This window comes from Hirundo rustica, chromosome 3, assembly GCF_015227805.2.
Source record: "Hirundo rustica isolate bHirRus1 chromosome 3, bHirRus1.pri.v3, whole genome shotgun sequence".
In the NCBI taxonomy this organism is placed as follows: domain Eukaryota; kingdom Metazoa; phylum Chordata; class Aves; order Passeriformes; family Hirundinidae; genus Hirundo; species Hirundo rustica.
The window spans coordinates 4,141,237-4,282,551 of NC_053452.1; the positions used below are offsets into that span (position 1 = coordinate 4,141,237).

The 141,315-nt window shown below is 43.5% G+C and overlaps 6 protein-coding genes and 1 long non-coding RNA gene across 12 annotated transcripts in view; 5 read left to right on the top strand and 2 right to left on the bottom strand.

Annotated features, from left to right (window-relative positions):
- Positions 1–12,411: 12,411 nt before the first annotated feature.
- Positions 12,412–28,810, top strand: PLEK (pleckstrin). Of its 6 annotated transcripts, none has more exons than XM_040060557.2 (13): positions 12,412–12,484; positions 13,402–13,489; positions 14,950–15,003; positions 16,030–16,071; positions 17,069–17,258; positions 17,783–17,938; positions 21,126–21,307; positions 22,451–22,542; positions 23,331–23,515; positions 24,690–24,794; positions 26,396–26,479; positions 27,136–27,205; positions 27,695–28,810. In XM_040060557.2, the coding sequence occupies exons 5-13, from the start codon at positions 17,211–17,213 to the stop codon at positions 27,832–27,834; spliced, it is 1,062 nt and encodes a 353-aa protein (XP_039916491.1). In that variant the 5' UTR covers positions 12,412–12,484; positions 13,402–13,489; positions 14,950–15,003; positions 16,030–16,071; positions 17,069–17,210; the 3' UTR covers positions 27,835–28,810. The 6 variants fall into 6 exon arrangements, with proteins under 6 accessions (XP_039916491.1, XP_039916490.1, XP_039916494.1 ...); XM_040060556.1 differs by having other exon boundaries at positions 14,950–14,998; XM_040060560.2 differs by having other exon boundaries at positions 14,953–15,003.
- Positions 28,811–36,926: 8,116 nt separating this feature from the next.
- On the bottom strand, positions 36,927–38,833 carry FBXO48 (F-box protein 48). The gene is made up of 2 exons (XM_040060599.2): positions 38,561–38,833; positions 36,927–37,236 (listed from the first exon to the last, which is right to left on the bottom strand). Exons 1-2 carry the CDS (start codon positions 38,828–38,830, stop codon positions 37,075–37,077), a joined length of 432 nt encoding a protein of 143 aa, XP_039916533.2. The 5' UTR covers positions 38,831–38,833; the 3' UTR covers positions 36,927–37,074.
- A 253-nt stretch (positions 38,834–39,086) lies between these two features.
- On the top strand, positions 39,087–55,020 carry APLF (aprataxin and PNKP like factor). The gene is made up of 9 exons (XM_040060598.2): positions 39,087–39,264; positions 40,566–40,717; positions 41,511–41,637; positions 42,746–42,924; positions 45,554–45,942; positions 48,364–48,489; positions 49,574–49,620; positions 50,598–50,636; positions 54,159–55,020. The coding sequence occupies exons 2-9, from the start codon at positions 40,619–40,621 to the stop codon at positions 54,365–54,367; spliced, it is 1,215 nt and encodes a 404-aa protein (XP_039916532.1). The 5' UTR covers positions 39,087–39,264; positions 40,566–40,618; the 3' UTR covers positions 54,368–55,020.
- A 3,510-nt stretch (positions 55,021–58,530) lies between these two features.
- On the bottom strand, positions 58,531–66,024 carry PROKR1 (prokineticin receptor 1). Its single transcript, XM_040059330.2, has 3 exons — positions 65,576–66,024; positions 63,438–64,090; positions 58,531–60,813 (listed from the first exon to the last, which is right to left on the bottom strand). The coding sequence occupies exons 2-3, from the start codon at positions 63,932–63,934 to the stop codon at positions 60,117–60,119; spliced, it is 1,194 nt and encodes a 397-aa protein (XP_039915264.1). The 5' UTR covers positions 63,935–64,090; positions 65,576–66,024; the 3' UTR covers positions 58,531–60,116.
- A 13,450-nt stretch (positions 66,025–79,474) lies between these two features.
- Positions 79,475–84,076, top strand: LOC120751073 (uncharacterized). The gene is made up of 4 exons (XR_005700255.2): positions 79,475–79,568; positions 80,225–80,408; positions 81,649–81,752; positions 82,272–84,076. It is a non-coding gene; the product is annotated as an uncharacterized LOC120751073 (long non-coding RNA).
- A 12,671-nt stretch (positions 84,077–96,747) lies between these two features.
- Positions 96,748–106,076, top strand: LOC120751193 (serine/threonine-protein phosphatase 4 regulatory subunit 3B-like). The gene is given in 13 exon segments (XM_040060670.1): positions 96,748–96,752; positions 98,114–98,241; positions 98,244–98,803; positions 100,064–100,141; positions 100,403–100,516; positions 101,287–101,403; positions 101,590–101,721; positions 102,365–102,467; positions 102,898–103,056; positions 103,725–103,894; positions 104,234–104,373; positions 104,714–104,888; positions 105,466–106,076. Coding segments are annotated over 13 exon segments (1,965 nt in total). The 3' UTR covers positions 105,550–106,076.
- Positions 106,077–127,349: 21,273 nt separating this feature from the next.
- Positions 127,350–141,315, top strand: part of BFSP1 (beaded filament structural protein 1) — an 18,267-nt gene continuing 4,301 nt past the window's right edge. Inside the window, exons 1-5 of the mRNA XM_040059671.1 lie at positions 127,350–127,949; positions 134,413–134,473; positions 137,417–137,512; positions 138,273–138,365; positions 139,059–139,166. Of these exons, the coding sequence (XP_039915605.1) occupies positions 127,579–127,949; positions 134,413–134,473; positions 137,417–137,512; positions 138,273–138,365; positions 139,059–139,166 (729 nt within the window). The 5' untranslated portion in view covers positions 127,350–127,578. The remainder of the gene's footprint in view (positions 127,950–134,412; positions 134,474–137,416; positions 137,513–138,272; positions 138,366–139,058; positions 139,167–141,315) is intronic.

Below are 141,315 nucleotides of genomic sequence, written 5' to 3' on the forward strand. Positions count from 1 at the left end.
TAACAAACATAGCACTACCCCCAACAACTAACCTCAGAGCAGAGCTAACCATCATCACCGCCTCGTTCAACTGATCTTTGCTCACAATCCTCCTCACAGGGGCCGCAATCCTCCTCACCGCCTCATACGCTTTAGACATACTAACAATGACACAATGAGGCACTCTTCCCACATCCCACCAGTCCAAAACTCCTCCACACGAGAACATCTCCTCAGAGCCCTACACATATTCCCCATGATTCTCCTCATCTCCAAGCCTGAACTCATCTCCGGCACCCCCATATGCAAGTAGAGTTGAACCAAAACAGTAGATGGTGATTCTAAAACTAGAAGTTAAAACCTTCTTACCTGCCAAGGGGAGGTTTAACCAACAAGAACTGCTAATTCTTGCATCTGAGTCCAAAACTTTAGCCCCCTTACCTTCAAAGGATAACAGTACTCCAATGGCCTTAGGAGCCACTCATCCCCATGCAAATCCAGGTGAAAGTAACGGACCCGCCATTAGTCCTAAACACCCTCCTACTACTAACCCTAATAACCCTATCCACCCCCATTATCCTCCACTCCTATCACCCAACCTTAAAAACAGCCCAGCCACCATCACAAAGACAGGAAAAACCTCCTTCCTCATCAGCCTAATCCCAATATCAATCCACATCTACACACGGACGGAAAGTCTCATTTCCCTCTGAGAATGAAAATTCATCATCACCTTCAAAATCCCAATCAGCCTAAAGATAGACTTCTACTCTCTGACATTCTTCCCCATCACCCTATTCGTATCCTGGTCTAGCCTGCAGTTTGCAACATGATACATAGCCTCAGATCCATACATTACACAATTCTTCTCCTACCTCCTCTTATTCCTTATCGCTATACTAATCCTAATTGTCGCCAACAACCTCTTTGTGCTACCCATCGGCTGAGAAGGAGGGGGCATTATATCCTTCCTTCTGATCAGCTGATGATATGGCCAAGCAGAACCTAATACCGCTGCCCTCTACAACCGAGTTGGCGATGTCGGACTTATTCCCTGCATAGCATGACTAGCCTACACCTCAAAGCCCTGAGAAATCCAATAACTCTCCTCCCCTTCCCAAACGCCCACGCTCCCCCTCCTGGGACTCCTTCTGGCAGCAACAGGCAAATCCGCCCAATTCAGCCTCCACCCATGACTCCCAGTCACCATAGAAGGCCCAACCCCCGTCTCTGCTCTACTCCACTCCAGCATGATAGTAGTGGCTGGAATCTTCCTCCTTACCCAAATCCACCCTATATTTAACACTAACCAAACCACCCTCAGTCTGTGCCTGTGCCCAGGAGCTCTTTCCACACTATTTGCCCCTACATGCGCCCTCACCCAAAACGACACCAAACAAATCATCACCTTTTCCACCTCAAGCCAACTAGGCCTCATAATACTCACCATCGGACTCAACCTCCCACAACTAGCCTTGCTCCGTATTTCAACTCACGCATTCTTCAAAGCCATACTATCCCTGTGCTCAGCCTCCATCATCCACAACCTTAATGGACAACAAGACATTCCAAAAATAGGAGGATTACAAAAAAACGGTGGTACCAACAACTACCTCCTGCCTCACCAATGGCAACCTAGCCTTAATAGGAACTCTGTTCCTTGCAGGCTTCTAAGTAGGTGGAACTGTGGTTTCAGGGGGGAGGGGGTCCAGAGCCCAGCAGCACCAGAGAGTCCATGCTTGCCTGCTGTCCAGGGCAGATCCAACAGCTCCAGGCCAACCTTAAAATGCCCCCCTAGAGGACTGAGGAGTGGTGAAAGAGGAAAGAAACACTGCCTCACCTGGTTTGAATGGCTGGGCCATTATCAGAAGGCATCAGTCTCCCTCTCCCCTGGAAGGGTAAGAGAAGGATAAAACCTGTCCCAAAAAACTGCTGAAGATGGGTGTGCCGCCAGCCCAATTAGAAAGGTGGGTAAGGCCTCATGGTCCCATTGACAAAGAGCATCAAAGCAGCCCATGGGCAGTTTGTTCCAGGGGTTGGGAGGCGCTGTGCCAGGGCCCATCCCGGCATGGCACAGGGCAAGGCGCCGCTGCCGCCACCGCCAGCTCAGTGTGGCCGCGGCACAGCCGGCCTGCCCGGCCCTGCAGCCAGCCGTGCCCCAGGCAGGAGGGCAGGGCTGGCAGCAGCAGCTTCTCCTCCGGCAACACGCACCAGGAGAGACCTTAAACAGCGACAGGGCCCCGGTGGGCACCACCGCCCACCCGATGGCCGCGGCAAAAACATGGCGAGCGACTCCCCGACACAGAGCCTAAATGAGATCAACCTCCTTGCTGCTGGGGGAGCCTGTGGGGATCTTTGAACTGCTGAAACCTTCAAGCAGTAGCACCTACAAGCAGCAGCTTTTCTTCTAGTCACAGGAGATGAGGAAGTGAGAATGTGCTGGAAAACAATGTGGCGGCACCAAGGTCAAAGGAAAAAAGGGGGAAGAAGTGCTCCAAAGCGCTCGTCACAGCTGAGATTCCTCTGCAAGCTGTAGTGAGGACTGTGATGAAACAAATTGTGGCCCTGTCACTTTGCATTAAGTCCACAGAGGTTGCAGAGATCCACTCACAGCCCATGGCGAAAGCACTCATGCCAGAGGGGGTGGAAGCCAGAGAGCGCTTTGATCCAGTGGGAGACCTGACTAGGAAGAGAGAGAGGGCCCCTGCTTCTAGAGATAAAGAGAACCCTTGCTTCCCAACTAGAGCAACCAAGTCCTAAAAAATGGCACCCTGGGCATGAGGAACCCATGACACAACAGCTCTGGAAAGGCTCTTGGCCTGCAGGAGGGACCCTACAGCATACCGAAGAAAAAAACTCCTCTCCTTGAGCAAACAGAAAAAAACCTCAAATAATGAACTGACCAAAACCCCCATGCCCTGTCAGTAGGAAAGAGGAAGGGGCTGGGAGGGAAAAAAAAAAAAATACAAGGTGTTTTAAAGGCTTAATTTACTTCACACTATCATTCTCTGACTCTGTTAATAATTAATTAACTTAACACCTTTAAATTTGAACCTGTTTTGCCCTTAGAGTGCTTTTCTCTCAGTTCTTAACTCATGAACCCCTCATTAATTTTCCACCCCCCCTTTCTCCCACCCCCCCCCTTAGCCCAACTAGAGCATCAGAGAGCAAGTGAACAACTTTCATGGGTGCCTGGGTTTGGCCAATTGCCTACAGTGATTAAGATACAGCACCTGTCACAGCCTAAGGCTGCACCATCCTCCAGAGCCACAGCCCATGAGCTGGGAATCCCCTATCCCAGCCAAGCACTGCAGAGCCTCTCCCACAACCGAGAATTCCCACGGGTGCCTCCACCCGCAGGCAAAGAGGCTTCCGACTGTGCTGGGACAGGGCCCAGCTTGGACAATTGGGTGCCAGCAACAGGCTCACACAACGTCCAGTGTGGCAACAGCTGGGCTCAGCTTCCTCGTGGATTGGGCCCAAAGCCTGGCCAGGGCTCAGGGAACAACCCAGGAGCTGCCAGCAAGGCAAGAGGTCTGGTTTTGTGCCTATGTCCAGCTTCTCACTTACAGAAAGGTCAATCCCTGTTTTGTTAGTGAGAACATACCTAGGCCCTTACACTAACCATCCTGTGGACTTGGTTAATGAATGCATACAAACACAGCATTCAGCTGGAAGGTTCCAGCAAGAGCTCAGCTTTGTCTCAAAGGCCTGTTGTGCAGCCCTCAGCACTTCAGCAGCCCTGAGCCATCTCTTAAGCAGAATCAGGACAGAAGAGCCCAACCACTCCTGACTTCCAGAGCAGCGCCTGCTGCCTTGGCACACCTCTTTAGTCCTTCTCTTGAAGGTCAGGACCATCCAAGAAACACAAATCCAGGCTCCTCCTACTCCTTGAAGGAGGTCCAAAATGGCACTAAGCTGTCTCAACACAAGAGCAAGATCAGGATGCTCTTCCTTGGGCAAAACTCAAGCTACTAAAACACCAGGAACATCAGACACTGATGGTCCGCTGAAGGATATCGATCCAGCTCTACTGACAAGTGGTGGCTGGAGAGAGGAATCTACAAGGCCTTGAGAAATCCAAACACAGCCCCAGATGTTTTCCTGCTTGTATCATTCAGCTCTGCACTTACCTTGCAGAGTCTTCTGCCAAGTGGTTCCACATCCTCTGCTGCTATCAAAAATACACATCAGCTTACTTCTAGGTTCCAAGAAGTCTCATCCCATCCTCTTTGTTCAGATGTTCCACATGACGGTTTCATGGAAAACAAGCTGTTTCCCCATCCAGATCCCTTCTTAAGTCGTAAGAAGCCCATGATCTCACAAGTACTCACAGAAACTCTCCCAACACCGTTTGCTGCTTCTCTCTCTCTGCCAGGGTCCCAAGAAATTCTGTGTCAGTTCTTGTCCCGCATTTACCAGGGACCTGGAGAGAGAAAGGCACAATCATTACTATTAATTATGGCCACAGGCTTTGGGCTCAGGGGTGGGTTCAGCCTTCTGGAAGGAGAAGCAGACACTCCTCACCCCGCTGGAGCCAATTCCTCCAGTCCGTGGTCGGCTCTTGCAAACCCTTCAAGCCACTCTGCAACACTCAGCACAGCCACAGAGCGACAACAGAGCAGCAGTTTATCCACGGGTGATTTCTCCTAGCACGCATTTCTGTTGTGTTTCCAAACAATCCTAGTGCTTATTTTACACCCCCAGAAGCACACGCCCGCATCCACAATGCGTGTGTGCCAATAGGAACACAAACAGATTTAATACATTATTCTTCAGACAACAGCTCACCCACTTAACCACTGTGCACTTGGACTGCTTCTTGTGGGAGGGTCAACAGAGGTGCACCAGCTTTAAACACAGGGCATGAAAACAGAAACCAACTCGTCTCCACCAAATGAAATAGAACATGAGCATAAGTCACATGAAATGATACCATGTCATAGAAAACACTGATTTGCTTAGAACATAGTGCCCGAGAACTCAAGCATCCATTCAAACTAGAAAACACATTCAAAATGGGTCAAAACAGCAAACATTAGACCAACCTTTCAACACAAGTGTGAGTCTGGAAAATGGTTTCTCCAAAGCCTCCTTGCATCATCCCAAGCGCCTCTCCAACTTCAGGGGTCACTGCACTCACTCCAGGGCACTTGGAGTAAAGAGATCAAAGAAACACAGCCTTGTGGTTTTATAGGTGGTGCTTCCATCCCCAGCAAGGTCAGAGCTACTTCGGTCCTTGTTTACAAGTCTCTTTGGGGTGGCTTAGAGTGAAAGACTGCAAGAACCCTGTTTGCAAACACGTACACAGATAGACCTACAGGCTTCATTTCAAACCATTTGGCTGCAATGAAAAGCAGCTGTGCAGCCAATGGCTTCTTACTATCAGCTGTCATGCAGCAACATGAAAGGATGAAACTATTCCTTAAGGAAACACATAAGGGAAAAGAAACTTTCACAGCTGGGCCAGGTGTGTCAGGGAGGGCTGTTAGCAGGAGAAGAGGCTCCAGCTCCTTGCAGGATTTGCCTCTCATCCCCTCAAAGGCCCAGCTGCAGCCTCCAGGCAGCCAGAGTTCACCCCCTGTCTCACACAGGTCGGCCATTCCACTCACAAACCTCCTCCTCCCAGGAATGCCCACGTGGCCAGGGCCTCCACAAGCGCACTCAATGCCCATCAAGGGTCCAGTGTCTCCCAGCCGTTTGACCAAAGCCTTGCAGCACCTGGAACACCCTGGAAGAGAAACACGGCAGTTTGTGGAACCAAGGAGCAGAGGAGCTGCCCTGTCCCAGCTCTGCCTCCACGGCCAGCAGCAGGGCAGAGGCTGCCCTCAAGCCCCCCCAGGGCTTCCCCTGCAAAGGGCAAACACCTGCATCCAGCCGGGGACAGACGTGGCACAGCCTGAACACGCTCAAGGAGCACATCCAGAGGGGACAAAGGGACAACCCCACACAAGACTCACAAACAGGGGCTCACAGAAACTCTCCATCACCATTTGCTGTTGCCCTCACTGCCAGGGCCCCAAGAACTTCTGGGTCCCCTTCTTTGTCACGTGCTTGTCGGTGACTCGGAGAAGACAAGGTTGTGTTCACTTTCTGAGCAGGAGCTGAAACCAACAGAGAAGCACAAAATGAGACAAAAATCCTCTTCCCCCACCCTCTAGGGGCCCAAGTCAGGAGAACCAACAGAACTCAACAGTTCTGGAGGAAGGCAAAAATCCAGGTAGACTTCTAGCTCATGTAGAGGAAGAGCTTCTCCTTCCCACTCCTGGGGAAGAACTACGGAAACAAGAGAGCCAACACACCAAATCAGCCCAGTCCGCACAGCAGGTTTTCTTCCAATGCCCCTGGCAGACAGAAGAGACAGGCCCTGCCCATCCCCACAGCACACTGCTGTGTACTGTAGTACATCCCGTGATCCACAGCCACACAGCCCTTCCAAATCCAAACCCCAGCACCATTCCCAACAGGCTGCCTCACACACAACAGGTTTTTCCAACTGCTGTCACACCTGAACACCTTGGACTCCTCAGGTACTGAGGGACTTGGAGCAGAAACAAGCTCAGCAGTATAAGAAGGGTAACGCTGCTTAATTCTTTTGCCAATTCCTGTAAGAAGCTAATTTTCAACTGTTTATTGCATGAAAGCAAAGTTAAACAAACCAGCTCTGGGGGAAAAAACCAACAGCAGCTATCACAAACTCCATTGGGAAACTCCTTCAGGCTGAGCCTAAATCACCTATGTCCCCAGGCATGGAAAAGAAAAACCCAAATAAACGAGTCCCGCCTCCAACAGTGCAGGAAGAACAAAGACAGGACAGCACAGATGCAAACAGCTGTGGGAAAACTCGGCTCCGAGTTGCCACGTTCCAGTCCTGCTTTCCTACAAGATTTAAATGAAGCACGTTTTTCATCTAAAACTCACAGGATCAAATTTCTGTAAATATTCCATGCAGCACAGGTCCCAGGATGTGTACTGGACAGTAGAAGTGTTTGGCCAGGGGCAGCAGCAAAGACACAGACACCACCTTCAGGAATCCAGCCTCATCCACCAGAGCTCAAAGCAGCAAAGAACTCCAAACAACAAAGCCCTGCAATGCCCCTCACCATTGCTACCAAAGACAGCGGCCTTGCAGGGACTAAGACACAGCACCAGGGACCCTGAGACTTCACCATCCTCCAGAGCCACAGCCCATGAGCTAGGAACCCCCTGTCCCAGCCAAGCACTGGAGAGCCTCTCCCACAACCGGGAATTCCCACGGGTGCGTCCACCCGCAGGCAAAGAGGCTTCCGACTGTGCTGGGACAGGGCCCAGCTCGGACAATTGGGTGCCAGCAACAGGCTGACACAACATCCAGTGCGGCAACAGCCGGGCTCACCTTCCTCGTGGATGGGCCCAAAGCCTGGCCAGGGCTTCAGGAGCAATCCAGGAGCTGCCTTTGGCCCTGCGCCTCCCAGCAAGGCCACAGGACTGATTTCAGGGCCCTGTCCGGCCTCTAAACACTGAAATGTCAAACCATGTTCCACTAATAATCCTGGCTGTTTCACTGCTGAGGGAATACAAACACAACACCTGGCTTATACCCTCATCCCAGGGCCAAGTTGAGCTAAGGGCTCTTGTTCAGGCTTTGGCACTTCCTTCACAAGTTACAGCCAACTCACAGGTGCCCAAGCATTTACACTTCTGATGCTGAAGCTCATACACCCATTCCGCCTGAACTCTACCCACAGTCCAACGGCAGCAATTCTGTTCTGCATCACACTCTGAAAGGGCCTGGAAGGAACTGGGTGAAAGAGCCTGAGAACCATGAAAGACTATTGAGACTGTCATCCCAACACCTCTCCAAGACATCCGGCTCAAGCAAGTATTCCAGCTGAAGCACATCCTAAAGGAAACCCCATCAATGGCAATGCCAGATGACAGCATGTGGCACCTCAGAGTCCCTAGCTACTAAGGGAGCTGGAATAAAAACATTCCCAGCAATAAAAAAAAAAAAAAAATAGGGAAGGGCTTTGGTAAGGACTTTCCTTATTCTCCTGGGAAAATTCTCAAAGAAAGATGTGGTCAACTGTTTACAGCATGAAATCAACACTAAACAAACCACACTGGGACACCCAATAGCAGCTCTCACTAAAACGCCATTGGGAATTCTCCTTTGGGTTGAGCCTAAACCACCTCAGCCCCCAGGGACCGCAAAGAAAACCCCAAATGAACAAGTCCCTCCCCTAACAAGAAAAGCAGGACAAAAAGACAGGACAGCACTGATGCAAACAGCTCTGGGAACCCCTCCTGCAGGTTGCCACATTCCTGTCTACCTTCCCTGTAAGGCTGAAAGCCAGGCAGAAATTCAATCTAAAACTTACAGAACCATTGATTACAGCAGCCTCAAAAACACCATAAAGAGAAACAAAGAGGTAACAAAGGGACAACGCCAAACAAGCCTCACAAACAGGGACTCACAGAACTCTCCCAACTCCATCTACTGCTTCTCTCTCTGCCAGGGACCAAGAAGTCCTGCTTCTGTTCTTGTCCAACACTTGGCAGGGACCTCGAGAGAATAAAAAGGGCAATTAGTACCGTCCATTAGGGCAACAGGCTTTGGGTTCAGCCCCCTGCACATGGAAGCAGACGCTCCTCACCCTGCCGGAGCTGATTTGTCCATTCCCTGCCCTGCTCGCACAACCCTTCAGCCACGCTGCCAAACCCAGCGCTGCCGCCGATCTGCAACACAACAGCAGTTTATCCACAGCAGTATAACCAGAGCAGTTCATCCACTGGGGGCTTCCCCAAATGCACACTTCCCATTACACAACCACAGCAACCCAAGGGCTTTTTTACATACTCACAATTTGCCCCAAACCCCAGGTACACAAGAACACCATATGCCCCCGGAGTGGCAAGAGAAACTACAACAGACTTAATGCCTCAGACAAGAGCCAATCCAACACACCACGGTGCACTTATGCTGCTTGCTGTGGAGGGTCAATACACTTTCTGTGTATGCTGACCTACAAAGCATAAAAACAAAAACCAAACCTGCCCCATAAATAAAACCAAACACAAAGAAAAAAACATAAAAAAACTCCATACACTAGGAAATTCTTGCATGCTCTCAAACATATCACCTGAGAACTCAAAAAGCCATTTACAGTAGGAAATACTCCCAAGCCAGACAAAAAGTACCAAACACCGGACCCAGCACACAAAGTTCTGGGTGCAGAACCATCACACCTTACGACAAAGCCAAGACAAGGAAAAAAACTCCTCCAGGCAAGAAAAGTTACACGTTCTTTGCCACACTGATAAAAGCCCCAAAACCATTCCACCAACTCAAAAGCAAACAAACCCCAGGCTGTCCTGAGGTTCATTTGATGGTCAGCATTTTCCCAGACAGGGGATCTCCAAGGGAGGTCCCACGCTCCTTTTCCAACCCCTCTGTCCCTGCTTCCCTCCCCCCCTCAGGCACCACTGCCCTGCCCAGGGGCTGAGACTACCTGAACACCTCAAAAAGGAAAGCTTAAGCTACCAGAAATAACTCACATCTCCCAAAAGCTGCCTCTACTGCCAATAACTAGCCCATACAAATTTAATGGCATCTTTCAAGAAAATTCTGTTACCAAAGTCACCTCATTAATCAGCCAAGAGCACAAATCACAACAGTTGTCTCTCCCTGCCATGTTCTTTCCAAGTTAAAGGCAGAGTATAATCTTCAGTACCATACACAGTCCAGCTACTTTGCCATATCCTGTGTGTCATCACGTAACCACGTTACAAAGCTCCCACAGCTTTCCCTGAGAGAGTTTTAGTTCGTAGCTTCCCCCCTTCAACAGGAGTCCAGAAAAACAAAAAACACCCTGGTGCCTCCCTGTCCCCCCTGCCCAGAGCTGCCAAGCCAGCAACACCTCCTAGAAAGAGCACAAGTCCTCAGCTCCTGTCCCAAACACAGACGCTGGCCAGGCTCATACACCACAAGAGATTAAATGGGAAAGAAGAAAAGCAGGAAAACCTCCGAGCTTTCCCCAAGAGCGCATGTCTCCTTCTCACCTGCAAAAGCACCAAGGTCCAGCATAATTCTGATTTATAGAAGAGCTTCTCAAGGCAGAAACCCCCACACCCCACCTGAGCCATGGGAAACCACAAGCAAAAGGGAAAACTGACACACAATACACAAAAAAACCACCTGATTCGGCACCAAAAAAAGGCCAAAAAGAAACCTAACCAAAGCAACGTTTGCCTCCCAACGCCACACAAGAAAAGCCCTTGGAATTCTGAGACAAACTCGGGCACGCCCAGAACAACTGCCCTGCAGCCACACCACAGCTTCACCTGTCACCACTCACCACATAACACATACCTAAACACAGCCCCCCACACCACACCTCATAGAGGAACAAAGAAACACGTTTTTACCAAACTAAAACAGCCCAGAGAAACCACGCGGCCACGGAGACCATCCAGAGAGTTCCACACGAAGCCGGTGGAGCAGTAACCCCTTCCAGCAGCTTTTGAATCCCCTTCCGGCTCGTGATTGGCAGCGCTGATTGGACAGCGGGCCACGGGAACCGCCCCGAGCCCGAGCCCGGCCCCGGCCCCCCGGCCCCCGACCCCCGGCCCCGGACCCTGCTCCGGGCCCGGGCCCGGTCCCGGCTCCAGACCCTCGGCCCCGCCCCCCTGGCCCCGGCTCCGGCCCCGGCTCCGGCCCCGGTCCCGGCTCCGGCTCCGCCCCACCCTCGGTCCCGGCTCCGGTCCCGGCTCCGCCCCACCCTCGGTCCCGGCCCGGCCCGGTCTGAGGGGCCGGGGGCTCCGCGGGGCCGGGGGCCCTTCCCGTTCCTGTTCCTGCGGCCAAACACTGGAATCGGGGGTGGGGGGAGCAGGGAAATGAATTCTGGTGGGCCGGGGTCTCTCCCTCGGGCCGCAGGAGCGGGACCTGCCCCCGTGCTGAGCTGCAGGAGGAAGCTGTGCAGTCCCTGGGCAGGGATCTGCGGCAGCCCAGCTGCACCCGGATGCGTGGAGCACCCGGAGCACCCTGGGGTTGAACCACGCTGCCCTGGGAGTCATCTCCAGGCCTGCGCCAGATGGAACCGAGACTTCGGATGTGTCTGACTTGGGCTCTTGTGTCGGCGGTCCTTACAGGAGCAGAGACAGCTAACAGGGAATACCCTGCCTCTCCATGCCCCGGGGAGGGTTTTACTGACTGTTCGATTTGTTCTTTGGACGTTTGAAGGGGGAGAAAGTCCCCTGAAGCATGCACGAAGGAGGGTGTGGGAGGAGGTGGTAGATCTGACACACGAGCAGCATGACAGAAATCGTGTGACTTAGGGTTCAGTCCGTGGTGAGAGCTGGAACAGAACGCCTTTGCTTTCCCGCTCTGGTGACGGTCCCTAGCATGGGCTATGCTCTAGTGCAGGAGCCATTTGTGCCTCCTCAGCCCGTGGCAGTAAGGAAACAGGTAAAACTCAAGGCAGATTTCCTCAGGTCTGTGTTCCCCACTTCCAGGTTGTTTGAGGAGAAATCGAAGGAATCCACATATTAAATGTGCAATGGAGGCACTCAGCTCCTGCAGGTGTGGGTCTGTGACACCCGTTTCTGGCCTTTTCCCAAGGAGGATGGCTCCATTACCATGGAGAATGGGGTAATTGCTGTCTGTCTGGACACGATGAGGCACCTGACCTTGCTTCAGCTGCTGGACTCTGGGAGTCTGTGTCACCCAGTTCCTGGTCCTGAGCTCCTCAGACCTCTCACTGTGCACCTTTCTCCACTGCCAGTCCTTTGGATGCTGCTGTTCCCCTATTCCACTTTCTTTCAGAGAGTCAGTCCCAGATGGCTGCTATGCCAAAAACTTTGCACTCCTGGGTGATGTTCCCCTCTACTGGGATGTGATGGATTATTAGTTGGAAACCAGGTAGAGGAGCAGTGCATGCAGCACTTGGATTTTGGCTTTGCCCTGAGATTCCTGCCTCCCTGTCAGTTCTAGCTGTAAGTGAGCATTCACTCTGGAGAAGCGAGTGCCTGCTGTGTGGGTGGTTGCACTGGGACGTGGGAACCTGTATCTACCAGGCTGAGATTATCTCTGCCTTCATTCCTTTCCCTAGGAAGCCACTGACAATGCTGCTGAAGCCTCTGGAATCACCAATCACTGGATATCAGCAGGTGGATTCCCAAGTTCAGCCTTGGGCTCCTGCAGTAGAAGAGGGGTCCTTATCCCCAGCAAGGAGAGGCCGGTGCCCCAGGGTGTCAGGTGCAGCCAACGAGCTGTCCAGGGAATGAGCAGCAAGTCCCCTGTGCCCCTGCCCTCACACTCAGAGCGGCAGCAGCTGCAGGTGAGAGCTGTCAGCAGGATGAGGGCTCAGAGCCCTGCTCAGAGCAGTGCCAGGCAAAAGCTGTTTGGATGATGAGGGGGCAGTTCCTGCTGAGGGCTGCTTTAAGAGGGGTTTGTCTCAGTTCACTCTGGCATAGAGCTGCTGCAGGAGGGGGGCTTTTTAGTGGGCCTCCTGGGATAGCTTATGGAGTGAGTATGTCATGGGGTCAGGATGCACTTATATGCGGAGCAGTGTTTAATGGAGGTGCTGAGGGGCAAACCTTTGTGCCAGGAAGCAGTAGCTGAACACGTGCGCTAGTTTGGGTTTGTTGGGGGAACTTTTCTTCTTTCCCTCTTCAATTCCATCTTGCTAGTTCCTCCCTGGTGCCCCCAGAAGGGGAAAAAAAAGGGGAGGCTATGAAGACAAAAGTTTATATTGAGGGGAGAAACTCCTTTTCTGTTGTTGCCTGTAATTAAACTGGGGGGAATCCCACTTCACCTGGGATTTTAAGGGTATTTATTGAAGGAAAACTTGGCTTTTTCAGTGTGTTAAGGGTATCAGTTGACAGGAAAACCCTGTTTTCTCTTTTAAATGGAAGGGGGGAAAATGTTGTTGTGTTAGGGGTTTGAATTGAGGGCAACCCCCCCATTTTCATTATGCTAAGGTTTAAAGTGGGATGGAAGCCCTGTTGTTGTTCCTTTTAAGGGGTTTGCATAGAGGTAGAAATCTCCCTTTTCCCATAATTTGAGGAAGGTCGCCTCCTTTTCTGTTCCTGTTGGGGAGTAAATTGAAGGGGAGGATACACTTATTTGCCATTGTATTCACTTAAGTTAAGGCCAACTTGGCTGATGGAGGTTTAGTTGTTTTGTTATATGCAATTTTTAAGGTTTTCTTCTGTTTAGTGGTTTTAAGGTGGTCTTTAACAAAACATTGTGTAGTTTTATTTTGTTTGTACATGGTCTGTGGTAAGGGATATGGTCTATTTACTTAAGGTCACATTTCTGAGTAGAAGAATGTTTCTTCTGAGTGGAAGTAAAGCTGGGTATCTGTGGTAAAGGTCAATGGAGCGAGGTGAGGGGTGACCAGTGGACAGAAGCAGTTGTTATTGCTCTAGTCTCACTTTCAGGTTTGGATACGGCAGCACTGAAGCAGATGCAGAGACCGTCTCGACATCCACAGTGCTGAGGTGTTCTTTTCTGTCAAGGATGGACTTGGTCGGTTTGTCTTCTGAAAGCTAAGTGTTGGGGACAGGGGTCATAATAAGGGGAGAAGCCTTTTCAGTCCCAGGAGGCCATTTAAAGCTAGCTTAGAGGAGAGGGCCTTAGAGGGACAGACCCCTCAGAAGTAAAGGGTGAGGGTTTCTCCCCAGCATCACCAGAGCCTTTGCCAGGCAGGGCAATTCTGACCCATCTTCGTGTTCTAGCAAGCTTCACGTCTTCAGCCTTCTTTGAGAGTTCACAGGGTTAGGGTACACCGAGGTGTTCCCGGCCAACCCTGGGATCTCTGTCCCAGGACTATCCCTGGTTGCAAGATGTAGGGTTATAATGAAGTAGGGTATAGCAGGGGCACTTGACAGTGACACACAGAGGCTGAGGGAGGATTTGAGAGGTAAAGGATGCAAGGGCTAGAGAGCACATAGTGAAAATAAGGGGTACAGGCTAGGATACAAGTTAGAGTTACAGGTATACCAGCCCTCACAACACTCCTGTTTCCCTGAGAGCAGCTGCAGGCAGCAACCCTAATGCAGGACAGTGGCAAAAGACCTGACAGCGGCAGGCAGTAACACTAAGGCGAGGGCTAGGCAGGAAGTGATAGTGGGGAGCAGGGTCTGCAGGGCTGGGTCTAACCGGGGATTTCCCACCCTGACCCACCCTGGGATCTCCTGTCTCCGCGCAGCTGGTGATTGCTCCTCCCGTTCCTCGAGGCGGCGGTTGGTAAGGCTTCGTGCCTTTGCCACCGCAAAGAGTTTGGCTCTGTCAGCCTCTGCCCTGACTCAGGGCCAGACTTAGTTAGGGGAGGAGAAACTGTGGATAACGTGTCCTGCCTGCAGGACAACCCTTGGGACCCTGGCTGAGGAGCAGCCTCGGCTGCAAGAATAGGGCTGTAGAGAAGTAGGGTCCAGCAGGGCACTTGATGGAGACGCACAAAGGCTGAGGGAGGGCTTGAGAGGTAAAGGACTCAAGGGCCAAAGAGCACACAGTGAAAATAAGGGGTACAGGCTAGGATACAAGTTAGAGTACAGGTATACCAGCCCTCACAACATTGCTGTTTCTCTGAGAGCAGCTGCAGGCAGCAACCCTAATGCAGAACAGTGCCAGAATACCTGACAGGGGCAGGTAGAAACCCTAAGGGTAGGGCTAGCCAGTAAGTGAGAGTCTGGGGGGGGGAGGGGGCGAGTCTACTGGGTTGGGGTTCAGCATAGGATGCCCACCCTGGGATCTCCCTGTCCTGCTGCAACTGGGGATGCTCACACCCCTGGTGGAGGCTGTAGTGGGTGTGCTCAGCACCAATAATGCCACGAAGACTTTGGCTCTGCAGTTGTCAGCCTCTGAGCGAAGCCAAAACGTGCTGCCTAAGGACCTGGGCATTCTTAGGATGTGTTGAGTAGCAGAATTGCTGTTTTTTGTCTGATGTGCTGCTAAGATCATGCTTTGATGTTTGGTTTTCTTTACAGCAGCTGATGAAGAGACACCAGCCTGGTGACAGCAGGACATTCCCAGAGGGTGAGGTGGGCTTCCTTCGCTCCCAACGCGGATTCTGATCTCCAGATGTCTCAGAGATAAGTGGAGGGCTCGGGCCACAGAGGGGATGAAAATGAGGTGCTGGGTTGGGACTTGCTGGGTGGATTTGAGTCAGGTTTGGATACAGGGATGTCCAAGATGTGACCCCTTAGGCCACATCAAGGGCATCTCTCCCAGCACTGAGGTGCGCAGGGCCGAGCAGTCCCGATGCGTGTCGTGTCTTTTGTGTGTCTCGTGTAGCTGGTCTTTTGCCTCAGCCCTTTGAGGGGCCTGTCAAAAACACCAGGCATTGTTCTTAGCATCTCCCTGTTCCTTGGCCAGGTGCCGATACCTTTGAGCCTTTGGCTTGGACTTAGATCTGAATCACATCTCTCTTCAGAAGCATCCAGTCCAATGTCTTCTCAGGTCTTGTTCTGAGCTGTAGTGACAGCTGTGCACTGCCATGATCCCTTATGGTGGGTTAGGACTTGTCCAAATGCAAAGACAGAGGATTCTGACCATAGGACTCTTGGGCATCCATCTTTGCTGTTCTTGGAATGAGTCCTCTTGTTGGCATCTTCCTGCAGGGTTCTCTGAGCCTGGCCAGCTCACCCTTGGTCGTCTCATTCCGAGTCCTCGCGGTCATTCTCCTTGCCGAGAGCTTTTTTGTCTTCTTGTGTCCCCTCGTTTGCAGTCTCCTGTGTCACAGGTGTTGGTGTGTCTTTGGCCCGGAGCTGCTCTGCCCTGATGCCTAGCTGGCTGTAGGGGTAATAGGACAAGCCCCAGGGGCCTGAAATTGGTGATGTAGGGTGGAGTTGGACTGTAGAGGGCCTTCCTAGGTTGCCACCAGATGCCTGCATCTGTCAGGTTATGCTGCAGCGCTTTGACATTTTTCCCTAACTTCCTTTCAGGTGCAGATGGATTGAGCCCGTGGCAGAGCACCCCTCCCTGAAGCTCTCAGTCACTGTTTGTCTTTGCGGGGGTGGTGCGCGTGGTGACTATGTAACAGCGTTGTTCTTTGTCTTTACTTTCAGGAAGTGAAGCCGCATAGCGGCAGTCAAGGTGATGTGAGCAAGGTGAGCGGTGATTGGCGGACAGAAGAAGCTGCTGCTGTTCAAGTCTCACTTGCTGGTGCCCCTCTAAGCATCCCTTATTGTGCATTTTGGGTGGTCCCCTTCCATTATGCTGAGTTCCCCTCACCAACTAGGCGATGGATCTGCTTTGCCCATCTCGTGGGTCCTCTGGGGAGCAACACAGGACTCTGTGATGAAGCCTTGCTCTTCTCTGTTGAAGGTGCCATCCTGGTTGGCTTTGGTGTTACCAGCCTGGGCATTGAGGTGAGGTGGTGAGGAGGAGGAGTGAGGGTCCAGTCAAGATTCAGCGGTGCCGCGTCACCTCATCTCCTCTTAACCCTTGGTACGCACTGTGATGATGGCATGGGCCTCTCCATGGGGGAGAGGGATTTTGGCTCTGGTATTTATAAAAAGCTATGGGTTTGTCTTGTCTTTTCCCAAATGAAGCCAAACGAGCTCTGCTGCAAATAAAAGATGCCTGCAGAAAGCATTTTGTGGTCTGTGTTTTGTGTAATGCGTTTGTGCCTGTTTGACAACTGATGTCTTTGCGAGGCCTCAGCGTGAAAATCCAAAACCTGATGAATTCTGATAAACAAATTTCTTATGTCAGCAGAGGGCGCATCCTCGTTAGCCAAGCAAGAGTCCTCTGCCTTCCTGCCAGACTCCACATGCAGGCCCACTTGGGAGCCAGATTTGGAAGGCAGGGTGAAGTGAAAGCACTGATGTGTTGGAAACCTGTCTCTGCAATTATTTGGTGTGCGCCAGGCACCAGCACCATGCTCTGTTTCTTGGTTTGGTAGAGCTCATGTATTTGCAGACCGGGCCCATTTTTTTTTCCTGACTGAGCACTGAGGCGCTTCTTTAATTTCCCGGGATTCTGTCATCCAGCCTGGCCGTATTTGATACAACAGAGTGTTTTGTCAGGCTGTTGCCCGTGCTGTCAGAGACAGACTATAAATACCCACGTGCTTCTGCATTTCCCTATCTCTTGCTCTGTAAGAGGAAATGGGCTTGCGATTACCATTCAGAGGAACTTGTGAAATGACACAGCTGTACTGTAAAAAACACCATCCCACAAGCTTTGCTGCCAGAGGAACTCACCAGCCAGCACCGACGGACCTGAAAGCAGGATTGCCCGAGCCATGGAGCGAGAACCGATGCGCATAAGGGAGGGCTACTTGGTTAAGAAGGTAAGCGGGTAGTTTTGGACTGCGTGGAAGAGAAAACTAACTCTGAACAGGTTTGGAAGGTGGAGGGAAATATACTGCGAAATCTTGGCAAAGAGGTAACGGGGAATAGCCACAGACTACTCAGTTTCACTGAATTGGGTTAAACATCAAGGAAGAACAGTGAGATTAAAGAGATCACATCACCTTGGCCTCGAGACACTGTTTGGGGAACATCCATTCTTTGGGAAGACTCTGCTCTGGAGTCTTCTGTGTGTAGTACAGCCCATAGGATAAAGCCTTTATTTTTATTTAGATCCACAGTGGCTTCCATTGGCAGAGCAGCTGCAAGGGGAAATAAGTGGTGGTCAGAAAAATAACAACAATGTTTTAACGGCACAGTAGGAGGGGTGCGGTTGTGGTATGTTCCCCTTGAAATGCAAGCCACAGTTCTAGCATCAGCCAGACATTCCCTGGAAGCTCATATCTTCCTTGGGTAGCACGTGAAGAGTGATTAATTGAACACAATATGTGATTTATTCATGCAGGGCAGCATGTTTAATACCTGGAAGCCAATGTGGGTTGTGCTCTTAGAAGATGGAATTGAATTCTACAAGCGGAAGGCTGATAACAGTCCCAAAGGGATGATCCCACTAAAAGGAAGCTCTGTTCACAGCCCATGCCAAGATTTTGGCAAAAGAATGGTAAGTACTCTTTTTACAAAAAGAATTGACAGTATACTTGTACTTCTGGAAGCACTGAAAAGGCAAAAGGCTGGTGGCTGCAAATTCCCTGCACTCATCCTAGTGGTGATTCTCACTTGCCTTAGGAGGTCACAAGCAGGCTTGGAATTGTGTACAATTTGAATTCAGGACACTTTAAGAGGACTAATTCAGAAAGCATTTGGGGGGTCAGTTGGTTGGCTTTTATTAAACTTCTGAGTCTCTCAGAGAGCAGACATAAATTTTATTGGTGTGAAGATATTTTGCAGATGAATGGCAATGACTCCTGTATTAAATATAAACCTAATTGCCACAGAATAAAGCTGAGGAGAAATATTTTGTGAGCAGGGGAAGTATTTACTTATTGTCAAGGAACAACTGGCTTGCTTAGACAGGAGGAAGATAAATACTGTGACACACATAATGTTGTTACAGTGTTCCTGAAAAATAATTGTTGGTGAAACAGGCTTTCTCATATAAGCAAAGAATCATATCATTAGCCATTTATTATTTTGTCAACTCAGTTTCATCAAATAGGCATCCCATCCCCAGGAATTCCTCTGACAAAGAGGTCCCTCAGAATCAGGAACATTATCCCACCATAGTTTAAAGAAATTTACCACAGGGATGTCTGACTAAAGACAGGAGTCTCTGTGAGAGTATTAGAAAAATAGGAAGTGTGAGACACTGCTAAGAGAGTGGAGTTTACTTTTTCATATGAGTAAAGTGAGGATAATTAAACCTGTCCTTAGGTTTTGTAGCAAGTTGAGTCAGGATCCCTTGTGTCCCTCATTTGAAAGCTCAGAGCACATGCTTTGTTTACTACATCAATTGTAAAATGCAGGTGCTGAGGGCAAAAGAAGCAATCTTGGATTTGTTAAGCACAGATAAAAGCTCAGATGGGGCTGCAACTGCATATTTTGAGATTATATTTCAAAATGCATTCACCACTGTTCACTGTCCTTGAATTGATGTTTAATTGTTGTTTAAGGTAACATATATTCTGATATTCAGCTTTTTTCCATTTCCTCCATGGGGAAAACATGCTTTTCTTGTGGATAGCATTATTATTCTTGGTTGTTCATAGTTTTAGATTCATCTCTCCCAGTTTAAACTATCTAAAATGTTGGTATTTAGTCTCATGGTTAATTTTCTCAAAAGCACAATCAGATATATCTCATCAGAGGGAGGCTTGGTCAAATCTAGATCTGGAGATTCAACCGCTTGACCAATTTCAGAAGTTGCCTAGAAGTCTATCTAGCTTACTGGCCTAAGTTTGTAAATAATAAAAAGAAAGGGCTTTGCCAGTCTTCTCGATGTGCTGAAAATGAAAACTTTTCTTTAGCATTTCAGTGTATGCTGCTTCTCAGCTCTTTGAGAAGACTGATTTTTTTCCATCGGTAATAAATCTCATTGATGCTTTGGTGTTTCATTCTGTTAATCTGGGGTGTTAGCTTGATTGTTGAATATTGGGATTTGGATAGATCAGTCTGTCTGCTTTTCTCATGCACTGTACCTTGATTTTCAGTATGTAGGTTCTTTCCTGCATAAGAGAAAAGGTGAGTATTGCTGGAAATATGAACAGGATCAGAAAAAAAAGTTACTTTTTTGTCTGAGATGGATTTTTGAGGACTCGTTGCTTTGTAAGTTTGAAATGTATCTTCCATGAAACTCAGTTGGACTCCTGCACAATTTCAGGGTGTCAGAATTTTTCCTGTTGGCCATAGTTTGGAAAATGCTTGTCAGGGATGTTCAGAAATGTATCACTTAGAAATGTGGGCTTCAGCAGACTCATTCAGATTAATTTGCTGCTCTTTGACAGTAGCCTTTGCTTTCCTTGCCCTCATCAAGCTGTTGGCTTGTGGCTTAGCTTGGCATTTTTAGACACTTGCTGAGTCAGAACTTGTGGTATTTATTATAACACAACTCCAGAACAAATTAGTGTCACTCATGGGGAACTATATTTTAGAGGAAGTTGAAACCTGACTAATTAGATCCAGATTTTCCATCCAGAAGATCACTGTATGGAAATGAGTTCAAACAGTGTGAACTTTGTTGGATGGTTTTGGGCATTTGTTTGTTTGGTTTGGTTTGGGCTTTTTCAGGTTGTTGTTATTTTTTTCTGTTTACAACTACCTCTAGACCTAGATGATCTCTTCTGATTTTTGGGAAATAGGGTCCTTCCGTTGTTGCTAGTGTGTTTAGATAGGTGATCCTAAGGTGTAGCCAAGGGTTGGATGTATTATCTACCTAAATTAAAGGTTCACTAGGCTGCAAATATACTCAGGTGCTCTCCAGTGCATGACCTTTTTTCCCCTCGTGAGTCAGTAGCTGAATATGATGTGGGGTATTTTTCCTCCTTCAGACTGTTCACGTGTCTCTAAACATTAGAACAAATTTACATCCATTGCAAGCCTGCAAGGGCTGGGTGCTTTTAACTTTTTATATGTTTCAAATCCTGTGCTGCTTTAGTGTATAACTCTAAATCTCCCTATGGAATGTCAGCTGCTGTTTTCACATTTTGGTCAGACACCATGATTCCTCTAGGCCTGAAGCTCAGGCCCCAAAAGTATAAACAAAAGTGAGTTGAGGGGGAAGCAAACTGGGGGTAAATGACTTCATTAACTGAAGCTGTAGGTAGAAGATTAACCCCTGCTATGTAAATGGGCCAATCTTTCATCTATCTGAAAAACTCATGACCATTGTCCATCTTGGGTGTAGCCTCTCAGAGGCTTCTGAGTGCCCGAGATGAACCTATTGAAGGCCTTTAATAAATACCTGCTTTTATTCTCTTAATCTTATCTAGCCTCTGTTCCAGATAGCCACTCCAAGGAATCACTTCAGCCTTTCAGCTGTGCTGAACTTCCCAGCAAAAGTTAGAATCAGCAGCTACATTGGCGCCACACACCTTGGATGTGCTGACGATGTCAGGATCAGTCACAGGGAAGTAACAAAAGGATTCAGTTATGTGTAGTGCTTGTTCATGGTTTTCTTCAGAGTTTTTCTTCAGAGTTTCTATGATTTTACTGTGTCTCTAAGGCACTTTCCATAGTCCTGAGGCATAGGTAGGCAGGATTGTTGTGGTGACGCTAGCTTAATTGTGCCCAACTGGCTGCACCAAAGTAACTTAAAAAACAAAAGACAAACCTCCCATAACTTATCTTTCCAGTTTGTCTTCAAGCTCACTGTGGCCAAGCAGCAGGACCACTTTTTTCAAGCTGCCTACCTGGAGGAGAGAGATGCCTGGGTGCGGGATATCAAGAAAGCAATTCATCGCATAGATGGAGGCCAAAGGTTTTCCAGAAAATCCACAAGAAAATCCATCAGGCTGCCTGAAACAATCAATCTGAGGTTTGTTCTTATAGCTCTGCTCCCCTGTTTACTTCCATCTGCAGTCAGTGTGTCAGGCATGTAACCTCGGTCAGGAAGAACAATGAGCCTGTCTGTCCATGGATTCTCTCACAGCCCTTTCTGCACAACTAAAAATTTCAGTTTGTACAATGTGTCAGAAATGAGCTAGCAATCAGAACTGGGAAGATGTTTTAAAATACACTATCATTTACCAAAACGTGCTTATTTATCAAAGGTTTTTGCTGATAAAAAGATTTCTGGGCATACTGCAGTGCAAGAGGATCACCAGTCAAAGTGTGACTCTTCCAGGAGAAGCATATTATGTAGAAAATAATTTATTGCAAAAATATTTTAGACATTTTATTTGCTCCCCAAAGAAATGCTGACGCTAGCCCAGTTTTCGGATGGTGAGGGGACTGCGGTGCCTGCCAAGGAACATGAAACCGACAGCGGGAGAAGAAGAGATAAAGGGAAGAAATCTGTTAGTACTTTTAAAAATCAAGGATGACTTCTGTCTCTGAGCTGTAAATACCAAGATAAAAATGAGCCTGAAGTCTTCTTACAAGACAGTAAAACCACACAGAGCCAAGATTGTCTGAGAGCATGCAAGCTTTGGGACAGGGACAGGCTTTCTGCTCAGCCCAGGACCTTTGGGTGAACGCAGAGCACAGCAGTGAACCCTCCTGCTGGGGCTGTGGGGCCCTGCAAAGGCGCCTCAGCAGTGGGTGTTCCTCTCTTCACGCTGTAGTCACCACAAGTAGCTGCATTCTCAAAATAGGGAGATGTGGTGAGAGCCCTTTGTGCACACCACCCTCTGCTCCCGCAGCTATGAGCTAATGTAGTGAGACCTCCAGGCTTTGCAACTTGAATTTTTCAGGGGATGCAACTAAACCGTGTAACAGCTCTGCAGAGAGCCATGTGCCAACAGAACACGGAGCCCTCGTGAATGGCAATGGTGTTATTGTACAAACTGGGAAAATCTTTCTATTTGCTAACAGTTTCTGTGGTTCTTTTTGTAACAGCTCTGCAGAGAGCCATGTGCCAACAGAACACGGAGCCCTCGTGAATGGCAATGGTGTTATTGTACAAACTGGGAAAATCTTTCTATTTGCTAACAGTTTCTGTGGTTCTTTTTATGCACAGTGCTTTGTACCTGTCCATGAAAGATCCCGAAAAGGGAATAAAGGAGTTGAAGCTGGAAAAAGATAAAAGAGTGTTCAATCACTGCTTTACAGGTAAGGAGCTCCTGTCTCTCTGTTCCATACAATAAAGGGAGCACAGAGTTGAAAAACTAAAGAGATGAAACAGCTCTAAGTTCTGTAGAGCACAGAGAAGTTTGGTTTTTCTTTTTTTGCTAACCCAAGAGATGCTCAAAGGATGTATCTTGGAAAAAGTGTTCAGTTATGGCCATAATAAAAAAAGGAGAAGGATGAGATTTAAGAATTATTCCATTCTGAATTTTTCATCACCGAACAGTGTCCTATTGTAGTTCCTGTTTCTCTCCAAATCAAATCTGTGTTTGTGCTCAAAAACACATAGATGTAGCACTTGAGGACATTGTTTAGTGGTGGAGATGGTGGTGTTGGGTTAATGGTTGGATTGATGATCTTGGAGGTCTTTTCCAACCTTAGTGACTCTGTGATTCTACGAAAGTCACCCTGTTTCCCAAAGCATTATGTTAGTAGCATGGCAGCTTGTAAGGCTGCCTTTTCCAGGCTTGGCTGTCCTTCATACACCCCCAGTCCCTGTCTTTGAGGCTTCCCAGCTCAGCCCTGCATCCCCTCACAGCTCTCTTCTCCCTCAGGAATGGTGTTTGAGAGCTGTCCTGGCCCCTGCCATCAGCTGGAAAGGCTGTGCCTCACTGGATGACCAGGAACCTTCCTAGATTAGCTCCCCATGCTGTTGCTAAGAACATTTTTCAGGAGATCGATGAATACGTGGAGTAGGCTTGTTTCCTGTGTACTTTTAGGCTTCTTTGTGTCTGTCTTGGTTTGTGGCTGATGTTTTGTTCATTTTTAACCAGGAACCTGCGTGATTGACTGGCTGGTGTCCAGCAGCTCTGTCCGAAATCGCAGGGAAGGTCTCCTGCTTGCCTCTTCCCTCTTGAGTGAAGGCTACCTACAGCCTGCTGGGGATACATCCAAGGCAGCTGCTGAGGGACTGTCAGACACCCCCTTCCTAGACCTCAGTGATGCCTACTATTACTTTGTGAGCATTGTGTTCTGATTTGTTACTGTCTCAGACTTGCTGTTGCTCTGCTTTCCTCATGCTTCTTGTTGGGCTTCTCAAATCCTGGAGGAAAGATTGTACAGAGATGGAGAAATCTATCTTACTTGTCTTTTTCCTGTGATACTCAGAATGAGCCTGCTCACTTTAATAGTTGTAACCAGAACAGGTTTTTTTTTTCTGGCACCCTTCTAAGTGTAAATTAAGTGTTGAGACAAGGCTGGGTTCTTTTTAACATAGACTTTGTTCCTGATAATTGTACTGGTGACCAGAACTTAACCATCCATTTCCCTGTTGATTCAGTGGAAGAGAAGAGAGTAATTTCACTGTCACAGGGCTTCACAGAGTGGCAGAAGCTACAAACCCATTTTTGTGCAGAGCCATCAAGTCTGTCTCAGTGTGAGTGTGCACACACACAGCTTGCCTGTTAGCAGAGAAGTAAAAGTTCTTGATATCCCCCAGTAACCCATCCTGGGTGTCATACACAGCCTTCTCCATTTATCACTTCATATTCTGTGGGCTGATTTGAAGAACTTGAAATATCACAGTCAAATACTGTTTGAAAGATATCTGGCTTATGGACTTAGGCAAGCAAAAAAGCATGCCTTCTATAAAGTAAAAACAAGAAAGTTGGTATTACAATTCTGTTTACGTTTACCACACAGAAATCACTTGGCTTCAGCAAAATGACTCTCCCACTACTCATTTGTTTTTTAAATGTGTTTGTGCTAGGGAGACTTTAGCTGTTCAGCAGAGGCACTGCTGGTGAAGGCAGCCCTGTGGCCTCCTGGGATGCTTCTTGTAGCAGCCCATGTGTACCCTGCTTGCTTTTGGATTATTTCTAGTTTGATTCAATACCAATGTGGCGTGAGGAGGCCACAGCAAGTCAGTGTCTGAGTTGGTATAATAGAGTTGTAGTCTTACCTCAGGCTGAAATGTGTCCACGGTGATTTGGAGAGCTCAGCTTCACCAGGAGACTTTTCCAGAAAAGGTTAGATTATTTAAAAATAACCATAACAATAACAAACCACCACCAATAATAATGTTCTCTTTGGGGTGGCAAAAAACAGGGTGGAGGGAAGCCAAGAGAAGCCAGATTGGTATATGTACAAAAGCATGCAGCAACTTCTGTAACATTTCTCTTGTGGTCTTGCAGCCAGACAGTGGATTTTTCTGTGAGGGATATTCCAGTGATGATGACGTGGTCCTAAAAGAAGAATTCAGAGGCACAATCGTCAAACAAGGATGTTTGCTGAAGCAGGTCAGCATTGCCCATGTCCTGTCACTAGAATGATGTTACACGGGTGCAAGATTACTCTTTTCCACTTAGACACTTTGGGTAAGAGAGAAACTACCCTGTGGCATCTCCACACTTGGCAGGTTTCATCTCTGTCCCTCTTGCCTTTGCACAAGGAACACTTGCTGCAGCATGGCAGCAGGGCTCTGGACAAATATTGCAAGGTTTATTGCTCTTACAACAAAATAAAACAGTTGACAGCTTTAATTAGGAAAGAGTCCTAACACAGGAGATGGGACAAGTCATTGGTACAACGCAAAACGGAACTTAGGTAAAAAAAGCTGCCACTCCTGTGTCCCTCTGGACACACAACTGAATTCAGTTGCCAGTTTTTGTGAATTATTTGAGCATGCCTGAGCAAAAGAGTTGTTTCAGTCACTAATGTTTGATGTGTAAGACAGAAGATAACTGGATACCTTCCTTTCCAGCAAAACTCTAAGCAGTACAGTGAATGTCATGTTTCCAAGGCCATGGCAAGCAGTTATTAGTGAACAGAAGGCAAAATCAGGATTCTTCAACAAATAAAATGGGTCAGGTGAAAGGGACCTGCAACAATCCTCTGGTCCAACTGCCTGACCTCTTCAGGGCTGACCAAGGGTCAAAGCACATTGTTAAGGGTTTTGTTGTCCAAAAGCTTCTTACACATTGGCAGACATCGTGCATTGACCACCTCTCAAAGTAACCTGTTTGACCACCCTCTCTAAAGAAATGTTTCCTAATATTGAGTCCAAGAACTTTTTGGTGGTGCTCACATGTATTTCTCTTGTTTAATCAGCTTACTCAAAAGCAATGGAAGAAATAAGACCCACGCCCTGCTGCTCTTTTACCCTGTCACGTTCATTTCAACCTAGTTAGTAAGAGCTTCTGTGCAAACAGTAGCTAATTGAGAAACCTGTATTTTGAAATGCCAGAGGAAGTGATTCACGACAATCTTCCACTGCACTTGGTCTGCACTTGGTCATCCTCAGTGAGTTGTGGGTCATTGCTTGGAAGGGTTGCTGCTTCTGCTGAAAATGATTTCAGCAGGTCTAAACCTTCCACATCCCATCCTTTTCAGTCATGAAAACAGGCAATGAGGCATCTATGTCTACATTTCTGCCTGAGCTTCTCAGCCATGAGCCCTCCAGGGTGTTTAAGCTAGATAAGCATTTTTTGTTGTTATCTTTGCAGGGACAGAAAGACTTTCAGCTCATCCTTGCCAATATTTCAAGGTACCTTCCTGCAAGGCACTTTGCAGCCGTGTTTTCTAGCAAGTAGTTAAACCCAGCTCTCACAGATCTCACAGGAATGTCAGAACTACCAGACTGTGTGATATGTTTAGGGGAATCTCCCATGCTGAAGCTCCTTTGTTTTGCACAAAAAAAAAAAAAGGCAGTTTGATAGTCCAGTTGTGCAAAAGATTGGAATGTAGAAAAGGCAGATTCAAGTCCTACTCCAGTGAGTATTTCCTGTCCAGAATGTTCAGGTTTTTTTCCCTTTTGTATTTGCTTGTCCCCTCATGTGCGGGTAAGATTTGCACGCAGGCAAAGCAGCTCCGTGACACTCCTGGTTTTGAATTTTCCTAGGGACATCGGAGGAAGAACTGGAAAGTGAGAAAGTTCGTTTTAAGAGATGATCCTGCATATCTTCACTACTATGATCCTGCTGGAGTAAGAGAGATTTGGTTTATTTCCCTGCTTGTTTTGAATCCAGTGCCTTGGTAGTAGTACCTGAATGGAATATTTGCAAGAGAATGTGACAGGGAAGGTCACGAAGGACAGTGGGACTGTTTCTTACATGGCCTAGCCATCCTCTGGAAAAGCAGAGTGAAGGAGAGTTTCTGGGGCTATCAAATCAGGGTGGCAAGTGCCACTCAGACCTGGGAACAAGTAACACTGAACTGTATTTTCACCTCTTATCTGTGATTAATTAGAATTAATGTGTGCTCTCACTTGATCAAAACAAAGTAGATCCTAAGTGAACACAATGCAGTAATTTTGCAGTTTATATTTGAGGTATTTGCCATGCCAGGCTGAGACATGGCATCCTGTTTCTTGTGTATTTCTAATGGGCCCATTCCCATGCTAAATACTCCGCAGACCCTGAATTCTAAATCACAAGAGATTCCCCATTTATTAGTAAGCCTTTGTCTTCCCACACCCCCAACCCTCCATGTCACACGCAGACTGAAGACCCCCTGTACTCTCAGGTGAGACATACTGAGTAATCACACGGTTTTGTTTCCATTCTGGAAATGCAGCCTTATATTAACATGCTGCTGCTTTCAGAGGTGCTGCATTTCATTTTGATTTTGTGTCCTCCCCAGGGAGAAGAACCACTGGGAGCAATACACTTGAGAGGCTGCGTGGTGACAGCGGTGGAAGATATGCCAGACAGTAAGGAACCATATTGAATGAGCTCTTTAATGAGTTTTTGGTACAAACCCTCCCCTTTCAACCTGCCTAAAATCACAAGTGGTTTTTTTTTATTCCAAAGCAATCTATGTACAATGATTCAGGGAGTCTAGCTGCCATATCCAGCAAGAAAGTTTGTTGGTATCTCAGAAAAGAAACAGATGGATGTGACATAAACTCAAATACCTTGTTTTTGTAGCTGGCAAGGCATGGGAGGGTTTGGGGAACATGATCTGTCTGCAGGATTGCAGATCCTTCCATGATTTGAGACCAACAAACCAGAAACTCCTGAAGGTGAAATGTGGTTTCTCAGAGAGAGAGTGTCATCTTCTGGACCCAATCTTTGTGAAGGCCTGATCAGGCTCAGCTGTAGAAAGAAAGGAGACCCCCTTATAGTGTGTAAAGGAGGAAATATTGAAAGTACAAGACTTTTTTTCTCTCAGAGATGACTTTCTTATTTTTCCCCTGTAGCCAAGAAGCACGACGATGACAACATCCTCTTTGAAATCATCACAGCAAATGAAATCCACTATTACTTGCAAGCAGCCTCATCCACAGAGCGTACAGAGTGGATCAAAGCAATCCAGTCAGTTGCTAGGACTGGTAAATGATCTTGCAACAACAAGACAGACAAATTAAGTTAGTTACTCAAAACAGAGTTTAGCATTTCACCAAGAGAAAACAGTATCAGCCCGAAGGGCTTGTGGGTTGGGGTTGAGGACTTGGGTGGAAGTTTCAATTCTATAGTGGGCACTAACAAACTAACATTTTTCCACTTGTGTTATGGTAATATTTTACTAAATTATAACATAGAACACGCCATATTAGTGTGTGTTGCTTAGAGTAATCAGTCTGCCTTGAGAAGGTTGTACCTCTTGCCACAGCTGATAGTGGGAATCTCACCATTAACAGGGAGACAGAGCCATGTCACTGACAGGGAGGACCTCAGTTAATCACCCTCTTCAGCCTGTGATGTGTTTCAGGATTTTCATGTATTTCAGTCTTCTCCAGACAGTTTTTACACTTTCTTCTTTACCAGTTCTCTTTGCTGCTTGTTCACTTATACAAATAATGTCATAGATATAAGGAAAAGAAGTCAACTCACTAGCAAACCTTTATAATCTGTCAGCATTAAGGGTGGGGAAAATGCAGGCAACTATGGAAACACCAAGTGGAACCAAGTATAACTCCATGACAGCAGTATGAGGAAAAGTCTCTTCCCACAGTATTTCAGACACAAAGCTATCTCACTTCAAACTCCCTATCACCCAATTTTAAACCTTGTCAAATTTCTCCACAAGAATCTGCCCTGGGACCATTGTTTCTCTTTATTTAGATCTACAAAGCAGATGGCTGGGTTGTCAGGTACTGTACTCTATTTGAATTAAGACTCTTGCAGGAGAAGGGAAAGGATGCATGGGTTGGTTATTTGAACTATTGATTGAAGTGGTTTTAATTAGGTTTTCCTTTTTTAGCCTCCAGCAACGTATTCAGTCCTTGATTCTGTGCCTTAGTAATATAAGAGAAACCTTGTGCTTGTAACTGAAATAAATATTTTTATCTGATAGGGTCAGTTCACCTGATTAATCCTTGTGTTTTTGTCTGACTGTATATCAAACAAACTTGTAAGTCTTAAACTCTAAGGAGGAGTTGAAAATCAAGTTAATGTCAGATTACACATCTAGGCTGTTCCTGGTCATGCAAGACTGATATTCGAGTGAAGGAAACTTCAAAATCTTTAAAACTCTGTTCATAGATCTAATAAGGTACCTTATCCTTAAGAGTTCTTAGATCTCTTACATCTAAAAATAAATGTGGAGCTAAAGCTCCTCTTCAGTTGTGCTTAATTATACCTGTAGCTGACCTAATGAGCCTCAAGCCCTGTTGCCTTGCATTACTTATCCTGAAGAAAACACAGCAGGCTCAGACTCTGCAGCATCATGCCCACTCAAGCTGCCCAGCAGAAATCAGCTCCTGGCAGACATTTCCTGTCCCTCATGCAAGCTAACCAAAATCTGATGTGTCATTCTGAGGAAGGAAGGCTCATGGTAAAAAAGACCCACTCTTTGGTCAGCCTGCTTTCTTGATAATTGCTGCTTCTTGATGCTTATTTTTCCTTTCAGAGCGCACTAACCCAAAAATACCCAAGGGCACAGGAAAAGAGGGGGAAAAAAACCAAAAACACCCCACACAACCAAACAATGGAAACTTGTCCAGTTTACTAAAGGAGGGACGTGACTGTCACAATTAATTAAAACTAAAATGTTTTACCAGTCTGTGACCTTAGCATTTTAACTTGTGCCCGGTCCAAGTTATGGCCCAGCCCACCTATGAATGGTGTTTTCTCAGGCAGAGGATGATAGTCAGTATATTTATGGAAGAGCTCTTATGTTTGTACCATCCTATATTGATGGGGTCTGTAATCTCATAGGTGGTGCATCAGAAGACACATTTCAAGGGTTTGTAGGTGCCTCTGCATCTTGGCAGCAGTGAGAAGATCTTGTAGTGAGAAGATCTTGTCCAAGGGAATTCAGTATTGAAAAGCAGCTACATGTCTGTTAGAGATGATGAGGCCAGCCCAGTAACTCAGAAGGCATGGAAGAGGCACAAATTCTGAATACTGGACAAAAAGAGAGAGAGACAGCTTTGTGCAAGGAGCTACTTAATAAAAGGGAGGAAACAGAAGACCACACCTACATGTGTCATGCTTCCTCCAACTTTCACCCTCTAACTATTTAAATCACACTCCTACTCCTACTACGCCCCCAGAAACCATCAGTTTCCTTTTTGCTTATAAAAAAGAACGGGTCTAAAAGACGGCAAAATAAACAAACCATCGTGGATAAGGATTGTATTTATAATCTTCAGTTACTGAAAGACTTGTATAATATAATCTCATATAAATATCCTCTCAAGGTCATGTTCGTCTTGCCACAATTGGCACTGAGTAATTTTCCCTCCCCTGGAACACTGCCTACGTGCTTACTACAGCCAGGGTCAGATTTTTGGGAATGTTGACTAACCATGCACCCATCAAAACACCCACACAGACACAGTGCTCCTACTTCCATTTTAAAATGAAGTTTAAAAGAAAATGGTATGAAACAAACCACAAACACAGAAAATTAATAACCTCAGCCCAACAAGCTTTCAGCTACAGGTACTAGCACTTCTTATGATACAACACATATGGAGGTAGTTTGGACTCAATATGCCTCAAGCATGTTTTTCAAAGAGCTGTTTACTTTCTCTGCCCCACACCTTTCTTCTGAAGGGTAAGGTGATGTAACTTTGTTAATAAGTGTAGTTATTTTTGTGCTTTTCTTTGCAGCGTGCTGTCTTTGCTTTTTATTTGAAAGAATAGTTAACAGAAAGTATGAAAGTTTTACTGAAAATGGGTTTTAGTGATAGAACAGTTTACTTAGTAATATTTAATTAAAGTTTGTTCAGAAAGATGAAAAAACTTGTTAAGGCCTCTGAGGTATCTAATGTTTACTGTCAGACCTCTTTTAGGAAAGTTTTTATTTTAATTTCTTCTTGCAATATTGCACATAACTCTTCAGTGCAGTCGTGCCTCCTCTTCTATTTTTGGCTTAGACTTCACTTTATTACAAATGTTAAGCACCTATTTTTCCCATCCCCTAACTTGTTCTCAAACATTTGAGAAGTTATTTTAAGTTTAAACTGCTTGCTTCACAGGGCTCTTGATTAGTGCTTTTCACTGTTTGAAGTGTGCCTCCATTTGTTCTGATTTCAAGCTTGGGCAACACTGAAACCCAGAAAAGTTTCCTTAAATAATCTTTTTAGTGGGGGCCAGAAACATTTAAGTAGGGTGGGAGATTTTGGGGGAGAGCAGTGGGGTGGGAATGGGTTGGGTTTTCTGGTTTTTCTTTTTTGGTTTGTACCTTTTAAATCTGTAGGAGACTATAGGAGGAACTTGAAAAAGCAGAATGAGTGGATAGGAGTCCCCTGCAGGATGTTGGTATTTCTGTGGGTGCCTTCAGTTTGTGTTTTGAAAAGTGCACGTGTTTTTTTTTTTGGGAACTGTGACCTCGTTGATGTATAGAGATTTTTCTGTGCTCAGGGTGAACTCTGACTGTGAACAAAATTCTTCTTTTGTTGTTACTCATCGGACTTCTTGAAATAGAACTTCTTATTTAGCTTCAAAATAAGGTTGGGGGGGGCGTGTTTTTGATTAGAACATAGCACTTCCTGCTTTGCATTTAGAACCAAAAGTGTGGCTTTCCATACTTTGTTTCTGGTTCTTGTAGATTGCTTAATTTTTCTTTTTTTCCTTCCAGTGTGGTAAAAGGGAGACTAAGTTTGTATGAAAGGCGAGTAAAATCCTGCTTTTCATGCCTCATTGGCCTTTCATGTTAAATGTAATGAGCTACAGTAAAACTCTTCATTTTCCTGCATGGACTCTGCCTTTCTTTTAAGATGGCAATGTCTTTCCCTCCTTTTCTTGAACTCATTAAAAGATGACTGAGCAAGAGGGAGGAAAATATTCAAAGGGAAATGCTGATAAGATGGATGGAATTTTGCTTCCAGAAGTTGAAAGGGAGAGAGATGATGTTAATATTTTTTAAAATTTGTGTTCAGTATGTCTTTCACCAAAATTTTGAATAATAATAAACTGAAGTGATCAAGGGAGAGGAAAGAGACCTGGGGATTGACTAGTTTAATTAAAAAAATCCCAAACAACCAGACACCCTAATCTTCCTACATCCTCAAACTCTGATATAAAAAAATGTATCAATGGAGGACTCTCTTCTTAGAGTATTGCCATTAGCCCCTCTCTCTTTATCAAATATAATGGAACAGCCTATTGCAGGCTACTAGAGTATCAATTATGTAAGTCAGTGTATGATCAGTCTTTTCATGTACCTGCTTCCACATCATAAGGAAAAGTCTGAAAATACTTTCTTAATTACCAAAGTAAGTCAAGAGAAAATCAAGAGACCATCTCTTTTGTCGTCCGTTGCTTCTGCTATATGTGTGTGTAGGTATCCTGCTCTTGAAAGCTTAAGTTGCTGTGTTCCCCAAGTACACGATGGTTAATGTACAGTAACAGAATCAATGCACGTGTGTGAGATTTTTTGAATAATAGTAGGAGTTATTTAGATCAGGCTTTTAACACTCTTATGCAGCTTTTTGCTAAAAGGAAGTATTTCATGATTCTGGTAAAATAAGATTGGTTTGGGTTTCTCTGAATATTTTTACTTAAAGGAATGGTTTCTTTTCCCAAGTTACACCTTCATTTTTCCCATTCTCTTCTTCTGCCTTCCCCCATATCCTCCTTCTTATAACTATTTTGGCCTGAACATCCTAAAATACATCCTTGTGTTTCTGCTTTTAGGCATCACAGAGTGGGTGAGAAAACATAAATGCAGAGTGTCATTTTAGAATTGCTACAACATACCATGTGTTCTTTAGTCACCTCCTTAGAACAGTAAAAACTTCCTTTCATCTCCTCACACTTGTGAGCTCTACATAGATGTGTAATTGGTCTACGGGCACTGGGTGCTGTTACAATGTTTGAGCAGGTCCCTAGTGTTGTTATCTCTAAGTACACAGGCTGATGAGCTGCATGTTAAAATTACTTTAAAGAGCAGTATAACTTAGTGAAATAAATTGTCTGCAGACCAGCAACATTAAAAAATAAAGGTGCATTAGAAAAGCCAATTTAGTTTGGTCAGCCTTTAGGCACGATTTTGTCATTGGCTATGCTGGTAAATGGCTATATGGTGTACCTGGTGAAACCTAGGTGTTAGGATATCCCAGATACATTTCTTCAGTACTCTTAGCTTTTTTGTGATGGAAAAGTATTAGAAACTATTGAAAATATTCCTTTAATGGAACAGACAAGCAAAGCTCTTATGGGGTATTGTAACATTTCATTTATTTGTTGCTAGATACTGCTGCCAAAAAAAAAAAAAAAAAAAAAAAAAAAAAAAAAAAAAACACCAAAAAAAAACCCACCCAGAAAACTTTGTCTTTCTCCACTTCTCTTTTTTCCCATATAAAGATTAAAGGCCTAAGGTGGCTGGTTTTTTTGATTGAAGTTTTCCCTCTGTTCTCATCTTGCTCAACCTATACCTTTGGTTCAAGTCTTCAAGCTGACACCTCCAATAGGCGTCTGGCAGCATCTTTTGGTCTTGGCATTCTGAGACCAGGGAAGTGTTTAAAAGCAATATTTGGTGCTAAGATTGATACATTATCTCATGGCCACTGGTGTCTTGTGGCATCTGGAGAAGCCTTTGTGTATAGCTCGACGTGTCTGGTGTCTCAGCAACCAAACAGCCCATGCAGTCAGCACCCCTGGACTGGCAAACAGCAGCTTCTTTGCCACTTAATGTTTTAAAGGACTGTGCATTAAAACCAACATGTGCTGTTTTAACAACATTTTTAAACGTGAGTCAAAACCAGCTGATGTTGTACCTAATTTGCATGCTCTAGAGGGCTGGGTTTTATTATCCTCTGCCTTTGTAAATCCATAGTCGCTGGGCGTGGTTTGGCAGTGCTGGGCAAGGTGATTCTGAGGAGCTGGGAGAGACTGCAGAAAACTGTGCCAGTACATAGAATTATCCTCTTGGGTTTCATCTTGGTAGGATGGGTTTCATCTTTCCTCCAGGATCTCTGAATTTGCAGCCCATCACCTCCTTCCTTCTTCCCTTTCAACCCCCAGTTATAGCTTGGGTTTTTTGGTTTACCAGAATAGCAGAAGTAAGCACTGAGGCCTGAAATCCTCAATTTTAGCTTTGTGCTGATCAGAAGCTGCTGCTGACTTAAGGTGTTAAATGCAGCAGGTGATTTCTTCTGCTGTTTTGGAGGTGGACTTTTATGAACAAGCAACATGCTGAAAAACAACTGCCAAGTGTCAACGTGCTCTTGGGAACCCAATATGCCTCATCCCAAGTTCATTCAGAGAGATAGTAAAAAATATAACACCACTACTACCTAAGTCCTCCCAGCTGTATGCTTTTATTATCTTCAGGTCAGCTCTGGTGGGCTGGAACAGCTGATCCCAGTCCTGTGCTCAACTGTTCCGCCTTCAGCTGGGATAAACTTCTCACTTGGTGCCTTCCAAAGATGATCAGGATAAAGACATGACTATCTGCATGTTTCTGCCTGTTGACAAAATTAGCCTTGAAATTTGAGTGGTCTGATTTAAAGGCTGTGGTGATTAAATATCTTGTGCGTGCTTTTTCATTTAGTCTGTTAATGGCAATGCCTCAAAGCCACATCCTGCGCTATGATGAAATAAAGCCACACTGTCAGCTAGTTTCTTCAAAAATGAAGGACTGCAACAGTGAGTAGTTAAAGGAAGGTTCTTACACCAAGAGGTGTTATTAAAAAAACACCACAGGTGGTTTTGGAGATGCAGAAATCAAATTCTGACCTGGGGGGCCCTCCAGCTGAGCTTCAGTGCTGGTCTTTTTTGATATCACAGGGATTTGTGCAGGAGGGGGAAGCTTTTTGTCCTCAGAGAAGCCTGGCTGGTTTAAGACCCTGTTGCACAGTCGAGTTGTGTGGGCAGGAAACATTTGCAAACAGCTCTGTGATTTCTCCCAAGAGCTCTGTATCCTAGGAAAGCCAGCTGGGTGAATGGGAAGCCTGGGTGATGGATGCCTCAGGCACCTCTCTGCAGCCGACCCCTTCAAAGTGTCAGGGGCATAAAAGTGGCGTGGGAATGCAGTGGGAAGTTCAGTGGGGTGTGCAAAAGTAGAATCTTGCACTTCAGCCAAAGCGTATGGGTGGAGTGGAAAAAGGGTTTCACCAGCCGCCAAGGTGCGAGCGCAGCTCATGCGTGCCCCGGGTGCTGTGGGCTTTGCATGTGTGGTCTTAGCTGCCGAGGATGCTCTCTGGGGAAGGACACCCACGTATGAGAGCTAATTTAGGCATGGGTACAATCTCCCTATTCAGTTCTTTTCTCCCTGTTCTTCAGTGGCTTCTGTTGGCAGGTAGAAGGGGCAAGAGATGAGCCCAAAGCAGCTGGTGCAGGGAGTGCACCACTGGATGCTGCTGGGGTGTCTCTAAAGGGAAGAGAGGAGAGATGGGAGGCTGAGCAGATGATGCAGGAGCAGAGAGGAATAGAACAGATTACCAGAACGGATGTAATGAAATCCCCAGGGGGAATTAAAAACCCTTAAAGGAAGGAGGCAGAGTAGAGAGAGGAAGAAAACTTCGGTTTTATGAGGAGTTGTACTCAATTTTTTTTTTTCTCGGTAACAGATTTTTCACAAGAAATTTGCACCACGGTTACTCCAGCTTTAAAGATGCAGGCCTTGTGTAATTTCATAGACACATGTTTAATTCCTTGCATTTAACGAGGCACAGCCACCTGATCTGAACAGAGGCAGAGACACAACAGACACTGGGGATTCTTAATGCTCATCTGAGAATGGGGAAAAGCTACAGCTGAGTGCACAGTGAAGCATTTGTTTTACCCAAATATTATTCTATTTGCAAACTGTATCCTGACACAAATAAGTGAGAACTTACAGCACAGGGGCATGAAATGAACAGGAATAGGGGATAAATGTCAGGGAGATAGACTGGAGTTAACAGGGGAGGTTGGATGAGAAAGATGGACTAGATCCATTATCATAGTTTTTTTTATGTTATAATTTAAAAAAAAATGGGCAGTTTTGAGGCGATGAGAATGTCCCGCTGGTATTGTTTTCTTCTTGATTAACTTAGATGCACTTTTTGCACTTCTAGATCTCTTACCCTAAAGTCTTTCTATAGAAAATTGGTGCCAGATTGGTGAGTGAATTTTTGCAGGAATGCTTCAAGCAACGGGGATCGCCCCAGCATTTTCTCACTTTTTTTATTCTTTTCTGCAAAGGAGGTAGGGAAAGGTGATATTCAGAACAGTAGTAAACTGATTTTATGATCACTTTTATATTGAGTAATATGACAGGCAGTTCCTGTTTTACCAGCATCAGTTTTTAAGGTTTTTGCCAAAAATCAGTGCTGGTAAAGCAAGGCCTGTGTGACGGAAGATCAGCACACAGGAAAAAACCTAAAGTTTCTCAATGTGTTTTAACCTATGGAAATATATCAAGTTGTATTACCTCATAGAATTATGTGAGCTACTTTGTTTAAAGTAGTTAAATTTTGCTCTACTCCTTATCATGCCAAGGACTAACGTGCATAGAAACTGTTATTCGTTTCCTTCCACCCTGTCCTGGATCTGAGAGTCCCAACCCAAAAATTCCACAGCTGGGTAGCAGAAATTCAGCACTGCCAAGCACTAATACTTCTGTGAGTGCAAGTCCAGAGACCCTTGTGAGGATTCTTGAAATGGGTACTGGGAATGTTCTGCTGATCCTGAGGTGGCCCCCTTGTCCTCTTCTTTCCGGTGTCTGGAGTTGTCCCTTCCCCAGCCTTCCTTTTTGGGCTCTCATGTGCTGCTGATATGACACACTTCATGTCAAAAAGTCAAACACACCTTGCTTGGGGTTGTTTAGCTTTTTTTTTTTTTTTTTCCTTTTCTTTTCTTTTCTTTTCTTTTCTTTTCTTTTCTTTTCTTTTCTCCCCAGCAATTTTCTCTTCCAAAACAGAAAGTGCCAGCTGAAATTATAATCAGCGTATTTTTGATAGTGCAGTAGAACATTACATTTATAAATATAAATTACAACTGAATATTTAGTTGTCTTTAGAATTTTTACATAAAATTGATACAGTAAACTTCAAATTAAAGAAAGACACAATTTTTTGAGAGGCTTTCATCATAAATTCACGATCAGTCCAAAAAATCATTCAAAATCAGTTTCGCAACAGCCAAACAGTGCGTGTGCTATTGGCAGAAGTTGTTTTGAGTTGCAAGAATCAGCACTGGTTTCTCATCTCTCGAGTTCTGCTTCCAAGATTTCTCCCCATGTGTCAACATCCATTGGATACATGCTTCTCTCTGGCAAGCTGAATTGTGAAGGAATGTTGCTGTATTTCCCACTAAGCCATTCTTGCTTCACTTTGCTCTTCCAGTAGTTTCTCAACAATGTAATCTGGTGGGAAAACATACAGTCAGATCTCAGAAAGGAAGCAATTTAAAATGCATTTAAAATAACTGAGTTTAGCACTAGAAGAACAGTGCTAGAATAAGGATTTGGAATGTGCCTTTGGATATCTAGACATTAAGCCCAGGAAGGTACAATGCTGCCAAGAAACAGAACATGCTCCACTTCCAACTGTCCCGTTCCTGCCTCAATTCTTTGGTGGTCAAGATGAAAAACCCGAACCAGGAATTCATCTTACTCCTTAGAAGAGGCACTTTTCACTTTTGGCTTGGGTTGTGACCTTTATCTTCTGTTTGGAGGCTGGCTGGATTTTTCTCTTCTGCCAGCCTTTTTGGGCAAGAAAATGTAGGCTTGGTGCGTTTCTTGCCTCTATTTCAAATCCCCTCCAGATTAAAGAGACAGTCAGTGCAGTGAGTTTTGGAAATTGCTGTGCAAGAGTAGCAAGATCTGTACAATGAAAGGGTAACAACTGTCTGCTCATGGCTGTGCCTCACACTGCATTCACTTTACTGAAATGTCAGTTTGTTTCTTTCATTGCTGCTTCTCTCTTTTCACCCCTCCAGTGTCCCCCTGCTCTCAAACACATCAGCTAACATAAGGTGGGAGATTACCCTCTGGCTGGCCCAGAGTAATCTGTGGATCCAGCTATCTGATCAGGTCCTGATCTACCTCAGCTTCCAGGCTGGATTCAACAGTGAGAGAGCATTCAGCATGTTCTGGAGCTGAACCTCTTGCAAACTCCTCAGAGCAGCCTGTGTGCGGGGAGATTTTCTAAACAGTCTATAAAAGCTCCTGTTCTTTTCCTTTTCTATTCCCCATTTTTTTATTTTTTTTTTTCCTCCTGAATGTGCATCACTTGACGTGTACTGAGACAGCGCTACCCAGGATGATTTTTCAGGAAGTCATTCCTAACCAGCAGATCCATTTCCACAAAATCCAACCAGGGATCACACACTGCCTTATCGGGGTTCTGTCATCCTCTCCCTGCCAGCCTTATCTGCGGGAACATGGCCTTTGTCCCATGTTAGCGCCTGTGTATGATGAAGCTCAGCGCCGAGGCCGTGCGGGGCAGCGGGAGGACCAATGCCGAGCCGGGCAGGTTGTGTCCTGGCTAGGAAAAGGGGCAGCCTCGCTTTATCTCCCGCTGTATTTTACCAGGTGTCGCGACGCGCTGCCGAGCCACGCTGTCACCGCGGCTGTCCCCCCCCACAACCCTGGGAGGGGTGCGAGGCGCTGTTGTCACTTCCTTACACATTTCTATTCGCCCTCCCGGCAGGCTCGTTCGCGTCACAGCCGCCGAAGGAGGATTTACCTTCCAGGAATAGCCGTTCCCGCGGTCGCAGTCGATCTCCCGCTGGCAGACGGCGCGCACGGCCAGGCAGTGGTGCCGCCACAGCCGCTCGCTGCTCTCGATGACGCGGTGCCAGCCCTTGCACGTCACGGACGCGTGGCACAAGCTCTCCACATCCAGCCCGCTGAAAATGCGGGAGCTGATCTCGGGAGGAAGGGCCGACACGAAGTCACCCGCTCCTCCTCTTCCTCCCTCGGCGCTGTCCCGGCCGGCAGCGCGCTGCGCCTCCATCCCCGCGGCCTCGGGCCGCGGAGGCGTCACCGCGGCTTCTCCGTGTGCGGGCGGCGCTCTGGGCTGGGTGCCGCCTGCCTGCTGCCATGTCCCCGTCTCTCTCCCGCTGCGGGTGTGAGCGTGGGGCGCTGCTTTATGGGCGAATCTTCGCAGTTTCGGGACCACTGGGGCGGCGGTGCCGCCCGGCTCCGGGAAGCTGCGCGTCACGGGGCGGCCGCGCGTCATCAGGCGGCGGCGGTGAAGGCTCCTGTGGGGCTCGGCACCGCCTCTGTCCCTGTCCCTGTCCCGGCCGCTCCTGCGGGGTTCGGCACCGCCTCTGTCCCTGTCCCGGCCGCTCCTGCAGGGCTCGGCACCGCCTCTGTCCCTGTCCCGGCCGCTCCTGCGGGGCTCGGCACCGCCTCCGTCCCTGTCCCGGCCGCTCCGGCACCCTCCAGGTGAGGCGGGCCCGAGGTAGCGGCGGCCGGGGCTGGGCTGGTTCGTGTCCGCGGGGTTTAAAGGGAAGCGCTGAAGCCCCGAGCCGGCTCCGCCGCTGGTGGAAGGGGCGGGGGAAGCTCGGCTCCAGCGGAGGGTAACGAGGATTTTGGGAGTGAAGCGTCCCTCGTACGGGGGAAAGGCTGACGGAGCCGGGGCTGTTCAGCTTCGAGGAGAGACGGCTGAGAGGATGGATCTCGTTCATGAGTATAAACACCGGAGTGCCGGGAGGATGGACCGGGCTGTGCCCACTGGTGCAGAACAGCAGGACAAGAGGCAATGGGTGGAAACGGATGCGCAGAAGTTCCACCTGAATATGAGGAAGAACTTCTTTACTGTGCAGAAAGAGATTGCCCAGGGAGGGTGTGGAGTCTCCCTCAGTGTAGATATTCCAGAACTATCTGGACACAAGCCCGTGCCATGTGTTCTGGGATGACCCGCTGTGGTCCCATTGAACCTCACCCGTCCTGGGATTTTGTGAGCCCCTGCAGAGATGAAGGGGTGAGGGCAGAGCTTAGCCTTTGGTGTTTCTCTTCACAGGGCGACAAAGAGAAAGTTCAGCTGGTCAGTGTGCCCTCTCTGCAGTGCAGAAAGTTCTGAAAGGTTTGGCAGAGACTCCCCAGTGCTGCTGTGCAGGGAATGCTGCAGCAATTAGACTTGGTTTTCCCTAATTATTTGTGCTGGTGACTTGAGGAGTGTGTTGAAGGAAAAACAGGGGCAGTTTGGGTGTGCTTTCATAACTTAAAATGCTTTTTAGATGTAGTGGCTCTGAACTGAGGCTTTTGAAACTTAACTTCTGGGTATCTAGTGTCACCTCAGTGCTGCAGGCTTGTAGCCTGTAGTGAGAACTTGCTGGGAAGTGCTATATTCATTTGGCATCTCGTCCTGAAAACTGCATCTTAAAATCCTTGCCTGACTTTTAGGATAGGATCAGATTTTGGGGAGTTGTGCGGGTTTACCATAAAGCAAATTCTAAGATGCAATTTCAGCTGTCTCAAAGTTTAATCATGGCAGCAACCAGTGTAAATTGTGTACTTAAACCCCAAAACACCACAGTCGTGGTCAGCAGTAACCAGAGAGTCTTTTTTTCAAAACCCTTTAGGAGTGAGGTAAAAAGAAGGTGCATTTATTTTCTCTGTAAGTTGATGTAAGAGGATGTTGACGGTCAGTTTCAAACTGCATTTGTTAATGGCAAACATTCAGACCAAGTTTTGTGTTTATATTTGTAGTGTGTGAGAAGCTGAAATTGATTTTGTTTTGTCAGAAGAAAATCGGGAGGCAGATGCAGAAGAAGCACCGACTGTCTCTGCTGTTGAGATGTCCTGTATTCCATTGTTAATGGAACCACCATGCTCCAGCTCTGAGGTACAGGGAGCCGCAAAAATGAGGAATAATGATGCTGCCTCCAGACTTCCGGTGGGTGCTTAAGTTTTGAATGAAGCTTAAGATTTGTAAGCATGTGCTGAAAGTTAAGGAGGTGGCGTGTTTTCTAGACAAATGAAATGTCAGCCTTTGCTGTAGTTGAGATCCCTGGGGTGGACTGGCTCAGGAAATTCCAAATGATAGTGATGTTTTCAGTAAATAATGAGTGTGACTTTGGTGTATTTGCATTGTTTTTACAGAAATTTGGAGCCTGGTTACTTTCTGGAGAAATAAATTGTAGGAGTGCAAGAAAGACTTTTCTGTTTGTGAGGTTTTGGTGGTGGTGGTTTTTTTGGGGTTTTTTTTGTTTGTTTTGTTTTTTTTTTTTGTTTTGTTTGTGTTTTTTTTGTGGTTTTTTTTTTTTTTTTTTTGTTTTTTTTTTTTTTTTTTGTTTTTTTTTTTTTTTGTTTTTGTTTTTTCCTCTTGGACAAATAGGCTTTTGTTAAACTTCCTCTTTCTGTTATATCTATATGTGGAAGCTCTAGAGCAAGATGGTGGTGAAGCTCTTCTATGAATCTTTCAGTTTTAGGTATTTATTCCAAAGATCTAAGAAGTTTTGCTTTGTTTTGTTTTGTTTTTACTGCATGAAGGTTCCTATGGATGTTGTTTTTCTGAGTAGGTAGAAATTTTAAAAAAGAGTAGAATATTTGAGCAATGGTCCCCATACAAAAAGAAGGTGGTTACCCAGACTGCTTTTGAAGGGCACAAATGAGTACAAATTGGGGTACAGTTTCCCCCTGCTCTTCTGTAACTGCATAAGGGCACTAAACAGTAAATGTTGTTTCAGGTTCCTCTTTCTGATGACAATGAAAACAAACAGTCAAAATCTATTCAAAGGAAGAGAGTGCTTCCTTCTTGGATGCTGGAAAGAGATCTCCTGGTGCAGAGGGTTTCCAAGCCTGTAATGACAGGAGGTAGGTTTGCAGTGGGATAACGATTGCATTCCATTATGCATTTCTGTGCTTTGATCTAATTTTTAAAATTACGGGGGTGATGGTAGGAAGTATTAATTTGCTACTTCTCTTTCCATGCTCTGTGTGCTGACAAAGACTGACTTCTGTTGTTTCCTTTGTCATCAGTCCGATGGGTGTGATAGAGCTCTTTTTCATCAGTTAATTTTCTTTCTGTTCTTTTTTATTTATTTTTTTTTAAATGCCAGATAATAAACTTTGTTTGTATAGCTGAGCATTGGATGTTCTGGAGCTCCTTCTTGTAAACTTGCCTGTTTTGTATGTAAATTCTAGGTAGTTTCTTTAATTCCTAGTCTTCTCCACACTTAAGTCACTGATGTTTTGCCCTTCTAAAATTAGATTCTTAATTTCGCAGGTTTTAAAGGCAGAAGGGTTCGGGTGGTGTTGCATGTTAGTTTTTTCATCATTACTGAATCAAACTTGGTTATTCAATCCAAAGTTAATTCCTAGGAGGAGCAGCGCATTGCAGCCTGATAGTTTCTCACCACCATGAGGCTAAAATAGTGTTGCATTCCCTCCTGTTCATGTGGGAGAAGAGATTGCTGGACATGTTTGCTGCTGCTGCAGCATATTTGTAAATATATTTTATTATATAAAAATGGCAACTGGCTGTACTGCTGTGATAGTTTTCTTATGTTTGTGCTTTTGTTTTGTATTTTTGAGGGAGTGCGGTTTGTTTGTTTATTTGTTTATTTCTTTACCAGTACTGTAACATTTGTTATATGTGTTTATATACATGAGTGCGTTTGTTATAAACACATACATGTTTGTGGGGCTATATGTGTTTATATATGTGTTTTCTATATATGAATATAATGTTTATTTCAAAGACTGAACGTTTTGATTGTGTCAATGTTGAGATTAGGAACTGTGTGAGTATCTGAAGGCCTGGCCTTGAGGGAGCTGGGGAGATACATGCAAACGTTATAGGAACTGTTTAAAAAGTCTTTTTCACAACTGCTGCTGTTTCTCTCATGCCATATGTTCTGCTTTAATGATTTATAGGACTTCACTGAAAAAGCTGCATTCCAATTTTTTTTTTTTTTTAAAGGTAGTAGAAAGAAAAAAGGCCAAGGAAGGGGAGAAGGTCATAGCGGGTCATTAAAATCAGAAGTAAGTGTACAGCAGAAAAAAAGATTAGCTCCTGAAGAAACTACAGAGGATTTTGAAAGTGGAGAGCAAGATCAAGGGAAAAGGAGCTGCCTTTCCATCCCTGTTCCTTCACCTCAGGTAACTTTTTGGCTCAGGGCAGAACCATGATATCGCAAAAAATGCGAATGTAGTTGGCAATGTCACGTTGAAGGTTGGGTCTGCAATGTAACTTTTTGTTCTCTGTGATTTGTTGTTTTGAAATTCCAGTCCATTGGATAGCTCTGTAGCAAGGATCGTGGAAGCCTCAAAGACTTGGTTTTCTGCGTTTCCTTCCAAGAATCTGGGATTTGGGCCCCAAAAGCCCCACAGAAGTACCAGACTTGGAGCTTTGCAGCAAGAGGCAGGAACTGCTCCTAGGAGTGGCTGGTGTGTGTGGTTCCTTTTTCTGAGAACCTCTGGGGACAGGTGATGTTGTGATGCTGATGTAAATGCCACACTGGACTTTGCCCAAGCTATTGCCATTCCAGTAGGTGAGGGTTTATGGTCAGATAAGGATGGTGTGTGCCTCAGCTTCAAAGGAAGGTAGCAAGGAGTGTGCTTATGCCACCATCTCAAAATTTGAGTAAAAAAAAGGAAAGGGGAAAAAAAGTAACCTGAAACCCAAAACGATTTGTGGCCATGAGTGAACAGACCTTTTGGTCCAGCTGCTCTGGTGCCTCTGTGACCTCACAGTACAGCTGCATTTACAGGCAGTTAAATCCTTACTAACAACATCTTGCAAGGGGTGAAAAGAGAAGGAGCATTGCTAAAGACAGAGCATACTCTGGTGAGAGCAAGCTGGGGGTTTCACTTGTTTCTTAAAGTGAACCACTCAGGGAGGTGTTTTTAATGTGTGGCATTAAAATTGCCTGGGTGTGTTCTAGGATCTGATAAAATACTTGAAATGCTTCTGACGCTGAAAATTATTGGGGTTTGGTTTTAAGGTTAATTGAAAAAAACCATGCATGGAGAGCAAGTAATAGTAGTTGTTTTGGTATAACAGTGGTCCACTAAGTGCATTTGACAACAGCTGCTGAGCTATTTTCTCTTTGCCAGGTTATGAGTTACTCAATTTTGCAATTTGTAAGTAGGAAGCCAAACTTACTTTCACCTAACAATTTCACAAGTCATTTTAATCTCAAGTACATTTTAAGAAATTGCTTTCAGGACTTTGCAGGCAAACTGACGTATTAGGGCAAGCAAGAGTAATAACCGCAGAGAGCTCTGAAAGGCTGTAATTTGGATATCAGAGCCTAAATCACGGTCCTGCCGTTGAGAAAGTGTTCTGTAGGGAAGGAAGCAGAAATACCTGAATTGTTGTAGCTGGCAGCAGCCGCCCGAGGGCGCCGAGGCCCCGCGTGTGCTTCCCCTGGATTTTGGTTTCCCTGGATCGCAGCCTGGAGCGTCGCTGGTCCTCATCCATGGCAGCTTCTGTGACCTCATGTACGATACAGGCAGTGAGTTGAAGTACGTGGTAGGGAACTCACAGGTGGCAGTGGCAAACAGCAGTAATTTATGCTTTCTTTTGCGAAGGAAGGCTTATTTCTTAAGCTGCAGTTGATTGCTGAGCTGTGTTTTGGGAGTTGTCTTTGTCTCCTAGTTGAGTCACTAAAGATGCTTCTGTCAGGATCATCTGATACGAATGCTGACTTTGCCCTCTCTTAATCACCTTGCTAATCAAATGTAATTGTCTCTGGTTTAGGATAACGTTTGGTGAGATTTGCATTGAAAGGAACAACATCAAATAGAAAACCACTGGTTGATTTTCAAGCTCTGCTGAACACACCTGTGTAAACTAAGTATAAATTTACTGGAGGGGAAACACAGCTAATAATCCTTAGAAAGCAGAGACCTTTGAATAGTTCTGTGATGTGTCAAAGTAGTTCAGCCCTGAGAGTAGATATGCTTCCAGGTAATGTCTCAATTGTCAGGACAGTGTTCTTTCCTCAGTTGTGTATCTCATATTCTTTTTCTAAAGAACACATTTCTTATTTTAAATGTACGGGTTTTTTTTCCCAAAATTTAAAATGCAGTTTGTGTCAAAACCGAAATACTTGCCTAATGGTGTCTATGACAGACTGTTATGATTTAGAGTCGTGAGCTGAAGCATTTAAGATGTGTCAATGTGGGATTAACCTCAGGGCAGGTATTCTGAGTCCCCATATATCTTCTATGTGGATAAATGCATACATACTCCATATATCTTAGTGCTTAAATAATTAAGAAATTCATTAAATTAGTAAGTAATTCCTTAATAATTTAAATTGTAGGGGTCTACATACTTCTACAGTCTACTGCATCTTCACCTGTAAAATCCCCATGAATTTTTCAGGAGCAGTACTTTTAATTGTAAGTTAATTTAAACCAGTCCTTGAACTGTTCACAAACTGAGGTGGTGAGAGAAGAGGTCACATTGTGAGGGAACTGAAGCTGAGGATGGAAGTAAACTGTTGGATAATTTTTTCTTTAAGATTGTGTACTCTCTGTGTGTTTTCTCAACTTGTGGTTTTCATTCAGCAGCTGTGTTTAGCAGTGAACTTGAGTTTGAGAAGTGGAGTAGAAGATTTTTAAAGTCTGGACCAGACAATTTTTCAAGGTCCTTTCTAACCGGGGCTTTTCTGTGACTGATTTTGAAAACAGGGATGATGAGGCACAGTTTTACTTCAAAGCTTTTAATTCTGAGGAGTGTAAATTTTCGGGTTCTTCAAAATGTAACCTTGTTCCACAGAATACATCTGGATTTCCTCTTGAGACTGCCATGAGAGATATGGAAGGAAGTGGCGAGACTGGAACAAAAAACCCTGGAAGTTCTCTGGAAAAAAATGATAGGCAGCTGCATAGCAAATGGTGTGAAAGAGTAGGTCAGATCTCCAGTAAAGACAATAGAATTGAGGAATCAGAAAACAAAGAGCAGATTGCTGGTTCTGCAAGCCGACAAGCTCACTGGGGCAGGACTTCCCAATGCTTTGGTGCCCAGGAAGGGATTCTTGAGCCTGATGCACATCTGGACTTCGACACTGAGATTTCTGATTCAGCCAGAAGTGCAGATGCTTCAGAAAGCTCCAAACAGATGCAGCATAAGAGGACACCTTGCATGTATGGAAGTGGCTGTTACAGGTAAAGCAAAATTAAAACTAGCTTGGGCTAGCTTGTTATTTAGAAGTATTAGCCATGGAAGAGAAAACTGTAGAGTTGTTACAAGCTTTGATTTGGAAAAAAATCTTTTGGTGAACAGGGGACTGATGAGAAACAAATACCAGGACACTGATTTTAGAAGGATAAAAGGACGAGGCAGGATGTTTTGTTAACTCCTAATACAACCCTAACAAGGGATGAAGTACTTGATTAAATTAAAAGAGGAAGTTTTGCAAGAAATAAAAGATAAACATCCATTATAAAAGGAAAATAAATAAAAGGTATGAGGTATTAGCAGGGAGAAGAGGTATAAAAGGTTCAAATGTCCAAAACAATATTAATCCCTAACAAAACCTTTAAGGAACAAGCCTTAGGGTTTTTCTGAAAGAAGGGAAGATGTTTGTTTATTAGCGCTGCACTTCTCTGCTTCCTTTCATTTTGTGGGGTATTGTTGCACTATACATAGAATAAGTACAAATTAGCCAGGTAAAGCTAAGATAAAATAGGATGTTTCTACTGAGCATCTGAGGTAGGACCTGTTCAAGAGACAGGACATGTTTGAGGTGCTCCACAGGTAACGTGTAATTCGGGGAGCATCATCTACTGGCCAAAAGATTCCTGAAGCCTAGTGACAAGGACTTGTACATCACAACTCTTTTGTTGCTCTTTATCTTTTCTCCCATACTTATTTTTCTTTTTTTCCCACTCCTTCAATAATGGCTGTTTGGTGTTGTCCAAGTAGGTCTTGAACAATGTTTTAAAAAGGAAATGGGTATTTCCTAAAATACAATGAATCTGCTAATTGACACCTGTTAGTCCTTCTTTCCTTGGCAACTATGGGATAAGGACTAAAAGTACTTCAAAGAACATCAGTGGCTGCGGTATCCCTTTCAGAAGATAAATTGTATTTCATGTGACTGAGAATTCTTGCTATTACTGCAGGTATGTTAGCTCTGTGCATTAAGAAAACAAAAAAAAAAGGCCTCTGAATGATTTGGTTTCATCCCATTTATTTTTAATGGGGAAAGAAGTAGGCAGCCAGTCTGAATTTGTCGCAGCAAGTGATGTTTCATGAGAATTTGTTATGTAATAAAACATTGGACCTTTGATAAGTGGCTTATGGAAGAGTATATCTGTAGCTTGCTTTTGGATTTTCCTGAGGGAAAGATATATCTGGCAAATGGAGATTGAAGGAATTAGTACTAAGTGTCTGGTATTTTTCAAATGCTAAAAGAAGGCCTGAATGGCCAGCAGAGCTCGCAGTGTTTACATCATCATTTTGTAAAAGCTGTGACAAATGCTCTTTTGTCATAGTGGTAGTTGAAATGGTAAATGAATATTGACTCTCCTCTGTGAAGTTCAGAAGAGGTACTTGTGAATTTAACGGAGTTTCTCTGATCAGTGAGGAAGGTGCTGTGGATGGAGGTGGCTGCACACACGTGCTTGGCATGTTCCATACTTGCTTTTAAATGCAGCTGCAGCAAGTCTAAGCTAAAGCAGTAAGAATTCTGTAGCTGAAAGTTGTTATTCCTCCTGCTTGAGGCAGGCAACTCACTTTTGTAACTTGCACAAACACACTAGAGGTTATGTAATTGAGGTAATCGCTAAAGTACTTTGTAGATGTCTTTTGGAAAATAATCTATTTAAAAATCTCGCATTTCTTGCTTTTCAATATTATGCTTGGAAAAAAAAGTCTCTAAGAAATTATAGGAGAAAAGTAGATTTGCTTTTGCTACTAGTATGTTAATTTTGATGTAATTTTTTTATAGCATGTTTGGATCTGTCACGTGAATTTCTCCTGAAGTTGGAACTTGTTTTTCTGCATTCTTTTTAACTCCACTTACAACAGTTCTAGAAAGAAGAAGAATCTTCTTTGTGTGATGTTTATGACTGCCTAGTCTTGAGTGGTGTGTGTGCAAAGCTCATGCCTGGAAGTGGTAGAAATGTTCTTTTGGTGATCCATAAATTTGTGTTCCCTGCTTGTTCACCTCGGATTCAAGTGTTGTAGAGCAAGAAGTTGTGGATGATGGTCTTGTGCTGTTCTCACTAACACTGGTGTGACATGGAGTTGTTAAAGTCTTGTGGTACAGCTTCATGTCAGCATGCTCATTTGGAATTCAAATAAAACCTTCTATGTTTGTGTTGAAAGTCTGAAAATTAAAGCTGATGGGAAATAGGAAAATAGGAAAATTCCTGGTTTAACCTCAGTTGCAGCAGGTGCTAAGACAAAATTTCTTGTGTTATCCTGAAAGTAGATCATACATCAAGTTAAACATTAAAAGCTCCTCTTCATGGAACCGTAGAAAAAAGGAGCTGTCAATGACTCAGTAATTCACGTTTTACATGTCCTCTTCTTGTGGTGACATGGAACAGTCAGTTTGGGTGTGTATTTGTCTTCTGCAGGAAGAATCCCATTCACTTCCAGCAGTTCAGTCATCCTAATGATGATGACTATCATGACATGGAGGTGGTGGCTCAGGATGACAACGACGACCGGCCGGAGTGTCCGTATGGAACGGCTTGTTACAGGTGAGAAACACTCTGCAAAGTGCCTTTCCTTGTTTACAGGTAAAGTTTTCCCCTCCAGTTGCAGAATTACAGTAAGAGTCACTGTTTTGGTTTGAGATCAGCTGTCAGAGGTGAAAACTTGACTATTCAAAGAGCCCATTCAGAGATTGACACTATCTCTTTTCAGCCTTCAGTGAGTTGTTCTTTATGGAAACAATTTATTGCTACATGTTGTTCTTGATCTCTAACTTTTAGTTTATATTTTGGTAACGTACTTGCTGGGATTTTGTACAAAAACTATTTTAATCAGTACTTGATTTGTTACAAATCATAATAGAGGTAGCAGCAGTAAAATCCAGTTTATGGCTGACCACTGTTTCTTTTAAGCACCGTTGATTTTCTTCAAAATATCGTTGTGTTCCATTTGTTTTTCAGTGTCTGGGTTTTACATATTTGGCAGACTGTATAATGATCACAGTGGACAAGAAGATACGTTTTGAGGCAGTGGCATTTCTATGGGAGCATATTGAAACTTGTGGCTGCTGTTAAAGATTATTTCTGCACAGAAGCATTTTCTCCTGGGAAGTGTGGTTGTCCTAAAAAGCGTGGTCTCTGTGAAATGTAGCAAAATGAGGACAGCTCTTAGGAAAAAGCCTTGGTGATACTCAGCTAATGCAGAAAAGGTGCTTCTCTTAAAAACACCTGTGAGATGAATTTCCCATCTCAGGCTGAGCAATACAGGCTTATATCAGTAAGGAAATTGTTGACATTCTTTTCAGGAATACAACAGATGCTTTATCTAAACCCCAAACTGCCTTTCCTTCCAGATGAGACAACCTCTGTGTTGCGCTAGTTGATAATTTCTTTGTCTGTGTTGCATTCTTTGGGGATAGAGGAGTGAAAAAATGATCATAGTTTTGATAAAGCAACAGATGTAATTTGAAGGGGTTTTGTGCTAATTTTGTTGTCCTTATCTGTTGGCTATTACTTGAATGATCTGAATGCTATGCCTTGAAAATTATCCATGAAATACCAGGGAATTCTGCACTTTTAAAATGCGGAACGAGGTAATGGAATCAAGCTTTTACTGTTTTCTTTTTTGCAGGAAGAACCCCCAGCACAAGCTGGAATACAAGCACAGTGCACCTCCAGGTGGGCCACTTTGTTCACTATTACATATTCTGAATTGGAAGGGACCCACAAGGACCATCAAGTCCATCTCAATAAAATGCTTTAATCTCCCTTTAGGGAATAATGTTGCATTTATAGCTCCCTCTGTATTAGGATTATTTTTTTTCTGGGATTTTTTATTTTTTTTTTTTAAATAAGAAATTCTCAGGAAAGATACAATTTTAAAGTATTCTGGTGCTCTAAACAAAATACTGCAACAATATTTGTCGTCTTTTTGTGTTGGGTTTTCTTTTTTTTTTTACCAGTGTTTTTCTTACTGTGAGAGCTGATTTTTGCGTATATGTTCTCTTGAGGCCTGGAGAGGATATAACTAAAACTGAATTTGAGTTCCTAACCTAACACTTTGTGGTCTTTTTATATTCCAGTAACTTGATTTGGTGAAAAAACACAGGGGAATGTGCTGTTGACATTTTGACTGCTTTTAAAGAATTGAAAGAGATACTTCTTGGTTTTATTTTTTGGGGGTGCTTTGTCTTGATTATTGGATCAGAGTTTTTCCACATAAAATCCCAGTGCATTAAACAGTAGTTTAGAGCAGAACACTTATGAAAATGTCATGATAATGCATTTTACTTTGAAGATTCAGGACTATGACATTATTAAGAAAGAATAGCATTTATGAAAACAGTAGTGTAAAGTATTTAAATGCCCCCAAATATTCCAATTTCCTCCTAAAAAACCCCAGTCAGAATTTGATGACATTTGTCTACAGATGGCAGGGATAATAATTTTAATAACAGTTTATCTAGGTAATCTCTTGGTAATGATTCAAGACAAAAACAATCTTTTTGGGGCAGCAGCGTAGCTTTTATACCTGCAAGTACAGCACAACTATTTCAGCATTTGTTTAGTAGGTCAGTTTTCTGTTGTAGCAGCTCTGAGAAAAACCCTTATGGCAAGGTTTCCTCTGTCCTGACTCACAACTTCTCTTTTTTTAGTAACTGGGAGAGGAACACGGCAACGAACTTCAAGCCATGGTGAGTGTATTCTAAAGGTATGAGGGGGCACATCAACCTGCAAGACAGTTGGTTTGCTGTGGCACTTTTGGCATTTAATAGTGCTGGAGATGCTTGATAATACTTAGCTGAGGAGAAAGCAGTCTTTATTTTAGTAAAATCCTTCTTGTTTTCTTAAAAGTAATAGTGCATCAGTTGAATTTGTGCCAGTCTTCGTAGACAGTCATACCTATATTTCCCTAGAAGCAGACAAGAAAACAAACATATTTTAAGGAAAGACACATCTGGTTAAATGGTATCTTCACTCCTTCCACAGCAGCCATAATAGGATGGAAGGAATCCAGTACTTCATGCACAGCTAGTTAAGGTTGTCTTATAGGGAGTGATTGCTCCTGCAATGTGGAGATAGTCTCACTGTCCCATGGAAATAGTCCCTCTGCATTGCATTGGCCTTTAAATAACTTCCAGGTGATAATCTTTGCATGTGGTGATGAACCTGCTGACTCTTACAGTGAGGTGTGGATGTTTCCAGGCTTGCTAGGATCAAATATAAGTTGTGGGTGCATGGACTCGAGTTGTAAACATGTTTAGGTCTGCTTCCCGGATTCCTTTGTGTCTCAGCTTCCAAATGTTAGGCTTCCTATGCTTTCTAAAATTAAAAGTGAGCTTTAAAGAGCAGTCTGAAAGTCTGATGCTATGCAGTCTTCACTTCCAGTGGCCAGAGGGTGTGGAACTGCTGTATTTTGAGTGGGAACGGGAACTGGCTTGCCTTCTTTGAGATCACCTAGGAGTGGCTGGGAATTCCCTCAAGAAATCTTCAAAATAAAGCTGCTTTCTACAGAAAATAAATAAAAGTGCAAATAGCCATCGTTAGCTTTCTAGGCAAAGTGTTTTGGCCTCTATTTCTGTTGTGGGTGAATGCAGGAAATTGTTTTCAACTTTCCACTGAGAAATTTCTTTGCCACACCATTTCCTTACGAGGTTTGGGTGCACTTTGCCTGTCGCCAAATATTTGCTGTGCTTATATCTGTGCACCAGTTCTGAGGCATTTTTGTTGCCTGTGTAACAGGTTTTTTTTACCTGCTTGTTTTGTTACCTGCTTTAGTGCATCCTGTGATACAAGCACCAGCCTCACCTTCATCAGAGGTCCGTAGTAGAAATTTCTGTTATGGACCGTTGAGACATGCACTGAGTGGTGAAGGTTTTGGAATGAAGCAGGCTGGGCTGTGTGCATATCTAAAAGTATAAATCTGTTCTTGAAGGTTTAAAATTGTAGCTGTGCCTCTCATAAGAGCAATTCCTTACCCAAACAGTAGGTCCTGTGTGTGCAGCTGATGGTCAGGCGGGGGTGGCTGAAGGGAGGAGTGCTGCAGCATGTAAAGCTTGCACACAGAAGTCAAATTCAGTCTGTCAAATTTGGCTCTTCTTACTAAGAACAAACGGGGGAAGAATTGATATTCTGCACACACAGGAAAGAAGGGAATTCATTTATTAAGTTGTGTTTGTATTTACTATTTTCAAAATTTTTCAATGTCTTGTTGACTGGCTTATTTAGCTCTGTGGAGGGCAAAGCTTATAAAAGATGGTGCTCAGCAAATTGACACCTGAGGCCCTCATACCATGTCCTGCAGGGTCAGACAGACAGTAAGGGCTCCATTAACCTTTATTTTGTCGTGTTTGGCACAACTGCACCGTTAGACACAGCAGAAATAAATTCCCTACAAGTGTATTTAAATTCCACCAGCCAGGAGAACAGGGAAGCTCCCCACATGACAGTTAGCATGTTTAGCTTTTAAGTCTGATTCCTGCCAGAACTGCCCGTAGAGAATGTTCTGAAAAATAATCTGAGGCAAATTACTAGGGAATAGTTGAAGAGAAGGAGCTGAAAAAAAAGTCAAGAGTTACGCTGCCCTTAAATTGTCGCTACTGAATGACTTGTCTAGGTTGTTGCTACTGAGATGAATAACACCCTGTGACCATGGAATATGCAGGATTCTCCTAGACAGTTTTGTGTTGTTTTTCTAGCAAGCTGATCAGCTCACTTCAGTGAGGTTTTGGAAGGAGCAATCAGCAAGCTTTTTTCCCCCACATCAAGGAGATACTTTCTACAAAAGTTTCAAAGCCATCTTTATAGATATGCTACTAGAGAAAAGGCAAAATTGAGCTTAATCGTCAGCTTTAGGGGCTGCAGGGCTTAATTAAACTGCAGTGGAAAGAAGTGGAGAGGAAAAGGATGAAAGGAATTGCATCACTCACTGCTGAAATCAAAGCATTGATGTATGAGGAGGGAGAATATAGGATGCATCTCCCACATTTGTAGGAAGATTATGGAAGTCATCAGTATTTTGCCAGAATTCCTGCTTGTGTTGTAAAATACCACTCACAGTGCTGTGAAAGTGACAAAGGGCTTTTTGATAAGCAGCTCTTGGGCTTATTATTCTCATAACCTTAGTCTGAGAAGGGAGATTTTGTTCTTATTTTATTCAGCATCTTCATTTTGACCCTTCTCCTCCAAGGCGTAATTAATTCTGCAAGGACTGTAGTCTGTGGTTCTACTAGAAATACTGCTGGTTATGGGCTAACACAGTGTCTTGGTTTGAGACAAATGGGAGGAAACATCCCAAAATGAACGTGTCCTCCCTATTATGGCATGATTAATTACCCCTGAAATCTATTAAACAATAAGGCAGCATGCCTGGAAAGGAAGGTAATTCTGGAACAGGAGGGTTCCCACTCGTGGAAAAGTGTGACTGATAGAGGCTGTAGTCTGGCTGCCTGAGGTACTGATGGTGGTGTTTTGGCCTGGAGCCCTGACTTGAGGTTTCAAGAGTTTGTTGAGAAGTGCTTGTGGTTAATTTAAAGAGTTGGTGTTTGGGCTGTGGTCTGTAGCTAAAGAAAAAATACGTACTCACAGTTTCATATGAAAGCTGGTAACAACTGCTCAACAGATAAATTAGCTAAATTGATATTATTGAGTGATTATTTCTAGGTAAGGTAAGAGTGCAGAAATGGGAGGGTGAGAGGAAGAGGAATGAACATGATTTTAGTTAGAGATGTGACTTTAGGACAGAAAAGACGTGATTGGAATATTACCAGGCCATGACTAGTTAGGAATTTTGGACATTTAAGAGAAGAAGTGTCTCAGATGTTGAGAGCAAGGCTTAAACACATCTTCCAAAATGCATTTCTGAAGTAAAAGACCTTCAGAAGGGAAATACAGACTATCCAACATGAAGGCAAGTGGAGAACATAGGAAGTGAGTGATCTAGAGAAGATTTCTTTCTCTCACATGAAGGTCAGGAAAGAAGCGAATAGGAATGAAGTCATATCAGCTTCCAAAGAGTAAGAATATAAAGGATGGATGCATGGAGGCAGAAAATCTAGGGTCAGAGTACCCATCAAACAATAGCTAGAGGCTTAACTGGAAGATGAATGTGTTGTTTAGGTGATTCTTTCTCTTGAGGAGAAACTATGTGGGCTCTGGGAGGGATCTTGAGCTCTACATTTATTATTCATGAATACAAGACAATTTTATTCCTACAGGAAAAAGGGCTGTGGAGAAAGATGGTGTCAATGACAGTGCAGCCAATGAATATGACCTCGATGACAGCTTTATAGATGACGAAGAGGTGGAGGAGTGTGAACCTACTGATGAAGACTCGGACTGGGAACCAAGTTCAGAAGAAAAGGATAATGAAGATGTTGAGACACTGGTGCAAGAAGCACGTAGATTTGTTAGGATCAAAAAATAGCTGCTCAGAACAGGCTTACGAATGTCCAGTGTGGTTGTGTTAAAGCATGGTTGCACAAAGGAGAGGAATTGTTTGATATTTTTTTCTCCGTGATGTAGGCACTACAGGAAGATAATAATGGGGGTGAGGGCATTCTGCAATGTCTTTCTTGTCTATATGTATTATTTTGGGGATGGTGTTGGTGTTGTTTTATTAAGTCATGGACCCAGAGGATAGAGCTCTGAAATTTTTTTTAATTTTTTTGTCTCTCTTTTTTTTTTCTTTTTTTTTGCAACACCATTGGAATCTCATAATTTGAAATACAATGTTAAAGGTTGTTAAAATGTCATCTTCCTGTGCTTGAAAGAATTGTTGTCAGTAGGAAAGCCTAAACCATTTTTATTGTTGAGTTAGTTTTAAACTTCATTATTCTGCTCCAGTCTTTCCCAGGTGTTGTTTTGTTGGTTCTCTTCAGGTACAGTAGTTAAATACAGGTTGTCTAAATCACTTGAGAACAGGATCTCAGTGTATTGAACCACTTGATTGGCTCAACAATTATAGTGTTATTTACTCTAATTACAGCAGTACCTCTTTCTTTGTACGTCACTGGAACTGTGCCCAATCCTCAGCAAAGTCATGATGACTGTATTTTTGCACAATTAAACTTGTAACATACGGTGGGAAAAGCATGCAGCTCTGTCTCTGATTTCTAAAGACGTTGGAAGATCTTGCCTTCAGTGTGTTCATCACTCCTCTGAGCTTCCTGGAAAGCAAGTTAAAAGATTTTACTATATTTTGGGACTGATGACTGGATCCCTTTACCATGAGGCACAGCTCTTTCTGGCATCTGATGTCGATTTATCTTGGATTCCTTCACCACGCTGCCACCTAAATTAGAATTGCTGATCACAGCCTCACAGAGGAGTCCTTGTCTGCATATTGCTTACTGACTCCTCTCGTTTCCTCCTCACCTGGTATTTTTTTGAGTGTGTCACCACATGACCCTGCAGGGGTTCTTCACACCTTCTTGGTGTTTTTTTGGAGTGTTTTCCCATTTCGCTTTTTCAGAAGCTTCCACCTTCGTTGTGGGCATTTCACCCTGTGGCTTTTTTCTTGATTTCTACAATGCCTGGCATATTTTGGAGCACTTTACAGAGCCATCCTGGAGCAGTCTGTCACCCCTGGCTCTTTCAGAGTGCTGTGTGCCCAGATCCTGTTGCTTTTCCTCAACCTGCTTCCTGTGATTGCTTTACATGTGTTACCTTCCACATTTTTTCTTCTGGAATCAGCAGATGAGCAGGTAGAGTTTTCATGGAGTTTTGATGTTCCTTTTTAGCTCAGGGATGCCTTTTTCCATCTTAGTGTTTTCTCTTCTGTCACTTAGTCTTGGTTTTGAAGAAGGACAACTTTACACTTGGAGCAACTTTGTACTCAGTGATGTTTCTTACTATCCATGATTATTTGGAGGTTTTTATACTGGGATTTGTTCCACATTCTTCTGTTCTGGTGTGTTTTGAAGGTCACTTTTGAATTCCTGCCTCATCTGTGGTTTTGAGGAACAGCTGAGGGAGCTGGGTGTGTTTAGCCTGGAGCAGATGGAGCTCAGGGGTGACCTTATCACTCTCTACAACTCCCTGAAAGGAGACTGTAGCCAGGTGGGGGTTGGTCTCTTCTCCCAGGGAGCAGGACAAGAGGACATAGTCTAAAGCTGCATCAGGGGAGGTTCAGGTTGGACATTAGGAGGAATTTCCTTCACATAAAGGATGGTTAGACATTGGAATAGGGGTGGTCTTGCCTCAGTTCTGCTTTTTTCTGCTCAGTGGTTTTTCTCCACACAGGCAGTACAGAGTGTTTGGAAAGGGGATGGCCCAAGCCAACACAGGGAGAGGGAGAATGCAGACACTACAAGCATTGGATAAGCGCCTGGGTGCCGAGCTGTCAAAAGCTGAAGCATCTGTTGCTACTTGTTGGAGTCATGGGAATCCTGGGAATACCTGGATGACGCCATTCCCAAGGTGTTTGACGTGAGCTGATGCAGATTGTGGTGACGCTGTGCTGCAGAGGCAGCAGCTGGAGGGTGCTGTTGCCACAGGAGAGGCTCAAAGGAGAAGGATCATAGCAAAGTCTTGAAGTCTTGGCTCCTGAATGAGTCAGTCAGTCTTCAGGGAAATTTTCTGTGCTGGCTGCTTTGATGTACACTGAAGACCTGGGATCTTGCAGGTCATCCCCCTTTTATAGAGGGACAATTGCTTTAATGCCTTTGTTTTGTCAGTGCCTGTTGCTGAGAACAGCTGCTTTTTCTTCTCCTAATGCTCTCTTAAGCCATTTCGGGTCACCATTTTATCTTCCGGGTACACCTGGGTTTATGTTTTTCAGTGTGGAGGAGCACAGACTGGATTTTACCCTCGAGTTATCCCTGGAGAAACTGTTGTAGAAGGACGTGAGCCCATGGTTATGGAGCTGTGCTGCAGGAGGACAGCTGAACAGTGATCTGGTGTGGTAGCACCACAGTTTTGCATGTGGCAGTAAAAACTGGAGCCAGCCACAACTGAGACATGGTAGCACTTGGTTGATTCACTGCATGGTTATACCAAAGGCTCTCAGGAGGATGCCTCATTCCCACCAATGCTTCATCCATGAACATCCCACAATTCTTGCATGATGGAGCCCTTACTGCAGCTGTCCCCCTAGAGCTTATAGTAGCAGCTGGTGGCCACAGAGGTCTTGCTGGAGTTTTTACTGCCTTCCAGTGGGCAGGAGTTGTGCTGGAAAGGCCTGCTTCTCTGAGACAGGTGCTGTCTTCTTCCCACCTTGTGCTTGCCTTTCCCTGTTTACACGTGGCTCTTAGAAGCAGAGCTCCATGCAAGTGCAGTCCATATCCAATTCCCTCTCTTAAGTGTTGTCCTTTAGTAAGTTGTGTGGGTACAAAAAGGGCCTTTTTGTTCTTTTCTTCCCTGCATGGCTCACCTAAGCCCTAGGGAATGTGAGGTCTGCTCCTCTCCCTCAGACCCTGCCCTGCCTGCTCCCCCCCTGCCTGAGGGAGCCACTTGGGTCACAGCCAGTTCCCACTGCCTGCACACTTCAGGAGTATGCACAGTAGTTTTTGAGTGACTTTTGCTCCCCATGCAAGGCCCCGGGCCTCTGCTTGCTGGAGCTCAGTTTGGGAGCAAACGCTGTCTCTGAAAGTGCCCTGTTTGGGCTGTTTGGAGTTGGTGCAGGTACAGGCTAAGGGTGGTGTGACTGCTTCGCGCTTGGACCAGGGAACGGAACTGTCACCCTTCCTCAGTGGGAATCCCCCTCTCTCCGTGGATGCTGCTCGCAACAAATGCAGTTGAGGGCAAAGCACGGCTTCTCCTGCCCTGTCCAGAGGTTCAGGCAGCAACAGTGCTTTGCTGGGAGGACCTCAAAAGGTCAAAAATGCAGCAGTCCCAAAACCTAAACCCTTCATAGGGGCAGTGGAGGATGCTGTTTTGATACCCTTGGCAGGCACAGGGACGAGGGCAGTGGTTAGGCCAGACCACGAGAGCTCTCTTGGAGCTCTCAGAGTGAGTTCCAGAGTTTTAAAGCAATTCTTTGCTCCAGATTTTCTTCAGTACTGTATTTCTTGGTGGAAGTCGAAGTGTTTTTTTTTTTTATTAACTCAGCCTTAGATGGATTTCCCTAATGTGGAAATTGTCAGTTGACTTTGTTGCAAAAAGCCTTGTAGGGAAGGAGTATCAGCACACTCCAGTAACAGGTGGTAATGCTAGCTAATCCCCAACCACTAGGGCAGGTGTCAGGAGATAAATATGGGAGCGTAGTGTCAGAAGGAATATGAGATTTCAGGTGAGATTACAAGAATAATCCTTTTGATAGTGAAATACTTCAATTCTCTGGTCCTTTAAGTTTCTGCGGCAGGCTGGAAAACAAATGGATTTAGTACTTACCCCTGCTCAAAACTGACATTTTGAAGGATGATTTCAGTCTTTTTTTTTTTGCCTAACAGCAAATTATTAAATACCCTCCAACATATATTTAAGAGCAGCTAATGATGAGAGGCTTTGAGCATTTTAATGGCTTTGAATATCCTTTTGCCCTTAAATTTAATTGGTCAATTTTTCTTCAGCGGGAATGGGATCATTCACGTTACTCAGCTGGGTAAGAAAGTAATGGCTAAGGGAAAAAGACAAAAAATAAATCAGAATGGTGATACTGAGGCCATGTTTTATTTTCAGGATTTGCTGCTCACTTTAAATTCACAAATAGACAAGTTATTTGCCAAAACCATTTACTCCAAAAGTAGGCACAACCACATACTCTAAAATAGGAAGCATTTGTCATCACAACAGAAAAGATTTTATTTCCATACACAGAAGTCTGTGATATCTTATGTGTAATTGAAATGAGTAGGTATGACTGTTACTGTCTCCTGCTTTGTCACAATTATCAGTTAGGAAACATTCAAACTGGAATTGAACAAAATCCGAACAGTAAAAGAAGCACTGCAGGGGGAAATGCAGATTTAATCTGAAGTTGTTGCCTCATATCTCAGCAGACAATAAGCTATTCAACTCAACCAGAGGCTGCCTTGCTGAAGTCTAAGCCTGTCTTGCTCCCAGAAAGATGGGTCATCTCAGGATCTCCTTGGTATTTTGGCTTTGCTTATCCTTTATCACGATGGTGCACACAGACTTGATAAGATGTCTGGTTGGATTTTTCCCACCACCGTGCTGTAGTTCTATATGGATCCCACAGACAAGCCAGGTAAAACACATGAAATTCCATCTGAATGTAGGAAACCACTTTTTCACTGTGTGAGACCTGTTGATCACTGATGCTGGTGATCCAGGGAGACTGTCAGCATTCCCTGGAGTCAGTCAAAGCCTAGCTGGACACAATCCTGGCCAGTGTGTGCTGAGGGGTGGGCTAGACAATGTGAAGGTGTTATTCCCAACTCCTACAGTTTTGTGATTGATTCTGTGATGAGCTCAGCATCTCAAGGCAGCAGAAGCTGGCCATAGGGTGTCTGGAGGTGAGGGAAGAGACCCTTTTCATCTGTATCTGTGGCATTTCCAAACACATAACAGACAGAGTAACACTCTCCATAAAACTAAAGAGTGGAGTATTGATACAGCATTCTTAAACAAGGTGTAACAGGAAGAGACTTGAGGTTTTCACTTGACTGTGAAGCAGATTTTAGCTTTCAGAGCATGTGCCTTTTATAAGAGCATGCTGTGCACATTGTCCAATGACCAAAGAAAGCTGGTGGTCTGTAGACTTCACGAAGCTTCACCAGGAGGGGTAAATTGAGAGGTTAAAGAGTGAACAGGAAGCAAAATGGGCTTTTTTGGCATCCTTTCTCTTCTGAGCAGAAAGAAAAGGACACCAAATAGCTTAAAGGTACAAGTCATAAGCTCAAAGGGGTTAAGAGGTTTCTCTTAAGGAACAAAGAAGCATCACTGCTAGGATCAGCACTCAGCTTTTCCATCATTGTTATATGCTCATTGTAATATGCATTCATAGACTTCTTTGTTCTTATTAGACAACTCTAAAATGAGTGTCTACGTCCCAAATTGACAGATGCACACACTGAAGCACAGCATCTGTTCAAGCTTAAGGATTATCCAGCAGTCCAGTGAGAAGAGTTTTGATGGGAATGCAAAGTAGGCTGCTTATTTGAGGGCTCTCACCAGTGGTGGGCATTCCCACAGATGAGGAAGAAGCTTCTGAGAAGATATTATTTCCTCTTTACCCCCTCTCTGAAAAAGGTGTTACTGGAACCTCAGAAAGCTTACTGTAGTTTTATGCAGTCTACTTCCTCTGTGACTGGCATTGCGCTTGTTCTCAGGTCCAAATCTGTGCTAGATTTGCTTCCCTTGTATGTTGACCTCCATCTGAGGAGCATGACCTTCTTGAAGTACTTCATGGTGTTGTTTTTCATGGTTACGAAGCACATGGTGTTTATCATGCTGTTACTCATGGCGATGCACTCGACGATGTAAAAGGCGGTGAGATAATGCTTCTCTTTCACAAAGATGGTGGGGAAGAAGTCCCGGACAATTGAGAAGCCATAGAAAGGTGCCCAGCAGAGAACATAGGCAGTCAGGATGCACATTAGCACCATAACAGTTTTCCTTCTGCACCGGAGCCTCTTTCTGATTTGTTCCGTCTGAAATCCTGGGACGGTTTTAAACCAAAGCTCCTGAGAGATCCTGGCATAACACAAGGTCATTGTAATCACAGGTGCTACGAATTCAATGCCAAAGATGAAGAGGAAGTACGATTTGTAGTACATCTGCTGGTCAACCGACCAAATTTGGCCACAGAAAATTTTCTCCTGGTTTTTCACTATAAATAGCACAGTTTCGGTAGCAAAGTACGCAGATGGAATAGCTACAAGTATGGAGACAATCCAGACCAAGGCAATGAGGAAGGTTGCTGTTTGGTAATTCATGCGTGGTTTCAGTGGGTGAACAATGGCCAGATACCTAGAACAGAAAAACGTACTCAAAATGAGGTCTGAAATCACTGTTGGTCAGAACACACTTCAAAATACAGGCACACAGAATTGGGCAGGAGAAAATTGCTGTCATTCCTTAGGGGAGAGCCTGAACATATTTGTCTGTAAGGACATAATCATCTGTAAGAACATTTTGTGAAATAGCAGCCTGGAGCTGTGTTACAATTGTGTATCACAACTTTTCCTTTTAAACAGGAGCAAGAGTTTGAAAAATGCAGTATTACGCATCTAGTCATGTCCAGGGAAGAAAAGACAAACCTAGAATTGGGAAAATGTTTTCCCTAGGCAAAGAGCTACTTAAATAGCTCTTTTCACAAAGAGGTGAAATATACATCACAGTGTTTTTCTTATTTCTGTGGTTATTCCGTGGGGTGCAAGGACCCGAAGGCAAGATGCTAATGTATGGTTACAGGTGAACATGATTTTAAGCCACCAACAGAATGTGTATCTCTTTTATAGATACACACTCTAGAGAAGAGTGTATTTATTTTCTGCCCATGCAAACCTTTTTTTGTGTGTGTTCTGGAGGTGACTATTGCTTATTCATCTTAAATATACAGTATTAACTAATATGGCAAAGCAGAAAACTTGAGTCAGGTATTTGCATTGCTTAGGACTGTAAAGCTGCAAGGTTGTGCTATTCCTGCTAGCAGGAGATTTTTATCCGAGGTCCCAGTACAAGGTCCCCAAAGTATTGTTTCGAAAAGTGGAATTTCTCATTCCTTTGGAGTCTATTCCATCTGTGTATATTCAACACATAGAACAGCATCCATGAGATATATTAATTCTAAATTAAACAGGAAAGTCAGCAGCCCTTGTCATCAGGCAGATCTCGGCAGCAGATAGATTGTTCATGGCTCTTAATAGTGCTGGGTGAATGTCAGGGGACAGCAGAATGAGTCAGCCTCGTTGTGGAGCAGATAGGTTAACATTTTTAGATCAGGTCCTGGAGAAGTACGTTGTGACATAATGCATGTGTATGTATTCATAAATATGCATATCTGCTCAGCAGAACATTTGGCTGGATGGGATCAATCTGACCAAGAGTCAGGAGGGAGCTTTGGTCGTGGATTTCCTGATTGTCATTGCTTACCACACTTGGGCTGTTACTGTGGAGTGGTCCTGCTGCTCATGAACTGAATTCAGATGAAACTGCCCTGGAAGATGTGCTCCAAAAGTGTACATAAAACACACCAAGAGCCCATGGGTGTTTGGTCCAGGGGACCCAGCTAAATATGTGCAGTGTGGACGTTGGACCCTTATCACATGCTCTTTCTCTTCTGATGTTGTATTTTTTCTAGTGTAGGTGTGGCCTTAAAAATGTGAAGTTGCTATTTTTTCATGTGACTAGACATGGAGGAAGAAGAAAGAGAGCCCTCCCTAGAGGAAATCCTCGATGGGACAGACTTACTCACTTATACGTGGCTGATTTCTTTTAAATGATCTAAACATGAGAAGACTTTTGTTAGGAGCCTGTTCTTTTTAGAGACAGAAGTCAACAATCCACATGACATAACTAAATTGGAATATGTGATTGTTAAACAATGAGGTTTCTCTCTGTTTACCAAGTCAAAAGCTTGCAAAAAAAAGAAAAAGAAAAAAAACAAACAATGAAACCAAAACAGTGTGTTCTTAGAACAAGCTTTAGTGATTAATCTTTGCCAGGCTTGTTTTTAAAGATGTGGGGGAAGATATGCTATAAATCTGCTTTCTTAGCAGACATAAGGGCACCATGACCCGTGTTGCTTCATCAACCTGGGATGCACCAGCAGAGCTTTCCAAGAAAACCTCGTAGAAACTGAAAAACTGATAGAAAATGGTAATGAGTACATGGTAGTGTTTAGAAGGTTTGCCCCGAGTCCTCAGCTGCTGTTGAAAGGATATTCTGTTAGATGCTTGTTAGGGATTTGTTTTGTAGGAACTGATTGTCCCCTTGCCCACATCAGGCAAAACATCTCTGAACTTCTCCAGAGTCTTTTCACAGATGTCAGCTGACATCAGGAACAGCTGAATCAGCCACACACAAGCTGTATCTGAACAGCCTTCAGCAGGGTTAACCACTCCTGAGCTGACTTTTGCACCAGGGACTGAAAACTGTTCAACTCTATACTGAAGTTCGAAATGGCACGTGAGGGAAACAGGGGGAAGGAAGAGGAAGGAGGGGTGGTAATCACACAGGTATGTGCAAAGGGTCTACAGAGAAGTGTATTGTGTTTATCCATGAAAGGGGTCTTGTGAGGATGGCCTTTCTGTGAAGAGTTTACTGAGCAAGTCTCTGGCTTTTTGTGAGTCAGTGGTGTCAGGCTTAGGTCAGCACGAGGCTGATCCTTGGTGCCTCGGTCTGTCAGAGTCCTTGGTGCATGAGCTGTGAGAAGAGTCTTGAGAAAGGATACAACTAAATTAAGTTGCTAAAATTCCTGGAGTAAAAGGCAGGCAGTCTCTGCGGGACTGCAGCACAACTGGAAAAAAATTCTTCGCCGGGAGAGTGGCCAGGCACCAAAACAAGGGAACAGTTCACAAAAAGTGCAGATGTGGCACTTGGGGAGATGGTTTAGAACCTCGGAAGCTGTGGCCGCATCTTTGTGCACTTACCTGTCAACAGCTATAGCCAGGAGAGCATTGGTTGAGACGTAGAGGGAGACAGTTCGCAGGTAGTTGACGGAGGCACAGAGGACGTGGCCGTGCTCCCAGGACAGCTGCTGCACCACGTAGTAGTCCATCTCGAAGGGGCAGCACACGATGGCCACGATGAAGTCCGAGATGGCCAGGTTGGCAATCAGCAGGTTGGTCAGGTTTCGCAGCTTCTTGTAGCGGGCGAGAGCAGCGATGAAGATGAAGTTTCCGATGCCGCAGACCAGCATGATGCCGACCAGAGCAACCCCGATCACAATCTTGGCTGTGAAGAAGGTGCGGGTTTTGGTCACGTCCTCTTCGCTGTCCAGTGGCAGGTCATAATCGCTGTAAGTGAAGTTGAAAGGGAAAGAGAAGTTTCGCAAGGAGGTGAAATCCCCATCGTGGATGTTGTAGATTGCAGCAAAGTTGAGGTGGGCGGTGGCGTTTAGGTTGTGTTCGGTTTGCTCCGTGGCCATGTCTGTCTTCTTTTGGCACGTACAGCTTGGCTGGACGTCGGTGTTGTGCTAGCCAAGAGTGGCAGGCAAGAGACCTCACCCAAAGCTTCCTTTTGAACAGCGAGTAACCTTGTCTTTGTCCCCAGAAGATTACAGAGCAACAGCCTCAATCTCCTTCTGTGGGAGCAAAAAGAGGAAAATGTTTCCTGAAAGGAAATGACAGCAGAAGTACTGATCTTGAGGGAAAGCAATAGCCACCTTATTGCTCCACAGATCTGTTGCTGCATGTGCACAGAGGGAAGAAATACCCTGTGAAGGGATGCTTCTGTTCTCACAAAATACATGCTTCGAGTTGCTTCATGCACTGTTTGTTACAGCAGCAGTTTTGTTTACCAACAAAAATTTTCACCAGGCAGTGAAATGACACTATAAGAGGAATGTAAAATCTGGTTTAAACCTCCACCGGCCCCTAAGCTCATGGTGCTGTTGTCATTGTGCGAGCTAAAAGACACTAAAAGACACTAAAAACTCAGTGTGCTGTAAAGCATTTGATGTGCCTTTTGGACAAAATTTATGCTTTATTCTGGTTGTTTTAGAGTGATGTGGTAGAGGAGAATGAAAAGAGAACTGATGTCCTTGCGTTTAAATACATTTCTTAATGAAGTAAGAGTTGCAAGGACCCGAGAAAACGCTAAATCCGGCACTTCCCTTTTGGCAGCTATTAATTGAGTGCAGGACAATTTTTTCTTCCAGCATAATCCATTATCACTTCTGTCAAACAGGTGAAGCTCTGCCAATTTGCAGAGACAAGAATTTTGTCCCATGAACCAGCTTGTAGAGTTTAGCTGTGAGGGCAAATCTGCCATTCACAGGGAAAGTGTTTCCACAGAGAGTGAAAGGTGAAAGGGAAAATCATCTGTAAGCAAGACAGAGTGCCTTGCATTTTTGATGCTGGGGAGGAGCAGGCTTCCCACTTTGTACTGCCAGTTGTACCAAATACTAAAAAAAAAAATTCCCCACAGAGGGGAAAAAAACACCTCATCTACTCCTTATTTTTGCCTCTTTGTATCAAAATGCTGAGAGAGCATCTTCTTGCATCTTCGCATGGTCCATCTAGGAACACCAGACTCCTGGCTGTCAGGACAGTCTCACCTCATCCCAGCTGAGGATCAGGGAGGATTGCTGCTTTTTCTGCCCTCAAGCAGTAAATCCTCAGGGTGTCAAACGCTACTGAACAATAATAGTCGTGGCTACAAAGAATAATCTGCATAGACGATCTGATGCTCCCCTCTTTCCCTGGAGCCACCCTCAAACCCTGATGTTCCGACACTTAACAAATACCTGTCAGAAACTCTTTTACAACTTTGGTCACCACGTTATTTTTCAAACTGAACATTGCAGAACAGAGTAACAGAAAGCCAAAGCCTGAAACAAAACAGTTCTGACAAGGGACTGCTTTAGGAAGCATCTCCACAGCTGCCTGGAAAGGTAAACATTAATTTAAGAGAAATGCTAAATAAACACTTGCATGCAAAATCTGTTGGCCAAAGCAAGAGGGAGTATCTGTGTTAGATTTCACTGCTAAATACCAAAAGAGCTGTAAAATAAATACAGACAGCACAAACATCCACAAACTGACATAGCAGTATCAGCAAAGGGTACCTGCAGTTGCGCTCATCTTCTCAGAGGTCTCAGGCACCCAGGTTTCTCCTCTGCAGGTGCTGCTGTTACAGGAGGAGAGAAAGGTTCACTGGAAGTAGCCCCAGGAGTCTGCTGAGTGCTCTTTCTCTCCCATTCATGTTAGCCCTGTGCTCAGGGGAGGATGGCTCCTCTGCCTCTGTGCCTGCATCTAAAGCCTTTGCTCAGTGGGAGGCACCTTGAAGCTGTCCGTGCATTTCTGATTTTAAAGAGGCAGCACGATCTGGAGACAACAGAGCACAGCTCTTTTGGGGTTCCTCTGCCTAAACCCCCCTGCATGCATGGAATTGGCAGAGTGGCTTTGTTAGCAAGCCTGAGCGTGGAACATTTAAACCCTGGTCTGCCCTTGCTCTTTGGGTTTTGCCCGTGCTGGGCAGCAGCAGCCTGCACCTGATGTGTCACAGAAGCAGAATACAAACCTCCCACTGGAAAGGAGGGGGGAGGAAGGAGGGTGATGTGCCTTCCCAGGAACCTTTCCCTGTGTGTCTCTCTCAGGCTATTGTCTTTAGGACTGCAGCTGCAGTAGCTCCGGCAGGAGGGGCACACAGTGAATAGCCGTAAATCAGAGGACCCCTGACAGCTTTCCTTGCCCTCTCAGGGAGCTACTCAGCAGAAAAATGGCAGTGAATCCCTAAAGACTTGGTGTTGTTTGCTAATGATGCCTCCTCACTGCTCTGAAGCACTCACACCTGAGGGAGCAGTTCTTTTGCTTTCCAGTTCTCCATAAGGAAAGGAAATGTGTGGCACATCACCTGTCTTCTCCATCTCCAGACTTAATCACTTAGCTGAGGTTTTCCAAGGTGCGTAGTGGGACACACTACATAGTCCCCAGCAGATGAGACCATCAGAGGCTGTCAAAGGTCATGAAGAGTGTAGGAGGTTTGCAGAAAACTTAGACTGTGTGTCCCCCGATGTACATCCACAAGGCTGGGCTCTAGTGACCTAGTGGGCACTTAGCTCTGAAAAAAGAAGGTAAGGAAAGAAACCTGTGAGTGTAAAATATGTCTGGAGTAAAAGAGCCACTACTGTGGCATTCCTTCCAGAAAACTTGAAGAGGGTCAGAAAGTCCCCAATGTCTGCAGACAGCAGAGAGCATTACGAATTTCACAACAAATGCTTTCCTTAGCTTTGTTTTGAACAGCCAGTCTGATATTTGAAAATACCCTAAGGGATTTTTAATGTCCTGAAAGGGTGCAACCAGATGAGCAATGAGGAAATAAGATCCAGTCCACCTGTTAAATTCTGTCACAAAAAATGTAAATGCAGTGAGTATGGAGAGAGAGGCAAAGGAAACTGTGTGCATCAGAGCCATGTTAAAACGATCCCCAAAATGGGCCACAAAAACCTTAAATGCCCCTGAAGAAAAGCTGAAACACTAAAGGGAGCTTTGCATTCAGAATGTTCATGACCTCTTTAAGACTTTGTTCAGCTGTTTCACTTGAAGTTATCTAGTGAGCTAATCAAGCAATATGATATCCAGATATTCATATTCCTTTAGGCCAAAACCTCATCAGCTGCAGAACTGTCTCTCCCCGTGGACTCAAGGCAAGTTGGCATCAGAACCTTGATAACTCCAGATGTTCACTGTGTGCTCAGCACGAGCTTCTGTGCAGCAGCAGTTCATCTCCTGTGCTCCAAGGAATTGTTCTGTACTTGTCAGGCTCTTTCTCAGAAAACACCAAGAGCACTGTGATTTATATGTGCTTTGTAGCTCTTGACTGGGAGTCACTGAGCAGAGAACAAAGCCAGCAGTGCTGGGAACAATCCTTGGGCAGGGTGGAAGTTCAGGGGTGTGTCTGGAGCCTCAATGGCTGTCCCATTATCCTGCCCCACTGCAGCAAGGGCCAGTGTGGCAGTCTAAGGGCTCTAAAGCCGTGGGGTGTATGCAGCAAGTGTATGCACATGATTTGGGTGTATGGTTTCTGCAGAGAACAGGGTTTCTCCTTAATAACATTGATTGGTGAATCCCCAATGGTGTCACAGCATTCAGAACAGCATCACAAGGCATTTCCTGGGACCACTGCTACCAGTGTGACAAAGTCAGGCTGAGAAAGAAAAGTTGCTACTGAAAACAATCATGGGAAATACTGCGTTGGTTTGGTACAGGCTGGTTTTTAGTAGCTAGAGGTGGTGCCACAGAGATGACTCCTGTGAGAAGCTGCTGGAAGCTTCCACAGTGTCTGGCAGAGCAATCCCTGATGACTCTGGAGATGGACATGCTGCTGGCCGAGACTGGGCCAGTTAGAGATGATGGTAATGCCTCTGTGATAACACATTTATGAAGACAATCAAAACAAAGGGCACACAGTTTTGGGTTTTTTTCTAGCCAGAGAAGAGGAGGACTTGAGAACATGTGAGAGAAACAACATGGAGACACCAAGGTTTGTGCAGAAGGAGGGGGAGGAGATGCTCCTGGTACCAGGGCCGAGATTCCTCTGCAGGCTGTGGTGAGACCATGATGAAGCAGCTGTGCCCCTGCAGCCCCTGCGGATCAATGGGGATGCAGAGATGCACCCACAACCCAGGGGGATCCATGGGGATGCAGAGATCAATGCACAGCCCATAAGGAAGGTGCCCATGCTGGAGCAGGTGGGTGCCTGGAGGAGGCTGTGATCCAGTGGAAGATCCAGCAGAGAAGACCCTGCTTCCAGGCTGGAGCAGCCTGTCCTTGGAGGGCTGCACCCTGTGAGAAGGGAGCCACTTCACAGCAGTTTTGGGAGGACTGTGTGCCCATGGGAGGGGCTCACGATGCAGAAGTTTTGGGAGGACTGCTGCTCGTGAGATTGGCTCCTGTCAAAGAGGTGTGTGGAGAACTGACCAAAACCCCCATGCCCTTGTGTCCTTGCATTGTCAGTGGGATGGAGGGAGGGGCTGGGGGAAGAAAAGGTGTTTTTAAGGGCTTCTTTTACTTCTCATTATCTTCCTCTGATTCCGTTAGTAATAAATTCACTTTGTACCTCTAGGTTGACCCTGTTTTGCCATTGGAGTGTTTTCTCCCAGTCCTTATCTCCACTCATGAAACCTTCATTAATTTTTTTTTCTCTTTCTTCTGCCCAGCTGAGGCAGGGGAGTATGAGTGACTTTTGTGGGTGCCTGGCATTTGGCCAGCATCAAACCACAACAAAGATTCTCATTCCTGTTTACTTGTTTTGATCATTAGTACTCTCACAGGTTGAATAGAGAGGTTATTTGGAGGCTGAATGATGCAAAAGCAATTGTAGTGTGAAGTACTTGTTTGGAGACTTTGAAATCATGAAGTTCTAAACCCAGCATTTAGCCTGGGACCAGACCTGAGGACTCTGGCCCTTCATTTCAAAACAGCCAACTCATGAGCTGTTGTCTAATTTTTTCCTAATTGCTAAATAAATTGGACTCTGAGTGAGGCAATTAATCTTACCTAAGTTTTGCATAAATAATAGCTGGGGTTTTCCAAAGGTTGCTAATATAAATCAGGCAGTGAAGTGGGACAAAGCATCAGACTTGTGATTTTCTGGGAAAGCAAACAAACAGATGGTGTAGGTGCATGTGGATTACAACCATGTGTATTTTTGCTCATTATTCCCACCTTTTGGCTCAGGGGCTTTACTCAGTCTGAGAGTCTGTAATTGGTGTTAGTGAACGCTACATTTGCCTGCAGAAAGTTAGGTATATTCTTTTTTAATACGTGGAAATGTGACTTGTGACACAAAAGGAAAGTGACTTTTGGATAGAGTTTGGAAAAATATTTGGCACACAGAAGGAATCCCATCCTATTCAGCTGTTCCAGTGGTAATTTGGGATGTGGAAATGTCCTGGAACAGAGTGAGTAGAGAAGAATTTGACTTTATTACTGGATTATGCCACCACGTCAGTTTCCTCTAATCACCTCCTTCTGCTTCCTTAGTGAGAGTGTATCGCTTTGTGGCTTGGAAAAAAGCACAAAGCATGTGAAGGAACCATAGAGCAGGCTGTCAACAACCACAGGGACACTCTGCTGTTACCCTGGTTTTTCTGAGTTTCTTTATTAGCCTTTTGATTTTCATAAATGGAGTCAGATCTTTTAGTTACTGTAGAATATTAGAGCAGTTTTCTACCTTTCCCACAGATGTAATATAAACAAATCCTTTGTTTTTCACTCTCTGTCCTTTGTTTGCATATTTCTAACCTGAAAACAATTGTAACTGACAATTGGTCTGGCCACTGAGGCTGAGGGGTGGAAACCCCAAAAAGCCAATCTTCTGCTAGACCCACAAATGTATAAAAAGTAAAAATAAACAAAGGGGTTTCTTCTTCTCTCGGCTCTCTCAGCTGTGATCTGGGATCAGAAGGACCTCTGCGAAAATCTCTTGCCTGTGTGTGACTGCTTTGTGTGTCTCAGAAACACTCTACCAAGTGGTTATCAGCACTGCTGGAACAGCAGATGTGGCCCTTTCATCCAAAAGGTCTTTTCCTTTCAGAGCAGCACAGGTTTCTGTGGACAAGGCCATTCAGGTGGCTCTCATAGCCGAGTGACACGAGCTTTAGCTGAGCTGCTCAGAGCTCGCTTCATGTGCAAGGTGATGCAGGGACAACCAGCAGCTCTTTTCCAAGCAGAAGCTCCTTTGTTTTCATTTGTCTGGGTTTTTTCCCTTACTTTGTAAATCTCTGACAGTGTCTGTTTCCCACTTTCTTCGTCTTTGTTCATCTTCTTGTGATTGTGTAGGAAAATGATGTTTATTTTGCTCACTTCAGCTTAGCATGGCATTTGCTTGTGAGAAGCACCCCCTGCCCTCAACAACAGTGTATGAAATATGTAGAAATAGCTCTAAGAAGCTGATGTTCTGACTGTCACTTGCCACCCTCAATAGAGAAGCAAAAATAACAGTATTTGGGGCAGGGTAGGAAACAAGGACCAGCCCAGGGACTGTGCATGAGTCTTGATGCCACAGTATGACATAAATGACCGCAAGAAAAACATTTCAGTCTTTAAATATTCAACTTTTCATTTAATTGTTAACTATTCCTTTGGGTTTTGAGATATATTTTTTAGGCTTTGTGTATTTGTTTGGGTTTTTTCCAAATCTCCCTGCCTTAGAGCAAATGTCTGTTAGCACAAACCCTTCTCTTGAGCAGAAGGCCTCTGCAAGGCAAATGTTAAGAAACCTCAGGATTATTGTCTAATCTGTACTGTTGTCCCTGGGCTGTGTTACATATAAACAAATGTTGGGGTTTAGGATTCTTCCTTCAGTTTCTTTCCATCAGGGAATTTCCCCCCATGTGTATCGCTAGGAGACAATAACCACCAGGTACTTAGGAGAGACAAAAGAAGTTGCCAAGCTCAGGGGAGGAGGGCACTTGGCTGCGCTCTTCTTATTTGAGGGTTTCTCTCCCAGAGGCAGAGATGCCATGAGAATTGGGCTGGGGGAAAAGTGCAGCTGGGGCAGCTGCTAGGGGCATTCCTTCTTGCTCTCTTGACATTTGGAGGGGAAGGAGGCTGTGGTTGCTGTGGGAAGAACTCACCATCACAGCGGGGTTGTGTCTCCTGCTGCTCATAAGAGCAGCCGTAGCACTGGGACCTGACGTTGAGATTTTGGCGTGTCTTCATTGAAGAGCAAAAGCTTGGTGGTTGTAAAAGCAAAGTCCTTTATTGCATCGTTAAAATCAGTCTCAGGAAGGCATTGGTATTACAGTTCATGCCAGTGTGCAGAAAGTCTTGTAGCAAAGTCTCCATGTCCCAAGCAGAAGTGGCAGCATCTTTATCAGTAGTAGCATCAACAGCAGCAGCAACAGCACCCATAATCTGTGTCCCATAAGCGTGCTAGCATCCTCAAAGCTGTGCATTTTTATTCTACTTTTAGCCAATCAGGCTTAAACACAAATTATCTACATTTTTGCTGAACCTATCCTAAGCTAAGATGTGCGACAATATTCGCAATTTCTTGCACAAATTCTACACGTATAGCTCTGTTCCATCTAGGAAAGTTTAGCAAGTTTACAGTGTTTTCGTTATGTCTAGAGCTTAACTATCTTTGCAAAAGACAATGCCACTGAATTTTAAACTAGGTCTTAGGTCCTTTCCTTACTAATTAATTCAGTCTCTTATTTGCTAAGGCACTTAAAATATCCTGTCCTTACTTAAAACTAAACTTGCATTTCTACCTCAAGTCTGTGTGGATTTATGTATCTTAGTTTCTCTGAAAGTTTTAATCCAGCCCTCACATCTTTGGACACCCCTGCGCCTGTGTGGATGGGGCCCAGGATTTGCATCCCAACAGGGACCGTATTAGCACCTGACCTTGCCAAACAACGGACCCTCCAGCATCTGCTGGGGTGCCTTCAGCTGCCAAATTTCTGATACATCTCATCTGCCACTCCGGGGTTTTGCCCATCCCTGCCTTCTCAGCTTGCTGCTCTTGCTATCCAGAGGGGCCACCAGGACTGGCCTTCCCTGTGGGTCGGTAGGAGGGGGCTGATTTCCTCCATCAGTTTCTGGTGGCTGTGGCCGCCATCACCGCGTGGAGGGAGATGGCCGACACTCATGCCACAGCGCCCCCTGCAGGCGTGGGGGAATCATTGCCTGGCCGGGAGCCAGCAGCGCCCCTGCTGGCTGTGAGCGGAACTGCACCAAAGGGGAAAGCGCCACAGCTGAGCGTGAGAAGGCTGGGACCGGCTTCGTGCTTTTGTTGTCGCTGCCACTGTTGTTGTTTGTTTACCATGTTATATATACTAGTAAAGAACTGCTTCGCCTTTTCTCATTTCCTTGCCTGAAAGCCTCTTCATTTCAAAGATATAATTATTCAGAGGGAAGGGGGTAATATTTTCCGTTCCAAGGGGGGCTCCTACCTGCTTTAGCAGACACCTGTCTTTCAAACCAAGACAACAAATAATTTATGAAAAAGTGCTTTCCTGGCCTGATGGTGAAAAAAAAAAAAATTAATGTAGCGCTCATGTCTTCTGTATGAAACTACTAAATGTTTCTCAGCTGCACCAGATCGAACTCTAGTTGTCCTGTTTTAAATTCCTTATTTTACTATCTTTGATCTAGATCTGAAGTCTGCATTTGGCCTCTTCCTCAAGGTTTATACAAGTTTGTACATATGCAAAATAATAATAATTCAAAAGCCTTTGAATTTAGAAACATCCAAAAGAAGCTTAATATGTCCTATATCTCATTCAGGCTTGTCACTCCTTTGGATTTTCAGAGACAGTCTTGTTGACTTTGGATTTTACTAAGAGGCACACTTGGTTCATCTTCTCTTTCAGTGGATGCTATGAGCTGTGGAATGTTTTTGGAAATGAAGTAGATTTTTAATTGAAGTGTCTTGGCAGGAGATATATCCTTCCAAAAACCTGCTGACTTCTTTGGCGGTCTAAGTAGGAAAAACTGGATGCTGCATTAATTAAAAAAATTAAGTGTTATCCATTCCAGCTATGGTCTCAAATTTAAGCTCCATTGTCAGCACTTTCCTTTGCCATTGCTGTTCTCTGTTAACAAAGCCATATGATTTGTATTATCACTTCAGCATCTTCTTTATTCTGTTCTTTGTATTCAGGGATCATTACTTTCTGCCCATCTGCTGCAGAGAGAGTCCTGCTCCTTCACTTCTCCACTTTGGAATATTGTGGTGGGTTTGCTGTTGCTATTTGTCATTGACATTTTGGTATTTCGCCATAGCAGGCAGAATGGTTCCAAAATTTTCATCCTCGAGCAGTGATCAGACCCTGTCAGCCAAATTCCCTCAGTTTATGTACTGGGCATGATGCTCTGTGGTGTGGAATATCCCTTTGGCCAGTTCTGCTCAGCTGTCTGGGCCATGCTCCTTCACATGTGCTGCTCCTCACTGGCTGAGCATGAGACACTGAGAAGTCCTTGACTCCTGCTCAGCAACAACCAAAATAGTGTGTTATCAACATTATTCTCATCCCAATCCAAACCACAGCCGTGTACCAGCTGCTAAGATGAAAATGAGCTCTATCCCAGCCAAAAGCAGGACAATGGATGAATCAGCTAGAATGCAATCTCCAGAATTTTTTAGAAAGAAATTTAGCTGTTCAGGGGTCTTTTGTATCTCTTTACTACTGATCCCGAAGTAAATTAGTAAGAGAAAAGGATGACAGACTGGATATTTGAGTACTATTCAGAAGTTTTTTTAAAGGCTCATTTCTTATGCAAATGCTGTCTGAAATCATGTCAGATTCTTTTCTATCCAATAACTCATCCATTTCTTTACCACTGGAGGTTTTTACTCTACTATTTTCTTTTGCTGCTTTTGGACCCAGCTGCATCTTCCAGATCTGTAGCCCCCTGTTGAACCTGAGACAGCCTTTAAAGAAGGATAAAGATGATGAAAAGCTCCTTAGTACATGGGGACATTATGCAATGCTCTTTCTGCCAGGGCAAATGGATTTTCCTGAGCTTTCTGCATTGGTTTCTTAGGCAAAGGAACATTTTTTTTTGCTTGTGTTTTTGTTCTGTTTGGATGATTTTGGTCATTTGCTAAAGCCCACAGAAAATTAGTGCATGTATAGATTTATTTCAGCCCGCTTAGGGAGAAAGGTACTAACATGATGTTGTAAAAGGCTGCGTGAAGGAGATCTTTGGGATACAAGGAGCCTGCTTGTGTCCCCTGCTAAGAAAGAGCAATTCCAAAACATGCTGTGAAAGTCAAAGAACCAGTGCTATCCAGAAGACTTAAAGTGTCTGTTGTCTTCAGGGTGTACATTTTTTTTACAGTAAGACTTAGCATCCTCCATCCCCTATACCCCTGACTAAAGAGATTTAAGTCAGGAAATTTGACACCCAGCAGTGGGAAATGAGCCAAGTCTGCTCCCTGGAACAGAAGCTCCTCCTCAGCTGTATTTGTACCAGCCATAAGAAAGTCTGCAGGTATGGCTGGCAAGGCAGCAGGAGATGACAAGAAAATATTGAGAGTCCTCAACTCTACCAATAGCAGGTCCTAAAACCAGTGCCACTTATTCTTTAGGTCTGTTCAGAGCAAAGCCACCCTAAGATAATGTTGACCTGCTAATGACCTGTTAATGTTTAAAAGAACATCTCCTGGTGCTGGTAGAGTGGTCTAAGGCTTGAGTCTTGATGCTAACAGGCAAGAGTTTGAAACAAATTCTGCAATTAAAATGGCAGGCAGCAGAAAGTGCCAGTCACTAAAACCGGTGTTTTTTGCTTGGTAAAGGTGAATTGGAAAATATTAAAAATTAATCACATTGTTTGGATGGCTTGGGATCGCTCAGAGATGATAAACCTCTCTAGAACTCACATTGGCAGACAAAAGAGTCACTGTTAAGGTAGGTGGGGTAGAGGGAGGTTCTTCTGTTTGGAGCACTCATGATGTCTGTCGTGGTTAAATTTATATTATGGAGTGATGTATTTGAAACCACATTGAAGCTTTCACTGTCAATGACAGTTTCACACAGTGACCATCCACAGGAAGAGACAAGATCTATCTTCAAAAAATTTAATGTGTTTTAGAATGTAGAAAAAAATCAATTTCTACTCTTTCTAGTAGCAGTGGATTTTCCAGTGAAGCAATGGATTTCAGGAGTGACTCAAATGTTCTGTATGCGACCAAAAATATAAAGGGTAAAAACCTCCAAACTCTGGAATTTCCTGTGAGTTTTTGCAAGGTGAGTACTGGATCAAAGATTTAAATCTATTTCCTAAAGGTTAAATTTTATTTTTTATGTGATAATACCGCTTAGTTCCTGATAGATCATTTGAGTGAATTGGACGGAACTGTACGTAGAAGACAGAAAAATTCCAAACCTCCACTATATATTAAATAAAAATTTCCAGCCCTGCTTTAGGATCTCTCTTCCTCTGGATGGACCTGAGTTTTTGTCTAGCAAAGCACCTTTGCTAAAACATTTGCTTTGAGAAGTGTACTTTAGGAAGGTGGATTTTATTTGGATTCCAGGCTCAAGAAAATTTCAGGTACTTCTTAGTTTCTAAGCAGTTTCTTGTGCTCTCTGGTCTGATGTCTACAATGATAACCAAATGTAAAGTCATATACATGTGCTGGATTTAGGAATGGTATTAAAATAGGTAGGTAACAAAGCTCTGATGGAAGAATTGTGATGGTTGCAAAATAATAGTTACACTTGGGATAGGTAGAAGAAAAAACACAGTGAAATCTTAAAGGAAGCTCAGTAATACACAATTGCGTGATGTTTTTGTAACCCGGCATGTAATTTTGCTATGAGGCAAAAATTCCTCCCAAATCAATTTCAAAGTATGCACAACAAGGAAGGAGAAGTTTGGGAAAATCTGCTACCCTGTGTCTTGATGATGCTACTCGTGTGTCTTGAGCAGAATCTGGTCAAGGGCACGGAACAGAGGCTCGGATGGCCATGCTGTTAGTTCTGCTGTTAGTATTAGAATTTAAATGTCGCAGAAATTGGATTTTCAATAATCTCTGAGTTCTCATATGTGAAGCTGGGACTGGAATTAAAAGCAGTCTTTTCTGTTGACTTAGCTATTGACAGTGGGTAGCTGTGGTTTACTTACTTTTCTGCTTTTTCACTTTGAAATGCAAGGATCTTTCCAGTGGTGGTAATATTTAAGACTGAGAGGTTTACAGGTTCAGGGTTTAGAGCGCACCTGAGCCTGACCCGTTTGATTTGGGAAGGCAGTAGTGGCAACAATAACCTGGTAACCTTAGGTAATTGCATTACAACTCAGTGGCTGGTGGAGGAAAATAAGGGAAGTCTGAGCAACCCTTGGTCTGGTGTGAGTGCAGATGGTGAATGGTTGGCTTCTATTACCCACAGGACACAAGAGATGAGCTGGGAAGCAGTGACTTGAGTGAAATAAGGTCAAGTTTTGCAATGCCAAGGGGAGACCAACATTTAAATTAAGTTTTTGGATTGGAATATCACAGTTTTGAATCTGGAATATCACAGAGGGAGGTATCAATTGTTGGATGATATGCTGAATCAGACCAACACAGATCAACACAGGAATCTGTCAGTAAACTCTTAGCTTGGCAGTTCCTGGATCGTACCAGGAGCAAGCACTGAAATGGATTTTACATTTATTTTCTAATAGTTTGGAACCACAGCAGGTGGTGAAGGATCTGAAGGAGAAGCCACGTGAGGAGCAGCTGAGGCCACTTGGTCTGTTCAGCCTGGAGGAGACTGAAGGGAGACCCCACTGCAGTTACAACTTCCTTGTGAGGGGCAGGCACTGATCTCTGTGGTGTCCAGTAACAGGGCCCCAGGGAATAGCCTGAAGCTGTGTCAGGAGGGGTTTAGACTGGATATCAGGAATAGGTTTTTCACTCAGAGCGGGGTTGGGCACTGGCACAGGCTCCTCAGGGAAGTGGAGCACCAAGACTGACAGAGTTCAAGGAGCATTTGGAAAACTGTCTCAGGCACATGGTGTGACTGTTGGGGCTGACATGTGTAGAGCCAGGACCTGGGACTTTGATAATCCTTGTGGGTCCTTCCCAACTCAGGATGCTCTGTGATTGTATGATTCCAAATGTTTTAGGTACTTTTCCCTCTAAAATTATTTTGCCTGGGATAATAACACACAGTGTTCTGTCCTTGAGATTGAGTCTAGTTCCCACAATATGCAGAAGCAACTGCTTTTTCTTTTGAAAGACTGTGGAAAGAAATTTGCAGAATCTGTTTTCTTTGAGTTCTTCGTGGCCTTTCAAAGCTTCAAATTATATTTTCCTATTGAAATAGGCCTTGAAATGAATTTCTTGAGGAAATGATGAGTGGCCTCTGCAATCAGCCTAAATGAATTGTGAAGCAATGACAGGATGCTTGTAGAAGAAACATTATTCAACCCCTGGTAGCACGACAAGTTGCTGAGATTCTCTGATGTAAATGCCAATGATTTGACAACACAATTCTTGAACAATTATTGGAGAAGACAGTAACTACATGAGTTAAAAGGCAGGGCTGAAAATGTGGCACAAGGACATGCTGATTTAGAAGAATATTGTTCAACTGTATTGTCTATACCTAAGATAATCTTCCCCCCTGATTATTCTTTGTGAAAAGAGTTCACACTGAGCTTTTTAAAGTACTGTAGAAATTAATTTACTTGTCTGCAAAAGAGCTGTAGGGATTTGGCTGACAGGAGAGCTACAGTCAGCCTCAGGAGAAAACTGAGCACACAGGAGCTAGTGACTGGGGGCAGATTCTGTTCTGAATTTTACACTTGTCTGAGTCTGAGAGACTAAAAAAATTAAAAGAGGACTGGAATGAGTGTCATTTCCTCCACAGGCTTCCAATAATCCCTCTCCACCAGTAGGAAAGGAACACCAATAAATGAAAGTGGGGAAAAAAAAACAAAAAAACAACGGTTTGTTAAGAATCAGGATGCCCACAAGCCCAAGGGAAAAAAAAAAAGGGTAAATCACTGTTAGATATTAAGCTGTCAGACCTCACCCCAGGCGCAGACACTGGGATAAAAGATCCAAAAGGCCAGAGAAATACCCACTCGTGACATGCAGTACAAGATGGATGAAGCAGCTGCTCAGTTCACCTCAGGGCAGTCTAAGGCTCGCCACTGCAGCCTCTCTGCACCAAGAAGAGGAAAAGCTTTTTTGCCTGGGCCAAAAAAAGCTTTTCAGTCAAGCAAGAAAAACCACGTTGCCCAGAGCCATGGAAAACCTGGGCAGTGACACTTCAAAATGCCTGCACAGCAAAGAAGCTTCCCCGGTCCCACACACACTGGTCCCTGGCCTTAATGATACAACAGCCATTTTTTGGTCAGGATGCAGAGGATCTTGGAACACACTATCCAAGAATACATGGAGTCATGGAATACACTCACTCTAAGACAGCATTTCATATTAATGTACTCACTATAAGAAAAATTACTTTCCTAGATGTCTTGCTGTGCTTTTGCATTTCAGACCTTAATTCTTTGTTGGGCTTTCTTTTCCTTTGTGGAAAGATCACTGAGAGCAAATTATTTCTATTTAGAGGGGAGAAAAAAAGGGCAAGCTGTGCACTCCAGTGTTTCATCTTATGCTTGTTAGCAGGCAAAGAACCTAAGCTAAAAACATTTGCAGCAGCCATTCAGTCAATTAAAAAACCCAGAAGCAGAAGGGCACCTACTGTCAGTGTCAGAAAAATCCACAAACACCAGAGATATATGTCTAAAAAGGAGACAGAGGAGTCCTTCAACTCTATTGGAATAAAGGGAGAGGCTTTACTGGGGCACATGCCTGTGGGCTTTTCTCTCTCAGGGTTTTGGAGGGCGCAGCCTCCTTTTATCTTAGGGCATGTTGTCCTCTTCCTTTCCCCATTGTCTAGAAAGGTACAGCCTTCCTCCCTACCACATATACCCCCTTAACCTAGTGTTTTATCCCAAAATTTAGCCTTGTGCAGACCCCCTTGTCTATTTCAGGGGCCAAGCTGTCTGGGCTCTGCAACAAACCTGCCGCCCAAAGTCAGTAGAGACATTAAGACCCGTTCCAAAGATGTTAACACACATAGCTTCACCCATCAAATTATTTGTAAAGGCGTTAGCACACGTTTTTCGCCTTACTAGTTTGTGGCTTCTGGATTGCCAAATGAGAAAAATTATAGGTGACTGTAAAAGGCTTCATTGGAGCCAGGCAGCTAAAAATCCTAAACACATAGAGGAAAATCAGTCATCTGCTTTTGTTGGGAGCAGGTAGACAGGAAGTTGTTTAACCATCAGTAATATGGAAGGGTGATTTGTCAGCAGATGGATTGCGCAGGAGATCAATGTGGACCATTGAAACTCTCCTGTATGAGGGAAATGGTGTAGGAGGAAGGAATACAGGTAATCTGGCCCTTGGTAAGTAACAGCTGTGTTAATTACCCAATACAGCCTCACCCCGAGGAGTCACAGCTGTGTCCAGTAAAGATGAGTGTGATAAAAGGGAGTGGGTCAGCTAGTGAGGGGGAATTATGAAGGAGGAGGAGCCTGGAGGAAGAGGGAATGTGAGGATCATGAAGGGGAAGGATCCTGGGGAGAGAGAATCACTGCTGTGAGGTCAGTCTGGTTGTGCAGTCAGAGCCTGTTGTTGGAACCTGCAGTCACAGTCTGGCTGGGTAAAAGCTGCAGTCAGAATCTGCAAACTGATCCCAGCAGTCGGAGTTCAGCAGGAAATAACCAGCAGTCAGAGGCTGCAAGGGAAACCTCCAGCAGGAGCTTGCTGCAGCCAGGGTCAGTGAATGGTTGGGGTCAGGATGGCTGAGCTGTAAAGAGGAATAAACCAGGACCCTTTTCATGCTGTGGTGAACGAGAAGTCTGTGTCTGGGCTCATTTCTACCCTTTAACAAGAGGGCTGCTGCAGCAAAATGAGACAGATCACAAATCAGGCTGATGACCTGCAACAGAAGCTTTTTTTTTTTTTTAATTAAAAATTCTGGTGACTTTGAAATTTGCATCATAAAAGATGCTTTGCTACTACAGTACCCATAGTTCTGTCACAGAGTGGGACCAAATATAATAACTGAAATGTATTTTGTATATTGTAATTTCCCTACTAAATTTTAGTTCTTACTTGGCATCTCTTGCAATTTGTGTGGAGTTAATTCTTCCTGCTGGTTTGCTGTCAAAGCAGTAGATGGGGTTAAACAGAAAATAAGATTTGCACTGTTTTGATATCGTGATTATTTTCATGAAGTGCTTTTCATACTGTTTAGGCATCTGGCTGGCCTGTGATGACCATGTGTCCTGATTGTGACTGTGGTGTTCTCACTGGCATCTGGCTGTGCAGCTGTGTCCCTTCCTCCTGGCTGAAAAGCTTGCTGCTCTCGTCCCTGCCTCTGCTTCATCAGTGCAGTTGTGCTGCAGTTCACTTCAGGCTACACTTGGATCCATTTAAAGGTAAATCTTGACAGAGAAAACGGTTGTTCTTACCACAATGTCAGACAGGAAGGAGTCTGTCGTGTTGACTGACTTGATGCTGAAGTAGTTCCAGTTGGCTGTACCAGGTGTCTTCACCTGTATTTGTATTTAGAAACTGCTTCTTTTCTGGCCTGGGAGTCCAATTTGAATAGATACTCCCTTCATTTTTAAGAGAAATGCTACTGGGAGGGAAAGCTCCATGAACCTCTTTCGAGTTTGGCAATTACTCCTGTAATTCAGCAGTCCATTTAGCCGAATCAATCACTCAGCAGAGCTGTGGGTGGAAGCACCACCAATTTTTTAAGGTTCAGTCTGTGCAAGAACAGACCCTGTCACAGTACCTGGACAGATCTGATGTCCTTGCTCACCTCTGCATTTTTGGATACTTTTTGTTGCAGTTGTCCTTTCACCAAAGTATGAGCAGGTTAAGTGCCATGAAGAGAGAAAGTGTGCAGGGGAAGTTTTGCACTGAGAAACTGTGGAAAAGTTGCCACAAGGAGTCTTTTGAAACCAATGCTGGTCTTTTCTAGTTTGAAAACAGCAGGGCTTCTTATCAGGGAAGTGTCCATTATTTCAGGAAAGCTACTGCAAAAAGGGAGCCGGCTATGTGGCTTACATATTTCCATATAATTTCAGTTCTTTCACGTGGGCTGTGATGTGTTGGAGTCTGGCTGAAACTGCAGTTCCAAATCATGTCCATTTACTCTCTTCTGCCAGAAGGGCAAGAAGTAGGGGCAGAACTTCCTTGGGAGCAGAAGCCTTTCTGGAGCTCCTGGCTATGCTGAGGCCATGTGTTCTCCCAAGTGCTTTCCCAGGGTCAACACTTGTCCTCCCTAATCTCTCCTGGGGGTCCTTGCTCACAAGATCCCTGTGAGGAAATTCTGGATCCTTCGGCTGTGTGAGATGAGGCATTATGTGGGATGTTTGAATGTGCTGTTGTTTTTCACTGAGAGTCTAAGAAACTTAACCTTCATCCCTGTGTGGTTCCTATGCTGATCTTCATAAAAAGCCTTGGTCACCTTCCTTAGCAAAAATGTGTAATTTGCTGCCAGGTTATTGTGCCTTTTGTAATGTACTGGGGGCAATGCTGCTTTAACCTGTGAAAATTCCACTTTGGAAAGTGCATGTCGTGGAACTTCTGATTCCCTGAAGTCTTTTATAACCTATTTTAAGCCTGATTTCCTGGATTGTTTGTGAAAGGTGCATTTCGGTTTCCAAGGGCCTGGTGATGTGAATCCACTGCCTGCTTGTTCTGCATCCACATGAGCGCCCTCAGGGAATGTTCACGTAATCACTACAGCCATTTCATGCAGGATGGATCTTGTGAGTTTTGTTACATGTAAAATAAACTGCTCAGCCCCTGGCTTTGGCTTTCCATTCAGCAATGCACTGCATATGCTAAACATGCCACTGCTTTGAGTTTAGTCCGGCACTAGTAATACCTCTGGTAATGTTAAAGTGGGACAATTAGTCTAAAATTTAGTGTTTACTCCTGCTGTAAAAAAAGTGTTTCATCTCTCTGATAGTCTGTATTTGCTACCTCTCAACTGTTTGCAGAAGTGTACATCAAGTTTTTTTTTTAAGACTTATTCAGAGGAAACATTTTTCTTTCTGTTTCTTCTTAGAGATATATCTGTTGGGTGTCTCAGAGCAGCTGGCCTCATAGACTACTATTGCTAGTTAGTTAATCAAAGCTGAGGCTAATATTTCAAATGCAGCAAATGCTAGTGAGTCACTAAATGCACTTAACCTGGCTTTCACATGCCTGAAAGCAGTCCTCTTTGTGGAGGAAACAGTTTTTGAGTTTGCTTTTACCTTGTGTCTGTTGTTTCTCTTGCTTAGATGTTTGAGCTCTCGAGGTTTGCAGTGCTCCCACAAACTGCCCAGCTGTTTGCAGCGTGCAAGGTGGAGAAAGAGGGATAAATCTTCAAGTGGTGCAAAACTGCTGGTGATTTGTTCAGTTTGCAAAGGTAAACAGTAATCTGTCCACTCTTGCCAAAACATATGGCTTTTACTACTGCTAGGTTTTTGTAGGGGATTCCTGGAACTGTGAACAGGGGAGTAGCATTCTGGTTTCCCCTTGTGGCTCAGGATTTTTCGCACTAAAACGTGGTATCTTTTAATTAGAGATGTGTCAGTGCAGCAAAGTCTATTAAACAGAATAGAACTTCAGCTTGTTAGCGAGGAGGGTGTGGGCTGGGCTTCATTGTGCAATTGTTTCCAGCCTTTGCGAGTGGTGAGGTTTAGTTTGGTCACCTCCTTCCTTCGGAGATACTAGGTCGACACTTCTGTTGCTGTGCAGAAGTGTTCTCCATCATCTGCTGGGGAAAAAAAAGCTCGATAGTGTGACAATCTGCCTTGGTTTCCCATGTTTTTTGTAGCTTTGCCTTGCTGTATTACTAAAATTTCATACTGATCTGTACAGCTAAATGCATAGCCTGAAAGCTGGACGTAACAGTACAAATCCTTCCTGGCTTTTCTGCGTCTGTGACAGGAAATGTCACGGTCAGCTGATAACGCTTCAAATAATCAGAGTGAGAAGCTGTAAAATAGATCCTTAATAATGCACGTGTGTGAATTTAATGGCTATGAGTAGATTAACCTTGATCCAAAAGAGGTGACAACTTTGTCTTGATTTATAACGAGCAGTTTTGTTAACAGAGAGAATTTGCTTTGAACGTTCTCCTTTATAGATGTACTGTATCACATGAGCTGCTGTACTTCTCATAGAAAAATTATCAGGATCTTTCTCTGTAAATATCAGATAACCTCCAAAAGAGATTGCTGGCTCTATTTAAGTCTCAGTATTTATCTCACATGGGAATATCTGATACAGTTGTCTGATGACTGCTCAATGTTTATTTTCCTCAATGAAAGGAAGCTGTATAGATTCAGAAAGCAGAGGTATATATTCAGGGTGTGTTAGCACTGTTCTGACCTGGCTCTGGAGAAATCTTGGAAATTCTAACTCCTCAATTACCCAAAATACTGCAACTATACAAGCAGTATAAAGTTAGAGGGATTATATTTGTTAGTAATAAATCTTCATGAAAGAAAGCACTGAGACCAGACATAAACACTGGACAGCAGATCTGTTAACACTGAGCTTTGCAAGTGTCAGAAGGCACCTGACTGTACTAGTGCTGCATGGCAGCTTAGATGCTCAGTGACCTCTAGTTTTAGAGTATATTTACAATTTTAGAGGCTAAAATATTTTCACTGGACTAAATGGGCTCTGCTTTGAAACAAAATGTTATTGCCTGCCTTGCCATATCTTTACATTTGGAAGCTGCTAATGGCTTTTCTGTCCTCGTGCCCTTTCCTTTAATTCTGCGTGTTGAGAGGAATAGCAATAATGGGAGAGTGTCTTGGGCTCCTGGGATAAGAGATGAGAAACTGTTATTAATCTCTTTTAATAGCTGTATTTTCAAAGCTCTCATTTGCTGAAGTTCAGTGAGGGGCCAATTGCTTTAAAATGGTAGGAAACAATTAGCGATACAACCTTTATTAAAATAAATAACCGGTGATAGATTATTTTAGTGTTCTGTTCTTACATCCTAAACTTATAATACAGGCTTTATGGCCTTGCTCAAATTGGAAGGACAAAGTAGCAGGCTTGGAGTTGAGCTTTGCGTGTTGTTCCACGAAAATAAAATTTCTGAAAATTAAATTATATAAAAATTATGCTATCAAAATTTTATATTATATTAATTATTATTAAAATATTTAAGGTAATAATTATTTTTATTATTAAAATAAAAATTATTTCTGAAAACAAAATTCCTGAAAATAAAATCAAAGATCAAGCCTGTAATGGGTATATTTTATGTCATTTGAGTTACTGACTGCACTTCAGACAAGCCCTCATTGCAATTCCCATCCTTTCCACATAGCAGATTCCTTGGCAAGAGGAGTTTGAATTTGCTGATTAGGTTTGAAATTTGGCTTTCCACCACCAAATAGATACACTAGGGGTGAAATTCTGTGCCTGCTCACTCCTACAGGACATAGGGAGGAGCAGGAACGGAATAGCTGGGAAGTTGGGTTTTGATTTTTTGCCCCCAGATTTTAAGGATTGGCATGTCAGAGGCTGGTATTTGTGAGTCTGTTGATGGAGGGTCATTAAGGAGAAGTTCATCCCTCAGTTTCCCGCATGACCACAGAAGAATCCCAGTAACACTCATTTCTAATTCCTCAGTTCTCTTAGCCAGAGTCTCTCAGAGGTTGTCTGGCAGGAAGGCAAAGGATTTCTGGTGCACCAGCTTCATCTCAGCACTGTACTAGAAACACAGCTGAGCTGCTTTTTAACTGGCTCTGAAATAAAGTCTTTGTGCCTAAGTTCTCCTTATCCATTCTCCAGCGCAGCTTCCCTAAGGATGGCTGGCCTGTAGCTGTATTTTAACAGCCTAATGCTCATGATCTTCCTGGTTAGTAGTTGTAAATCCATATATCCCCAAGTTTCGTGCTCTCCTCTTATCTGCCTTGCACTTGGCACCATATCTAGCAAAGAAAAGTAGTCTTAGATGGAGATTTGTCGCAGAGATGCAGGGCAGAAAACTGAATTAACTTCAGCACTTCTCCCTCCGCAGCCTTGTGGCTGGAGACCTGCCTGAGCTTGAATTCAGCTCAGAGACAGCTCAGGGTGATGCCTAATGATTTTTGTCTTTTTTTTTTCTTTTATATATTCTCTGTATTAGTCATGTGTGTATTTGCAGCTTTGTAGCCTATTATTGCATTCATAGCTAATTTTCCCAGTATTTTTCCCTGCCCTGATAGGCAGAAAGAAAAACCACATTCCAAAGCCCCTCTCCTGTCTTGGGTCTCTTGGAAACCAAGGGCAAGGAACAACTTTTTGAGACCCATTTCCATCAACAACGTTTAGGCCTATCTGAGGGGGGAGGATTTAGAAGGGGCTTGGATGGGGAGGAGAAATTACATCACCACTTGTGCTCCTAATTGGTGATTTTTGTCGAATATCCTCATGTACTAAACTCTGTTTACCCCCAGAGGGGTGGACTTTTGTGGACATTTTTCATATCTAGTCCTGGGGGCCTCCAAAAGAAACTGACCTTTATATTACCTCCTATAATAATATCTTGCAAGTGTGTGTTGTTTTATCTACAGGTTCTTAAGGCATCATAGATATTGTAATTGTTGGGCACCAGCACTCGGGGCAGGATTGAGTTTTCTGAGCCTTCTTGTTTTCTTTGGAAAACAGATTTATGTGCAATATAAAATATATACTGTTTATTGTATTATATAATATATTTGCATTATATAATAGGTTTAGTATATTTATTTGTATGATATCTATATTATTAAAATAAAATATATTGGTGCTTGGCCAGATCCTTAGCTAGAAAAGGCACAAGTCTTCATTATTCTGCAGTTATTTAAGAAGACTTGGGGTCTACTGACAATGCAGGAGACTTGCAGAACATCACTTTTCAATAGCACTTGTCCTGCCAGTGACTCTCTCATTCATCAAAATAGCAGGAAGTTCTCTGTCCATGGTAATGCCTAAGCTACAAGCTAGAGGGGAAATAAAACTGCAGGCAGGCTGCACATCAGAATGGTTATTTATATGAGCAGCTTTGGCAGTACTCTAGAATCTGCTTTTCTTGATGCGGAAAATGGCAAAGGACGTGCGGATGAGACCTTGTTGCAGCTGGATGCAGGCACAGCAGACTCTGTTGGCATTTCTGGCATCTGTGCAGCCTGCAGGATCGCTCCTGTGCCCGTGGGCAGGGCACAGCTGCAGCTTGGACTGGCTGGCAAGCCCTGCAGTAGGAATGGGGGGAATCCCTGCATCCTGGCCTAGGAATCACATGGCCACTGGTGAGGTGGCATCAGCACAGGCTCTGTGAGCCTCTCCTAAGCCATTTCCACTTGGCTGAGCAGAGCAAGCACACATCTCGTGCTCCAAAGCACCAGTTTTGTGATAAAAGTCATGAGAATAAGTTGAAATTGGTTCTCTTGCCTCTCCTGTGCGTTTGCCTGGTTGCAAGAAAATGTATTTTCACCGTTCATTTGTTTTATAATAAAGATGTTCTTTGAAGCCCACTGATCTGGATTGCTCGTGCCTTAGGCATGGGAAGCCGTGTAAATTATTACCTGTCTTTGAAACCAAAGGGGTAATAAATTTCTGGAAAATCGGTTAATGCTGGAGCAGGTGCGATTCACCAGTATTCTCATTTTGCTGCTAGACTCCGTGAATTTAACTAGGGCATAGCTGAAAGAGGCGGTAATTCAACCTGCAAATAACTTTCTTAACACCACCTTTTCCACGCTTGGTTTCTCTGGCTGGTATGTTCACTTTATATATGGCTGTTATATTCACAGTGACATTCAGTTGCTGCTGCTGGGTTTGCAAGGTGTGAGGAGAATTTTGGCTGTCTGATGGAGCAGCAGGAGTGTTAGGAGAAGGTGAAGGCAGCATCCACCTTGGCATTATAATTGTGGACGCATGAGTGCCACTGGAGTAGCAGAACACCTACCTCACAAGCATTGCATCAGTGGTTTCTCCTGTCTTTCCTTTGCTGTCAAAGCTCCCAGGAATTGACATTTTTAACTGGATGATGTTTCCAACCGCTGCCAAGTGCGCGCTCCGCGAAACTTGTGGAAAGTGAACTGCTAGGGTCAGTTTCCTGGTAAAATAATCCTGTGGTTGTAGAAATGTGAGGTTGTAGTCAGTGAAGAAATATGTAAAGCAGTGGAAACCATGATAGCTTAGCATTCTTAAGTTTCAGAAACAATTTTGCCCTGATCAGATAAAAATTCAGTTATTCAGTCATAAGTTGCAAATAAACAGAATAAAATCCATGCTGGCTGCGTGGTCCAAATTGGACTTCTCAGATAATTATTCTGAGAATTGTCTAAAAAGTCTAAGAGCTGAAGGCTGCTGACTAGAATATACTTAATTATATGAAGATGCATTATTTAGTAGATGCTCTAAGAGTTTGTTTGCCACCCTTCTTCTCTCCAAAGAATTGTGCAGAAAGTACAAGTTAGTATCCAGTGTTTACTCCTCTTTAATCCAGACAGATATTGTATATTGGTGGTGAATAACTTGTTTTCGTACAGAAAACACCCAAAATGAATGGTAAAGTGTCTTTGTTTTTCCCAGGGAGGCTGAATCTCAGCACTTCCTGTTTATCCAGCCCACTCTCTTGTAATGATCTGATTGCTGTTATTACTTGTGATTGTCACAAAGGGCACAGATATGAATATCTGTAACCTGTGCATTTGGAAAAGACATCTGTTTATCTCTGAGGCGAGAACAGACGCTTAAACTTTCACATAATCTGATTTTCAGAAGCAGAGAGCCTTGAAGTTATGTCTGTGCCAGACTAATTGGCATTTGCCTTTTGAGATTTGTGTATACTGGGGGTGCAAGCACTCAGAGGAAGAGGTGTTTAATGAGGGAGACTGAAAGTAATTGGAATGTGGGTTCCCTTCTTAGGAGAAAGAAAATATCAACTTTTCAAATATGCCCCCTAACAACTCAAACTTTGAGCTTTCATACTTGTGTTTAGGACTCTTTCATGGGTGTTTCAGGGGTGATATGAGTAGCTTTCCCTGGAAGAAACCCTAGAAATACACCTGCTGAAATGCTCCACTTTCTAGGATGTCATTGTGCCTCACAGATTGTTGTCAGTCGGATCCTGTGCGCTGATGAGCCTTTTCTGCAGAGCACAGAGCACTCCATGGATCCTGACTTTGACAAAAAAGACATTTTGAGTCTTGCCCATCAGAAATTCAGACATGAGGATTTTCTAAGCAGCACAGTCTGCCATACTGCACATTTGGTCTTAAAAGCAATTTTCTTTTTCCTTAGTTTGGGTAACAGCAAAGAAAATATTCTCAGCCCTGAGGAAACTCTTCCTCCTGGGAATGCCTTTCCCATATGAAGGAAATTCAGTGGCACAACGTAACTCCTGGCGGTTTTTCTAATCATTAGCAAGATTTTGATTTTTAAACTGAGTATTTTTGGTGTTATAGACAATTTTTTTTTTTTTTTTTAAATTACTCCCGCAACAGTTTTTTCTCTTTGGTCCCTGCCTTGTGTTGTCACTAGTAAGGATAGACTGGAAAGAGTGTATCACAAGCTTCTGTCTGGATTTATAGGGTGCTTGCATTCAACACACAGAAGCACCCCGATCTGAAACTCTTACAATTTGGAATGAATAATGTTTTAATGATGCATGAGCTTCATTGTAGCTGTCATGCTGTTTCCAAGAATTTCAGTCTTAATGTCCTTTTATTGCGAATGATATAATGCAGTTATTGGACTGTGTAATTAATGTCCTTTTATCTTTGTGACAAAGGGTTACCACAGGATGGTGCTGAGAAGATTTAAGGTCATTTCATTGGAGTTTTTGTCTTCTCTGCAGTTTGTGACTGTGAAACACACATGAACTGCAGGAGCAGTTGCCCCTCCGTTTAGATGAAGACAGCTTATGCCCTTTGCTTAGACCATGACATTTTTAGACTCAAGCTGGGTAATAGATGCTGGACAAGGGTGGGAAGCCGAGGGAAAGAAGAAACTCAGGAAAAAAAAAAAAAAAAAAAAAACAACATTTCAAAGCAGTTTCATTTCTTAGCTGACACTTTTATTGACAACACTTGGGGGTTTTTGACAGTGTGGAGCTCTTTGCAGAGGAGGACTCCTAATTATAGCTTGACAAACCTGTTACCATAAAGCAGAGCCAGGGAATCCAACTCTTTTGATAAAAGTCTTTCTGTGCCATCCATATGTGGTAAAAAGCCCCATCCATATGTGGATAAATTCTGTTCTTGATGTCTTCAGCTGCCATTACACCTCCTTTGTGGGAGATCAGTCAGAGAGGGTTGTGCTGAAGAAGGACAAACCTTGGTGGAACCTTTATTGTGGCAGAGGTACATGTGTGAAAATGTGGTTTTATTTGTTTGGGTTTTTTTTTTTTATTGAACAGCTGCTACAAAATCCTCTCAGGGCAGGATTTGAGTGTGGAGGCAGAAATGCTGGTGGTTTCTGGGGGCCTCTCCCCTAATGGGGCAGTAACGGTGTGCACATTTCAGGAATTTTAAAAAGATAAATGAGATGTGGCAAACTTCAGTGCAGACCACATGTATTGGTCTATATTTATCCACATGTATTGGTCTATATGTAACCACCATAGTGTTGGTTACCCATTTCAGTATTTTTTTCTCCCATAAATTTTCTAGTTTTGCATTATTGCTCAAGTATGCTGCATGATCATCTAATCACGTAGTGAGATGCCAGTTAGGACTAATGCTACAGCAGGCCATTACATGTGCATTTTTCCACTGTAAACATTAATTGTTGGCATTGTTCTTGTCACTACCACCTTCACTGTCTGAGTGACAGCAGTACAACTCACCAGTTTGGCATTTCTCTTGAGTATATATAAAATACATACCTCCAGTATAAGTTATATACCACTCAGAAGACAGTCAAAATGCAGATTGCCAGTGCTTTTCCACTTGCTTCTCAGGGGTAAAAATCTCACTTCCTCCCCCTGTTTTAGTCACTTTCCTTAATGCCAGATAGACTCAGGATACTTGGATGGCAGCACTGTAATGATACTGAATTTATTGGGTCACTGTGAGGTTTCCTGGCAGTCTGTATCATGCTACACTAAGAAAATTCCTGTGACCTTAATAAGATCTCACTAAATTGTTCATTTGCTCTGGCTTCCCTTTCATTCCTCTGATTAGAGAATACTGTTGCATAGAAGCAAGTTCTTCATGTTCCTTCTCAGTCTTCTGCATTCTTGTTTAAAACAAAAATAAAGCAAACAAAAAACCCCAACAACAAGACAGGCTTTTTTCTTGTTTCCTTTCTTTCAAAAGGAAAACCTCCCAAGACATCAAAACTCAAAGAAAACCAAAAAATCGCACCAACAACAATATAAATCAAAGGATGGTGTAATTCTGATTTATATAAGAGAAAAGGAAAAAATTCTGAACTCACCTGAATAAAACTCAGGTGAACCATTCAGTTTAATCCTTTACTTAATACTATTAATCATATAAATAGTAAATTATTTGTGATTAACAATTTAAGAAAATGTTATCCTTCTTCAAAAAGCTTCTGTGAAAACACTACCTCAGTGATTTAAGAATTTAATTCTTAAAAACACACAGCTTGTAGGGCCATTGCATACTTCAGTCTAAAGGCAGCCCTGTGACAATTAAGTTCATAAATATGATGTTTTCCATTGTTGAACGCATCCCCTTGCCAAAATCAAGTTTTCTCCAATTCTGCTCTCAACTCTCACATATAGATCACGATGATGTGTCAGTTCTTGGAAGTATTCAGGCACTTCAGTTGCTTTTCTGATCAAAACCCACGAGCAGGATGTGCAGCTGTAGGCTGACCAGGGTTTTATTTTTTTCACTCCTGCTATCTCTTTGTGTATTTGGATAGTAAAAATAGATGCTGGCACTTGAGGGGATTCTGTGCTTATTTGTGTGTGTATGAAATCTGATTCTCAGGCCCTAGGGACTCTCTGCTACTACAGTATTTTAAGGGGCCTTTATAAATTAGTACCTCATTTTGTGGGATTGCCATAGAAAGCCTTGGCTGTAAAGGTGAATCAATTTTGCTATGCTGTTAGCAGGAATTAGGTCACTATAAATGAAAGAGAATCTTATCTTCAGATTTGTGTGGTCATTAAGAAGTTGGTGGGGTTTTTTGGTGGTTTTTTTTGTTTGTTTTGGTTTTTTGGTTGTGTGTGGGGGGTTTTGTTTTTTGGGTTTTTTTGTTGTTGTTTTTTGTTTGTTTTTTGGTTGGTGGTATGGTTTTGGGGGTTTTTTTGTGGTGGTTTTTTTCGGCTTTTTTTTTTTTTTTTTAAATTTCTGAGAATGGATTCTCACAGCCTCTACCATAGCAGCCTGGATCCTGGAGTCCTGGGCCTGTGCAGTTCTTTGGAAAGAATAATTTTTTAGCAGAGAGAATTGGAAAATAGTAGGATCAGGTTTGGGAGATTGGGTATCTAGAGAGCAGGGATTGCCACACTAAGTCTGTGTTCATAACTGGATAGCTTTTGTCCTGCAGAGAAGATAGGAAAATGTTTGCAGTGCTGGTACCAATTGCTACTCAAAAATGGCTTTGAGTGGTCTTGTGTGTTGCAGAATCCTTTCCTAACTCTGTGCTCAGTTGGCTGTGGTTAGAGCCAGTGGGATGTTACTGAGTGGCCACAGCAAAGCTAAAGGGTTTAAGTGGAGACATCCTTCAGGATAGCTGGCAAAAATATGGGATGGAAAGCAAACCAGCTGGGGTTTATTTCTATTTGGATGAGTTTGCCACCCCCTACAAACAGACTAAGGATTGGAAACTGGAAAGGAATTAAGGTAAAAAATTGTTATCAGCTAGTTGGTGGTAGTTACATGATCCTTTGAGTGTTTGTAGAAAGTGCTTCTCCACATGGTTGGGATCAGCCTTTATCTTTAGTGAAGTCAACTTAAAAGTATTGTAGTTATTTTCTTATTATCCTGATGAATGCTTTTCCTTGGGTATCGCTTCCCTGCTTTCCACTGTGGCAGTTTGACTGCTGTTAGGTTAAACCTGACTCTTCACACTCAAAATCTGCAAAGTTGTTTGTTTTTTTTTTTTTTAATATATACTGAGATAAATTTAATTGCAGAGCAATGCAGAATGACCTGCTGTGAGAGAATAAAGCACATTTACTGAGATACTTCTAAAGGAGTTTAATTCCTCTTTTTGTCTTGAACTTAATGGTGTGAACAGTCAACACTCAGTGTAGCAGATACAGAGAGTGGAGTAGAACGAAGCCACAAAGTTCAGGCTATAAAAGTTCCTCGAAAAGGAGCACCTGTGTGTTCCATTAATATGCAGTGTTAGGGGTTCCTTAGCTGGGAAGGCTGGTCACACCGGCAGCAGCCGTTAAGAGCAATGGCATAAGGGGGTGCTTGGAGAGTGGGAGGGAGTTACCAGAGATTTAATGACCTGAAAGTGAAATATTTGAAATATAATTACATGAAGAACATTCGTTTTTTCCCTTGGATTATGTTTGATTAACGAGGACTTTGAATAATTGTAGTACCTGCAGAAGAACTGTAAAGTAAATAACAGCCAGGGATTTGTTTTCTTTAGTCTCAAGGAGGGACACAATTGGAAATGTAGTATTTGATTTAAATGGCGTCTCTCTGAATTTGAAGTAAGGAAATAAACTGAAATGTGTTTAAGTCCAGGGGAACAAACCAGCCTCATGCATCTCCAGTCAGGAAATGATATTTACCCTGCAGTTGGACCCAAGGCTGCCTCAGGGCCGAGATGGTCAGGAAAGGATGCATTTTACAGGTTTCTGTCCCTTCTCTGGCTCAAAGCACCACCACCAAGCACAGTCTAAGCAAAGAGCAGGTTTGGAATAAAGTGCTGATTACCCAGGGACTGCTGTGCTGCAAAGCCAGTCTGGAATTTGCTGTGAGGTTGGCTTAATTATATAAAGTATGTTGCTCTGATACACTAAGGTTGCTAAAAGACAAAATTCCCAGAAGACAACTTGGTCTTTAAAATCGAATGCTTGAAAGCAGCAACTTAATTAAAACTTTAGTACTTCTGGGAAGGCTTTTTGATGTAGGCAGCAGGACTAAATTTACGTTCTTCTGATCATTTTGCCCTGAACACTGGCTTGTTGGGACTGATGGAGGTGGAATTCCCTCTACATCCCGCACGAATTTCCTTCAGTTGTCCTGTTCATGTCCCAGCTATATCCTGGAGGCCCTTCCAGCAGGGCACTCATCCTGCCTGTTCTCCTATGAGAAGGTTTTCCCATAACCTTACACATCTGTGTCCCAGCCCTCTTCTCTGTACAGCAAAAAGTGGCTGCAAGCTGACAGCAAGGTGTCAGTGTATGAGGGAGATCTGCTGGAGACTTATGTGCTTTATTTAGTGTTCACCAAGCACAAAGGAAGTTTTTCCCTCAGAAATAAATGTATGGCATAGATAGATCCCTTTCATTTGTAACGAGGCTAATGCTTCTCCTGGGGAGCCATAAATAAATAGTTTTAAAACTACAGCATTTTCATCCTCAGTCTGCTCCTAGGTGCCACTCAAATACAAAAGGCAGAAAGTGTGACATGCAGGTTGTCCAAAAACACCAACTCTAAAACCTCTCAGTCTGTTTAATACCCAAAGGTTATTCTGCCATTTGACTGTAACACACAGTGGTGCTTCAAGACTGAACATTTATTAAAATTCCAGCCTCTTCCCCAGCAAACCCAGGAAAGCTTTAACCACTGTCATTGAGATTGGTGGCAAAATGGTTAACTACAATTTTCTGGAAATGTGCGCATTCCTTAACTTTGCTTTCTGGTATATCAGTAACCTTCACCATTTTTTCTGTGCTAGTTCAGGATATGGACGTGTTCTGTCTTTTGCAAGAAAGTAAACTTGATTGTACCATGGCTTAATACGAAATAATGAGCTTTACTAGTCTTACCCAGTCTTGCCACAGATTTTCTTGTACTTGAAATTTCATTAGACTGGAATGAGAGGGTTTTTCTGCTTGAATGGGCATCCACCCCAGCATTTGCTTCCTGTGTCTTTTTCTGTCAACGCTGTTTTTTTATAACTTTGCAAAAATGCAGAGGGAGAAACTTTAGATTCGATAGAATTAATCAATAAGGATTTCAGTGTAGAAATGCTTGTAGCTAGAATTTAATACAGGGCTCAGATCATGATGACTAAAAAGAAGGGCCTGAAAGGGATTTTCTTTTTCTTTTTTTTTTTTTTAGGTTGGAATGTGTGGTTTTCTAGAATTTCTTATTCTGGGTAAGAAAGATTAATTGTGATAATAATGCAGCTACAGTACTACAGCTAATGCTAACATATGAAAATATCTAATGAAATTATAGTAATGATGTTTGAAGGCAGCTTAGGGGCTCTTTTCTGCCTTCCTCAGTGTGGTATGTCTAGACTCTGCAATCCTCCTGTTAATCATGTTAAGAGGGCCTAGAACAAAACAAACTCTCTTGGATTTAACAGCGAAGACTGCTGAACATCTCTGTATCTGTGGTGGATGTCTTGCAAGGTCGGCAAGGGTTGGTCAGGTCCATTTTGCCCTCAGTCCAGTTTGGCAGATCACACCGGGCATTTGGAGCATCTTCTTATCTCCTGCATAATGTCCTTAATCTCTCTTCACCAAATAAATGCTCTTTCCACTGATCTCATGCAGCAAAAAACCTTGAGCATTGCTGGGGAAGCAGTTCATTTGACAGTATGGAAACAACTGTGCATTCTGTGGTCTTGCATTTCATTCCCTTTGAGAAATTCAACCATTTTGTTTTTAAGACATGTTTAAAATGTTTTAATTACAAAAAAAATCTGTTTCTGACTTATAAGCACACAATGAGTATTTCTTTAATTACTAGGTGCGTAGAGCTCTTTCATCCTTTTCCTATAAGGTACCTCCAAAAATACTGAGGCTATTCAGAGTTTGTATATTTTACTTCTCCACCCCAGAGGAAGACAGACCAACCCTGCTTGATATCTAGTTGCAGAAGATCAAGAGGAAAATAACATTGGCATTTATCTACTGAATAGCTAGAGCATCCTCTGCTCAGCTAAAGCTGACTTTGGAGTCTAATTTTTTTTTTAGTGGCATAGTTGTGTGTTGTTTGTATCAGTGTGTTCTTTGGGACTCCTGGTTTCCACCAATGAAGAGTTCCACCACTGTCAGTGCATGCAGGAACTGGGGAATGTACTCTGAAGAAGCCACTTACTTTCTTTAATTCTCTGACTATGAATTAAAGTCTGGATGGAGCAGGCCCTGATGTCCCAGAAGACAGCAGCACCATGATTTTGGACAGAACAGACTATGACATTAGGCAGGTACCTGGGAATGGAAAGATCAGAAAGTGTCTTGCACTTGGACTCCTGGTTGCTGAAGTACATTTGAAATTGCAACCCGTGCTTGAGTGAAGTGTATCTTTTTCCATAAGCAGAACTGAAAGCTCTTTGCCAGAGTAGAAAATGCCAGGGCTGCTGAAAATCCTAATTCCAGTTCTTATTTCTCTCTCAGGGTAAGGTTTGGGGGTTTCACATCCTCCAGGGATCAGGGCACTGGGGTCAGGCACTGAAGCTCTCCTAATGGAGAAGGAAAGGTGTCTTCTAATGCATCCCTACAGTTAACATTTCCTATGGACTACTGCTGACCCTGTAGCTCCTCTAATTTCCATGAATTGCAGACAGAGACTCCAAATTCCTGGAGTCAACATCTCCCAGTGAAAGCCCCTTATTAAAGGGATTCTGGCCAGAAAAACTATCACAACTTGTGCCTACACATGGCGTCCTGTTTTCTAAAGGCCTCCATAAAATGTTCTGTGTTGTTTTCCATGGGACTCTTTCCATGCCTATTTCAGATGCAATTTTCCATTGATGCCAAACTGATTTTTGCCTCTTTTCTTTCATGTATCCTCTGTATTCTCTACACATGTATTTGTAGCCTATTAGTGTATTCATAGTACCAGTACTTTTCCTTATTTTTTTTCCCTAGGCAGAACGACAAAATATATTCCAGAGCTCCAAGCCTCAGGGATTACAAGGCCCCTATCCTGTCTTGGTTATCCCTAGGAACCAAGGTCAAAACCAGCTCTTTGAGACACATTTTCATCAAGAACCTTTAGTCCCTAAAAAGGGGAGGTGGGATTCAGAGAACGGTTGAGCTGGGGGCAATTGCCTCACCAGTTTATATCTCTAATTGGTGATTTTTGTCAATTATGCTAATTTGCTAAATTTAGAAAACTGTAGTCACCCGGGGGGAGGGGGGGGTAAGGTTTTTTTTTTTTTTTTTTTTTTTTTTTCTTTTTTTTCCTTCTTTCCTTCTTCTTTTTTTCTTTTTTTTTTTTTTTTTTTTCCCCCATATCTGCCCCTGGAGGTCTCCAATAAACACCAGCCTTTATATTGCCTCCTGTACTAATATTATCCTGAAAGTGTGTGTTGTTTCATTTATAGGTTCTTTAAGGCATCACCATGGGTAGAAGAAGCTGGGACGCACCCTTAGCTGTGAAACACTGGACCTGTTCATTGCCATCTGTTTTCCAAAGGCTTTCCAGACCTAATGGGGCTGTTCATTGTCACTGGTGTCTCCCAATCCAGCAGCATGTGCCCTGTTGCTGGAAGGGCCAGTGTGGCCCTTAGGTATCAAGGGACATGTAGCAGCTTTGAACTAACTGATGGGAAAAGAATACTTGGAACGTCATTTGAAATGTCTAAGGTGTTGCACAAACACAAATTAGTCTTTGCACTTACTGAAAAGACAACAAAAACAGCTGCTATTACCAAGCCAACATGGGGTAAGAGCCATGATATAGTTATTACTGGTTTTATATCTTTTCCAAGTTGTAGGATCATAGAATGGTTTTTATGGGAAGGGACCTTAAAGATCATCCAGTTCCAACCCCTCTGCCTTGGGCTTCTCACTAGACACGGTTTCTCAGGGCCCCATCCAGCCTGGCCTTCAGCACTTCCAGGGATGGGGCATCCACAACCTCTGGATGACTCGTCTAATACCCTGATAAGAAGTTGTCCTCTACACGCTCCAGGAGTGTCCCTGGTTGCTTGCAGCCAGCTGTATTCCTTTCCCAGCAGGTGTTGGTGGGGTAGGTGTAAAACAATGCATTCAGGGCATGTTCCAGGGCATGCAGCTGCAGTACAAAATTCAGGTTGAGCTCTGGGGGCAAGAGGCTGTGATCTCCCCTTTGGATTACAAAGGGCACAGGGACCTGTGGGGCAGCCAGGGGACCAGACACTCAGAGACCCCACAGGAGATCTGATGAGCCCCAGAGCTTAATGGCCTGAGAACGTGAGGGGATAAAAACACAGGGGTTCCTTTAGTCCAGGTCCCTTCTCAGAGGCACCAGCTTGAGGTGTTATTTTGTTATTTAGTTACTGCATCATGTAACTCCTCGTGTTTTGAGGATCTGGACATCTGTGACTCTGCTATGGGAAACCCTGGGTTAAGCTGGTAAGGAAGCCTGGTCTGACTGTGTGAGTGTGGAAGCTGTGAAGGCCTTTGGTCCCACCTGAGGTGATGTGAGAGTGACTCCAGAGTGGCTCTTGGGTGGTTGCACAGGGAAGCTTCCTTAACATGGAACCCCTCCCTTCCTAGCCTCTTGCTTCTGAAAAGCCCCTAGCCCTCAGCCACAGTGCTTCAGCTGGGGAAGTGTCCCAGCATGCTTCCATGAGGACACTTTGACTGTAGTTAGGTTTGGAAGGGACCTAAAAGCTCATCTGGTTACAAATCCCCTGCCGTAGGCAGGGACGCCTTCTGCTAGACCAGGTCGCTCAGAGCCCCATCCAGCCTGGCCTTCAACACTTCCACGGATGGAGCAGCCACAACCTCTCTGAGCAACCTGTGCCTCAGCACTCTTACAGTCCAGCATTTCTTCCAGACATCTAATAAAGAACAGCTTCAGGCTGTGTCCCTTCTCCCCTGCCTGCCCTTGGGGGGGAGACCCTCTGCAGCCTCCCCACAGGCCGCCAGCGGTTCTAAAGGAGTTCTGAAAGGTCAACGGCAAATAACAGCCGTTGTCAAGGGCCGTCACCCTCGGTGGTCATGAGCCCAACATTCTGGAGCCCGGGAGTTAGAGGGATGGGCCAATCAGCAGCCTCTGGTGCAGGTAACATCACAATGACTGAAGGACGCCCGAGGCAGTTGGAGGCGTAGTGCTGCAGCAGGAGGACAGCGCAGAGTGGGCTCCTGTCCTGCTCCTCTCTCGTCCCCCTCTGCGTATCGGTGGCCTTCTGTGGAAGTTACCCAGGAGCTTCTGGGGTCAGAAGACGACTGCCTGAAGAAATGGGTAGTATCAGTGATTTTTTGGACCTTCCTACCTGCGAACTCGACAGCCTTCAAGAGCTTGCAGCCCTGGTGACCGCCGTTCGCATCTCACCCGTCCCTAAGGAGTGGCTGGCGATGATCTTGAAGCATGAGGGCTATATCCCAAAGCTGCTGCAGCTTTTCCAAGTCTGTGAGAGTGAGAAGAACATCGAAGGCTTGCATCTTCTGTTTGAAGTTGTGAGGGCGATTTTGTACCTGGACAAAGCCTTTCTGTTTGAGGAGATGCTTTCCGAAGAGCATATTATGGATGTTGTTGGATGCCTGGAGTATGATCCTTGTTTGGATCACCCAGTAAGGCACAGGGAATTCTTGACCAAAATAACAAAGCTTCACGATGCTATTCTGATCAGAGACCCTGAACTTAGGAAAAAAATCCGCCAGACGTTCGGGGCACAGTACATTCAGGCCATCATCATGCATGACCCATCAGATTTTGAAGAAGGTTTTCTTTCTACCTTCAATTCCTTCATCAGCTCCAGCAGAAAGGAGATTTTATTTGGGCTGCTGGTAAGTGTTTTTTAATGTGGCTTAGATAGGATCTGTAGAGATCCTTCTGGCTGTAGTTTGGAAATGGTTTACGGGTGGTGAACACTGTTTAAGTTAATGCACTTTCATTTGCACAACATTTTGAATGCTTTCCCTTTTCCCTGATCCCTTGGGTTTCGTGTTTTCAAAATTATAAATTTCAGGTGAGGGTCTTAATACATTTTATGGGCTGTAACAAGACAAAGTCCTTCTCTTTGATGGCCAAGCAAACCTATGGAGCTGGTTTTGTATAAGTTTTTAAGGAACAGTCAAACCTTCAGTGTTTTTTCCAGGGACATTTATTACAATTTTTCCTTGTGAAGGGGTGCAGATATGGCAGAAAGTACCAAAACACTTGAAAGATGATGATGATGTTCCCAGGGTTTTCAGAATTTGAAGCATGAAATACTTTACACGAAGTGTAGTGTTGTCCTGTATATCCTCAAATATACCAGTAGAGGATGTGAATCTGAAAAGCAAATAATAGTCACAGAAGTTTCCCATCTTGGCAAAGCAGAGTGCCTGCATGTGGGAGAGCTGGTTTTACTTTGAGTAAGGTCCAGGAGGATGTGGCTGCAGCCAATTTGTAATCTGTTTATCTAGTCCCCCTTGCAGGGATGGACTGAAAAGGTGCTTTGCAGCACTGCAGATCCAAAAGAGGGGAACTGATCCCCTTAGGATGTCCTCAGTGTAGTGTGAATGGCGCAGGTATAGTAGGGCTAAAGTTTTCTCTTGGTTAGCACTCGTTACATTAAAAGTGCACCAGTTGCTTCCCTGGACGTTTATGTGCAAAGTGCTGCGAGGGACTCTAAACAAAATAGAACTGTCCTTTTCTGTCCTTTTGATGTGTGTGTGGCTGTGGCAAATCCCACAGGGAGTCTGTAGGGTTGGGCAGAACTGCAAAGCTCAGGGGTGGCACGGCAGAGAAGGAAAGGAAATGTCACATTGTAGAAAGGAATTTAGGGATCAGCTTTAGGGATCATCCTCTGTGCCCAGCTTTACCTGTGGCTCTGGTGTTCTGGGGCTGCTTAAGCTGCACAGGAGTGCTGAAAACTGGAAATGATCTTGCTGGATGTGTACTCTAACAGTACACATCTGCAAATCTGTATGTTTGCCTTCTTTGTGATAAAAGTAATGGCAATGTGGGAAGTTTGACTTCGTGCAGTGCGGGATCCTAGAAAGATCATGTTTCCACTTTCCAGAATCACTGCATTATTTGTGTTCTTTTTGTGTGCTCCACAGAAAGATGAGGATTTTTTGCCTGGAATTCTTGCACAATTAAAAAATGAAGCTACAGATGGCGTGGAGCGACGTGAAATGGTAAGTCAGCGGTCTTGGTGGCTCCTCAAAGGCTTTAAATGAGAGGGATGGAGTAGAAAGTTAAACTCTTCTGAGGATTCTGCAGTCTCAGAAGTACTTCTGGCTCTTCTGAGGGTTCTGCAGTCTCAGAAGTACTTCTGGAGAATCAGCCAGTACACCTCCCCACCCGGGTAAAAATTGTGACTGTTTGGCTGTTTCCTCCTTTCAGAGAGCTTTCTGACACAAATACACAAAACATTTTTTTTTTCCCCTGTGCACCAGATGATGTTCTTCAAGCAATTCTGCACCTCTTCTTTCATGTTACCTGAGAAAAGAGATGAATTTATTCAAACTTTGCAGAAGTTGGGATTTCTTCCAATTCTTGAAAAGTCAATGGTAAGTGAAAACTTAGAACTGGTCTTAATAAAACTAGAAAAGCCCACAGACATTTGCCCCCTTTTTTTTTTTTTTTTTTTTTTTTTTAAATCTGGGGAGCACCTTTTTTTAAGTCTGATTGGAGACCTTTGCTCTGCTGGGAGTGGAGATTTCTGGTAATGTCCAGAATCCAGAAGCTCCCACAGTTCTGCTCTGGAGAAGCCTGGCTTGACTGTTCTCTCTATTTTTACTTTTCATAATGGAGAAGTCTGAGGGCAGTGAAGTCCTCGTGACTAGGCAGTCAAAAGGTGAAAGAGACTTTTTCATGTGGAAGCTTGATTGTTGGACTTTCATCAGAAAAAAATTGCATCCCTTAAGGAAAGGCCTGAATTCTTGTTGCCTGTAAATGGGCACAGAAACTGTTGTACACCTCGGTTTGTTCAGTTGGTCCTTTAGTACAAAATCAATGAATTGTGGATAGCAGGTATAGAATATCAATGAAGTCTTAGACATTCAAGCAAGTAGGACATTGTGAATGTTTCCAGCCTAAGTTATGGCTTTCAAATTCACAGAATGCCTTGTGTCCTTTCTAGAGGAGGAAAATAGTAGAGGAACTACTTGCCACCCTCCTTGTTGGTTTTCTGTAACCGTATTATCTTGTTTCTCGTGAAAATTTTTGTAACAAAATGTTCTCCAGTTTTTAAACTGCCTGTTCTTTGCAGCTGCACGTAATAAATACCAAACCTGATTTACTCTAACAAATTAATCTTTTTTTTTTTTTTTTTTTTGAGGGAATGGATGATCTGCAAATTAGATCTGCTGCTACAGATATGTTGTTTTATCTGGTACTATTTAGTCCAGACACAGTCCAAGAATTTGTAATGCAAGAGGCCAGGCAGAGTGAGAATGTAAGTAAAAGTGATTTGGAGTTTTTTGAATATACCAGTTTTAGGGCAAACAGGAAAATAACCAGCAAAATAAATCTCAATTTCTGTATTTTAATTTTTATTTTAAAATAATTGCATAAAGTGGGGAACTCATTCCATTCTTACAAGTAATTATTTTATGATTTTTTTTTTTTTTTTTTTTTGCAGGACGGCCAACTCATCACTAAGGTCATTGAGCAGATTATCTGTAATCCTGACCCTGAATTTGGAGAATGTACTCGCTTAATGGAGATTTTTTGTGCTCTGATCGATCCAGAGAAAATGATGGACGTATTTAGTGTAAGAGAAATATGAATGGCAGAAGACATGATACTGTCTTGGCAAACCTAAAAGCCTGATATTCTCTATTGCTGTTATTGTGGGCAGAGGATAAAAAGTTATAGGGTTTTTTTAATTGAGTGGAGCGTGGTCTGATAGCAACTTGAAATAAGCAAAAGATAAGCTAATTTTGCTAATGGAAGGTGTGTCTGTGGCCAGTATTAAACCACACAGTCCCACATGTCAGTGCCATAGCACTGTCTGACCATAGCTCTCTCCAGCTGGATGATAAATCCTGAAAGATTTCAATGCATTTTAATGTACCAGAATACCTGTAAAATGGTTTACAGATTGTTCTGGGCAAAGCTACGTGTGTTTCAGAATGGTTTAAAGACACTTTGTCCAGCACTTTGAGTCATTGATGGGGTTTTTTTTTTCCAGTAGATATTTGCATCCATGATGGGGATTCTTTTAATGATAGCTAGGTTGCTTGGATGTCTCAAGTTTGTCCCAAAATAAAGAAACTGATCTGGTGTGAAGACAGTGCTGTAGACCCAAAGAACTCGGCAGAGTTCTTTGTAGGCTGTTTCTTCTGTTACTGCTTTTTTTTATTTAAAAGGTTGTGTGTGAATGCTAGTATTTAATTAAATTATTGTTGTTTTAGCATTTAGAAGTATTTGAATTTGTCAATACCTTCTACAACCGCTACATTGACGTTCTTACTGCGCCGCTTATGGATGATACATCAGAAGAATGGAATGAAATAGGTAATGACAATTTTAATTTTTTTCCCATTTGGAGGGCCTTACAGTCCTGGTAACAGCGGTAGACCTGTGATGCCTGCTGGGAATTTGCTTGTTGCAAGCTGCTGTTCCTCCAGGGGCAGGGATTCTGTGGGCAGGAGTTTTCATAGCCCTGTCCTGAAGCTGTGAATGCTGACATAGCTTGATGGTGTACTTTGTACAGATGCACTTCCTTCATGTACATTGAGAATAATGTTGTAGTTTTACTAGTCTAATTTTCAAGAGTATTTACTATAAAAGCAAAAGAAGCTGTAGTTGTGTTTGTTTTGTTCTGACCCAGTGTCCTGCTTCCCAAAGCAATCCAGTGAAACAAAAAGTCCACTAAAAACATGCCAATAACTGCAATAGCAACTGAGCTCAGTGTACATTGATAGTACTTTTTTTTTTTTTGTAGATAATTATCGAACAGCAGAAATACTTGCTTCAGTTTTGGAGCTGCTGTCTTTTTGTGTGGAACGGCACGAGTATCACATGAAGGCTTACGTTATCAAGAAAGATCTGCTAAGAAGAGCACTGGTCTTGATGAAATCCAAACACAAATTTCTGGCCTTGTGTGAGTATGGAACTGTTGTGGTTCCCTTCTTCAAGGCTTTGTGTGTCCTGTGTGGAGGGTGTACCAGTACCGATGTACACCTGAACTCAGAATTCCTGTTCATTTGCTGTGTTTTACTGGCTACAATTAGGTAATTTGGAAAAAAAAAAGAGCTGTCTGTAAGCACAGAGCAATGCAGTTTCTGGTGGGAGGAGGATTGTTGTCTGTTTTGAAGTCTACAGGGACCCTTTCAAATCTTCATGACAGGATCCTTTCTAATCAGATTTCTTGCCTCATTTCATGGAAATCGTGCCCTTTCATAATAATGTCCTAAATTTGGTTCTCCTTGTGGAGACTGAATGAAATTCTGTGAACCAGGATCTTTAAAGACTCAGGGCTGGTTATGGAAGGGGAACAAGAAAAAAAGCACGGGAAGGAGTTAATAATTTAACTTGCACACGTGCTGGAATGCATTGCTGCTGGACTTGAGAAAGAAATCCATGATTTCTGATGACCTTCAAATAACCAGGAAAGTCCAACAAGGAAAGAGAGGTGATCTGTCAACAAAGGCTGCTTCTGCACCTTTGGGGGGGGTGCATCTTCCTCTTGGAATAACACCAAGTTTTTCAATACTTCCACAAGAAGGTGAGAGCCCTGGCATCTGGTGTTGAATGTCTTTGTTCCCACAGGTGCTCTTCGCTTCATGAGGGGGATAATTGGCCTGAAGGATGAACTTTATAACAATTATATCACCACGGGAAACCTGTTTGAGCCGGTTGTGAATGCTGTGTTGGCCAACAAGAGTAGTTGCAACCTGCTGAGATCTGCCTTGATGGAGCTGTTTGAATTCATCCAAGAGGTGAGCTCAGCAGCAGCCTTAGCACTGACATGTCCGTGACAATGCAAGAGGCAAAAGGCAGCTTTCCGAGACACCAAACATCCTGTTTTAATGGAAGGGTCACAAATGGAACTGGGATGTTGCTGAGTCTACTGTTAACTTCTGAGGAAAGTTCAATAATTCGTTCCAGAGCTCAGCTCTTTCCCTTAGAATAGATCTGATTGCTTCCCATTTGTTCTTTACAAGAGTATTTTGGCTCTGGACAAGGAATCAGTTACTTCCCAAAATAAATTAAAAGCTTTCTGACTGTCTGCATGTGAACATGTGAGACTGAAACCCTGTTTTGTTCTTCTTCTTCAGGAGGATATTCATTTCCTTATTGAACATATAGTTGAGAACTTCTCTGATGCACTGGAATCTCTCAAATGCCTTCCCACATTCCAGGGACTGAAGACAAAATACGAGCAAGAAAAAGAGCGGCAAAACAAGGAACTGGACAGGTGTGGCCCAGTTTCTGTCTCATGAAAACTTTTTGGGTTAGAGTAAGCCCCCACCTACCTTTCTTTGAGTAGAGCTGATGTGGTCAGTGGATTAAATGTTCTGTCCAGAAAACTCTCAGCTTACGAAGAGCAGAATCTTGCTCTGTTCTTCTGAGTTAGGATTCAGTCTGCCTCGTCACCTGGGTATTTGTGAAGCTTACGGTGAGGGTGGAAGCAGGGATGGAGCTGGATTGCCTTCTCCAAGTCACTTCATTCATCCTAAAGCTTTGGAAGCCATTTGTGACCTGGCTGAGTCTGAAACATCAGGTGAAGCTTCAATCACTTGTCTTGTCTCTTGCAGCGTCCCCTCCGTATTGCCTGCTGAGACACTTGACGAAGAAGCCAAAGACTCACAGGGGGATGAAGATCTGCAGCTCAGTAAAGGTGAAGAGAAGGCAGCTCCAGGGTCACCACCGAGCTCCAATGGCTCCTCTCCAACATCCACGACCCCGACCACAGTGATGGAGTCCCCTGAGGTGGGAGAGAACTTTATGGAAGCTCCTGTCCTCATGCAGGACAGCAGAGCAACCTCGTGGGGCTTCACTGGGTGTGCTGCAGTGCAACCAGCAATAGCCTTGTACGGGGTGTCTTAGGGATACATTCACCCAAATCCCTGACTAGTTTCACCACGAGTGAAACCCTGACTGGTTTGGGGTGAGGTTTGGGGAGGATAGGTTGGGGCTGGAGTCTGTAGTTAATCTGGTGGGCGCAGGTTAATTTTGCCTCTTCTGCATGATTGTTGCTACTCCTTGGTTTTCATCCCTGCCCTGCTGGTGCCCTGTGTGTGTGATATACAGATGGGATTGCCTTTTTTGGAATCTATTCCCCATCAGGGAATTAACAAGTGATTTTAAGCAGATAAAATGCAGGAAGTGATACCTCTTTTTTGCCTTTTACAGCTGAGCATTATTTGAATCTTAGCTTCTGGGCAGCTACAGAAAACGGGCAAGAATTTTATTGCTCACCCCTAAGGCCTGGGGGCAAAACAGATGTGCAGCATGCATTTTTTTCAATGTGGGAATTTAATTTTTTTTATCTTTTTCTAATTGGCAGAGAGGTATATTTGAAATATTTGGTTATCCTAATGATGAAGATGGTGAGGCACCGCCGAAGAAAAGACTTCGCCTGGATTCCTAAAGAAAACTGAAATCTTTAAATAGCACTTGCATTATGGGTTTTCCAGTGCTTTTAATGTTAAAATATGGAACCAGCTGCAATCCATCACATAGATCTGTCTTGTAATATGATATATGTTGTTATAGAATAGTAATGTAATGTAGTGGCAAAATATGGATACGATATAGTATAGTATAAGTAATATAATTATAATAATATTATGGAATAAAGTAGTAATATATAGTAACATATGTTAAGTCTGTTTCTCCTGGAATAGTTTAATGTGAAGCCGTTTCTATGTTTTGGAGATTTAGTTAGTTTAAGGTAGTAGCTAGTTTTAATTGTAGCCTTTGTTTGGAAAAAAAAAAAAAAAATTGCTTTCTGAATAGATGTATAAGGTAGTTTATTCCATCAAACAAGTTTATTTTGTATTAAAGATCCTAATGCTATTGTTTTACACCATTTGTAGGTATGGGGCAATATTAATGCTAAGCTGTAGAATTTAGGAATTAGAATTGGACTCTGTAATTTCTTAAGATGTTATTTGTAAGTGCTGTTTTAATAAAATGTTACATGAAACCTGACCGGGTGGGTTTGCTTCTTTTTCTGTGAGTTACTGTTGCAGTCATGGATGTCGTGCCCTGTGCAAAGGGTAACCCCTCTCTTGGCTTCACTTTCAGTCTGTCAGGGCCAGGCCAGTATGAGGTTTTAAAAAGATTTCTACCCTTTTGAAACTGAATTGCAGGTAACATCTCAAAATTTGCAGCTAAAGCAAGTATTCCATGTATCATAATCCACTGTATTCCAGTGGTGCAGTTCCTGCGCTTGTCTGGTTCTGCAAGGTGTTTTAAGGACTGGATTTGAAATTTTATTTTTCAGTGCAGGGCAGAGGGATAGTTTTCATATGTCCATCAAAACTTCAATCTCTCCAAATTAGATGTGGAAGTCAAAAGGAAAAAATCCTTCCCAGTGTAGCAAATGGCCTCAAACTTCTCAAGATGTGTTCTCTGCTCCTTCAGTTTAGCAAAACCAGGATTCTCTTCAAAATTTGCTCGGAAAGCTGTGTTAACTTCTGAGTTAATTAACGCAGAAGTAATTAACTCAGAGTTATTAACATGCCAAACCCATGTTACTGAGGCTGTACAGCTACAGAGATCCTACCATAACTTGGGTATATTTACTTCCACTGTGGCACAGTGGACACATCCAGTAAATTTATCACAGTCTTTAAACCCTCTCTTTTAGCTGCTAAATTGATTCAGTTTCCCCTGTTTCATATTGTAAATATCTCTGGAGTTTGGAGCCCCTTTCTTCCTTCTGAAACCTTCCCAAGGCTGCAGTGGCATGAGCACCAGTTTTCTACACACAGGTAATAACTCCCTATTGCAATCTTGACAGTCATCTACTTATGCAAGAGGATTGATAATGGGAAGAGGTTAATGAGGAGAAATGGTGGAAAATACTGTCATAATTGCTTTGCACATTATTGCAAAAGTTTTTAGAAGGGGGGGGGGGAAACAGCGTTTTTATTCTTTTTATCTAAAATACTACAAAATATAAGGAGGATGAGTACTGCTGTGATTTTTTTTTTGTTTGTTTGGAAAGATTAATTATTGTTGAATGCCTTGATGGTAAGTTTTCAGTCGGCTCTGACTACTGATCAAATGGCTGAAAGCCAAGAGTTATTTACTACCCAAGTTTCACTTAGGCAGACAATCAAGGGCATTATCCCAATTATACAATGATTATTTTGGAAGAAGAATGTACCATTTCAATCCATAAATAATGCACTTCACCATCTTAGCATTGTGAAGGGGGGGCACTGGCGCTCGGTAACTGCAGACTTCTGAGAAACTGCTAGTGGAGGTTTTCAAAGATGCCATCATGGAGGCAGGTGTCTGGCTCCTTGAAGTCAGATGCCAAATGGATATTATTTAAGTTCTTCTGGATTGCTGGTTTTTTTTGTTTTGTTTTGGTGGGGTTGGTTTGTTTGGTTGGTTGGTTTGTTGTTGTTATTGTTTTTTCCCTCAGGACCACTGCTGCCATGGTCTGTCATGTACTTTGGGACAAAGCAGGCTCAGAGTCAGAGCTGCTGCTTGGACCTTCCCCTACATTTCCAGTGGCAGACACTACCAGCTCCTCTCTTGGCAGACTCGTATCTGCCCTCTTTGCTCGAAGTCGCTCAGTGTAATGCTGGAGATGCCAGTTATCCCTATGGATAGTCACTCATGCCGTGTTCTCACAGACAGACCTGAGTTTTTTGTGTTGGACCTTCCACTTCTGGACTCGATGACTTCCCCCAAGAAGTGCTGTAGTAATGCATCAAGTGCCAACAGGGAAAATTTTAGTGTTTTATTCACCCTAGTCAAGTAATTTAGTCTGGAGTCTATAGGTGTTTAGTGAGAAGAGTAAAGTATCCAGTAATAACAGGTTAAAAGTTCTTAAATAAAAGAGTGAAATATCATATTTTAAAAGGCTATGTCTTACTGCACAGGAATATCAATTACAATTACATTGGCACATCCTGATTTTTTTTTTTTCCTGAGCTTTAGTACTTACTATTTATTACTTTGATTCTATTTAATTCTGAACATTTGGTTGCCTGTATCCCTTGTGTCCTTTTAGCTTTCCTCAATATAAAAGTGGAGGTCAGTCAAGTGGAATATGGACTTCAAGATGTAGATTTTTGACTTACTTATGAAAGTGAATGCCTCGCCTTTACTTTGTTTTCGTTAAGATACTAAACTTCCTTTCCAGCAGGAGCTTGCTGCAGCCAGGGTCAGTGAATGGTTGGGGTCAGGATGGCTGAGCTGTAAAGAGGAATAAACCAGGACCCTTTTTGTGCTGTGATAAATAAGAAGTCTGTATCTCAGCTCATTTCTACCCTCTAACAGGAGGGCTGTTGCAACACTAATCTTGTGCACTGTTTCATGTAATCTGCTAGTAGTTCTTTTTTGTCTTATACAGTGTAGTAAGCAACTGTTTAAGGCCTTTTGTCTCTTAATCTCCTGTTTATTCAACAAATGATTCATTTTATAATAGAGCTCATCTGCCATTCTTGACTACTTGTTGGCTGAAGTGATTTAGGTGCAGGCTGGCTAAATTCAAGCTGCTGCCAAAAGTCTCAGCTTAAGGCAGGGCTTGCCTGAAGCTCCCATTTGTCCTGTAACAAGGTTAAATAGGAAAAATGAGAGAATGCTTTCTAGTTTGAATCTCTGAGCAAGATTTCAGTTCAAAAGGTCAGATTTGTGTCTTACCCACCTTTCCTGATTTCTCTGAGTCAACTGACAAGAGCATCCTCTTATAACCTAGGTCCCAACTGGAATTTTCCTGCTATCTTCAGTGAAGCATCTCTAGAGGTGTCTTTTTGTTACTCAGTAAGGGGTGTAATTTACAGATTAAAGTTTGATGAGACAAATGAAAGCCAAGAGAAATTAAATATGAAGTTTATAGACTGGAAGATTGCTCCTAGGGCTAAAGTGCCATGTAAAAATGTTTTGTGTGAGACATTGGGGAGCACCCAAATCCACAGACAGGGAAAGGATAAAAGTCAGAGAGCTTCATCCCATTTAATTTTTAGAGATTCTTCTGTATTATGAATATGACTTATTTGTTATATTCCTAGTTGAAGAGTTTGTATTCATAACTCCTTCTGGTTATCAGTTCCTTAGCTCTAGAGTAGACTTTACCCTGGTGTGTTCAAGGTAATATATACAATATTTCTTGAATGCAAGTTTAAGATTCACGTTCTACTTGGTTTCTTAGACACTATTTTATATTTTATAACGAAGTACTGAAAATTCAGGTTCTGAAGAAAATTTTTTACCTGTCATTTTCAATAACTGAAGTCACAAAACACCGATGCCTCTACCAGTGGTGCTGTGTAGGAAATAAATATTACACCTCTTCTAAGTTTTAGAAACAGTGTAAATAGTTTGTAAATTTTCATCTGGCTGTGCTTTATATTGATAAATTAAGCCTTGCTCTTGATGATATCCAAACAAAAGCAAGAGAAAACACAGTTTGTGTAGATTAAGATGAAGCTCTTCTCTTTATAGACATTAAGAAAAATTTCAAATATACCACCCCATGCAAGACTTGATTTCCTGAAGATCTCTCAACCCCACTGAAATTAGTGGGAACAGAGTCAAAGCTGCCCTATCAGAGTAAAGACTCTTTATTCTTCCATGTATTCAAAATCTTCAAAGAAGTTTCAGGCATTCTTTGGAAAAAATGGAGACAAATGCTGTTGATTTACTATTCTACACCTGTTCATTGTCCATGTAACTGTATATTGTATTCACAGGCTGAGTTATTACCTGTCTGTAACTAAAATATTCATTGAGCACCTCTGAACAGGTACAGGAGTCATCCATTACAGATTCAAGTCATTGTTTGCAGTCTGTATTCACACTTGTTTTGATGCAGAGCAGCAAAACTTCGGCTTTGCAGCTGAAGGGAGTAAACCCAGATGCCACGAACACAGTGGGAGGAGAGGGCTAGGACTCCATCCCATGTGGAAAGGTCTGACTCTTTGCCCTCTTCACATGTTTTTCCATCCATTTTGTGCTGGATCCTCCTTATATGGCCAGGCATGAACCTAAGGAAACAATGAAGTCTCATAGGGCATGAAAGTGGGAAAAGAGAAAAGGGAAAAAAGCCAAGGGGAAAAACAACTGCTAGCAGGGGACAACAAATAACAATAATTAGCAGGATACAGAACAGCCTACCTCCATATTCACAGTTAGAGGGGGAATACTGACCTCTGCAGACCTTTGGTTTGACGCATTTTACCTACTTGTTCTTATCCTCAGGTCCGGAGGGGGTCAGAATGGAAGTGTACATTTATGCAAAAAATTTGCTCTCCAAGAAAAGTCTCCCTCTAACTTCTGGAGGTGAGAATTTGGTTATGCTTCAAAGTGAGGGAATTTACCTTTCTCTCTAAGCAAAACTCATTGCTTCACTGATTATTTCCTCTTTCGTGAGTATTGACAAGAGGAATGTGTATTTTAAGAGTGCAGGGAGACATTGCTGCTTCTCATTCCTGCATTGTCACTTGTTTGATCCATCCCAGAACTTTTCCTTTAATGAGAAAAATACCAAAAGCCAAGGGCTCTGTGCAGTGGAACAAATGTTATTTGTGTGCAGTTCTGTGCCTTAGGCCACCTCTCATGAAATTTGACATCAGTTGGTTTCAATTGAAGTTTCAAATGGGTTTATCGTTTGGGGGGCATGGGGAACTTGGCTTGTGATGGATAATTATGACCAAAATACACTGCTGTCTGTCAGTCTGCAGAGGGGTGTAAAGCAAAATCAAGCTCTCTTCATATGTAACTTTTTCGCTGCTACTGATATTGTCCTCTACGCCTCAGAAGCCAGGATCCCTCTTCTGTCTGGGTTATTATGATAAGTTTTGTGTACTTCATCCCCCTGACAGGAAGCAAACAAGTTTGTGGAGAGCAACCTGCGGAAAGAAACTTGGAAAACACATTGCTTGTGTTCCTTGTCCAGTGATGGTGGTTTTATTTTTTTTTCTCATATTAAAGTATCTCACAGCAGGATGTTCTCATCCTGAATAAACGAGTGTCATAAACAAAACATGAAAACACAATACACTCTGCAAAAGAGGTGGACTTTCTACCCAGCTGTCTATTTACAAGCATAAGAGCTGTGCAAAGCCTCTACCCAAATTTGGCTGATTTGGGGGAGTGAGCTTTGCTGAGGGAAAATAGAGGGAAATAAGTACTTGGTTGCACATGAACAGTGCAGTTGTATGGGTTTCATTGCTGCAGAACATTGTGCCGTAACACGACTCCTCAAAGTTTTTTGTCAGAATTTTATTTCATGAGAACAGCTTCTAATTTTTTTTTTTTTTTCCAAAATGATTTTTAGGTGGTCTTATTTTTTTCTTCTCTAAATTTTTAAAGAATGCAATAAGTATGGTAACTATAATGAAACTTATCTGAGCGGTTCGATGTTGCCATTCACGGTGTCAGCATTTTGCCTTGAGATCAATGTCAGAGCTGGCGTTCCACGTTCTGATTTAAGCTAAAAGAAAACAGCAGTGATTAAAAAGAGTTCACACAGGAAAACTCAGGCAGGTTTGAAAATTTAGCAAAACATTAGAACAAGTTGAATGCTTCTCTTTGTTAGAACTTTTTGGGTTGAGAAGTATCACTAAGGGTAACTCTCTTTTGGAGGCATGCTAATGAGGGCAGGACCTTCCATCGGGACCCAGCACTGCCCCTTTACACTCTGCTTGTTGGTACCTCAGATTCTGAGGCTTCTCCTTTGCTCACAGTTTGAGAAATGGAAGGCTGGGCGAGCCTTGAGGTTAATGTTTTGTGAAGGTAATGGGAGAGGAGGAGCTGCTGGGAAATTGGAGGTTTTCTCAAGTTTCAGTTCTTCTGGTATATGTTTTGTGTATCTCATGACGCAGGGCTGATAATCCTGTTATAACTTGTGAACGCTGAATTCACGAAGAAGGCTTTTTAAAGTGTATTTTGCAAACGGTTTGTCAGCTAGAAATCGTTAAATAGAAAGTTCCTTTTTGTGATCCTCCAGCAAATTTACCAGCTTTGCTCTTTGTAGCATCAAGTACACTCCTTATCTGTGCCCACAGGAGCTGGCATCAGGTACCTATTAAATTTCTCAGTGTATTTATTCTTTGAGTCAATGGGTCAGAATGAACAAGTGAAAGGTATGTTCTGCCTAACTTGCAGCTGAAGTATTTTGGAGGCATTCTCTGTAAATTTTCCTGGTTCCCTGGGTTTGCCTCGTACTGTGTTTAATGATCTGTTACTTGAACAAATCAAAAAACCTCTGCCTCTGTGTGAGGGTCTTCCAGCTGCAGCCATCAAAAAAAGCTGTGGTTAAAACCTTTGATGGTTTCCTCCATGAAAGGAGGAAAGCCAATAATTTTCGATTGCTTTACCTTTCGGCATAGGTATTTTCAATTAATAAATAAACAAGAAACAAATAAACTTTGGCTGAGACCTCTGAAGCACTAATTTTGCTGACATGTGCTCATTCCAAAGACCACAGAGCCTCTATATTGTAGTTATCTGCTATCATTCGTCTTACACTAGCAGCTAAAAAGCCTCTGCTGAGCCTGGAAGCAGAATTCTGCGCTGTACCACAGTGAGAGGCAGCTCTTGCCCCATAGGATTCATTACTTCAACAGAGAGGGGGAAATTACATAGCAAAGATGCAAGGAGCCTGCAGGGAACATGAAAATCTCTGACAAGTGACCCTCTGTAGAGCTGAGTGCTCTGCAGGAAGAGCTTCGGTCCCTCTGGTTTCCAAAATGAGTCAGAAGCAGCCACCATCCCTCCTGTGCTGCTAAGGAGGAACATGACACTGATATTTTGCTGCAGAAAACAGCAGTTCAGGTGTTGACTCCACAGATGTGCAGCGGAAACTGCAGCCTGCTTCTAGCACTTCAGTCTCTTACTTGTAGTCACACTAATTTAAAACCAGTATTAAGTGTTTAACTGCCCAGCATGTGTGTGCTAGCTCTAGAAAGGTGGCTGTAACACTTCTCAGGCTCACATGTGAATTCAGCTGGGTTCTCTACCACAGAGCTCCTGGGAACACGTTACAATTTAGGAGTAGGATTTTGATTTTTATCATACCAGAAAAATCCAAGATTTAGCTAACTGGGAGAGACAGAAGCATCAGTGACTACTAGTGACTAGAGAAAGGTCCAGCATTTGATTCTCATTTACCAGGTATAAATGTTCAATTGCTTTTACCTTCTGCTTGTGGACACTTTAGTGCCTACAAAAAGTTATAGGTCAAGCAAGAAAAAAATCCTTTTTTCTTGCTTGGCCTTGTCCTGGGAATGGGTGAAGGAATGGACTCACAGAGCATGTAAAAACACACCTTTGAGTCGAAGGTGACATTTCACAAAGGGTCTGATTCAAAGGGTACAAGAGTGTTTTCAACAGGATTTCTAATACTGTGAGTCACCTTTTGAGCTGCAGCAGGGTCTTGGAAGTGCTTGTGCAAAGTTTGGAGCTGAGGGTGGCTTCTTCCATTGTAGCTGGAGGGACAGAGGTATGAACTGTGCAGGTTCCACACCTGCCTCATCCGTCACCATCCTCCAGCTTTCATGATGTGAATAAGCACCCACAGCGTGTTTCAGCGCAATCCAGAGAGGTTTCATCACCTCTTAGCTCCAGAGTGAATCACAAGCCCTCACAGTGCCACGTGCTGCAGCTCAGTAGCTTCTGAACCACGCGAAGATCTGTAACTCCCACACTGATCTGTCCAGATATGTCTGTAGCATCACAGATTTTCAAGAGACTCTAAAAAGAACGCCTCTGGGAAACAGGGAGTCAGGGCATGCAGTGCTCACCTTGGAGCAAGGCTGGAGTCAGACATAGACAGTAAAGGACTTTTTTTCCAGTCCTGGCCTCCAAGCATGGTCTTGTGTGCCTTTACTGTGAAGCACCTGTTCATTTTCCTTGGAAATCGGTGTTGGGGTCTTCAGCAAAATCTGAAGATATTTTTCTGTTCCAGCATGAATATTAACTTTTCAAGTGGTTATCACCACCAAAAGCTCGATGGCAAAAGCAGTGTGAAAATGTAATAAGGCAGCTGGGACCAGATGGGAAATAGTAAAGCTGGAATGAAAGGCATAAATCCAAAATGTGCATGAGGTTAACTTAATTTTTTTTTTTTTTTTTAACAGATAAATATCTGGAAACAAGAGAAGGCATAGAATGGCTAGAGCTTTTATGTTGAGTAAGAATTAATATGGCCGGGCTTGTAACAACAGTCTTTTATTAGATTTTAAAAAGGCTTTAAATTTGCAGGGGGCTTATTATTGCTTCCTTTAGCAAGAGCAGAGACCCACAAGACATTGATCTAGAGTCTGTTTCCACGAGGTAACAAGTTTATTTATTCAGTTTCAAATTCGATGTAGTGTGAAAAGATATTTGTGCTCACCTTGTCGTATTCAGCTGATGAGTGTTACCCACTTATCTTTTGCTACGTGCTGCTCTGGATGGAGCTCAGTTGCTGCTGACCAATGCTTGCTGGTTTAAATAAGTTCTAACTCAACATGGCAAACTTCTGCACCTTGTGGATAACTCATTGACTGTTGGGAGCAAGAAGTTAATTTATGAGTTTTCAAATCCAAACCTACCAAAGTGTTTAGGTGCAAAGAGCATAATCCATTCGGTTAGCCTGCAATATAATCCATTATATTGACGACTGGAGGGAGGGAAAGCATTCCCCTTCTCAGCAGGATGATAAAATGAGGATTTTCCGATCTGGCTCTTTGCATAGTTCCTGTAAACTGTCACCAGGGTTCAGGTTCATTTCTCTCATCTCTCAAACTCTCTTAGATGCCTTTCCTTCAGCAGAATCCAAATGAGTCCATTGAACATCTGGCTTCTTTCTTACGTGAAAAACTCTTTGCCTGTGGGAGGTGATCTATCATTTTGTTACCCTGTGGTGATCTGACAAGAGGATTAGAGCCAGGCATTTCTCATCCATTTATATTTAATTAGTAATAGCCATTACCAAGAATGGGACTTTCAATAATTGTGTATTTCCTGCTTGCATTTGTTTTTCCTTATTGCTGCTTTCCTGTAACTCTTACATTAACCAGTAATGATGCACTAATTGATTTTGAAGTTGTAAATAGTAGACAGAACTCGTGAGTGCTTTTGAGTCAATACAAGAACAGCAAGGCTCCTGGTAGCTGAGAAGCACTTCATAATATCAGATTTTTATGTGTTTATTCATACTGAATTGCACACTATTGTTTAGGTTCTTCAAAAACGACGTTGCTGGACTTTAATAGCTACCTTGGAATAAAATTTGTCTCTTGAATACCAGTTATGGTGTCAGAAGCCCCTGCTAAGCAGCTTACTAAGGACACTTGCACTTTCTGAGAAGTTCATTAAAACATTGCAATCAATTCTCATAAATTTTAGAACAGTGCATTTTTATTTCAGTAAATGCAAAGCACCACAAAGAGAGAAGTTGCTGTTAGCAGTTACTCTAAAACACATTGGTTTGGACACTTCTTCAAAAATCAATTTGCACCCATTTAAAAAATACTGTGATAATGAATTGCATTAATTGTTAATGTTTACTTTCCGTGTCGTTACAGAGCCCGTCCTAAACCTTTCCCACAGAACAACCAATTGGCACTATGTGGTGAGAAGAGAAATGCACGGTCTCAGGTGCGATTATTTGTTTGTAATGGCTCAAGACCCATTACTCACTTAGGAGAGGGATTTTGTTCACATGTCCAATCTCCTGCTGCTCACTGGCAGAGGTCCCTGGCAGGTTTATGTGAGCTGCTCACTTTGAATCCACAAGACCTGTGCAGAACAAGTAGCAGGGCCAAAATTACTTAGGAAGCATCAGCTGTCATCTTCTGACACCATTCAGATAAGCCAGTTGCATTTTTTTAAAAAAAATATGTAGAGAATTTGTCAAAAATTGTCAATTTGACAAAAAAATTTGTCAATTAAAATATACACCCCAAACTCCATCCTGTGGGCAGTTTGAATCAGAAGCAGTGTTTATTTTCACTCATTGCTGGTTTTGTACTGCTTAGGGGTTATTCTGGGTGTAATATTTTATCTTTTCTCCTGTCTCTGTACCATACCTGGCAGGGTCCATAAGGTTCATTATCTTCATGAGATGAGAAATAACTTTCAATCTCTAAAAGACCTTTCTTCTCTTGGTGGTTAATTAACTGTTCTTTGTTGATTGATTGAGAATTGTCGATTGGCTCCAGATATATCAGCTAAGCAGACTTAGCATAAGCAGTTAAGAGCAGAAAAGTGTGATTTGATGATAAAGTCATAGGATCAAGATCCCCCATTCTTTGAGATATTACTGCACCTTCTAACGCTTTAATTTTTCACTTGAAGGATGAGAGGGTGTCAGGAGTTTTATATCTGGTGTCTTATGAACAGGACCAGAGAAAATATGGATTTCCACTATAAAGGTTTTTTTGGAAGTGTTAGAATTCACTAGATGAAAATCAAAACCATTCAAAGTATGTTCTGGTTTTGCTATATGTGTCTAGAAATCCGCTCTGCCATTTTGCTAAAATTTCTAAGGGGGAAAAAAAAAATCTATAAAGCAATTTGTAGCTATCAAAATCTTTTGCAGTGCCTCTGGTAAAATCCCAGTAGTGGTTGACTCCACTTGTACCCTGACTGAATTTATGCTGATTGACAAAATAAAAAGACTGGGGAAACGAGTGAAATGTGAATGTGAGATGTTCCCCAAAAGCAACTCTTCCCATGGAACTGCCAGATAGAATTTACAGTTCTTCTATACAAATCAAAGGTCAGTCATTAGGGAGGACGGTCACATAAGAGAAAGGGAAGCTGGAGCAGTGAAATGTTTAGGATCCAAGAGGAAAATGAGAAGTGAGTGCTGGAGTAGTACAGAACTTAGCCAGCGAGAACCTTTAAGGCAAGGATTTCAGTCCCTTGGATTAGATGGCAGGAGACATCTGTGCAAAGTAAGCAGATAAGGAGGGAAGCAGGCAGGAAATACTGCGGTCTCTTTTCCATCAGGGAAACACACGGCAAATTCACCTGCTGGTGAGTGCCAGGAGAGGGCAGACAAATAAATTCGTAAAGCTGCCAGAGCACACGGGCTGCCTGAGGAGTCAGAGGTGTACCAGGTTCCACCTCCTTGGAATGTTAAAATCCTGCTGTGTGTCACGATGGCAGATGCTGGCGTGGCTTGAACCTTATCAAGGGAGTGATGCTGGAGAGACAGGGCGTCTTTCCCAGAAAACAGCAGCTCATGGGTGGGTACATTTTGCGCCACACCCTCACTGTCTTGCCATGCCCCTGGTCACTGCTCCAGACCGCCTGCACTCCCTAGAGCCTTTTTAAATCCCTGCAAAGGGCCCAGATGTCGGGGGATTTCCCCGACATTGAGGTGGTTTCAGGGTCCTTGCTCCCCTGCACAGCTCCGAGCCGAGCCAAAGGAAGAGACGGAGTTCTCAGGTTTAGATTTTTCAAGGTTGCATACTTCTTTTATTGTTTCTTATCTTACAATTTTCTCGGAGTCTGACAAGATGTTCGCAGCTGCATGGATTCCTCACGTCTCCCCCCGAGCTGGGCTGTCCTTATCTTTTATACTAATTGCTACGTATTTCTTGTTTACTATTTCTTAGCAATGTCTATCACTATTACTAAAAAGGTCATCTTTACTTTGACCCAATCCTCACTAACTACTTTGTGCCACGTCAATGCAGCAATGGAGTGAGGGAAGGAGAAGGAGAAGAAGAAGGAGACAACGCCCCAGATTCTCCATCTTGTCCCCATTCACTTCAATGCTAGGAACCTAAAACTACTATTTTCTCACCCTGTGATAAGCTAAACTACTATTTCTCACATTCTTGTGGCCTGTAAACCTTCTCTCAGTGTAGGAAGTTTTTCCCATGGACTGAGATCAAAGCCAGTGTCTCTCTGAGCCCTGGGCCGGGGTCCCAGACCCCCCTGCCCAGGTCCCTGACCCTCCAGGGCAGCCAAAGGAATGCCCTGGACTCCAGCACCCAGAGATCAGCCCTGTCTTGCCTCAGTGGTTGACAAGAGTGCCATTAATCATTCTGCTTACATAAAAACCCTGTGCCCGTGTCCCTCTGGAGGGACATCCTTGCAGGAGGATGTATTTTGCAGAAATGTTTGTCTCTTTTATGACACGGAGTTTCAGGGACAGAATATGAGGGTAAAATGATGAAGGGAAATCATCCGTAGCCTCGAAGTCTCCCAGCCTCACTGACACAATCTTTCACTAAGCCACGCATTCCCCGTGGGTCTTTCACGTCAGGTTTCACCTCTGTATCTCTTTCACCTGAGCTAACCTCTCAAAAACAATTCTGAGAAGCGTGGCTTGGTCATTTTAAGCTCAGCAGCATGCTGACACATAACCTGATACCCAGGGAAAATTTTCTACATCCAACAATATCAGGAGCTTGAAGGGCAGACATGCAGCCAGGTATATTTCTCTAGAAGCCCAAGTTTAAAAATATGTGTGTATGTGTACGTATGTACTGAAGAAGACATAAAAACCATTTTAAAAACTTCAATATTGTAATTACTTTCTCAGGAATGGCTGTAAGTGTTGCACACTGCATTCTTTACATCTTTCACCTATATTGTACGAAGTACTCAGCCACAAAACGTGTAAGATCCATTGCTCCCAAATTAAATGAACAGTTAATGACATTCTCCAAGATAGAGAGGCCACATTTCCCTTTTCAAGGAGTCCTGTATATATAAATTCAAATTATCTGGAAAAAAAAATACCCAGGCTTCAACACTTACTAATACCTCTTTTAACATTTTCAACACGTTTAATTGGTGACATGATACAACCAAAGTGTGATTCAGACTAGCCTTCACTGGAGGATGGGAGAAGCCTCACAAGATATCTGTTTTCTTTGTTTCCTGCCAGCTCTTGGTCTTTGCGGTAGACAGAGGAAGAGACAATTGATTAAGGGACAATTGCTCAGTGAACCCTTTTTAAACCTAATTTGCTCTCACGGTCAAAGCACTCACATCCCACCTCTCTCAAGAAGATCTATAATGCATCTTGTGTTGACAGCAGCTGAGGGCAGGAGCGGAACAAAACGCGAAGCGTGCTCATTAAAGCACAGGACACACCTGCGGCTTAATCTGGTCTGTGAAACCCAGAGATGGATTCCCATGGGAAGCTGGTGCCCACATTCAAGCTTCAGCTTTGGGATGAGAGCGTTTGTTTCCCACTGCTTGGCTTTATAAATCTGATCTGTCTCGCTGGGTGATGCAGCTGCTCTCACCTCAGGGTTTGCTCTCCGAAAGGAGCCGTGGGAGGGCTCCAGTTTGTCTGACAGTTCTAATTGCATTCAGCCCGCAGCCTCACGGTTCACGGTGGGTAACTCACTCGGAAAATAAGAAATTGCAACTTTATTTCCTTCCTCGTTGGGGAAAAAAAAATCGAATTTCACTTGGCTTGCCTTTCTGCCTCTTCTTGGATGGCTGCAAAAACTGAAAATGTTCTGCCTTAGAAATAGCATCTGCCAGCAGATATTGCCAAGCAATTATCAAAAAAGAGCTCTGGATATAGATAAGAGGGTTTAATTGCATCACTAGCAAGGAAAGTTCCTGAACCTTCAGGTCTGATACCATTTGCCACAGGTTTTGATCATGGCTCAGCCAGTCCAGCTGTGGATTTATAGCTGAAAAAACACAACATGACTCTATGACATTAGACCTGTTCCTTTAGCACACAAATCCTTTTAATATGATTAATATTTTGTTGAAATCAATAAGCATTTTGACTTAAAAGGCACTAACAGAGCCTGTCCTAATGGTTTCTCCTAATTTCCTCGCTGTAGTTCTCTCTACCCCCTATAAAAACAAAAGAGAACAGAAAATTACCCCTATGTACTTTCTCATTAACTGGTGTTTCAACTGACATCTGATTTTTCCACTGTCTTTTTAAAACAGAAAATTCAATCTTCCCATGCTGTGCATCTTCACAGAAACCATTTTAGCATAAGTTACGATGTTCAGCCAAGAGCAGAGGTGAAAATACTCCTGCTGACAGCTACCGCCTTCTACAACCAGCAGAACGTGGATTCTGATCCTGTTCCCTTGAGGTGGATGAAAATTGGTCCAGAGTTCACTAAAATTAGACTGATTCACAGGGAAAGAGAAAGCAGGAGTATTGTCCTCTACTGTCCTCTGTCTTTCAGATCCCCAGGTAACAAAGAAACATCAGTCTTTATTGTTATTCAACACTCAGATTATCAAAATGTTTAATATCCGTGTCTGTGGAATAGGAGCTGTTGCACTGAGTATGGTGACAGTCCTCCCCACAGGAGTTTCACAGAGTGTGGAAAAGGCCAGTGGGTACAGATCTCTAGGAAGTGTTGGGATAATGATGGGAGAAAAAGGCATGTGACTTCAGATAGACGAAGCCGGACGTATGGGGCTCCTTTTCAGCTGCCTTGGAAATCGATTCCCATAGCTGTCATTTCAAGCCTTGCGACTGCTTCCTCTGAAATACCCAGTTTAATGTGCCAAAAAAAAAAAAAAAAAAAAAAAAAAAAAAAAAAAAAAAGGAAGATTTAGTCCTTTCTTTTTTGCACCTGCTTATTAAAATATGAAAGGCTTGCTCATGGAAGCTCTTTCAAAATCTAACAGTGTACCTCATGACGGGCAACCAAACTGTACCAGGGCTGTTTGAAGGGTTGCAATTTTCCAGTGGGAGCCCTTTTCCAGGGGCAGGCATTGAGGCATGGCAGCCACTTTTGTCTGAGCAGGATGGATCTATGAAAGGTATGTTCCACGCTCTGAATGGTGGCAGTAATTTTGGTGACAACAGTGAAGTGGAAGCTTCAAAGTAAAACATTAGTGACAAATGCCTTAGAAATACATAATACCAGCTGGCTGGCTCTCCCAGGAGGCAAACCATTTTTATTTTTTTATTTTTAATTAAAAGGATTTTCTCTTTAGATGGTCTGTTTATCTGTTTTAATTTGACAGTGCATGAAAACGATACCTGGATTTATTTCTCAGAAGATAATTGCCCTGCCATTAGCCTCTGTGTCTTCTAAATCTTCCCAGTACTTTGCTCTGCTTCTGTTTTCAGGCAGATTCTACATTTCCTACGTTTTGGACATGTAATCCTGAAGAAGAAACTGACACAATTACATGTGCAAAAAGACACTGAATGGGATTAAGGTTGCCCCTAACCACCAAAAAATGTAAAACTCACAAAAGATTTTGTTAGGCACCAAAAGGTTAGTTGCCATGGCTTTAGACTGAGAGCATAAAAAAAATTCTGTGCTCCTACCCTCAGAGGATAAGCATCATTTTATGATGTCTGGTGTCAGTGACTGAGGATTTAAGTTCATGGAGTAATGTGCTGTCACTGGCCTGTGCAAGATTTGCCTCATGAGACACCTTTTTACACTTTCCCTGTGCATTTACCATACCACAGCTCTGTTGTTCTGAGATTCTTAGGCAATTGCTAAATTCAAGGGAGCTAAGGAGAGGGTGTTTGACTCGGCTGGTTTATTGGGAATGGAATTCTGATGAGGGGGAGAATCTGAGTATCACATATTTGCACTGCTCTCCCTTCTCTCATCCTGACCCAGAGCTGATTTAAAGATGAAGCTCTCGGTGCAGCAATGACTTTCCAATATACTTCTCAGAGCTGGGTTTTAAAACAGCTTCTGTCTTTCCTGAGCTGCGTTTTCATATCAGTGTGAAGACTCACATGAAGCAGTCTGCTTATGTCCACAAAAAACAGGTACGGAGGCCAGTGTAAAAGCAATCCTGCAAATTGTTTTTAGGGAAATTGAGAATTTACTAATAGGGATATGACTTTCCCTTGTGACAGTGAGGCACAGTCTGCTGTTCCTAGCAGGGACAGCAGGCAAAGCCCTAGAATTAGGTTAGTCCCTGGTGGGTGGCACCTGAGCAAGGAAAGGTGGGGAAGGAAGGTGACCTTCTCTCTGAGACCCTCAATTACAGACCCCAGTACAGAATTTAAAAATAAGCAAATCACAAAAAAACCCCCTCAAACCCTGAAAAAAAAAAACCAAAAAACCAAACGAGTTATGGAAGATTGGCTCAGAGTGATTAAATGTTGTTCTTTTTTTTGCTTATCTATACAAATGACCTTGCAGCCACGCTGTGCGTAGTGGGCAGCATTCGAGGGAGGTCTGAATGGTGTAAGATGGTAGGAACATTAATGGATTATATGAATGAATTATATGAATGAATTATATGAAAACTGGGTTCAGCTAAAAGCTTACCAATGGTTCATGCAGAAACTCATGCCAACAACCTCTCTACAGAGGCCACACAAACTGTAAATAGGAGCCGTGCTGGCAGGGGAAGGACAAAGTCGTGATCTAGGGCAATCACCTAATACAAAATGACATATGTTAAGTGAGGAGCCAGACCCTCTGCTGGTGCCAGCCAGCTGTGCAGCTGGAGAACTGCCTCTGCCAGCTGCTCTGCCTTGCTGCAGCAACGGGGCTCATGTCCAGAGGCATTTGACCACACACAACCAGCCCCGTCAGAAAGCATCAGTGAAGTCATGGTGAAACGTGAATAAGGTTGTGCTGGCCCAGCACAAACCTAGAAATATCTAATTAGGGAATGTTTTTGGTTACCAATCACTGCTGAGGCACTCTCTGCTGCTGCTTTTGGGGTATTTATTTGGGCTGGTCTGGGGGGAGATGTGTCCTGAGCAATGCAGCAGATATTTGCCTTTATATCAGCACATCCACCTCTCTTCAGGGACTCATCCTGATCCCAGAAGGATTTGGTCCTCTTGAGCAGAAGCAGCAGCTTGTTGCAGCACATCTGCTATTGGAAAGAGGACAAAACCCAGCTTGTTTCGTTCTGCAAAGCAAATCCTCAGCAGGAATCTCTGGGGTTGCTTGTGTCAGACTGACTTGGTGCTGCATCTCCAACCCGCAGCCTGTTCCTCACGCTGTGGAACTGCAGCCCTCTGGTGGTGCCAAATCACTGGCTTTGTGAAGAGCTGCTCGACATTACGGGGAAAAAACTCACCTTTGGGCTCTGACCAGGAACCTGGCGTTGCCTGGAGGGGTAAGAATATCTCCGGGAGAGGAGTCCAGGAAGCAGGGTGCAAGCCAGCATCCATCTGTGAGGCACTACACGGGCATGACCCACCAGATAAAAATTTCTAAAGCAAATTCAGCGACTGAGTGTCGGGGTGCTTAAGAAGTGGGAGGGTATTGACCTCACAGTACTAGGAGAGACCTTAGAAATCATTGTCCAGAAAAAGTGGTTGACCCTGGGGAAGAGGCCAGTAAGGACCCCTCAATAGTGTTCTGACAATCAGCAATAAACTCTCCTGTTCCCTAAAGGAGGATGAATCAAACATCCCCTAGTCCTGGGTAGGGTTTGTTTATCTTGATCTTTAGAGTGCTCCAATGACTGAGATCTTGCAATATTTTATTCCCTGTGCTTCACTGGAGGAACAATTAGCCTACTTGTCTTATATCTCATTCACAGCTTATATTGCACAGTTTAAAGTCATTATTCCTTGACCTATTTACTGTGATCATGGAAAACGAAAAAAACCACACAACCACTTTGTTTTTTCAGTGTGCTGGTCTCTTCCATAATTGAATATATGTTCTTTGAGTCTTCCTTAAAGGTAATCAGCACAAATTCGTTCCATCTTTTTGATCAATCATATTCACAAAAAGATTCTGCTTTGAATGTCTTCACAGCAGTTTTTTTTGGATAGGTAATGTTATGTATTTGGACATGGCTCTTGAGCATCAGTTTTCAAAATGAAGAATAGCCTCAATTTCCATCTATGAGATCTCAGCATGAAACACTTGTGACACGTTTCATTATCAAGCCATCTCTGAAGTTTTGTTCTGGACTACAGGAACAGGAAACCCTGGGCTCTGTATAAAAGATATAAATTATTCTGGCATTGGGCTCTGAATAAACCAAAATAACTTGAAAAGACAGCCAAGGGTGAATTGAGTGCCTCAGCTGGGCTGTACCAGTAGATGTGATCATTTTGTAGCAGCTGAATACTTGTACAAACAAGCTGTCATTTTATTACTGAGAAAACGCTGGACTACGGGGATTAATTTGAAAACTCTGAGCACACTGCCTGGGGGAATCTATTTGAGTCTTACCCTGTCTTAACCCACCAGTGCAGAAAAGGTTTCTGCCATGAGAAAATAAAGAGCTGGAAGTCCCCAGGGTGGGGAGAATATAGGAGCTCCAAGGTTGCTCCACAGTAATGGCCAGCAAAATGTGGCCAACCACAGCTGGGACTGGATTAGTCCTTATCAGAAATATATGGTTGCTTTGGGTTGTGGCATTTTTTTTTAATGTATTTATGCATTCTGATTTCGTTTGAGAAATTTGTGTCGACTTAACCAAGCAGGAAGGAGGACAAGCAGGGTTTTGGCGCTGCCAAAATACACTCGTGTTGTGCATGAGGGATTTAGCTAAAGGGATTTAGTTTGCAACGTGGTTTTTAGCAGTACAAGCAATTAAAGAAGAAACAATCCACCCTCTTGTACCACAGATTCATGGAGCTGTGCAGCAGTAGGTAAACACTCATTCTGGGGTCATGGTGATGTGTCATATAGTGCATTTAAGCAGCAAAGAACCAGCCTTCATATTTTATTATTGGAAGAAGTCACTCATAGTCTGGGGAAAAAGAGGGAAAGTGCAAATTATTTCCTTCTTGTTCATACTGCGGGAATTAGGATGAAATGTTTTCTTTATATAAATGTTCTTCAATACACACATATTGGTTTAAATCTAGAAAGATTTTGAGCAGTTTGTTAGGCATTTTGTTAATGTGGATACATTAACAACCTTTCCATCTTTGAGCCATCCCTAAGTAGGAAACTTGTAGTGGACAAGACCCTTGTGTAGGTAATTCACCTTTGTGGTCCATCAGATGAGCCAAATAATTCAGTGGATAACGGAAGCAGGTTGATTTTTCTGAGGTGTTTTTGATTCTTTATTTTTGGAAAGAGTAACAGCTGCAATCTGTTCCAATCTGGTTTTCCTTTTAGACTACCTTATTCTGATTTGCTGTATTTGTGTTCAGTTTTGGACTCCTTGCTACAGGAAGGAAGTGGAGGTGCTGGAGCAGCACAAGTCTGATGAGGAGGACCTGAGGAAACTGGGGGTGTTTAGCCTGGAGAAAAGGAGGCCTGGGGAAGACTTTATCTCTCAACAACTATACGAAAGGAGGCTGCAGTGAGCTGGGGTTTGTCTCTTCTCCCAAGTAACAAGTGACAGGACGAGAGGAAATGGCCTTAAGTTGTGCTAGGGGAGGGTTAGATTGGATATTAGGAAAAAAAATGTCGCTGGAAGGGTTATCAAGCATTGGAACAATGTGCCCAGGGAAGTGGTGGAATCAGCATCCCTGGAAATGTTCAAAAACTTGTGGATGTGACAGCTGGGGACATGGTTTAGTGGATAATGTGGCAGTGCTGGGTTCTTAGAGGACTTTTCCAGACCTAACTATTCCATAATTTCTATGACTGACGTGTTCACAAGCTGTCTGGAGGCCGGGGTAACTCCTTAAGTCACCTCCATCTCATAAAGTCCCTAACACAGAGCTGGAGTCATGTAAGCTTGCCTTGGCCCTGGTAAAGCTGCTTCTGTAGCAAGTCAGCAGCAGAAACTGCCCAAGATGAGGTCTAGGAACCAGGGATCTCGCCTTAGAGACATGCATGGAATGGCAAAGCATGCTATTCCAAATGCGGATTTTCCCAGTAGAAGGCACGGGATAAATTTCAGTAACAAAAACTGGGATGGCAAGGGTTCCCCTGCAGAGAGACCACTCATTTTAGGGACATGGAGAGTCGCTGAAAGGTCTATCCTTTCACTACCTAGGGAGTTAAGGTCAGCATGGAGTCAGTGCTTCTTCCAGCCACCGGGAGAGAGATGGAATAGCACTTACGTGGGCTATTATTTTACTGAAAGGCTGTCTAAAGCCGTAAAAACTCTTGCCATGAAAACACACCGCCCACAATCCAGCAGAATCTACTTTCTGATCTCTTCTGGAAGACTAACTTTGTTAAAAGCTCAGCTACATTTGTTGGGGTAAGCAGGCTGGCCCAGCCAAAGAGCTGCAGATGCCGAAATGTTTGTGCAGCGTGGGGACCAGTGGTTTCACGTTCACCAGTTCATAAAGATCCCAGACATTTCTGAAAGATCTATCCCTGTTTTGCTACATACATAGCTTGGAAGCAGACTGTGGAGCTGCACGGTTTAATTTTCTGAAGAACCATTTGATCTTTCCCCATGGCACTTCCAAATAATCTGAAGCAGAATAAGAAATATGGAGGAAATTATGAATTTCTCCCCCTTTTGATTCAGATTTATAGCAGAGTACCCAAACTTTAGAGTCACCTGAACACCAGCTGCTTTCTTCACAGCTGTACTTGCCATCAGTGACTTGAGCTCTGCTGAGCTTCAAAATACATGTGATTTAAATATTCATTTAAGATATGGCCATTAAAAAGTGACTTTCATATGAATTATTAACAGAGATCTCTAAATTGGAGTATCTTGGTGTTGGGCTTTTTGTCTGGGCGAGTAGATTACAGAAGAACTGGTCCAAGAAATAGGATTTTTCGAAATGAAAGACAGGGGAAAAAATACTGGAGGAGATGTATCAAGGAGAAATTAAAACCTCTCAGGGAATGGCAGCACGCAGAGCTCCATTATGGTGAAGTGAAGGAAGAATGGTGGCTCCCCATGGAAAGTCCACCAAGTCATGAGATGACATGGATCCTGGCTATCTCCAAGGAAAGTGGCTTCCCAAAGAGGCTTTGTTAAGCCTGGGGCTTTCAGTACCGCTGCTGCTTGGGTGCTTCTCGTGCCAGGTAAAATCAGCCTGCAGAAAAGCCTGACATGAAGCCTGAAGTGAGAACCAAAGGCCCGAGTCTTGCCCATGGAGCTGGATTCATATTAATTTTTACATGCTATCCCATCATTCTAAATGACCAAAAAAGCTGTCAAATAACAAAAATCAAGGGCTGCCATGCACACCAAAATCCTGTCTCAGCAGAAGGCCTCTGTGCACAGCCCTGGGGACACCCCCATGGGACAAAGCTCAGCCATGAAAGGCTTTGAGCTCAGCCTCCAAAACTGCAAAGCACTTGTTTTGTTTTCCACGAATAATGCTTTAATCCGCCGGGCGAAAGCTGGACGTTGCTCTCTTTTATTCTGGCTGTACACAATTGCAGTGCTGGAAAAGAAAAGCCCCCAGCCCATCTGTGCCTGCTGCTGCCCCGAACTGCTGACGCCTGGATGGGCAGCTCCGAGGCGGGGCCATTGGGATTTATTTAGTTCAGTGCCGCGGACGATGCCTTTAGTGCCACAAACCACCCTGGAGACAAGCCCTAATCGTCTGGGGGGGCGATTATGTTCAGTTCTTCCTCCCCAGACCCCCCAGACATAATTCAGATCCAAACTGGAGAGACAGGCGGGCACACGAGAGGGGACCCCGGCACTGCACAGCCCCTCTGAAGCCATGTACAGGAGCAGCTTCCTCCGTGAGGTACGCAAGGAAAAGTACGAGCGCTCGGACGCCTACGATGAGCTGCGAGGCTCCCCGGAATTCGACAGCTTGGCCCAAGCCCGGGGCTTGGAGAACCTGCAGGAGCTCAACGAGCGCTTCGCCAGCTACATCAACCGGGCGCGCGTGCTGGAGCAGCGCAACACCATCCTGCGCAAGCAGCTGGAGACCTTCCAGCGCATGGATGAGCTGGTGGGCCTGGACGAAGCCTTCGCCGGGCAGATCGAGTTCAACCGCCAGCGGATGCGGGAGCTGGCTTCTGACCGAGCCAAGCTGGAGCGGGAGGAGAAGGATGCCCAGCGCATGCTGGATGAGTACCGCAACAAGTAAGGCTTACGGTCGTGGAAGACGGGTGGTGTCGTTTCCGTAGTTAATCTGTGTAACGAGGACGGGTTCGGCGTCAACAGCTGCTTCTTTTGCGTGGGTGATGCCTCTCCGTGTGTGTCTTTAGGTGGGTGATGCCTCTCCATGTGTGTCTTGGCGTGGGTGATGCCTCACGATGTGTGTCTTTGCACAGATGTTTCCTCTCCATGTGCATCTTTAAGTAGGTGATGCCTCTCCATGTCTACCTTTGCATGGTGATGCCTCTCCATGTCTATCTTTATGTGGGTGATGTCTCTCCATTTGTATCTTTACGTGGGTGATGCCTCTCCATGTGTATCTTTGAGTGGGTGATGTCTCTCCATGTCTATCTTTGAGTGGGTGATGTCTCTCCATGTCTATCTTTGAGTGGGTGATGCCTCTCCATGTCTATCTTTGCATGGGTGATGCCCCTCCATGGGTATCTTTGAGTGGGTGATGTCTCTCCATGTCTATCTTTGCACGGTGATGCCCCTCCATGGGTATCTTTGAGTGGGTGATGCCCCTCCACGTCTGTCTTTGCATGGGTGATGCTTCTCCCTGTGTATCACACTTGTCAAGAGGGGACGCATGTAAGCCCACGGTGACAAGAAAGGTGTCAGGACTTAGGGAGCTGCAGCTCTGCCTTTTGTGTCTCACTGCTCCTAGACGGGAAAATGCCCTCTGTGTTCCACGGCAGCAGCAGCCCTGGCACAGTGTTGGCTGCTGCTGTTCATTAGCCTTCGCAGAACTGTGCCCTGAGCTGCAAAGAGGAAATAACCCATCTGACTGCCAGGTGTCTCAAAGCAAGTCTTGTGTCTGAGCAGCCCAGAGCTGCACGATGCCAAACATCTCCTGAAATGCGCAGGATGTCTCTGAGAAACTCTTATTTTACAGCCACTATGAAGCACCTGGGCCAGCCTGTGCCAGCCACATCTGGCACATGAAAAGAAAGGAGATTTTTTTTTTTTTTAACCTGGTGTGTGAAATTTGCCCTTCTCTTCTTCCTTGCATCCTGTGCTTCCATCTCATGACATTATAACAATAAGAACCGGCTTCCCCTAACTTCACCTCTTTAACCTCTGTGGCATCATAAATCAAAGAGCAGGAGCCTCAGATGCTGGTGGAGATGAGTGCCTTCCCTCCAGCAGCAGGCAGTTTTGGTCACATTTGGCTCAATTGCACAAGAGCTGGTGAGCACTGCTCCTAAAGGGGCTGCTCACAGGACAAAGGAGTCTGATCCTCCTGTTAGTTATTGGTCAGGGATTTTTTTTTACCCTCAAAATGTCTACCTGGCTACTTCACCCATGAAAATTTGCACAGCCACGTGGGGGCTGTGAGCTACAGCACACCCAGAGAAATGCCAAGCCCTGATCTCTCTCATCTGACAGGAGAGAATTGCCCATCCAGGTGCACTGAGGCTCATTGCTGCCAGCGGTCAGATGTCCACAATGTCCAGACTCAGTGCCAGTGGGTAATAAGCACCTGATCCAGCAGAATTGCATTCCAATATTTATGAGCAGGAAATTCAACTACGAGTCAATGCTGTAATTCAGCTGTTGACTCTGTGTTGTAATTTAGCTGTTGACCGTGTGTTTTTATTAGCAGTGCCCATGCGTGTTTGGCTAAACTCAGTACTTAATTTTCTAGCTGCATATATAGTTATAATTTTATTAGAGCTGCTTTATGCAAACTGTAAATAGGTGGGGAATAACATAGGACATTAAAAAAAAAAAATCCAGAGGAGGAGACAACACCCAGAAAAGGGGCTGTGTTTTCAGAAAGTAAGATTTAGGACCTGCTAAAGGGCTAGTTAGTGGCTCCCTAGAAAACAAAGGGACGGTACTTTGTTGTACAATACTAGGATGCTCACTCAACAGCTGTAAACAAAAGTAAGAAGGAAAGTTTGACTATATCCAAAACAAAAATTACAATTTAAAAATTAAAGATACAGAGGGCTATGAAAATTGAAGCGCTGCTTTTAACCGAATTGCACCTATGGGTTTACATCAAAAAGTGAATTTTGGTTGTTGGTGGTTTGGTTTTTTGGGTTTTTTTGGTTTTTTTTTTCCCCTTGGGAGCTGCTGAATTTGATTAGCAAACAGACATGGAGATTTCTTCAGTGTCTGAAAAACTTGGTTTGGTTTTGAGTTGCATGTTTTAAAACAAGGCCAGTGCTCTCGTAACATGTACTCTGCCATTCTGATGGCTCTGATTTCAGTTCCTGAAAGGTATAAATAAAACTTCCTAAACAAAATATGGGAGGAATAATCTTCTGTGCCCTATTAGGGGTTGCTGAAACCAGAAACGTTCCTGTGCTGAAGACCTACTCTCTTCCCCGAGCCTGCATTCTGTTGGCAACAGGCACTGTGGGTTTCTTGCTTCATCTCGAACCATAAAGCTTTTGGTGCACTGGGGTTAACAAAATCTCTTGGAGGGGAGCATTGTGAATCAATTAATTGAAAAATGTCTGTGTCCTTCACTAATGCGAAGAATTTTAACTCTTGCAACCCATTCTTTCACTCACCTCCACACCTGGGGAAATAGATTTCTATCTAAGTAAACCTTTTAAGCTACATTTATATAAGCACCTCTTTAAAAGTTGGATTTAGACAGAGCGGGGCCAAAGACTACTGGGTCTGCACAATTAAAAAGCAGAACTTATGTTAAAATTTATTTTTAAATCCTCTCTGGTCACATTCATAGCTTTTATCATTAACATGAATAGCTCAGAGTCTGTACCAGGGGAGAATTATTTCTCTTCAAGTTGCAAAAAAAAAAAAAAAAAAAAAAAAAAAAAAAAAAAAAAAAAAAAAAAAAAAAAAAAAAAAAAAAAAATTGGGTTGCATCTGGGAATAGTTTGGATGCATCTCATAAAAAGACTAATTGTGCTGCTTTTATTGACCACCCCTGCTATAGCAACATGGCATCTGGCTGTGGGAAAGGGTTGTATTTCTCTCTGTGATATTGGGAAGGATGCTGGAATCCAGATTTTAGTGGCCTTGACTGAACAGGATTAATTAGCTTCAGAAATTAAAAGCCTTGCTAATCAAGTTTTTCATAAAAAAACCCCTGTGCACTGCTAATACAGTGGATTTTGAACATGCAATGGGATTCCCTGGAAGCTGTCGGCCACAGTAACTCGCAGAGTTCTCCGAGATGTGCTGCACTGCGATACTCTGATGATTTATAACTCCCTTGGCGGCCACAGGGGAGACCCAACATGTGTGAGAAAACAAATAGAAGTGGGAAAACATGATAACTAGGATGTGGGGACTCCGTTGGCAGAGCCGCCTCCCAGCCCTGTCTGCAGGGATTGCCTTGGCACTGCTGCTGCTCTGCTGCTGCTAGGAATGGCTTTATCCTGCTGCATCTGAGGTGAGGAGCATTTGCCTGCCCTCCACAAACTGCCAAAATCTTGTCCTGGGGCTGTCAGCTGCTCAGTAGCAGCTTCTTGATGGCACAGGTGGGAATCTGTTAATAAATCAGCAGAGCACAGCCCCCTTGGGCTCATCTGAGCATTTAGGGTGAGACCCTGAATGACAACCACTACTGGCCTGTCCATCATCCTTGTACGAGCTCTGTTCCGTAGTCTGTGCTGTCCCTGGCACCCAAATTGCTGCTGTCTGTCGGGAGGAGGTTAGTGAAGTGCATCAGGGAAAGGGAAGATGACAAAGGTGGTAGCCAAGAGGTGCAAGAGTTCGGTAGGATTCAACACAGAGGCACCGTTCTTCTTCAGATGAAAGGCTCAGGTTTGATGCCAGATTGAGTTATCTGGGCATTGTGCATTGCTGGGATGGATTGTCGCAGTTTCCTCTTCGGAGGGGAGCGAATCCTTGCACAGCAGCAGGGGCAGGGTCCAAAAAAAAGAGGGGATGGAAATCTCTAATCCTCTGATCTGCTTTCCTTGAGCCTGGCAGCTCCCTCCCTTCCGTTTCTTCTACCCTATGCAAAAAAAAAAACCCACCAAGAGTTAACATCCCTTTTTTTTCAACAGTCCAAAAACATTTATAGCAGACCTAAAGCTACCTGACTAGGTGAGAAAGTTGGTGCTTTGTTGTTTTGTTTTTAAATGAAGAAAATTAACTTCATGGCTCTTAAGCTCAGGAAAGTCTGACGAACAAACATTTAATGAAAAAATGTTTGGACATGTCTAGCTAATTGCTAAACATCAGAATCAACTTTGAAGCATAACAGGGTTGCAACTTGTTAGCCATTGCCCTTACAGACACATTTCAGCAGGCACAGAGGCATCCTGAGGTCTCTGAAGCATTTCAAAGAGGTCCATAGCACTTTTACACTGATCTCCCGGAGAAGACTGAACATCACTTGAAAGAAATGCTCCTTCAAAGGATAATCGTACAATACTACCTCTCTCAAGCTGCCAGGTGGATTTACAGCTCTGTGGCACAGCACATGTTTGAGTTATTTGAGAGTGAAGGAAAATGTAGCTGAATATTTTAGTCATCGAAACGAGGGAGATCTGAATTCCATTAGGGCTGAGGTATAGGCACTGAATCCATCAGATGGTTTTATATTACTGTGAGTGCAAAACCAGCCTTTTATTGTAACTGCATGTGATTTTCACAAGATGCCAAAATTTGCTTCATTTGCTCAGCTGTCAGAAAGTATCTAAGTTAGCAAAGGGTTTACTGTCAACTGCACACGCACAAAAAATTAAATAGATAGAAAAATGGTTGGAGGTGAGCTACTTGGTAAACAGCTGAAACAACGGCAGTCTCACTTTTGAAGCTGAAAAATATTGCATCCTTGGAAGTGAAACTGTTGTTACTACTATTTGGCAAAAGAGGACAATGTTTTGGTCTTGTCAGCAATTTGTTGGAGTGATAATGAAATAAAACCTCATCATTTTCACTCGTTTCTTCACTGTTCATGTAAGAATTGAAAACAGACCACTTACCAACCCTGCTAATATTACGGGATTTCAGAAGAAGAAGTTGCTAAGCCAGAGCACCACGTTAAATCAATTTCCTTGTTCTGCCAAGTTCTTCCTTTGTGGTCCTGGTCAGTTTGCGGGTGACATCGTCCACGCAGCTTTCCAGTGTGTGTTGAAAGAGATGAGAATAGCATTGGATGTTCCTCCTTCAGGAGATGGAAAGGAAGAACTGAGGCTGACAAGATCATCATAATTTGATCCTTGATGGGTTCAGTCCGGGGACTGTCAAGTTCCCTGTTGGCCAGAGCAATTCCCTTGTTTTCACCAGCACATCTGGTCTGGATCAATGATTTCAAAAGACAGAAAAGGACTAAGGTTCAGTTCTGAATTTTGGCTTGTATTGGTGTCCTTTGCTTTTACTGCAAATGAAGAACCCTTACCACTAGAGCTGTCTTGTCATCCACCAGAGTGTTTCTGGTAGAAAGTAAATCACTTTTTAACATCTCTGTACCTCTATTATTTTAGGGAAAGTGTTAAAGGGTTAAGACTGCATTTCTGCTGCTGTTGGAGTTTGATAAGCCACTTGTTCAGCACTGATGGCAAAGTCTCATTGCCTTGTATTACTAAGTTGCTTCTGGCTTTTTTGTTTCTCAGGGGCTTTTTTGTTTGTTTCTTTGTTTTTTTAATGGAGTCTCATTAAACCACGTCTACTGTTAAACATTTCATATGAGGTTTACTTAAGGAAGGGAATAAATTACAATTATCAGCAATTAAGTTTTGTACTCTGTGCCTAAAGGATTTTCTAGAAGATAATTCCATTTGCATACGAATGCAGAGCCTTAATTCTTAAAGAATATGTGCTTCTTCCTCACACCAGAGATAAACACATTATACATCCATCTCAGCACCAGGAACATGCGCATTATACACTTGTGGACATTTTATAAAAGCATAAGACGAGTAGGTTAAATGCAGTCCTTACTCAGGCTCACTTGTTTTTTTGACGAAGCTAAAATACAAATTGCCGTTAAAGGGGACACAAAACTGGTACATCCTCATATCATTCCTAAACAGTCAAGATGTGAAATTGCGACCTTTAATGTGTCTGTCATTAAAGTGCTTATTGGACGACAGCAGGTACAATAGAAAAGCAAGAACAATGTAAATTAATGTTCACGTGCCAACGTAGCAAATCCTCACAGAGTAAACCACTGCGGAACGGCTGTCACCATGGATCAGCACCAATGGAACATGTGGAATATCGTAGATAAACTATTCTTGGGCACTCTGTAAAAAAAGTGATAGCAAATGTACAACATTTCACTGTATTCTGTCACATAAGCTGAAGACAAGAATTTAGGCAATTCTGAAATTACTCCCAGCATCCGGGACCAAAAATTAATAACGCTAATGCATGAATAAATCTTTTGGGCCCTTTGGAGATTCATATTCTCCTTCAGTGTGAAGCATATCTTGTGGATGACAGTGCAGATAAAAATGCAGTTTTCAGAGGGATGAACTGCTGGGCTTTATCTCCTCTTCTCTACTTGCAGGTATAGAAACGAACGTGAATATCAGCAGAGGCTAAAAGAAACCCTGGAGCGCCTTAATAAAGTAAGTCTGGGGAAATGACAGGGGATAAAGGTGAATAATTTTTTTTCTCCTTTGGTTTCATTTACTACAGCGAGCTGCTTTGAAGAAGCAGTGGGAGGATAAAATGTCAGAGCAAGGCATTTCTTGCCATTATGCCCTGCTCTGTCCTCCCCCTCCCTAAGCCTTGTGTCTCTGAGCCTCAGCCTTTCCCCCACGCTTTTTAAATACAGCTACTGTATTAAAATACAGTCAGTAGTGAGAATCATGCATGAAAAATTGCTGATTAAGTCTGTGTTTTGAAGCCTGGTGTGTCTCAAAGCTCCTTAGTCCCTTGCAGGATATGGCCAGCCCTTCCCAGGGCAGACCCTCCGCTTCCCATTAGGTTTCCAAATAAAAGAGAAGCCACAACTCCCACCCTGGTTTGTTCCTTTTATATCAAGCTACACTTTCTTAAACTAACACCACAGGAAAAGCAGTAATAAAAAATAACAACATTTAATGTAATATAAAGCTCAGAGAAAGATAAAAGTTGGCTGAAGTATTTTAGAAGTTTCCAAACCAGGTCTGTGAAACTGAAAAAAATCCTAATTAGTCCTCTCTTGCTGCTAGCCTTCATCTGGGTGAAGAATGTAGTATTTTATCTTTCCCCAGCCCTACTTTGCACAGGTTCTCCTTCATCTTTGTGTATTAGGAAACAATTAAAGGTGGGTTAAATAGAGATTATTTTTTTAACTTCCTTGCTACAAATTGGACCTTGGACCTGCTTTGCTGGAGCATTGCCATATCAATGACATGCATGTTCTATATTAAGAAAAGACAGAAAGTGCATTTTTGCATTTTGAGCTCTTGACAACCTGCATCATTTCTGTTCTCCAGAGCACCCTGCTCTTGAACATCCTGCAAGCCCTTAAAAAGTTTTGTGACGGTAAATCTTTTTGTAAGGGGTTGTTGGAGCTGGTATGTCTGTCTTCACAGTCCCTCTCAACCAATGTGTAGCAGAAGAAAAGTGAACTGAATTGCCAGCCCTAGGCACAGCTCACAAATTCCTGAGGCACAAGGCTGTTTTTTATCCCAGGATGTCCCTGGACACCCCTATTCCTGGAGGGAATACAGCAGGTTTTCTGTGCAGGGCCCAAGATGTAGCCTGAAAACCTGCAGGTGCAGCTGCAAACTCATTCTTTATCTGGGAAAATACTGGTTCTGGAGAGGTCTAAGGAATTTCTCTTCCACAGTAAATGAAAACAGTGCTTCGGCACGTGGATCAGTGTTCTGGAATCACCACATAAAGCAGAATGGCTTTTCAGAAGTCGGGTGATTAGCAGATACGGCAAAGTTCAAAAGAAAATGTGTAGACACTGCACTCTCCTGATACACAGCTCCATCAAGGAAGCTGGTCTCTTTGAAAGCATGGAATGAAACCAGAAGTATTTTTTCCCCTTCGAGGGAACGTTTGGAAAGCCTAAAACTGCTTTTGTTTATGGAATGCAGAATTATTAGCTTATAGGTATTATCCAAGGGCCTGGGGCCTTTTTCTGGCTCTCTCCCAAACCTCCCGACGCGGCCATTGTCCTGCTGATCTTCCTCTCAATAGGGAAGGGAGAGGAGTGCAGAAAAGCAGTGGGCATTCCTGACGGCTGGCTCTGAATGTGCCGGACTGGATGTGTCTGAATCAGCCCCTGGCTCACAAAGCAGAGCCTGCTGGAGAGTTCTCCTGCCAGGGAGGCTTAGCAGCACAATGAGACAGCCGACATCTACACATTTTTTTGGAACGGCGCGTGCTGTACGCGTGCAAAAGGAAAATTCCTCTTCTACCCGTCACAGGCTGCACCCACAGACCTCAGTGGTTTGTTTGCAACCCATGATCCACTCACAGAGGTATTTTTACAGCTGATAATGGCACATGGGTCATTTGAAAGAGATACCTTTAAACCCTTCTCTTTTTTTTTTTTTTTTTTTTTTTTTAATTATTCGAGTTAAATGCAGAAAGAGAGGCTTTCTTGAGGCAAATTGCGAACTGGTGGAGGAACTTGCGAGTTTTGTAGAGTTGCAAGGAAGGTTCAGTTAAAATCTTTTAAGATGCTTTCTCAAAAATTGTATTTTACGGTCTTAGTTAATGCCAAACCTAAAAAAGAAATAATGCATTAAATAGAAAAACATAACTAATCACTGCTCTTACATGTTTGTAGAATATATTGCCAAGTTCAATGGAAATTATCCTAAATTCCAGGGCTTGTGTTAAATAACAGAACGTAGGAAAAATCTAAATTAGGCCTTTGAACAGAAATGGAGATTTCATTGGATTTAAAGGCCAATGCCACTCATACCTATGTACTTTGAGATCATGCCTGCTAGTCACACAGTTTGTTCTTTGAAATAATTGGATGTTAGGAACGTTTTTCCTCTCAAGTCCCAAGGTGTGATAAACTCGTGCAGCAAGGTAATTCTTTCTAAACTTGGTCAACTGTCATTTTCATTTCCAGAAATGGCTCCAAATTGCCCAACATTTGTGGCATTTGAGAACATACCAAAGAGAACGCAAATACTATGGACCACTCTGGGTTTTTAGAAGGACTTCTTTACCAGGGATCTTAAAAAGGCATCAGGATACCTCAGATTTTGTCACGACATTAGAGAAATCAATGCCTTAATCTGCTGATGTCACTTGTTTAAGACTCGTCTGCCATTTCAAGATTTTAACGTCAAAATCTGGTATTTCAAACATCTACTGCTTGGCTCCCAGTGTTATTTTGACAGCACCAGTGCCAAAATATATTGTAAATTACATTTGTGCAGAATGCAGTGAATAACCCTTCTCCTGTTTGTTGGTTTCATGACACTCCTGTATCTCCCAGTGGGCTCTAACCCTCCAGGAGTGTGCAGTGACTCAGGCAGTGCTTGTGGGACCGCTGTGGGTTTTTCACTCCAGCCCCACGTACCACCACGCCACGTGTCTCTGCATTGCAGGAAGCTGATGAAGCCTTGCTGTGCAACCTGGAGCTGCAGATCGAGTCCCAGTTCCTGCAGGATGACATTAATGCCACAAAGGACAGATACAAAAAGGTAACCGGCAGAATTTGCCGTCCTCCTTGTAGAGACAGGTGTGGAACTTTGCCCTTCTCCATGATCAAATGGTGGCAAATTAAAGCAAATATTTGTTCTCAGTGGGCAGAACAGCTGGATGGTTTCCAGCAGCCAAACAGACTCCTCAGGGTCCAGTCACTACAGCTGTATCAGTCTTGAATTTGTCAAGCTGGTATCATGGTTTAACCCAAAGTGCAGACCAAGCTGTCTTATACTGCAGACTAAGGAAGCTGCTGTTTTCACCACCCAATTTTTTAGGACAGAGCGCTCCAGTTAATCAGCAGACGCATGCCTGTGGATGTATGATTCCACTGCAGCTGACTTTCACATATGTCACCTTCTTCCTGGGAAAACTATGAGCATTGGGATCAGGCCACTGCCCCCTCTTTGCTGCTTTTGAAAAAAGTGACTCTTTTTTTTCAGTCCGCATGCAGAGGTTATTTGTGATCTGATTTTGCAAATCTCCCGATGAAATTGGAAATCATGGCATCTTTAATTAAGACTATGAACTGTACAGTCCTTAGCCAAAAGTCTGTGATACACCCTCAGTATGATGAAACTGTTTGCACCCCTGCACTCAAAAGGAGGTATAAAATCGCATTCCAAACCCAAGCCTGGACATGAACTGGACTTTTACAGGATAAAAGCCTCACAAATCCAGAAATAAGCCCCAGGAGTACATGGAAATATCTAGCTTACTATGGGATTTTCTAATGAAAATGTGTTTACCTGATCGCAGAACCTCATGGAAATCCAGACCTACGTCAATGTCTTGCAGCAGATCATCCAGACAACTCCCCGTGTGTCCCCAATAACCACTGGCATATGTGAGGCAAGTATTGATGTTGGGAAAGACAGCTCTAAGTAAGAAAGATATAATGTTTACCCCTTAAGCATCCCAGATCCTCTAACTTCTGCTCCAAGTTTAGGTGAAAACTGTCCAAACAATGTGTAAGTACTGAACAGTGAATATGGGGAGAAAGAAAAGTAACTGTAGCTTTGAAAAACTTCATCAATGAGGAAAGAGAGATTGACTTTGTCAGGTGCACTCCAGCAGATGTATTAGCCCCAAAAATGTGTGGCTCAAAGGTAGTTGAAGTAGTTGTGCTTCTCCTCTGAGGAGGAGCTGGTTGGATATATGAATATTCGAAGAGAAAGGAGATCTTACCCTGAAAGGATGAGATGTGGTGAAAATTTAAATCAAATTGATACAGACTAGATGAAAACTTGGTGATTTCCACCAATATGAGTGGCTATGCCAGGAGCATTCATTACTTGGAAGAAGATGTGAACAGGTGGTTCTACAGGCTCTCAGCTGTACTGCTACAGCCCGGCCATCTGACGTCTTTATTCTTAAAGCCATGCCACCACTCAACAGAATTTGACTCGAGGCTCAATAACCCACCTTTCATCTGTCTTTTGTCATTTTCCATTTGTCTTCATTTCCAGTAGTGCAATTTCTTTTGGCTCTTTTTAGGAGGGAAACACACATTTTCCTGTACACACATTGTTTTCTTCCAACCAGGAAAAAGTGATAGCGGAGAGGAGGATCCCCGTTCTCCAGAGCCAGCTGGAGGAATACAAGAGCATCCTCTGCCAGCTACAGGCGCAGAAATACAAGCTGCAGACAGAGGTATTGTAGTCACTAGCCGTACACACAACCATGTTGCCCAGGAACCGCTTTTTTTATGGTCACGTGGTAAAACCTCTAACATGGCTTTAACGTGGTTATGTTAACTTGGTGGACTTGGAGGTGTGTTTTCCTTTAAGGTTTCCATCCTTTCCTTCGGCTGTTTCATTCCCGTTCTCTCAGTGGAGTAAAATTGTCAGGTTTAGATGGCCAGGGAGGATATTGTAGGTGCAATGAAGCTGTGTTTGCTTATCAGAGTGGCTGATGAGGGAAGGTTTCCACAATGTAACTGGATTACTGCAGAATCAGCAGGATGCTCTGGATGGAAAAGTCCCACAAGGGCTCCTCATGACTTTCTTACTTGCTGGAGCACTGGCTGGAAACTGGCTCCATGAAAAGTGACAGGGAACCCTCAGGGCTCTGCCCAATCCTTTCTATCACTGCCATATCCAGTGCTGAGCTTGCTGTGGGGAGGAGAGGACAGGTTTGGTGAGCAAAACTGAGAGGGCTGTTGAGCCACATTCGGCTTTCTGCCCTCATCCACGTCGCTGCTAAGCACTAAACCAGCATCTCTCCTGTGCTTGGACACTGCCAGCAGGAAAAATCACAGGCTTTTTGCCAAGCCCTGACTTGCAGGAAATGTCTGGCCAAGACTTTGGCTAATTGTCCTTGCCCATCTCCCAGACAAAACCTGCCCTAAATCAACGTTGTGTCCCCAGCCAGTGACTGCAAACATTAGTGCAGTGCAGGGCAGAGGGTGGCAGGAGGAGAAGGAGCAGCTGAAGGCTGCAGTGGATAGAAACCAGATCTGAATAGTCACCAATGGCATCTCTACCTCCATGCAGTTGAATATTTTTTAGCAGATGGGGTGGAGAATGACCCCAAATGTAGCTTCCTTTGTGCCACAAATTGTCCATCCAGGTGAGAGGAATGAAATATTGACAAAAACATCTTTTGATGGGATTTTGGATTCCTCTGGACAGCCATAGCAGCAGCCCATGACTTCCTGAGCATAACTTCTTTCATTAGGGTCAGCACAGTGTATTTTCCTTGGTCTCTTTCTGGCATCTGGTGCTCTGGTGGAAAGGACACACGCACTCTGGGTTGGACAAGAATCAGTATGGGGCTGGGATAGTGTATCAATATAGAGAAAAAGGGGAGGAAATCAGCATTCTGCTGACAGATGGAGAGGGACAATCTTTGGGGAATTAATCGTGCTGCCTTCAGAACCAAATATTCCCATCCCAAATAGAAAGAGCTTATTCATTCATTCATTCATTCATTCATTCTTGTGCCTTGAGATTAAAAGAGTGAAGTAGCTTTATGAGTGGAGGTCAGTAACACCATTGCTTGTGATGGTGAAGGCTGGATCTGGTGAGTGAGGTGTCATCGAGTTTCTTTGCTTTCCTGTTTCTGGACCTGATAGCTGTGTGCTTGAGAGGTCATGGGCCCCACCTCAGGGGCACTGAACAGAAAAGAGTCTCGGCCCACTTGTGCATTACAACATAACCAAACTAATGTCAAGGGACATCAATCCTATATTTAGGCTCTCAAAAGTATTTTTTTTTTTTAAATCTTGCCTGAAACATATAGAAATAAATCAATTATTAAAGAATTCATTCATCACTTGTTGCCCCATTAGCTTTTTGTGAGTTCATCTCTTTGAAATATATTAAAGAAAAAAAAAAAAAGGTGATAAAATAATATAGTAAATAGCTAAAAATAGCAGAAGAAAGTGAGAGCAGACTCACAGGGTGAAATATCACACCTGAAACTGAAATAAGGGCTGAAACTCAGCCCTTATTTTTGGAAGGTGACTTTTGCCACCTCCTGGCTGATGTGCTCTTTTTTATCACTGAAGTAAAAAGGCCAAGGAATTGAATTCAAAAGGAGTGTTCTTTATTTAAAAGGAGACCTTTGGTCTTATTTCCCCTGTCTGCAGACCACAGAGAAAGAGGAGTAGGTATTTCTTGAGCTCATCTTCCCAGTTAAGAACTTTTACTGTCCTTGTAAGGCCCTGCCCGCTCTCATGAGTTACTGGTTTTTGAATAACTGAACAAAGGTAGTGAAATTGCTCCTGTGTTGCAGCAGTGTAGCATCACATTGTAATAAAGCACGACTTGCCTTTCTTTGCACTTAAAATATGGGGACG

Excerpts from the sequence above, each read along its gene's own strand:
- PLEK (XM_040060557.2), top strand. The coding sequence starts at position 17,211 with ATGGAGCGAGAACCGATGCGCATAAGGGAGGGCTACTTGGTTAAGAAG. Across the intron at positions 17,939-21,125 it reads AAGATTTTGGCAAAAGAATG|TTTGTCTTCAAGCTCACTGT; the intron begins GTAAGTACTCTT and ends TTATCTTTCCAG. Across the intron at positions 27,206-27,694 it reads GGTGGAAGATATGCCAGACA|CCAAGAAGCACGACGATGAC; the intron begins GTAAGGAACCAT and ends TTTCCCCTGTAG.
- APLF (XM_040060598.2), top strand. The coding sequence starts at position 40,619 with ATGTCCTGTATTCCATTGTTAATGGAACCACCATGCTCCAGCTCTGAG. Across the intron at positions 42,925-45,553 it reads TCCCTGTTCCTTCACCTCAG|AATACATCTGGATTTCCTCT; the intron begins GTAACTTTTTGG and ends CTTGTTCCACAG. Across the intron at positions 50,637-54,158 it reads GCAACGAACTTCAAGCCATG|GAAAAAGGGCTGTGGAGAAA; the intron begins GTGAGTGTATTC and ends TTATTCCTACAG.
- PROKR1 (XM_040059330.2), bottom strand. The coding sequence starts at position 63,934 with ATGGCCACGGAGCAAACCGAACACAACCTAAACGCCACCGCCCACCTC. Across the intron at positions 60,814-63,437 it reads CTGGCTATAGCTGTTGACAG|GTATCTGGCCATTGTTCACC; the intron begins GTAAGTGCACAA and ends TTTCTGTTCTAG.
- FBXO48 (XM_040060599.2), bottom strand. The coding sequence starts at position 38,830 with ATGGAGGCGCAGCGCGCTGCCGGCCGGGACAGCGCCGAGGGAGGAAGA. Across the intron at positions 37,237-38,560 it reads GGAACGGCTATTCCTGGAAG|ATTACATTGTTGAGAAACTA; the intron begins GTAAATCCTCCT and ends TTTTCCCACCAG.